The sequence below is a fragment of the Vulpes vulpes genome, chromosome 5 (assembly GCF_048418805.1).
Source record: "Vulpes vulpes isolate BD-2025 chromosome 5, VulVul3, whole genome shotgun sequence".
NCBI lineage: Eukaryota > Metazoa > Chordata > Mammalia > Carnivora > Canidae > Vulpes > Vulpes vulpes.
The window spans coordinates 70,367,643-70,490,222 of record NC_132784.1 but is presented as its reverse complement, the minus strand read 5'-3'; the positions used below and the strand labels follow the sequence as shown (position 1 = coordinate 70,490,222).

The following is a 122,580-nucleotide window of genomic DNA, read 5'->3' as shown; positions in this document are numbered from 1 at the left end:
GCCTAGTTATAGGCTGTGGCACAGGCCAAGTGACAGCTGGGGCCACCGCTCTAGAGTGAGGGGGGGTTGTCTTTAGGACAATTGCTGGGTGATGAGCAGGGGCCAGCCCCAGAGCAAAGGTGGGCTGGGGGCTGGGGAACACAGCAGCAGGTGCACGACCCTAAGATGAAACTGAACCCAGCGAGCCCCAGGTACAGAGAGAAGCCCATGTGGCTCGGGGAGGCAGGAAGCACACGTGAGGTGGGATCAGGTGGATGACAGGGCATTGTGCACACAGCCATGTGCTCCGGCCAGGTCCCGGGAGGGCAGAGCTGCCCTGGCTCTGATTCTCCGGGGGGGAGAAACCGTGTACCTCACGGAAGGATGGGATGTTGCATGTGTTGAACTCCATCTGTGGGACCCCAGCTCCCGGACGGGCCTTGTGGCCTGGGGTGGGGGTGGGGGCGCAGGGACACAGGCGGGCTATGGTGGTGACCTGGGTGTGGGCCGTTTGAGTTGTTCAAGTGAGGATGTGGGTTTGGGGTTCAGTATGGTGGAGCTGCACAGAGCTCGTCCAGGGGCTGCTGCGTCCTCTGTCCTGCACGGGGCTTGCCGGTCAGTGCAGCCTGGAGAGCCTCTGTTGGCACAGGAGGAGACCGGGAAGACCTGCTTTAGGCGGGATGGTGTGAGGGGTAACTTGGTGTCACCTCAGTCCGCATTATCCTATGTGTTTCCATGAAGGCATTTTTTGGAGAAGAGTCACATTTCCAATCAGAGACTTGGGAAACCAGATCACCCTCTGTCATGTGGGTGGGCCACACCCAATCAGTTGAAGGCCCTCAATGCACAGGCTAAGGCCCCCCCCCAGAAGGCCAGCATTCTGCCTATGGGTGGCCTTCCATCTGCAGCAGCAACATGGGGCTCTTCCCTGGTCTCCAGCCTGCAGGCCCCCATGACGGAGAGCCAGTTCCTTGAATGAAATCTGTGTGTGTGTCCACACTCTCTTGGTTTTGTCTCCTGGAGAACTGGGTTCAGGCAAGCCTTCTTGGGGAGGGTGCACCTGAGGTAGGTTGTGAGCCAGGCTGATGGTGGTAACCGGGCTGGGTGTGCAGGGAGGAGGCTCCCTCCCCCTGCAGGGGTGGAGGTGATGGGAGGTTTGGGCAGGCTCTGGGCAAGGGTCCGGTTAGAGCAGTGGGTGTTGGGGAAGGAGGGACCTGGGCAGCCTGCACTGTGACAGTGGCTGGGGGGCTCTCTGGGGGGAGGGGCGCTAGGAGACAGGCCTGGCCAGGCCCAAGGTCAGGGATCCTCTGTCAGACACTAGGAGGGTGGATGCAGAAGGTGAGGAAGAGGATGAGGGCGGCGTTGGTTGTTTCCTCATCAGCCTCTCCTGAAAATAAGGATGTCAGCTTGGCTGTGGCGTGAGTCACTGGAGAAACAGAGCTACCTGTTGGTGGCCTGTGGCTGCTGTAGCGAGTACCAATTGGGTGGCCGAGTGTACCCTTCCAGCTCTGGGGGCCAGCGGGAGTGTCGCAGGGCCGGTTCCTGCCTGAGGGTCCCCAGGAGGCACCCACAGTCCTCGGCTTGGCCTCTTCCTCCGCCCTCACAGCCTGCAGCCCAGCTTGCTCCTTCTGCCCTCACTCTCCTGCCCATCCCCCCACCCAGTAAGGAAGAGGCCCCCCCAGGTAACCCAGGATGCCCTTTTGCCCTGCGAGGTCCTGTCACCCCCTACGTTGTCACTTGTCAATATGGGGAACATCACGGCAAGAAGTCGCTCAATTTGGGGCCCATAGAGTGAATGCTGCTGGCGGGATGGACCTGCAGGTAGAGGTGTCCCTGAGGTCCTTGAACACAAGGGGCAAGGTCAGGGCAAGGCTGGGGAGGGATGGTCTTGGGAGTAGGCTGATGGGGGATGGGGGAGTGGGGGCAGAGGCACATGTATGAAAGCTAGGGCCAGGGATCCCTGGGTGGCGCAGCGGTTTAGCGCCTGCCTTTGGCCCAGGGCGCGATCCTGGAGACCCGGGATCGAATCCCTTGTCGGGCTCCCGGTGCATGGAGCCTGCTTCTCCCTCTGCCTGTGTCTCTGCCTCTCTCTCTCTCTCTCTCTCTCTCTCTCTCTCTGTGACTATCATAAATAAATAAATAAATTTAAAAAAAAAAAAAAAGAAAGAAAGCTAGGGCCAAGGACCAGGTAAGAGGAGGGGCAGAGGCCTGAACCCTGGAGCCCGGTGCCTCTGAGTGGCCATGTTGGAGCCCAGGGCAAGGGAAGCATGCCCTGAGGAAGGCTGAGCTGAGGGGCTAGAGATGGGACAGGTGGGATGGCTGGATATGGGGAGACGGAGCCGGGCTGTGAGAAGATGGGCCATGGGGGCTGAGTGGGGTGGGTGGAGCATGGGGCCAGGCTGGGTGGGTGGGATGAGGAAAGGATGGATGAGTGGGATGGAGCCATGGGGCCTGGGCTGGATGGGATATGGCCATGGGGGCCAGGTTAGGTGAGTGGGATAGGGTCATGGGTGCTAGGCTGGGTGAGATGGAGACATGGGTGCTGGGTGGGTGGGTGGGATGGGACCATGAGGCCTTGGAGGGATGGGATATGGCCATGGGGGCCAGGCTGGGTGAGATGGAGACATGAAGCCTGGGCAGGATGGGATGGAGCCTCGGGCCTGGGTTGCGTGGGTGGGATCGAGCCATGGGGCCTGGGCAGGATGAGTTGGGGCCGGGGTTCTGGGTTGTGTGGGATGAGCAGGCTGGTTGAGCTGGGATGGGCATGGTGGTTGGCCTGTCTGCCCCAAGTCTACTGGGCTGGGTTGGACGGGTTGCTTGTTTGTCGGTGGCAGCTTTGTGAGTGTCAGGAAGAGCTGGGCAATGCCTGTGGCTTCCCCTAAGTACTCTTGGCCTCTGAGTGTCCCACGGAACAAAGGTGTGACTTGTGTCTCGGCAGCTGGAGGCTGATGCTGTGGAGGGCAGGGCCCCAACATCCGCATCCAGCTCCACCCCAGATGTGACCAGTGACTATGTTCCAGGCAGCTGGCTGCAGCTCGCTTCTCTCTTGGGAAGAGGTCACTCTAGGCCAGCTGTTCTTGGGGGCCCTGGCTTTTCCCCTGGAAAGGGGGCCAGACCATCTTGCCTCAGTTCACCCAGAGATGTCCTTGCAGCAGAGCATTGGGCCAGGGGGTACCACAGGGGACAGCCTGGCAGTGGTGGGTGCGCAGGTGGGTGGGGGCCAGGTCCCAGCTTACCTCCACTGCTGGGAAAACCTGCTCTGCCTCGGCCTGCCCCGGAACAGACGTTATCAGCCCTGCAGCCGCCCTCCACCCTCTGCCCACGGCCAGAAGGGCCGCTGGGCTTGTTCCCAGGGCCGGGCCGGTGGCTGGCGGTCAATACCTGCCTGCTCTGGGGGATGCCAGCTTCTCTGCGGCGCCCAGCCCCTCCCAGGCAGCCAGACAAACGGGTCTGGGGTTGCAACGCCCCCTCTTTTTGGAGCAGTGACTCAGAGGGCAGGAAGAGTGGGCGGGGGCAGGTGGCCCCTGTGTCCTGTGAACAATGCCCTGATTCTTCCTCCGTAAACCCCCAGCCGGGGTGCTAGGGGCCACGTTCCGGCGCCACTGGCTCAGACAGTCCACGACAGTCCACGAACGAAGGGGCAGGGAGGATGGGCCTTGGCCTCCTGTCCATAACACGGGATCATGACAGACGTTCCCTGTAGGGATGGGGCACAGTGCCCGGTGCTCCAGGCACAGCCCACTCCCTCCGACTGAATGAGGACGGGGACCACCTCCTTCTGACCTCGCTCTGTATTTTCTAACCGATGAAGCTCCTCTTTCCAGCTCACCTCCTAACTCAGGCAAAGACCCCCGTGGAAGTATGCCCTGCCAGGAGCCACAGCTGCCCCTTGAGCACAGGGACAACCCTGGGCCAGTGGGACCCCCCAGGACCGACCCCAAGACAGGGAAGGACCTTGACGGCCCCCTGCACAGACCAGCCCACATGGTGCTCCCCGGAGCCACATGCTCTTGCACCCCTGCTCCCCGGCTGCGTGTCTGGCCACCGGCTGAAGGGAGGAGCCACGGAGCATGGGAGAAGTGTGGGGACCCTGCTTGAGGCCAGGGAGGTTGTGAAGGGCAGCCGAGGGTGGAAGGGGTTTGGCTGGTGAGTGGAGACCCCGCAGGAAGTGTACCTGCGTGGGGCCCCAGTGAGGGGGCAGGTGACTTCTGTGCAGCCCCTCCTGGCTTGGCATGGATGGTGGGGGGCTGCAGATTTGGAGGCAGGACAGGAAGGTCAAGGGGTATGGTGAAAAGCCTCAAGTGCTGAAGTAAGGGGCTGAGTCTGTTTATAGGTGACACCTGTGGGGGTGCTGACCCTCCCTTGGCCTCAGCCCGCCACTCACTGATCTGAGCCTCGAGGACAGTGTCCCTACCCAGAGCTCTCAAAGGAGGGCAGGGTGAGGCCCAGGCCCTGGGCAGAGGCCTCTGGGGGATCCCTGGGGAGCACCTGCTCCTTCTCCTCTGTGTAGGCTGGCTTGTGTGGGGGATCTCCCCTCAGGCGTGTCACAGTGTCTGCAGGGGGGCCCAGGGATGGAGCAGCCCCACCAGGGAGGTACCTGTGTGGAACCATGTGGGTGCTGGGGGTGTGTGATGAGGGGGCCTAACCCAAGCCCTGCCCTCCAGGAGTCAATGGCCTGGGGGTGTGGGGCCGTGGGCATGAGTGATGGAAGTACTGTCAGGAGGGGCAGCAGGTGTAGGAACCATCGAGGGAGGGGCACAGGGCTCTGGCCGGGGGCCTGTCACAGCTTAGGTGGGAGGTCAGGGTGATGGCCCAGGGAGAAAGTGAGCCTCCTGACCACTAGGGACAAGCGTCCAAGCCAAGAGACAGGACAGCAAGTGAGAAGGCCCCAAAGTGAGCAGAGGAGGTGGGGGTGGGCCAACAGGAAGGGGGCCGGAGGCCTCTGACCCTGAGTTGGAGGTGGGGTGGGGGCAATGGCTCGTCCCTGGAAGGACCAGCCTGCAGGGATGTAGTGGTGACACAGGGAGGAGGGTCCCCAGGGAGAGCCCAGCAAGGGAAGACAGAGTCAGAAGGAGACAGGTCACTGCGATGGCTGTGGGGTCCTGGGGTGCCTGGCATGGGGCAGCTGGAAAGGCCCCACTGGGCCCTGCTGACCTCGGAGCATGTGATGAGAGGCCTTCCCGTGGTCAGCAGGCTCAGCCAGCAACTTCCTTCCTTCCTTCCCGGGCGGGGCGGCGTCTGCTCTCTGGGGTGGGGGTGGGGGTGCAGTGGGGGAGCTCCACCTGCCCTGTCCGATGCTCCCCCCAGCCCTGGGCTCCACCTGCCCTGTCCGATGCTCACCCTGTAGCACCACATGGGGAGGCAGCCCCTCTCTGGGCCACGCCGGCCCCCTGCCCACCGGCCTGTGCCTTTCTGCTGCGCGGAGGTTCCTGAAAGCCCCTCCAAGTGACCACAGCCCATGGGCCTCGCTGCAGGCTCCCCCCCTCCCCGTGCAGACCACTGCTGCCTGTCCCCCACCTGCTGGGACCTCTGACCTCCCTCCTCCTCCCCACCCCCCTACACCATGGAAGGTCTCAGGACCTACCCAGTAGCCAGTGTGGTCCAGGCCCCATGGGGAACAGAGCAAGAGCACTGCTTTACCCTGTCCCTGACCCCCAGTCCACTTGCCCTGCTCTGTCCCTTCCTGACGCCCAGTCCCTCTGTCCTTGTGCTGGGATGAATAGTGAACCTCCCCCCAGCCCCAAGAGATACCCATGTCTGTAAGGGTCAATTTTATGTGTCAACTGGCCTGGGCCACGGGGACCCCAGATATTTGGTCAAACACGATTCTGGGTGTGTCTATGCAGGTGTTTCTGGATGAGATTTTGACAGGTGAATTGGTGGACAGAGTGATGCCCATGGTTTCCCACAGGGTGGGTGGGCCTGGCCTGTTCAGTTGAAGGTCCGAATAGAGCAAAAGACTGAGCCTCCCCTGGGGAAGAGGGAACTCCTTCCACCTTTGGACTAGAACTCGCTTGCCCACAGGAGCTCTTGGCATGCACCAGCCTCCGTAATCCTGGGACCCGATTCTTCATCAGATGGTAGGTAGACAGATGGACAGGCAGACAGCTGATAGGAGAACCCTGACTAGCATAACACCCTAATCCCCAGAACCGTGAGGACATGGCTCCATAGGACGGAAGGACTTAGCAGCTGTACTTGAGTGAGGGACCATGAGTCAGGGGATCATCCTGGGTGGTTTGGGGGGTCCCCTAACCACGATCAGAGGGTCCTGATGAGAGGGAGGCAGGAGGGCCAGAGAGAGGGAGGGTCGGAGAACAGTTGGCTGCTGCCCGTGTGGTTGGGGGACGGGCCACATGCCACCAGGGCAATGCCTCCAGAAGCTTCCCAAGGCCTGCCCCGGTCCTGCCCAGAGCCTCCAGGGGGGCTGCCCCAATTTTAGCCCAGTGACACCCACCTTGGACTCCCTGCTCTGACTGTGAGGTGGTGGCAGGCATTGTTTTGAGCCTGGACGCTGGCCATGGTCCTTGTGGAGGTGACCCACAGTCCCGACTGCCTGGTCCCCCCCCTCCCCGCTGTTTTCACAGTGAAAGTCTGCTTGTCCCCAGGCCGTCTGGGGAAGGGGGTCAGGCTCCTTGTCCCTCTCGCAGGCTGGTCCCCGACTTGCCGGGGAGACCACTTTGCACACATATTGAGTTCACCATAGCAGAGCACCGCTTCCGGCCCACCCTCCTCGGTGAGAGGCTCGCTTCACAGTGGGGAGACCGAGGCATGGCCACCATCTGATACCAGAATCAGGAGGGCTGCCTGGGGGCCTGGCTGCTGAGCCTGAGCCCCACGACCACTGAGGGGGCACACAGAGCGGTCTCCCCTCCAGGCAGTGCCCGTCGCAAGGTGTGGCTCCCCAGCCCCCAACACTCCTGGGGCCGGTGCTTCTGGTCTCACCATGGTCCCTGGTGCCCCTAGAAGCAGGACCCAGATCTATGTGGCTCCCCCCAGGGCCCCGCCCCCTGTGCACTTCACCCCTGCTGAGCCTGGCCACTGCCTCACCTGCAGCCTTTCCCCGAGGGGTGCCCACCGGGGGCCATCTCCTGTCCTGAGGTACTTCCCCCCTATGCAGAGAAGCCCCCCAGCCCCTGACATGGGGGGGCCAGCCCAGATCGACAACACATTTCCTTTGAACCACCCAACACCAGGCTTGTGGCACCTGCACCTCTTGCACCACTGCATTTGACGCCCCTTTGACCTGAATGTAATCCTCTTCTTTAAAGTCAGTCTAATCACTCATCAGGTTAGTTGACCCATAGCTGCGCCCAGGGACGCACCTCCAGGGCCAGGGTGGGTGGAGGTGAGCACCCTGAGGCCCCAGCTGGTCCCCAGTGAGCTGCACATCAACCCTCTCCCTCCAGCCCCCTCCCTCCCCCACTGTCTGGTGCTTCCTGGCTGGTGTGGGTGTCATCAGACAGCACTAGCCCATCTTCGCTGTCAGGCTTCTTGCACCCAGAATGACGACTGTGATATGTGTCCATATCCCTGACCTTATCACTGTCAGCTTACTATTGCCACCATGACACATGAGCTCACACTCAGGGCCTCAGAACAACATATTACTTCACAAGCCTGGGGGTCAGAAACCTGACTGGGTCTCACAGGGGCCAAAATCCGGGTGTTACTGGGCCCTGCTCCCCCAGGAGGCTCCAAAGACACACCGGCCCCTGGTCCCTTCTGGCCACTTGAGGCCCCACATTCCTTGGCACGTGGCCCACTTCCATCCTTGGAGCCAGCAACAGCGCCAGTGGTCCCGTGGCATCCCTCCCACCTAAGCACCCTGTGATTACGGCGCTCACCCAGATAATCCAGGGTAATCTCCCTGTTTCAGGGTCAGCTGCCCAGCGACCGTCATTCCATCTGCAACCTTGCTTCCCCTTTGCCGGGTAGGAGAAACTGGACGCAATTCCCGGGGTTCGGGCATGCATGTCTTTGGGGTGCTGATACTCCCACCACTATCGCTGGCACAGTACTTTTCACTGACGGGTAACATCCCAGAACACTCATGTACCATGACCTGCCACATGCCAGGCTTGGTGGAGGGTGCACGCTTTTGACTGTCCTGTCGGACATCGGGGACCCCTGGGTCGTGTGGGAGAGGTGGGGAATTTTTAAAGACATCCACTTGGTGTCTGCAAAGTGCTGGCCCTGCTCTGGACTCACACCGGGGTGTGTGGGGTACCCTGCTGCTCCACGCACCCCTACCCCAGCACCTGCAGGGGCCCTGGTTTCAAAGTCAGTGGCTCTAACAGGAGTTCCATGGCCTCTTGCTGTGGATTTCTTTTGCGTTTCCCAAATGATGTGTGAATTTCAGCATCTTTTCTGCTGCTCATTGGCCACTTACAAATCTGCTTTCAAAACAAAACAAAACAAAACAAAACAAAAAACCCCCAAAAAACAAAAAACAAAATGGGACTCGATCCCAGGAGCCTGGAGTCACATCCTGAGCTGAAGGCAGATACTCAACCGCCGAGCCACCCAAGCACCCCTAACACCTTCTGTTTAAAAAGTGATCCCTTCTCCAGGGGTTTGCTTTGGGAACTTGGAGGAACACCAGTCGACTCACGTGCGTCAGTCCAGTTCTGATGCTGCCCGAAACCCCACGCGCTGGCCTTTTACAAGGCTCCAAGTCAGGTCACTGAGTCCCCAGTGTCCTTCTTCAGAGTGATTTTAGCTACCTTACATCCTTGCGCTTTTATATAAAGTCTGGAATCAGCTTGTTACCTTCTATAAAACCCTCCAAATTCTGCTGGGGTTTTGATTCAGATTGTGTTAACTCTACCTCAGCTTGGGAGGAGCTGGCACCTCGGTCCCAGAGGCACCTTTCTGTCCCTGGACTCTGTTTGTGCCCATTTGGTAGGGCTTCTCCATTCTTATCGTCTTTTACGGTTTTCAGAGTACAAGTCCCGGACTTCTGTCAAACTTACCTACAAATGTTTTCTACTTCCTATTCTTTTGTAAAAGGCATCTGAGAACCTCGGTTTCAAAATGTTCATTTCTAGTATGAGAAATACGGCTGAGGTTTGTGTGCTGACCATCTAACCTACAACCCCACTGAACTCACCGGTGGGTTCCAGTGACTCACACATTTTGTAGAGTCTCTACACAGATGATCATGTGTTCCTCAGATAAGGAAGACACGATTTCTTTCTTCTCTGCCCCGGATGCCCTGTCTTCCTTTCCCTGGTTACACCAGGGAGCCTCGAGGACCCTGTGGGACGGCAGGGGTGAGAGCTGACACCCGCCCTGTCTCCTGGCTGCTGGAGAGAACGCTCTGTCCTGCCACACTCAGCACAGGGTCATCTGTTGGGTTTTTCATGCATGCTGTCATCAGGCTGTGGGACTTCCCCTTTTAGCCCCTGTCTTCTGGTAACCTGTATCAGGAATGGAGGGCAGGCTTTGCAAAATGCTTTTCCTGCACTTTTGAAGATGATCATATGCTTTTTCGTCTTTTAGTCTGTTTGTTAATATGATGAACTAAATTCCTTCATTTTCAAATGTTAAGACAGCCTGGCATAAGCCCCACTTGGTCACATAACCCGTTTTATGTATTTTGGGATTTGATTGCCTAAACATTTGTTAAGAATTTGTGCATTTGAGATCCCTGGGTGGCGCAGCGGTTTGGCGCCTGCCTTTGGCCCAGGGCGCGATCCTGGAGACCCGGGATCGAATCCCTTGTCGGGCTCGTGGTGCATGGAGCCTGCTTCTCCCTCTGCCTGTGTCTCTGCCTCTCTCTCCCTCTCTCTGTGTGACTATCATAAATAAATTGAAAAAGAAAAAAAAGAATTTGTGCATTTCAGGGACGCCTGGGTGGCTCAATGGTGGAGCGTCTGCCTTTGGCTCAAGTCATGATCCGGGGTCCTGGGATCAGTCTCACATCCGTTCCTGCGGAAAGCCTGCTTCTCCCTCTGCCTATGTCTCTGCCTCTCTCTGAGTGTCTTTCATGAATAAAGAAATTCTTAAAAAAAAAGAATTTGTGCATTTCCATTGGTGGCCTGTCGTTTCTTTTCTTATAATGTCCATCTGTGCCTGGTGATGGGATCAGAGCTTTCTTCTCTTCAAATTCCTGGAATAGTTTCTGTGGGATGCATGTTACTTTGTCTTAAATGTTCAGTAGAATCCTCCACGAAGATGTCTGCTGCTGGAACGTCCTTCGACACAAGGCTTTAAACTACAATTTCAATTTCTCAGGTCGGTTGGAGGTGAGCAGGCTTGTGCACCTGCTCGGGCCGACTGCGGGTCTGCTCATCTCTGCCGAGGGTGGAACGGCTGGAAGGCAGTCATCCTCCTCTCTCCTTACTCTGTGTTTTTTAGCTGCATCTGTGCTGCAGGCCAAGGTGTCTCTCCAGGTGCTGACGGTCTTGTCTGCTCCCACTGTTTTTGGATCAATCTGATGAGTTTGATTAAATTGTTTAATCTTCTAAAAAGAACAGCTTTGGCTTCACTGATTTTCTGTTTCCTGTTTCGTAGACTTCTGCTTTCACATTGGTTGCTTCCTTTCTTCATTTTTCTTTTTCTCTGATTTCTTCAAGGGGAGGCTGAGGTCACTGAGTTGGGGGAACTCTCGTCTTTTCTCATATGATTTAAGCCAAAACTAATGAATTTTTTGAAAATTAATTCATTTTTTAAAAATTCCAGTATAGTTAACATACTTATTAGTCTCAGGTGCACAATATAGTGAATTACCGATTCCATGCATCACTCCTCAGTGCTTGTCACTATGAGTGCATGCCTCATTCCAGTCCCCTGTTCCCCCGTCTCCCTATCCCCATCCCTCATTCCCTCCTCCATCCCCAACCTCTTCTGTTCCCTGTCCCTCATCCCCTCCCCTATCTCTTGCCTCTTTGCTCATTTGTTTTGTTTCTTAGATTCTACATACGAGTCAAATCATATGGTATTTCCCCTTTTCTGACTTATTCCACTCAGGACTATACCTTCTAGGTCCATCCATGTTAAAGCCAATGAATTTTTTTTTAAAGATTTTAGTTATTTATTCATGAGAGACACAGAGAAAGAGAGGAGGCAGAGACAGAGGCAGAAGGAGAAGCAGGCTCCTCACAGGGAGCCTGATGTGGGATTTGATCCCTAGACCCCCGGATCACGACCTAGACGCTCAACGCTGAGCCACCCAGGCATCCCAAAGCCAATGAACTTTTATGTTGTGTTTCCATTTTCAATACATTTGAAACACTTTCTAATTTTCCTTTTGAGTTCTCTGATGCATGTTACTTAATTTCTGTACTGCTTGCGTTTTCTGTTGCAACATGACCTATTACACATATGGTGGCTTCAAACCACACCCCTTATCTTCATCCAGTCCTGTGGCCTAGGATTGGGCAGGACACCCTTGAAATCAGGGTACTGGTGGCCTGTGCCCCCACCTGGAGCCAAGGGTCCTCTCCACTCATACCTGTCGCTGGCCAGACTCAGGCCCTTGACGTTGGAGAACTGAAGACTGTGCCTCCTGACTGGCCACAGGCTTGGCACTATTCTCAGCTCCCCACAGCCCCTCTCAGGTTCTTGCTCCTTTGCTCCATAATGACCAATCTCTTCTCTTTCGTGCTTCAGATCTCCTACTTGGAACTCTGATGAGGTGGGGCCCACCCTAATAATCTTATCTTAAAGTCAACTGAGTAGTAACCTTAATCACATATGCAAAAATCCCTTTGTCCATTTTTTTTAAAAAGATTTTATTTATTCATTAGAGACACACACACATATACAGAGAGAGAGGCAGAGACACAGGCAGAGGGAGAAGCAGGCTCCCTTTGGGGAGCCCAATGTGGGATGGAATCCAGGACCCCGGATCACGCCCTGAGCCAAAGGCAGATGCTCAACCGCTGAGCCACACAGGTGCCCCTCCCTTTGTCCATTTAACATAAAATTCATCACAGGAGTCACACTGGAGGACACAGGTCATGAGTTCATCTTAGAATTCCACCCCATCACACACAGATTTAGGGATTTTCCACATACTGTTCTCTTTGGCATTTAGAATTCAATTCTATTGTGGCCTCACTCTGTATGATTTGAATCCTTTTAAGTTTATTAAGAATAGTTTTATGACCCCAAATATGGTTTATCTTGGTAAATGTTTCATGTGTACTTGAAAAGAATGTGAGTTCTGCTGTTTTCAGGGTGGGATATTTTATAGATGTCAGTTATGTCGATTGGATTGGCATTGGTGATCACCTCTTCACTGCCTTCCTGACTTTCTGCTTACTTCCTCTGTCACACCTCCTCACATAGTTGTCGATTTGTCTATTTCTTCTTTTGGTGCCAATAGTTTTTTCTTTTATGTATTTTAAAGCACTGTTATTAGGAACATTAACATTTAGGAGTATTATATTCTCTTGATGAATAGACCCACTTGTCATTATGAAATAACCTTTTAATGCCTGGGAGTATGCTTTGCTCAAAATGTACTTTGAAGCTTTAAAAAATATTTTTAAAAGATTTTATTTATTTTTTTGAGAGAGAGAGAGAAAGAGAGAGAGCGAGCACAAGCAGTGGGAGGAGTAGGGAGAGAGAGAGAATCTCAGGCAGACTCTGCACTGAGTGTGGAGCCTGATGTGGTGCTTGATCTCATGACCCTGAGCTCATTATGGGAGCTAAAATCAAGAGTTGGACACTTAACTAACTGAACCACTGAGGTGCCCCTGCCTGAAGTTAATATAAACAGCTCTCTTTTCTTTTGATGAATATTAGCATGCTATATATATTCCTATCTATTTACTTTTAATCTATTTGTGTCTTCACATTTTAAGCAACTTTCTTAAATGTAGCATGCAGCTGAGTCTTGCTTTTATTTTTTAAATCCATTCTGACAACTTCTGCCTTTTTAATTGGGATTTTAGACCATTTATATTTAATGTAATCATTGATAAGGTTGAATTTAAATCCATCATCCTGCTATTGGCTTTCTCTTTATCCCATAGGTTTTTGTTCTTTTTTTTCCCTCTTCTTTTTCCAGTTGAGTATTTTAATGATTCCATTTTATTTCCTTTGTCAGCTTCTTAGCTGTAACTCTTTGTTTTGTTATTTTGCTGGTCAATTCAAGACTTACAATGTGTCTCTTTAACTTACTACTCTACACCTTCAAGCAATACTATGCTACTTCCTGCACAGTGTAGAAGCTTCACAGTAGCTACTTCTACTTGTCTGCCCTTCCTGGCCTCAGTGCTAGTGTTGTCATACATTTTACTTAGATTGCATTATAAACCTCACAACACATTGTTGCGATTTTTACTTTGAATAGCCAATTATCTTGTAAAGACATTTTTCAATAGAATAATTCTTTACTTCCATATATATAATTTCTGGTACTCTTCACTGCTTTGTGTAGGTTCAGGTTTCCATCAGGGGTCATTTTCCTTCTGCCCAAAGAACTTCTTTCAAGAATTTTCTTTTATGCACATCAGCTGGTTATTTGTCCTTTCAGTCCTTTTCTTTTTAAGATTTTATTTATTTATTCATAAGAGACACAGAGAGAGGCAGAGACACAAAAAGAGGGAGAGGCAGACTCCCTGCAGAGAGCCTGATACAGGATTTGATCCCAGGACCCCAGGATCACGCCTTGAGCCGAAGGCAGATGCTTAACCACTGAGCCACCCAGGACCCTCCCTTTCAGTTCTTCTATGTCTGAAAAAAAGTATCTTCTTTGTCTTCATTTTTGAAGGAATTCTTGTTGAAACTAGAAATTCAGATTTTCATTTTCTCCTTTAAGAGCTTTAAAGATGGCTGTACTACTATATTCTAAATTGCATTGTCTCTGATACTGCCTACTGTCATTCTTATTCTATTCCTTGATATGTAACATGTCATTTTTCTACAGATGTCTTTAAGATTTTCCTTTTGTTGGTTTTAAGCAATTTTAATTTATGTGCCTTGGTGTCATTTACCCATGTTTATTGTGCCTGGGTTCATTTAAATTTTTGAATCTGTGGATTTATTTAGAGAACTTCCAGTTAATATTTCTTCAAATATTTTTTTTGTTTCATGTCCTTTTGGGTTTCAGTTTTATGCAATATAACATGCAATTCATTATCCTGCTTAGAGTTGTCTCAAAGATCACTGATGCTCTACTCATTTTTTTAGTCCATTTTCTCTCTGAGTTTCATGGGGATAGTTCACTAATCCAACATTTTCTCATTTGCTCTCGTTTTTGTCTTTGACTGTACTTTGCCTTCCTCCACCTCCAAAGAGGGGTCTTCTTTTCTTAACTGTCCTATCTCTTTAATATGTTTATATGTTCCTTTACCTTCCCAAACATATAGGACATAATTACAATAAATGTTTTAATATTCCATGTACAAATTTCTTCACTTTGTCATTTGAATCTGTTTCTAGAGATTGATTTTTTTCCTGATATTTTCCTGCTTGTTTGCATTCTGGTAATTTTTGATTGGATGCCAGGTCTTGTGGGTTTTGTGTTGTTGGGTGCTACATATTTTTGTTCTCTTACAAACATTCCTGAGCTTTCTTCTAGGATGTGGTTGTATTTGGTCCTCTTGGGTCCTAATCAAAAGCCTTGTTGGACAGAACCAGAACAGCGTTAGTCTAGTGCTCATCCTGTCCTGCTGTTGAGGCAAAATCTTTCTAGGCACTCCACCCAGGTCCCTGTCAGCTCTGAGGTGTATCTGCTCTGGCTGGGGAGGGCACTGGCTATTCCTGGCACTGTGTGAGCTCTGACGATTGTACTTTCATCTTCTTTTGGATGGTCCTTTCCTCACTTTGGGTGGTTTTCCCAAGTACATGCCCCCATCATAGCTGAAAACTTGGTCTCTGGGTTTTCTCTCCCTCCTCCTGGTCTTTTCCATGTAAACTCTAGGGGTCTTGACCTCCCTTGACTCCTGCTGTCAGGCTCCACTCATACCACCGTCATGGTCTGAAAGTTCTCTCCAGGCAGGAGGCTGGTGCAACTCCTGTTCTCACATGCTACTTGCCTCACTCAAGAACCCCTGCCCTGCAATTGCCAGGCATCCCATACTTGAGAAACATCCCCCTCCCCCATATTTTAGGAGACTTTTGCTTCTTTGTTTCATGATGGAGGGTGAACCTGGTTCCTGCTGCTTTATCTCAGCCACTCTGTCTCTCTTCTCCTTTTTATTTCCTTAGGAGGTTTTGACATGTAGGCCACAACTATTTCTAGAGTGGTGAAGCCAATTTTTGCTTGGTTCTGTGTTGGGATCTAATTGAGATTTGTAGCAAAAGAGTACAGAGATGAATTTTTATGGACTAAATAGAAGGTAAATTGTGCCGGCAGATGATACTGTGTTTCTGATAAGCAGGAAGGGGAGGGGGCGTCCATGCATTCCCTTTGTGCTCAGAGGCGTTTTGACTTGCCAGTAGCCAGCCCTGATGCAAGTGTTGCCTTCCTGGGCCTCAAGTTCACCTCCTAATTCATCTTCTCAACATAGACCCAAGACAACTTTGAGCCTACTGGAAGATGAGTGTGTGCAGGGTCACATCTCTGCCTTTGAGCACTAGATCTGAATTAGTTTGAAATCTCTAGAACCAGAGCAGGACTTCAAGGGCTCCTGCTTTCAACCCAAGTGGCACTGTGACCTGGTCACAGGGACCTTCCTGTCTCTGGAATGTCATTCAATACAGAGACATGGCCTGCCGGGAGCTGGTGGTGGGAGTTTCTACCAGACCCTGCTTAGAGCTTTGGAGGGAAATAAGGCACAGCTGCTGATAACTGTTTCGATATATTTTGTGTGTTTTGAGTGATAACAGGTTTTGCTGATGGATGCTGAGTGGGGTATGAGGCAAGGAGCGGTTAAGGTGTATGACCTGGCAAGTCCCCCAAGGGAGCTGCGGACATCAGAGGAAGAAGGCTGGGGTGGGAGCACGTGGGGCTTGAGGGAGGGGCACCCACACCATGAAGCTGAGAGTTGGCTTCAGGAATTCAGGCAAGAGGTCTGGGATGAGGTCTGTGGATCCATGGAATTTAAGGCCACGGAATCACTGAGCTGCCTGCGGAGAGACAAGGTGGAGGGTGAGGTCATGAGGCATTTCATATTAGAGGAAGATGGAGTGTTGAAAGAAGTGGCAATGTGACCATTATTTCACAGCCAGGGGAGGAGTGTGTGCCTCACATCCACAAGCACAGATCCCAGATAGATGGATGGTTTAATAGTAGTGGAACTCTACAAGGAGCACAGCAGACAGTGGGTGGCAGTGTCGCTGAGTGGATGAGAAGTCTATGGAGGTGGAGGGTCCGGGTCCTGACTCTGGCTGGGCCAGGCATGACCTCTGTGAGCCTGTGAAAGTCAGGACTCGGTGCCTCCCATTCCTCATCTGCTCGATGGAATAATGGCAGAATTATCTCCCGGAATAAATGGTCTGGCCCAGATGAGTCACTAGATGTGAGTTAGCCATCATTGTCCTCATTATTATTTTTTATGTTTATCACTTTAGCATCTTAGAGTGGGGAAGGCTTTCTAAGGGTGACACTAAACCCAGAAGCCAAAACCCTGAAAGACTCATGAACTTGGCTCCCTACATTTTTTTTCTTTTATGTCTGATTAAGTTAAAGAATTGTTAAGTGTTTCAGTAGGTAAAACCCTAAATAGGCAAAGTCAAAAGGGCACTGACAAATCCAGAATGAGTTACGATCACAAAAGTTTTATTTCCCTAATGTATGAGGAGCTCCTATAAATAATTTTCTTAAAAAGATTCCAATGGAAACATTGATAACCAAGATAAGCATAAATTCAGAGGAAAGGAAATATAGTTGGCTGAAATGTATGAAGACAAAAAAAAAAATGTGGATGAGAACACAGAGATACCATCAATTTCTTATCAGATGAGAACAAAACAAAACAAAACAAAGCCTTTAACATACACACAGCTTTGTTCAACAAGAGAATGGGGTAAGAAGTCCAAGGTGCTTGGCTGGAGGGAATATAAATCAAAACAACCTCTGCGAAGAGGTTTTCTTGGTAACAGTCACCAGAAATCTATGGCAAATACTATATGACAAATATTAAAAATATCCCTTTCAAATCAACGATGTAACAAGAATGCCTACTGTCACCGTCTGTTCCTCAGCATTGGCAGAAAGCCTTGCCAGTCTACAGATGAACCAGATCAATAAGGAAGGGAGAAAAAGGATGAGGATGTGAAAGGATAGAAGAAAATTGTTAGCATTTTCAGAGGATATTACTACTGACACCCAGAGAATGTACAGGGGGGAAAAAACAAAATGAGAGAATTTAGCAAGGTTCCTAGATAAAAGACCAATATACAACAACCACAAAAATGAAATGCCTTTCTACCACCTAAGGGCATCTGAAAATACACTTAAAAATTACATACATCATTTACAATAGTAACAAAAAAGGTACCTAACGGGCATGTTTATGGCATTTGTGGAGATGATTATAAACAACGTGTCAGGAGATTGAAAGGAAATTAATTAGCAGAGGGACGGACCCTACATTCCCAATGATGAAGACTTCTCACTAGGAGGGGTTAACTGTCTGCAGACTCATCTGCAACCTGCCTAATTCTGCTCAATTTTAAGACAGTTTCCCACGAGACCAGACAAGCTGGTCCTAAAATGTGTATGAAAGAGCAGTGTTGTCAGGAATTACCTTGTATTTGTAACTGGAGAGAGAGAGAGAGAGAGAGAGAGAGAGAGGCACATAGAGACAGAGAGAACAGACCTTGCCCACCCCCCACCCCCCCATAGCAGGTGTTGCTCTGAACCAGTAGCTCCAGGAGCCAGGGCTCCTGGCAGAGGTGGATGCTGTGTGACAGCGTAGGGGTGTTGTACTTGTATTCAGGGCAGGTATCCCCATCTGCTGGTTTGCTTCGTGTTGTCTTTCTCCCAGGAATGGAAGCTCACTGCCGAAACCCGGTGCCTCTGACAGCTCAGCGAGCAGACTCCTACCCCCCAAAACGAGGCATCAGGCATCATCCTGAATCCCCTTTTTTGTTTTTTTTGTCTTTTTAAAAATTTTTATAAATTTATGTTTTATTGGTGTTCAATTTGCCAACATATAGAATAGCACCCAGTGCTCATCCGTCAAGTGCACCCCTCAGTGCCCGTCACTCATTCACCCCCACCCCCGCCCTCCTCCCCTTCCACTACCCCTAGTTCATTTCCCAGACTTAGGAGTCTTTATGTTCTGTCTCCCTTTCTGATATTTCCCACTCATTTCTTCTCCCTTCCCTTATATTCCCTTTCACTATTATTTATATTCCCCAAATGAATGAGAATATACACTGTTTGTCTTTCTCCGATTGACTTACTTCACTCAGCATAATACCCTCCAGTTCCATCCACGTCGAAGCAAATGGTGGGTATTTGTGATTTCTAATGGCTGAGTGATGTCCCATCGTATACATAGACCCCAGCTTCTTCATCCATTCATCTTTCGATGACACTGAGGCTCCTTCCACAGTTTGGCTATTGTGGACATTGCTGCTATAAACATTGGGGTGCAGGTGTCCCGACGTTTCACTGCATCTGTATCTTTGGGGTAAATCCCCAACAGTGCAATTGCTGGGTCGTAGGGCAGTTCTACTGTTAACCCTTTGAGGAACCTCCACACAGTTTTCCAGAGTGGCTGCACCAGTTCACATTCCCACCAACAGTGCAGGAGGGTTCCCCTTTCTCCGCATCCTCTCCAACATTTGTGGTTTCCTGTCTTGTTAATTTTCCCCATTCTCACTGGTGTGAGGTGGGATCTCATTGTGGTTTTGATTTGTATTTCCCTGATGACAAATGATGCGGAGCATTTCCTCATGTTCCTCATGTGCTTGTTGACCATGTCTATGTCTTCCCCTGTGAGATTTCTGTTCATGTCTTTTGCCCATTTCATGACTGGATTGTTTGTTTCTTTGCTGTTGAGTTTAATAACTTCTTTATAGATCTTGGAAACTAGCCCTTTATCTGATACGTCATTTGCAAATATTTTCTCCCATTCTGTAGGTTGTCTTTGAGTTTTGTTGACTGTATCCTTTGCTGTGCAAAAGCTTCTTATCTTGATGAAGTCCCAATAGTTCATTTTTGCTTTTGTTTCTCTTGCCTTCATGGATGAATCTTGCAAGAAGTTACTGTGGCCGAGTTCAAAAAGGGTGTTGCCTGTGTTCTCCTCTAGGATTTTGATGGAATCTTGTCTCACAATTAGATCTTTCATCCATTTTGAGTTTATCTTTGTGTATGGTGAAAGAGAGCGGTCTAGTTTCATTCTTCTGCATGTGGATGTCCAATTTTCCCAGCACCATTTATTGAATAGACTGTCTTTCTTCCAGTGGATAGTCTTTCCTCCTTTGTCGAATATTAGTTGACCATAAAGTTGAGGGTCCACTTCTGGATTCTCTATTCTGTTCCATTGATCTATGTGTCTGTTTTTGTGCCAGTACCACACTGTCTTGATGACCACAGCTTTGTAGTACAACCTGAAATCTGGCATTGTGATGCCCCCAGATATGGTTTTCTTTTTTAAAATTCCTCTGGCTATTCGGGGTCTTTTCTGATTCCACACAAATCTTAAAATAATTTGTTCCAACTCTCTGAAGAAAGTCCATGGTATTTTGATAGGGATTGCATTAAACATGTAAATTGCCCTGGGTAACATTGACACTGCTATTCAACATAGTACTAGAAGTTCTAGCCTCAGCAGACAACAAAAAGAAATAAAAGGCATTCAAATTGGCAAAGAAGAAGTCAAACTCTCCCTCTTCACCGATGACATGATACTCTACATAGAAAACCCAAAAGACTCCACCCCAAGATTGCTAGAACTCATACAGCAATTTGTCAGTGTGGCAGGATACAAAATCAATACCCAGAAGTCAGTGGCATTTCTATACACTAACAATGAGACTGAAGAAAGAGAAATTAAGGAGTCAATCCCATTTACAATTGCACCCAAAAGCATAAGATACCTAGGAATAAACCTAACCAAAGAGGTAAAGGATCTATACCCTAAAAACTACAGAACACTTCTGAAAGAAATTGAGGAAGACACAAAGAGATGGAAAAATATTCCATGCTCATGGACTGGAAGAATTAGTATTCTGAATCCCCTTTTGGACACGACCTTCCAGTACTGCTGTCTTTAACGTCATCATTCCCACACTCCTGGAATAAACCCACATTGGTTGGGGAGTTTGTTACACGTTTCTGGAACATGATTTGCTGACATTTCACTTAGGATTTTTGCATTTAAAATAAGATTGGCTTGTAGTTCTTCTTTCTTGACAGTTCTCAACTGGTTTTGGTATTGAAGTTACACTAGACTCATAAAAGGGATGGTAAAACCTACTCATTTTTATACCTTTTATACCAGAGGCCCTGTTGTGAGGTTGGGACCTCTGTTCTTTGATTTTCTTTCCTCTTTATGGGGTGTTCTACCTCTGATGTCACATCTTCCAAGCTGTAGGTACATTTGGGTCTTATTGTTTTTGAATCGGTTTAATGTTCTTTTTCTGGAAGGTTGTTCATCCCAAATGCAATTTCAAATTGGTGTGTATGCAGTTATTGATAGCATTCTTTTGTGATTTTGTAAAATTTTGGATCCACCTGTATTTGTCTCTGGGGGTGTTGTAGGTTTATCCTCTCTCCATCTCTCCCCCATCCCCCTCGGGTCTTGTGAGCACTTCTGATACATCTTTGTTTTCAATGTCATTGGTTCCTACTATGTTTTTAAAAATGTTTCCCTCAAATTCTGGGAGGGTGGTTATTTGCTGTCTTCTCCTTCATACGCACAGTGACCAGCCCAGTGATCTCAGTCCTTTCCAATGGAGAGTGCCCAGTTTTCTGAGCACAGCACAGCACCAGCCACATGACTGAGGCTCTTTCATAGCTTTTTCTGTTGTTATAATTGCTTTGTGCTGAGCTCTATCTAATTTCCATTATAAGTTATTCTTTGCTCTCCAGCTATTTTAGAATCTCTTTTTTTTTTTTTTTTTCCAGGCTCAAAAATGCCTTTTAGATGCTCTGGTTTTGTTTTTCTAACTGGCTTGTAATATGATCAGAGACTGGGGTCACTGTGATGCAGATTTAGTGAGATACATGAGACTGACTCAGTGGGCTCACCTGTCATCACTTGTCACAAATGTATGCCTGTGGAGCATGGTGATTCTCTAACCATCAGATACAGAGTACTACATGGGTGTGTGATCAGGCTTGTCAACTGTATCGTTAAGGCCTCCATGCAACCTGGCCCCAGAAATTGCAAGTAGCTTCAACCAGACTAGCTCTCCGTAGACAGACTGTGAATCTTCTGACTTCCTAAAGGAACTTGGGAGAGCCATAAGCAGGCAGAAGCCTGATGGGATTCAACAGAAGAGCAAGGGCTGGGGGCCTCTGGTCCTGAGGGTCTCTATCTTGGTGGACTCAAGGGTCCGAGGGCAGAGTTTGGGGTGAGAGAGGAAACACCAGGTAGGAGAGAGCCGCAGAGAGGGGAACAATCTGCATTTACTCACTCCAGATCCAGGGTCCCTGACGCCTAAACCACATGTGTGCAGGAGGAAATCCAGGAGCCTGGCTGGAAACGACAGCTGAAGCCATGAAAGTGCTCCGAGCTTTCAGAGGATGCTCACCCAAACAGCCCCAGAGCCTAGGCTGAAAGCAGCATTCGACATAATCGCGAAATGCTGTAAACAATCCCAATGAACTTCAACGTGGGAACGGATACACACCTGGAGATGTGCGCACACCGGCGGCAGCAGGGAGCAGGCCACCGACTCCGCAGCCCGTGGATGTGTCTCTGATGTGTCAGGATGTTCTGTAAGGGACCAGCGATGGGGATCAGGATTAGGTCAGGGCCGACAGGCATTAAGGATGGGAGGGTTGATCACCGTCAGGAGGCTGGTGACAGCATTGTTCTGTATCTTGATCTGGGTGGTGCATCTTCACATTTGTGGGTGATGCCCAGCTGTTTTTCAAACCACTGCACCAGTTCCCACTGTGGTGGCAGAGGGCAAGAGCTCTTGACCCTCTGTACCCCCCGTGGAGCTTGGTTCCACCGGGCATTTACGCCTTTACCTATCTGGAATGGAGTAATGGTAGATTGGCATGATTTTTTTCATGCAGCTTTACTGAGGTTTAATCCAGATGCCATACAATGCACAATTCAGGGAGTTTCATATATTCACAGACTTGTGCAACCATGAACATTTCGGCACCCCACAAGAGATCCCGTACCCCTTGGCTGCTACCCCCAACATCGCTGCAGCCCCCGGCAACCACTCACCTACTTTCGTGTCTACCTACTGGCTATTCTGGACTTTCTGTACAAGAGGGAGTGGAATCAAACAATGCCAGTCTTTGGTGACTGGCTTCATTCACTGAGAACAGGGTTTCAAGATTCACCTAAGCCGTAGTGTGTGTCAGGGCTTTATTTCCTTCAGTGGCCAAGTAATACACCATCACGCACATGCAAAACATTCTGTTTTCCTTTCATCAGTTGATGGACATTCGGGTGTTTGCACTCAGTGATTTCGGTGAGCAACACAGCTGTGAACATTCGTGTGCATGTCTTTGTGTGGAGGTGCACTTTCATTTGTCTTGGGTAGACCCCTAGGACGGAAACTTCTGAACCATACAGTAGCACCATGTTTAACCTTTGAAAGTCCATGAGACTGTTTCCCACGGCGGCTGCACTGCTTTGTGTCTCCAGCAGCCGTGTTCGAGGGCTCCCATTCCTCCCCACCCTCATCAGCACTTGTACTGTTTTCCTTCTTGATTATAACCATCCTGGCAGGTGCGATGTGTTCTTCATGGAGGCTCTGATTTGGCATTCCTGATGGCTGACCAGGCTGAGCATCTTTCCACGTGCTTGTTGGCCATGTGTGTGTCTTCTTTGGAGAGATGTCTACTGATGAGAGCAAGTTTAATCTGCATTCCCTGATTACACATGAGGGGAATATCTTTTTTAGGCATTTAACGGCCATTTGAATTTCCATGCTTGCAGAATGGCTGTTTAAATAGTTTGCCAATTCTCTATTGCGTTATTTCTTCTGTTTCCTTACCGATTTGCGAGAGTTGACCATTTATTCTGTGCACTACTTTTTTGCTTTTAAGTGTGTTCCAAACACATTGTCCAATTTGTGGCTTTTCCTTAAACTCCTTTTTGTGATGTCTTTTGATGAGTGGAACTTAGAGAGTTAACTAGATTTAAATGTAGTAAAATAAACCGATTATATTCTCCTTTCAAATTTAGTTTAAGTAAAGCTTTTCTTGCCTTAGGTTGTGAAAATATTCTCCTATAGTCTTTCTTAAATGTTGGGGACATTGACCTACATAAATGGTTTGCATATTTTTCATCCACATGCATACCTTCTTGTCCCAGCACCATGTTCTGGAGTGATTGTCCTGTAGCGCCAGCATCACCCTATGTCTACTGTTCAAACACGCATGGCCTGGCCTCTGGAGTTCCATTCTACCCCCTCTGATTGGTCTTCATTCAATGTGCATGCCAATACCATACTGTCTTAGTTATGCGCTCTGATGTCTGCTTGGGGACATTCTCCTGACTTTTCATTCTTCCAGAGTCTTGGTCCTCCTAGCCCTTTACATTTCTTCATAGATATTAGTTTATCAATTCCCACAAAACGTCAGTGAGAATTTTGATCCAAACTGCATTTAATCTCTAGGTCCTTTTGGGGATAACAGGCATCATTAGAATATTGAGGATGCAAACAATAGATGTACCTTCATCCCATCATGCATTCATCCATTCATATGGTGAAGTATGAAGAAGAATGCACAATCCACATGTATGCGTTCAACAAAGGGTTGTAGAGGAAACTGTCATGCAATCCTCACTCAGGTCAAGTCACGGGACATGGTTGGCACTCCAGAAATGTCTCAGAATCCCCGTGCAACCATAACCTCTTCTTGCTTACCTAGTAACTGCTAGCCATTGATACATATTATTCTTTTTTTTAAGATTTTATTTATTGATTCATGAGAGACACAAGGAGAGAGAGAGACAGAGACACAAGCAGAGAAAGAAACAGGCTCCATGCAGGGAGCCTGACACGGGACTCGATCCCCGGTCTCTAGGATCATGCCCTGGGACGAAAGCAGTGCTAAACCGCTGAGCTACCCAGGCTGTCCCGATGCATATTATTCTGATATCATCCCAGTACCATCTTTGCCAAAATCTTGGTAATTATCCAATATCCATCAATAGTAGAGTGGATAAATAAATGTGGATAGTTACACAAGGCAATGAAAGTGAGTGAGTTACAGAGGCATACATTATTAAGGATGCAAATGAGCCAGCATATATCTCTGATACGTGATGTGTGTATGCATGTGTGTGTGCATGTATATATGCATGCACGTGTGTACATGTATGTGTGTGCATAAGCATGTGCGTGCACATGTATATGGTTGCATATCCATTGTGTACATGTGTGCATATAGCATGTGTGCGCACACACAGAGGCATATATGTACATGTGTGTGGGAATGTGTGGGTATGGATGGCCATACACACATTTGCATACATATGTGCTAATGCATGTATACGTGTGCTGTACATGCAGAATATGTGTGCCTGCATGTATATGGATATGCATGTACATTTATACAGGCACGTGTATATATGAATCTGCATGCACATGCATATATGCATGCACATGTGCATATATGTACACGCAGTACATATGTATGCACTTGTATGCATGTGTTGTATATGTATGTGCATGCATTGCATCTATGCAATGCATTCATACATGTGTATATGTATGCATGCATATATAAGTGTATATATATACATATGCACATAGGCACATGTATATGAACTTATCAATATTTGATATGTTTTGATGTACTCAAGTGGCAGTTTCAACAATATCACCCTCTGTTTTTGCACAAATGGATATACTGCAGCAGCGTAGGAGGGCCTCTGAGGCCCCACATCCTTCCTAGCATGTGGCATTTTCAGTTTTATATTATCACCCACCTAGGGAGTGTCATATTATTATACTTGCAATTCACATTTCCCTGACTGTCAATAGCACATTTTTAATATAATTATGAAATTTGGAAATGTTATTTTGTGATGTGCTGGTTCAGGTCACTTGCTGAATTTTCAGTAGGATTACCTGCTCTTTCCTTACTGAGTTTCAGGAGCCATTTAGATCTGAATAACAGATGCTCTCCAGCTTCATACATAATGTTTTCACTGTTTGTGGGGATGCACTTCGCCAACTTTGTTGAGATATAGTTAAATACAATCGCATACACAGACTTTAAGTCTGTGGAGCATGATTTGGATTTAAAATAGTCACACTCACTGAACTCTGACTCTACTAGGATATGCAACATTTCCATTTCTCCAAGAAATCGGCTTATGTCCCTTTGCAGTTAATCCACATTGTACTGCCTACCCTCGAGTTCCCATGTGTCTGTTCCAGGCAACCACTGATCTGACTTCTGTCAACAATAAATGAGTTTTGTTTGCTCTAATTTCATAGGTATTAATTTTCATCTGGCTTCCTTCACTCAAAATAATGTCTGCAGGATTCACCCGTGTTGGTGTGTGTTTCAGTGGTAGATCTGTTGTCATTATTGGACTCGATTATGGCAGATTTATTTGTTCCGTCAACAGTTGATGGACATTTGAGTTGTTTCCAACTTGGGGCTACCATGACTAAGCTGCCCTGAATATCTGGTTGTACCTTGTAATTAATTATTTACTCACTGTTTTTCACCAGTCAAGTCCTGTACAACATTTTCAGAGTCAGAAAACACTTTTACAGATCTCCTGAGCTCACCACTATAAAACTTCCTGAGCTTTTAAAAGAGAGCTTTATTACTGTACATTACACTGTGAACATTTAAAGTGTACAATTTGCTAACTTTTGATATACATTAGCCCCTCAAATGTCTTCACATCCTTTTAGTGTCTGTTTCTCCCTCCCAATCCATCCCTAAGCAACAACTAGTCTTCATCAGGTGGATCGCTGAGATTCTCTCTGGTATCATTTTTCTTTATCCTTGAGGATCATCTAGTATTTCTCCTCATGCAGGTCTGCTGGCAATAAATCCTCTCACCTTTTATCTAAAAGCTCTTATTTCACTCCCATTTTTGAGGCTTCTTTCCCAAGATACAGAATTCTGATTGACAGGTGTGTTATATCAAAGCACTTCAAATATGTCATTCCAGGGGCACCTGGGTAGCTCAGTGGTTGAGTGTCTGCCTTCAGCTCAGATCATGACCTCGGGGTCCTGGGACTGAGTCCCACATCAGGCTCCTTGCAAGGAGCCTGCTCCTCTCTCTGTCTATGTCTCTGCCTCTGTGTGTCTCTCAAGAATAAATAAATAAAAATCTTTTTTTTTTTTAAGTATCGTCCCATTGTCTCCTGGCCTGCATTGTTCTAGGTGAGCAGTCAGACATAATCTGTACTGTTAGCCCTGGTAGGTAATGTATCATTAGATATGATTTTCTTTTTAAATATCCTGACTGATCTTCAACTTAAAAGTTAATGCTTTTTGTCAAATTGGTGAAATTTTCATCCAGTTTTCCTTAAATATTTCTTTCTGTGACTTTCTCACTCTATTTGCTCTTGGGGAGTCCAATTACACTTACACTAAACTATTTGATATGTTCTGATAGGTCACTGGATCTCTCTCTCTCTCTCTCTCTCTCTCTCTCTCGATGATTGTTGCTGGTCTGTCTTTGACTACACGGACACTGTCTTCTGTAGTCATACTGCCAGTAAGGCCATTCAGTAAATTTTTCATTTCTGCATTGTTCTTTGGAGTTCTAGAATTTCTGTTTGGTTCTACTCAATCTTAATTCCTCTTCAACATTTTCCTTTATGTTCCTGTATTAAGACTATACTTTAAATCTTGAACATATTTATAATAGCTGCTTAAAGAATGCTAAATCCAAACTTGGAGTCATTTGGGAATCTATTTCAATTAACTGTTATTTTTATTGACCAGGAGTCATATTTTTAAAGTTTCTTACATATCATCATTTTGATTGTATATTTGCCTACTGTAGTCGACACTGTAGGATTCCACTCTGTTTCTATAACACTGTCTTTGTTAGATACCACATCTCAGTGGGATTAGATAGTATTTGTTGTTCTGGGTCTGACTCATTTCACTGAGCATAACATCCTCCAGGTTCATCCATCTTGTCACAAATAGAAGGACTGCCTTCTTTTTTTAAAACCCAAATAATATTCCACTGTATGCATGTGCCACATGTTCTTTATGCATTTATCTGCCATTGGAGAGTTAGGTTGTTTCCATCTCTTGGCTGTTGTGAATAATGCTGCAATGAACACGGGTGTTGATCTCCCTGAAATCCTGTTTTTATTTCCCTTGGGTAAATTCTCAGAAGTAAAATTGGGGATCACATGGTATTGCTATTTTTACATTTTTTGAGGACCCTCCATACTATTTTCCATAGTGGTTGCACCAGTTTGCATTCCCACCAACAGTGCGTGAAGGTTCCTTTCCTCCACATCCTTTCTGATGAATACCTGTTGTTTCTTGTCTTTTATATTCTTAGTCATTCTGACAGGAGCAATGTGATAGCTCAATGTGGCTTTGATGTGCATTTCCCTGGTGATGAGTGATGCCCAGGAGCTTTTCATTATCTGTTGGCCATCTGTATGTTTCCTTTTGAGAAATGTTTATTCAGGTCTCTTGCTCATTTTTAAATCAGGTTATGTGTTTTCTTGTCATTGAGTTTTTTGCTTTATTTTTAAAGGATATTTTATATTTTCAATGAGTATAGAATTCTAGGTCCGTAGATTTTGTTTCCAGTCTTCGATGGAATCACTCCATCTTTTGTGGGTTTTGTTAGTTTTTCTGCTGAGAAGGTGGCTGACAGTTTACTTGTTGCTTCCATTCAGGTAATTTATCTTTCTTACTTGGCCCTCTTTAAGATTTTCTCTGTCATTAGTACCTGTAATATGTCTAGCTGTGGGGTTTTTGTTTTTGTTTCGGAGCTTATAGGGCTTCTTTAATCTGTGACTTGGTGCTTGGGTCCATTTTGCAAAGTCTCAGCCATGATGTCTTTGACATAGTGTTTGGATTCTAGTCACTCTTTCCTTCCAAAGTCCAATTACATGTGAGATATTTCCATTATGTCCTGTATAGATCTTCTGTTCCTTTCTGTGTTTTTTAAAAGTCATTTTGTCTTTCTTCCAGTTTAAGAATTCTCATTTGAGCTGCATCTAATTTGCTGTTAGATCCATCAAAACACCACTGAGGGGTTTGTGCTTTTTAATTCTAGAAATTCCATTAGATTCTTTTTCATAATTTCTAGTTTTCTGCCAAATTTCTCCACCTGGTTCCTTAAGTTCTTGCACATCACAATCTGAGGATTATTAATAGTGATGTTAGAGACACTTCCAGCTCCAAATCTTTCCTGGGTCTTTTCCTATTGTTTATTTTACTTCTGTTCACAGTCATTCCATGTTTTGCCATGTGTGCTTACTTCTGATAGAGCACCAGGCCTGCTGCTTAAAAAATCCAAGTGATAATTAGAAGCTCTGCGGATATTATCACCTCCAGAGAGGGTTTTCTTGGGTGACCATACAAAGGAGAATCATTTAAGTTCAGGCAAGCATTGAGTTGATTCCAAGTGGGATTTCAGTTCTTGAAAGGGTGAATCCACTTCAGCTCATCCTTCCTCCTTGAGGGTGGCACAGGGTCCTGTCAGTGTCTCTAAGATGCACTGTCCTTTTCGCTGTGGAAGACAACTCGTAGCTCTCCTCAACTCCTCAAAATTTCAGTGACAGAAATTGCTGCAGGAAAGTGTTATCTCCCAAAGAGAAAAAGTGATCCCAGAGGCTGACCTTACCCCCCTCTCCTTCCCTCTTTTGTTATGGCTTGGACAGATAATAACCATGATAAGCTCTCTAATGTCTTGAAAAGGTCTTTGAGGGCATTCCCCACCCCCCACCCCCAGCTTTTCTAGTTGTTCTCAGCAGCAGAGTTGGGCAAAACAATGTTCTTGGCCATTCAGACACTGAGTTCCTCCCTACCCTCTGGGGATTGCCTTTGTTCTCTGGAAAGCCTAGCTGTAGTGTTTAAAAGGATCAGTTTCCCATGTGGCTATTTTGTGTGTTGAGATATTTAAGCCCTGTATTCTCCATTTTGCTATAAATTACAAGTCCCTGCTCATTTCCTTAATTGCCTCCCAGCAGAATGTAGAAACTTCTTCATGTGCAATCACAGAGAAGGGTGGTCTTGGGGTGTTTGGGTCCATCTTGGTGATGGGTCAGCACTCAGACCAGGTGACTCTAGAGCTATTAAAAGTAAAATTCTCTATTTTCATTTTGATCTGAGTGAATGTGAAGAGTGCCCTATCCTTTCTGTTGGGCTCTGGAGGAAACATATTCCACACTTGGGAATTCTGCTCTGGCCCATAACCTGGGATGTACAGAAGGCTGCCAGCCTAGACAGGCCCTGGGGAAGGCCCAGGCTACAGAGCGAGAAGCCTCACCTGTTGAAGCTTACAGTCCCACAAATCCTATGGTATTTTAAAAAATACTTTATTTACTTCTTCACAAGAGACACACACAGAGAGGCAGATACATAGGCAGAGGGAGAAACAGCCTTCTCGCAAGGAGCCCGATGCAGAACTCGATCTCAGGATTCTGGGATCACGCCCTGAGCCAAAGGCAGACACTCAACCGCTGAGCCACCCAGGAATCCCAGATCCTATGGTATCGAAGTGTCAACCAAGGAATCAGATGCAATGGGGATACAGCCCAGAATCATGTATGTTTTGAGAAGCAGCTTCTGCATGCTGTGGCTGCTGCCAGAGACAGAACTGCCCATGTGAGCTGGATGGACAGGTTCTGCTGTCTGTGCACATCAGTCATAGGACCACCAGCAATCCATGGTGGAAATGGTATTCCAAGATCCACCCCAAGCAGAACCAGAGTGCACATGTAAGCTACATGACCAACTAGTCTAGACCACCATGTCGCCCACCATAGTGCCTCCCAACCCAGCTCATGCCTGTGGCCACAGGGCAGTCCCCTATGACCAAGAAAAAGAGAAGGAGGAAGCCTGAGCATGCCTTCTGGAAGGGTTGGCTCAGGTGCAGGTGCAAGGCGAAACACATGGCAGCTGCCTGATGTCCAGTCACAGGTGGCCTTGAAAGATATTGGAGGACGAAAGTCTCTCCAATGGGTGGAGCCGACAGCAATGCATCTGAATGCCCACATTGTGTGGAAGGAGAAGTGGGACAGGCTGCGGATATGGACAGATTCCTGGGCAGGAGCCGTGGAGGGAGGGAGGGACTGGCAGGTCAGAAACAAGGAGGTCAGGTAGAGGCACACGGATGGACACAGAGAAGATGCAAAGTGGAAGATCTATGTGTCACATATAATGCTCACTGGAAAGCACGTACCCATTGGTGTTGGGCCCAAGGATGTGGAGTAAGTGCTGTGCTCTGGGTAAATGCATGAGAAGACAATGATTGAGAGCCACAGGGCACTCCTGGGACAAGACAACATCCAGACTGTGGCCCAAGGACACAGGTGTTATCTGGGACCAGGTCCACTCTGAACGAGGACAATCCCAACAGCTTCAAAATGTGCATGAAGCACTTATGTCAGCCCAGGCATGGCCACACGGGGTAAAAGCATAAAATTGGAAGTGCCCCACATGCCCCACATGAATAAGCCACAGGTCCCACACTCACTGAGTCCTGTGTGGTAGATGAAGGAGGGAGAGGTCCACATGGTGTGGCCAGCTGACCTTCAGGACTGCGGTGGAAAGTATAGCGGGCACCAGCAGTTGTCGCGTTACCAAAGGTCTGGGGTGTTAATACACAACATTTTAAACAGGAGGCAGCTAGGAGTTCCTACAGGCAAGAGAGGAAACAGCCCAAAGGAGCCAGGGAGTGGGGGTGGCCTTGCCCTGTGTCCACTGTGATCTCAAATCACAGAAATGTGTGAGGTAGTATAAGCCACAAGAAAAAAAAAAACCACAAGAAAGCCCAAGTGGCAAAAGCAAGTCCCCAAGTGAGAGACAGTGAGAAAAAGTGAATTGGGCTGTCCATCCAGTTGGTGATTTAACCATCCAGAAAGTTTATTTCAAGACACTTTAAAACACAGTCATTTGAGGACATCTGTCACAGTGGGTTGTATGTGTGTAATCGTTTTAAGTGCCATTAGGAAACAAGATTTCCAACATAAGACAGACTGAAATATACAGTTTAAGGAGTCAAGAAAAATCTTGAAATCCCACACTTGAATTAGAAATACAGTGTGATTCCAGAATGTATTTTATTTTTAAAAATACATTTTTCCTAAGCCAGTCACAAAAACATTGCAAGATTCCACCCTCATTAGGTCCCTGGAGTTCCTAGATTCACAGAGATAGAGAGTGGACAGTGGTCACAGGGGCCCGGGGAGGAATGGGGGTCATTATCTCCTGGGGACAGAGGGTGGACAGTGGTCACAGTGGGGGAGGGACAGGGTTAGTGTCTCCTGGGGGCAAAGAGTGGACAGTGGTCACATGTCTGGGGGAGAGATGGGGGCAGTGTCTCCTGGGGACAGAGTCTCCATTTGGGATGATGGACAGTCCTGGAGATGGACAGCAGGGATTGCCGCACAACAGTGTGAATGTGCATAGAGCCACTGAGCTGTGGCTTAGATGAAGACAGTACATTTTATGCTATGTGTTATTTTACCACCACCACAACAAAAAAAAGTTGGAAAAAAACATGAATTTCCCAATTCTATTCCCCAAAAGACCTAGAAACAGTGGCCAAATCAGCAGCCTTGAGGACTCTGCTGTCCAAAGTGGGGCCTCTGAGCACGCACAAGAGTCCCTGTGGAGAGCACTCAGGATCCTTGGAGAAATGGCTGGTTCCAGGACCAGACAACACTTGCACAAGATGCACGGTAATTGTCCAGTCCACTGTGTCACTTCAGGACGACTCACTGGTCAATGGGGAGGGGTTCCCTTTGGCCAAAGACAGGCAGTTTGGGCACCAGTGAAGAGAACGGGGACAGCAAACTGGGACACACCTCGTGGTGACCCCGTGAGTCATGAAGGCATGCACCACGCCCTCCCCTGGATGCACGCCGGGCCGGTGACTCGCTGCCCACCAGGACTAGGGCAAAGGCAAAGAGATTCTTCAGAGTTAGCCAAGGCCCTTAAGCAGTTGCTTTTGGGTTAATCAGGGAGGTCTTCCTGCTGGACTTGAGCCAGTCAGGAGAGCTTTTCGAGAAGGCTCTAGGCCTTCTCTGCGGTCAGAGCCCAGAAGCCTCTCTGTGGGAGATCCTCTCTGTGCCACGGGCTCACTGGGAGGACACGGGTCTGCCTCGCATTCTGCCTCGTGGCCATGAGCTCAGCCAACAACTGCAGTGGGTCTTTGTCCAGTGGGGCCTTCAGATGAGAACACAGCCCCAGCCAGCTGCCTGCCTGCAGAGAGCCCAGCGAGGCATGCTGGGCCTGCCAACCCATGAAGGCTATGGGAGGACAGCATCAGGGTGCTGTCTCAGTGGAGCCACTACGTCTGTGGTAATTCCTTACACCACATAGGAAATGCCAGGAAAGCCAAGGTCGAGAAGCTGCCATCTGGGACATGTTCACTCTATAATGAGCTGGAGAGTCAATGTCTTGGGCTCTGCAGGCCCTGGCTGCTCAGAGCCAGCTCTGCATTCACTCCCCATGCCCGCAAAGCAAGTGGCCCTCGGCCCTACAGCTGACACGGCCTCATCCTGAAGGACACATGTCCAGGAAAGTTCTGACGGACTTTCTGTTTTAGGGCCTCATAGGTGGGAAGAAAGGTCAGAACCTGTTCTGAGGGATCCCTGGGTGGCGCAGCGGTTTAGCACCTGCCTTTGGCCCAGGGCATGATCCTGGAAACCCGGGATCGAATCCCACGTCGGGCTCCCGGTGCATGGACCCTGCTTTTCCCTCTGCCTGTGTCTCTGCCTCTCTCTCTCTCTCTCTGTGTGACTATCATAAATTAAAAAAAAAAAAAAAAAAAAAAAAAAAAGAACCTGTTCTGAGCCCAGTCGGGCTGTCGGCAGCATTTGGCCCTTTGTAGGTGCAGGACGCAGGGTGCCGAGTGCCGTGTGCCAGCTGGTTGTGAGCAGGGGCATCACTCAGTCTCGAGGAAGCCTCCCACCCCACGTCAAGTCTCCCCGAGAACCACTCTGATGTCCTTTTCTGACACCAGCTAAGGAACAACTCTGCTTTTAAAGGCCTTGTGTGATTAGATTGAGCCCACCTGAAGAATCTCTATTTTTAAGTCACACTGATCAGCCTAATTATAGTTGCAAAACCCTTTTTGCCAAATAACAGAAGCACAGAGTGATTTTTTTATTTTTATTTTTTTGTATTCACACTTCTGGGAATTAGGGCCAGAAATCTGGACAGTGGAGCTGTGGGGTGAGGGGGGATCTTAGGACCCAACCCACTGCTGCCATTGTGCCACGAGGGAAGCCATAGATGGTATGTGAACAGATTGTGAGGCCATGTTCCAATAAAACTTTATTTACAAAAACAGTGGTGAGCAGGATTTGGTCTATGGCTGCTATGGCTTGCTGGCCAAGTGTCAGCAAGTGTCCCAAAGTTTCACTAGAAGCTGCTAAAACCTTGAGCACTGTAGATGGGGAACCTGATGGCAGGTGGCTCCAGCTGGCCACACCCCGCCCACTGACAGTGGAGGGGACACACCAGCCCTCATGTGCCTTCCACCTCTGAGGCAGTCTTGCTGAAAAACTTGACCTCAAATCAATCAGGTCTAATGAGAAATGCAGAGTGTGGAAACACATCCATAATATCTGGGATGTTGGAAACCCCGTAAGACACGTAAACTTCTTCCTTCAAAAACTCAATGATGATAACTGTACGGGGGACTTACTAATAACAGGGGGCCCCAGAGACATGGTAGGACATGAGTTCTGTGGGATCCAGATTTGAAGAAGTCACCCCAAACCCATTTGTGAGGCACACGGGAAAATGTGAGGACCTACAAGGATGACCAGAGTACCTTCCAGACGTGATGGTGGGAGGGGAGGCACTGCCATGGAGAGCGGAGGGCCTGTGGCCGAATGATGTGTGTCTGGGTCTTGCTTGAAATTCATCTGGACAGTGAATCGAGGGGCACAGCTGGGACCAGACTGGCTGCTGGTTGACAGTGACCGAATCTGGGTCGGGATCCTAATGTTGTTGGCACTCTGGTCTGTGTGCGAGATTCTCCAGCTGCAATGCACTGTATGAACGGGCAGGCCGAGGGGAAGGGGGCCTGGCAGTTTTGGGGGAGTTGGGCCCATCCCATTAGAAGGATTCAAGGGGAGCAAAGATCTGCGTGGGGGCCGGGCCCAGGCGGGGTGGCCGGGAGCTCTCCTGGACCACTAAGTGTTTGTGAGGGGGGCCAGCATGTGTCTCAGGGACCCCTTTTCCCCATGTGGCCCCAAGGGACACTGTTCCCATTCCCAGGGATGCCCACGGGGTCCTGAAGCCCACCACAGACACCCTGGGACCCAGGAGCCCCAGAGAGGGGGTGAGAGTGGGCCCCACAACTCCAGCAGCAGACCCTGCAGATGAGAACGAGTCAGTGACCATCACAGAGGCCTGTGCAGTTCGCCTCTATCTCCCTCACTGGCCCACAGGCCCCTGCGGTGGGTGCTGCTCTGCCGGGTACTGGGGTCAGAGGCAGGCTCAGGCACGGGGTCCTGGCTTCTGGCATCCTCTGCTATTCCAGAGCCTGGCCTGGACACTGTGGGACCCTGTCATGTCCCACCTGGGTCCCCTTAGGTACAGGGCCCTGGCCCTGCTCAGGTTAGAGCCTGAGCAGTGGGTGGAGCTGCTGTGGCCCATGGGCCCCCATCCCGTGGCCACCCCTGCCTTCTCTCTCGCTGAGCAGGCCAGGGCCTCGGGCTGGTCAGTGGAGCTCCCACATCCCCTGGTTGGCCCTCAGGCCTGACCCCACTCACCAGGGTGGAGACACGTCCAGGGGCCTCGGAGCTCTGCAGCATCTTGATGAGTCCTGCCACTGGGGTGGCCTGTGTGTGCCCCCAGTGTCTGGTCCCTCCAGCACATGAGGCCCCTTGCATCTTCCCCCAGTAAGGTCTTGGGGAATGGCTTCAGGGGCCCCCAATCTACATGGCCCAAAGCTCCTGGGAGAACTGCATGTCCCTTTCTTGGGGACCCAGCAGAGTCCTTGGGCACCAGCACCCATGCTTCACTCCTGAGCTGGCCTCAGGCATGTCCACCCTGGCTCATCCTCTGGGCTTTGTGTTTCCAGAACTTCTTTGGCTTCAGGAGCTGGGTTCTCGTGAACGTGGGTCAAGGCTGCAGGGAGTAGGATGTGGGGGGAAGGGCAAGAGGGGATGGATGGGTGAAGGGAGGATAGGGTGGCATGGTCGTTGTGGTCTGAGGACATCCCTTCCAGGGCAGGCCCCAGCCCTCCAGGGTCCCTGTCCTGGGACACACAGTGTCCCCAACCTGCAGCCACAGCAGGAACTAGCCCTTTGCTCACTTGGGTGGAGCCAATCCTGTGCCATCTTGGTGCAAAGCCATCTCAGGGCTGAGCAGAGGGGTAAACGGGGAGGGCAGCTGGGCACCTGTCAAGGGCTCCTGGTGCAGAAGGGGCCATGCTGCTGGATCCCTGGGGCTCCCACGGCCAGAGGCAGGTCTATGGGCCTGTGCTGCTGCCTCTGTGCTGAACACCTGCTACTCCTTCAGCCTGCAGCCCCCACCTTTCCCACCCCTGTCTCCTTCCCCCCCAGTCCTTTAGGTCTCAGAGTATCCCAGAGCAGGGACCCCTGCCCAGGAGCTGTCTGCACCCCTGATCTGCCGCAGTGTGGGCCTGGGCCCCGTGCCCCAACTCCCAGTTGCAGAAGTCTAGGGGCTGCTCTGTGGGGTGGGCCTGCTTGGACCCTGGGAGCTCCTTTTTCCAAGGTCAGGGTCAGTGGAGAGGTCTCTTGCCCCTGGCCAGGTCCAGTGCCGAGGAGGGCCACAAGGAGGGGGAGGCCCAGGGGGTTGCTGGAGGTTGGAGGTTGGACTGGGAGGCTGGCAAAAGAGCTAGAAGCACAGACTGGGGCCAGGGTGGGCTCTCCACCTGTAGATGTAGCTCAGACACATGGTGCTCGTGGGTCAGAGAGAAGAAGGCAGGGCTGGGGACTGGCTGGGCAGCAGAGGCCTCTCCCCCATCCCACTGGACAAGGCTGGTTCTGGGCCAGGTGCCTCCCCCTTGAGACCCTGTGTGCCTCCTTGGGGGCCAGGCCTGTGGTCCAGCGGTTAGCAGCAGGGGTAGAGGCAGCCAGAGAACACGGGGCCACCAAGCCAGTGGCCAATCATGCCCTCGCTGGAGGGCCATCTGCCCAAGGGCCAGGGCAGTGCCTGCAGGAGTCTGTGTGTGACCATCTGGCTAGGCAGTGGGGTGGGCATGAGCCTGGGGTCTTTGTGGGACCAGGACTCCTGCCCCCAGAGCAGGCTCATGTGTCTGAGTCCATGTGAGAGCAGGACGAGTTGTCTATGGGGTGGCCTGGGGGGCACTCGGCGTGGCCTTCTGAGCATCAGCTCTCCTGGTGCAGAGGCCAGGGGAGTCATCTGTGCTTCCTGAGAGCAGCCTGCAGGTTCTGAGGCCCCGGCTGGGTGCAGGGTGGCACCTCACAACCAAGGGAGGGGAGGCCCCTCTGTACCATCCGGTGGGCCAGTGGGCCGGGGACTGGAGCTCCTTCCCCTCTTCCCTGCTGCTCCTCTGCCACAGGCCACTCCCCATTTCATGACCTCACCTGCCCCCGAGGAGCCACTCCTCCACCCCATCGTCTCAGCTGGTCCCAGGGTCTGGGTGCTGGGTAGTGACACTGTGCCCTTCTGGTTCCTCTCTCCTTCCCTCCCAGCCACATGGTGCCTCCATCCCTTGCCTTTGATGCCTCCACATCTCAGACATCAGGTGGCCCTCTGGCTGGGGGGCTGGAAGGGAGGCCTGAGATCTGGAAGTCAAACCTCTTTTGGCGATGACCCGACTCTCCAGGGTCCCAGCCAGCCGGGGCCTGAGCTGGTTTGGGGGCAAGGGGGGTCCCAGGGTGGAGGGCTGCTTGGGCAGACCTCTGGTCAGAGGCTTCTGCTTAGACCAGGCCCCCCAGGAGGGCTGATATCCAGGAAGACGGTCCCCAAATGGGAACTCTGTGGGGAGGGGGCCCAGGATGAGACTTCTGGCTGCTCAGGTCGGGGCGGCCTCTGGGAGGAGGGTCTGGCCGCTGCCGGGCTGAAGGGGCCCGCAGAGGCCTGTGTACGGAAGGGGGCGCCCACACGCCTGCCAGGGCGGCCGCGGGGCTGGGCAGCGGGCGGAGCCAGGCTGGGCGGCAGGGAGGGAGCACGGGGTCGGGCGGGAGCGGGAGGTCAGGCCTCCAGGAGCGGCCTGCGGACAGCAGGGGGAGCTTGGAACCTTACTGATCCGGCCCGGCCTGGCCACCCCAACACCCTGCCACCCGGGGAAGGGGCTCCGGGGGCCTGCGCGCTCCAGGGGCCTCAGGCCACCGGCGGTGGCAGCCCTGGGGACCTATGGGGAGGGTCCTGGGCCAACCAGGCCTCCTTACAATCACCCGTGGAGCACCAGCTGTGTGCTGGGAGGGAGGCTGGGGAGCACCCAACACACATTGCGGACACCCCGAAGGCCCTGCAGGCCCAGAACATGGCTGTGTAGGGACCACTGGCTCCCGTGTCTCTGTTATGAGGCATCACTGCCTTGTCCATGGTCTGTGCGTGGACAGTGGGGTTTCTGTGAGTGGTGAGGTATGTAGCCACTGCAGGCTCTGTGTGCCCCACTCACTGTCCCACCTGCAGCTCAGGAACCTGAGAGGTGAACAGGAAGGGGGTACACCTGCTGCAGACCTGTCCATAAGCCCTCCCAGGGCCCCATCAGCCTCAGCCCATGGCCCGCACTGCCCCCTGGGCTTGGGTCCCCACATCCTGGGGTCCCCCTGCCACCTCCCCACATCTGCTTGGGGTCCTGTGCATCTGCCAGAAAGCCAGGTGGGCCTGCCACATCTCCGGGAAAGGCTGGAGGGTGGCAGTGGTGGTGGGGACAGGGCCAGCAGCCATACCTGAGCTGGGCAGGAGTGGGTAGGGGCAGGACCAGGGCCCACAGGGAGTGAGGGATGGAGGGGAGGACAGTGTGGAAGAGCCAGGACACTCCAACCCAGTGCTAAGTGCTAAGAGGGGCATCCCCAGGATGAGCACACCCAGAGATGCCCAGAGGATACAAACCAGTCCTACCCCGACCCAGGGAACCCGAATCAGAAAGCCTGGGCCGACTCCTCTCACACCCAGAAAACATAGATCTATGCTCCCCTCGCAGACCCAACCAGGGGGCGTCTCTGGGTCCTGGCTCGCACGGGGACCCCTGGGAAGCTGGGACAACTGTCTGACACCCAGGAACCCCCTCGGCAAGAAGAGATCACGGGCACACTCCTTTCCTACTCCTGACACAAGCAGGGAGACAACGGAGATAGTGCTAGGTCAGCTGCAGGGAGCCCGACGGTGGGGGGGGGCACCGGAGAAAGGGGTCCGTCTCCCCATGGGCCCCACAGCTCCCAAATAGGGAGGCAGCTGACCGGGGTCGGGGTCTGCTGCCTCCAGAGATGGCAACCCCTGCAAGCAGCCTCAGCCCCCACCCGTGGCCCGGGACCCCCAACCCTGCCCCGAGCTGAGGTGGACATGTCTTGTAGCCAGGTCGCCCCCACCCTTCCCGGCAGGAAACGGCGGGCTCAGCAGAGGGGTCTGGAACGTGCGCACGGCCACTCCTGCTGGCAGCCTGTCCAGGACATGCACCATGTACGGAAGGCTTTGATCGAGGGCTCCCAAACCGAGGGTCCCCGCTCTCCCCTCCCTACGGTCATTCCTCGCCCCTGCCCCCGCTTGCTGCCGGTGCCAGCATTACCAGGGTTTGCATTGGCCCTAGGCCAAACCCCGGAATGTGCCTGCTGGCTGCGCGGCAGCTGTTCCTGGAACTGGGGCGACAAAGCACAGACTGTCTTTGAGACGTGGGCGGACGGGGTGCAGCCTGCCCAGAGCCACGCATGAATAGGGCACAGAGGCGCTGGGACAAGATGAATGGGCTCACACAGGCCGGACACCCATGAATGGGCCCCGGGCGTCCAAAGACGCAGTAGAACTTGGAACTGGCTGGTGGGGCCCAGGACCCGGGAACACGGGCCTACGTGAGGTATGGGGTGTAGGCCACGGAGGGTACATGCGGCTGAAAGCCTTGGTGAGAGGGGAACAGGGCACCCCAAAATCCAGAGTCATGAGTGTGACTCAGGAGGGGGTGCAAGCTGCAGTGCTCACACACCACAGTCAAAGGGCAAGTCTCCAGTTCTCACATACACAGGGCGCTGAGCATCCACTGTGCATGATCGGGGGTGCCAGGACCCAGACCCTTCCATGGGGTGGGAGGTCGTGTCCCTCAGATGTCCCAGGATGTGTGAAGGCTTTGGACAGAGCCTCCCAAATGTTCAGACAGCAAAGAGTCGCCTGCCTAGAACTGCACAGGAGCTCGGCACCAAGATGCCAGCACGAGCCTGAATGGGCTCCCACGTGCCAGACACCCATGCATGGGTAACAGGTGTCCACACACAGGGCCTGGGACCCTGAGAGTGGGCCTATGTGAGAGGCAGGTGGGTGGGTGGGTGCTAGGCAGCCTGGGACTCTGGTGACTTTGGGGTTCAGGCAGCTAGAGAAGAGAGCTTAGGAGCTGGCACCCTGGGAATGCTCAGAGACTGGGGGAGGCCAGCCCGGAGGCCCTGGAAATGGGGGTCAGAGCTCTGTCTGGGTGACAGTTGAAGTCCTGTCACTGAGGAGCTGGTAGGAGCAGGGTAGGGCTTCCCGGACACTCAGAGCCTCAGAGCAATGGGTCCCGGGGCCTGAGCCTTCAGGCGAGCGATGCAGCCAGATTGGTAGGACCTGAGAACGGAGGCCCAGACCCCTATTCAGAGGCAGGTAGTGGAATCTCAAAATTTAGGGCAGTAGGTACCCAGTTCCTGTCCATTCGGGAGAGCAGGCTGCTGAGATGTGTGGTTACCCAGAGCCACACGGAGCTCAGGTGGTGGGATGCCAGCCTACCCAGCTGCCAAGGTGACCCAGCCTGGGGAGCCAGGCCCTCAGACAGGAGAGCAGGAGACCACCACCTCCCAGAACCCCATGCTTGCAAGCCGGGTGTTATGTGGCTGGGGTCCAGAGGCACCCAGATGCAGGACTAGTGGGGTTCCCGGCCCATATTTTCCCAGACTGATGGGGTACACCATCCAGCTCAGACAGGCTGAGAGGGCTGGATGGCACAGAAGTCACCCCAATGTCCAGGGAACAGGGTACAGGCCCCAGAGCCTCAAAACAGAGTCCACAAGATGACAGGCAACCAGGCCATGGACACTAAAGCTTGGGGTGTGGGCAGCTCAGCTCCTCAGCCTGTGGAAGGCCGGGGGGAGGACATGGGAACCCAGAGGCTCCAACTGAAGGGCTTCAGGACCCACTCAGGCTAATGGGGTACAGGACCCCTATACTGCAGCTAATGGGGTATGGGACCCAGGCTTTCAGACTGGTGGGCTTCAGAACCCATACACACTGTGCAACGGAGTAGGGGACTCCATAGGTAGGCTAAGGGGGTTCAGGACCCCAGGCGTGTTGTGTGGAGGTGCAGCTCCTGGGAGGCCTAGGAGGGGGCATCCCAGACACTCGGGCAGCAGGGCAGGCAGACGGCCCAGCACACGGATGAATAGCGCACATAGCCAGAGACAAGGGTGACATGCAGAGGCAGGGGTGGAAGGAGCAGAAGGCGTCCAAACCACAGCAACGAGGCCACCAGGCTTGCCCGGCACTCGGGCCCAGGTACCCAAGGGGCCCACGGGTGGGTACGGGTGACCGCAGAACGGAGAGTCCCCGTGCCCAGACCTTGGGTAGGAGGGGAGGAGGCAGCCAGAAGCCAAGGTGGTCGGTTGTGTCCCCAGGGATTTGCTCTCATGAAGGGTGCCCCCCAATGAGCCGGTGAAGGGGGCCTAGCTGAAGCCGTGGGGGAGCCAGCCCTGGCCACCACAGTCCTGGAACCCATGGGAGAGGCAGTCCGTGGGGAGGGGTGCCAGTGGTCCCCAGAGGGCACTGATGCCTGGGTCGCAGAGGATCCCAGCGTTCGACACGGGGCTTTGGTAGATGGATTCCATGCTCTGCCCATGCGGTCGGACGACGAGGTACGCGTCCCGTCAATTTCCCGGTGAGCAGGGAGTCAACTCCCAGATACTCTGCAGAGTGGGGTTCGTGTCCCCCAGGAACCCAGGCTTACAGAAGGCACAGGGACCCCCAGAGGGAGTGAGGAAGCTCCAGGAACTCGCACCTCAGAGCGGGTGTTCAGGGACGTGGGGCCGAGTGGGGCGCAGGCTCCCAGAGACTCAGATGATGGGGTCCAGGCTCCGGACCGGAGAAAGTGGGCATGGAGAGCCTGACCCAGAGCACCAGGGCACACGCAGGCTGAGAGCCACGGGGGACCCCACGCCACACAGGGCCGTGGCAAGTGGAGCACCCCAGGGCTGGGCAGAGTGGGGGTGCAGCCGCTGGGGTCAGCGCGGGCAGGGTGCACACGTGCTGTCCTGGCACGTCTCACGGTTCTGTGCCAGCAGCTCCCGGCTACCCCGAGCCAGCGTTTGCCATGAGTTCCAACCTCAAACATTCCCCAGGCAACCTCAAAGGAAGCACCCCCGTCCAGGAACCCCGCCAGGGCCTCCGTGTGGCTGCTGGCTGCCAAGCCGCCGTCTCGGGGGCCGCGGGGCTGGCCGGGGGCTGCCAGTTCTGTTTGGTTTTCCCCTTCCTGCCCTGGAACCTCAGACGCCCGTCTCGCCATGGAGGCGCCCGTATCCTGGGAAAGGCACAAAGACGGTACAGTGGGGCTGGGGAGAGCCGCGCAGGGCACATGGGCTCAGTGCACACCACGGCCCCACAGCACGTGCGGCCCGCGCTGCCTCTGCCCCCCAAAGCACGGGCACCCACCTGCCCCCCAACGCCCGGCTCCTGGTCCCCAAGATGTTGGCCGCTTCTCCCAAATCCTTGTCCCTGGGTAGGACTCGGAGAAAGAGCCGAGCCCCATACAAGGGGACGTGTCCCCAGAGCCACATGGGGCCAGGCACGCCTGCTTCCCACCTGCTATGTCCCCTCCCGGAAGTCCTGCTCGACCAGCCCGGCTGGCGGCCCCAGTGTCACCCGCTCTCCTGTTAAGCATTAACCAGCTCCATGTCTGGCCGCAGCAGGAATGGGTTCAGAGAGACACCCTGGCCAGGGAGGGCCACCCTGGGCTGGGCCCAGGGAGGGAGCTGAGCTGGAGTGACCAGACCCGACGAACCGGCCAGAGTCGAGCAGAGGCTGAGATCACAGGCCCGGCTGGGTCCTCCAAAGCAAGAGGCGCTGGGGGAGGTGGGCAAGGTCTCCAGGCCTGCTGGCCCAACAGGAACCGAGACCTCTGGGGATGGGGCCAGCCGGCCAGAGGCAGAGGCAGGGATGGAGTGACCTCCAGAAGGTTCTCTGGGTTCCAGAAGCCTGGGCACTGGCAGAGCCAGGCAGGCTCAGATAGTCGCCTGGTGACGCACCACCCGGCCGGCCCTGCCCAGCACACACAGCCCACGTCCTGTCCGGCCACGTCCCGTCTGTGTGCTTGGTTCCAGCAGCACTGGAAAGCTATGCTCCTCCAAACCCAGTCCTGGTGACTCAGTACACGCCCCTTGGGGTGTAGAACCTTTTCAACCCAAGTCCAGCCTGAACTTCCACCCGCCACCCCTCCCAGTGTCCAGCCCAAATAGGCCATAACTCCCTCTCGTGAGGCCTCTGGGATGACCGAAGGGACCCCAGGGTCCCTGGAGGTGGCCCTGGAGTTCCCGGAGCCTGGACGCCTGTGTCCGGGTCTCAGAAGGGACCCTCCTCCCACGGGACTTCCCTGGTTCCTGAAGGCCAGCAGCTCTGGCGCTGAGGTGGGATTCCCCAAAGCCCTGCCTCTCACCCCCGCCCCCCATTCAAGACTCTCTCATTCACTGGAGGCCTGGCCGTCACTTCGAGTGCAGCCCTCCCGTGCCCGGGGTAGACAGAAAGGCCTGGAGGCCCGGCTGGCTGCAGGAAGTGCAGGTGGCAGGTGAGAGTGTGCTACACCTGGGGGGCTCTCACCCCAACCCCTGGGGGAGCTCTGCTCTTCTCCGGGAGAAGGACCCACAGAAACTCACTCCCATAGTACAATCGAGTCTAGTTAGACAGAAGGCGAAAGGGAGCGGTTGGCTTGGCTTTCAAGGGTGCCAGGCCCCTGGCTGACTTGGAGCCCCTCTGCCTGGGAGAACCGGGGTTCCTGAGTGGGAGAGGCCGGGGTGGGGGGAGTCTAGCACAAACCACCAAGTAGGTTGGGTTGGAGGGCAAGGAGTGACCTGGAGGGCTTCCTAGAGGAGGTGGGCTCACGGAGGCCTTGAAGGGTGAGTAGGATGGGGATGGGAGGGGGGGACCCTTACAGCGAGACCAGTGGCGTCGGTGCAGGGAGGTGGCTGGGAGGCCGCGCTGCCCCGCAGGAGCCACATGGCTGCATCTACACAGTGGCAGGAAGGAGCGCCCTGTGGCAAGTGTCTGGGGCAGGGAGTCCCCTGATGAGGGACGCCGGCTCCCTTTCCTGGGACAAAGATCCTTGGTGCTAGAGGGATGTCCCCACGGGGCCACAGAAATTGGAGCTGAGGTGGCCCCGGAAAGCTGTAGGCAGGATGGTTCCTGCCCCCCCCCTCCCCCGCTGCCCCAGGCAGCCGAAGACCAGGAGAGCCGCTCAGCCACTGCTGCAGGAGATGGCAGTGAGCACAGGGCCCCGAGAGCCGCCCCGGGGCTATCTGCCTGCTGGTTCCCCATTCCTGGAGCGATCGGGGAGCCACCTGCGGCCTGGGCCCAGCGGAGCCATGGGCGCCACCTGGTGGCAGCGTGTCTGCCTGAACCTTCACCACCATGGGGACCTGGCGGTCCTGAGGGACCCTGTGCCTCGTCCCCAGGCTTTGGGTTCCCGCGGAGCTTGTGGGCAGCACTCTCAGCAACCTGGGGCCCTCGGGGCCTGCTCTCAGGCATGTCCTGGGGTCCCCCTTCACTGGGATGGCCCAGGAATCCCGGCAGGCCTGCAGCACCAAATCTCCGTGAGTCAGTGCCTGCCCAGGCTGCCACCCAGGCGCAGGGGAGAGGCACACACAGGCACAGGCACCCTCGCCTATGCACATACGCGTGCCCATCCACAGTATGGACAGGTATGCACACGCATGCACGCACACACACAGATTCTGTGCTGACGTCGTACCTGGAATTCTCAACTGTAAAAGTCTCCAGTGAAGCTATTTTAATTCCAGAACACACACGGGCTCTGATGTTTCAGAAAGTCAAGGTTGCTTGTAACTTCCACGTGGGAGCTGGGGGCTCTGAATCTGGCCTCCAGCGTCCTGCTGCAGGGACCTGCAGGACTTCCACGAGCCTCCACCCCCACCCCCGCCCCCCGGCCACCAGCTGCCCCCCGGGGCCCTCCACCTGCCGCCACAGGATGCTGAGCAGACCTGAGTGTCCTTCTGAGGACGGGGGGATAGAGGTGGCAGCCTGTGGGCATCCCTGAACACCTGCACCGGGCAGGGGCTCACCCAAAGGAAACCCAAGCGGCATGGGCTCCATCGTTTGCAGAGCCCGTGCAGAAAACGTGCAGTCTTTTGTTTAAAATGGTTCGAATTTCAAGACAGCGACGGTGGACATTACACCAGGCCTGGGCCTTGTCTCTGAGGGTGCTTTCCTCCTGCATGCGGGGCCTTGACATCTCTTCCTGGGGCTGTGGCTCCCTGGCCCCCTGCTCCTCTCCTGGCTGTCACCTTCGGGCCAAAGACCCCACAGGGAGGATGTGCACACAGCCCTCCGAGGGGTGATAGAACCCGGCCTGGGAGCAGGACTCCTGGGCATTCTCTGAGCTAAAGCTCCTCCAACGAACTGCTGTTGGCCCAGCCTTTCTCTCCCCATGTGGGGTGCAGACCCAATACCCCGTTATTCCTGGAGGGAGTGGCCTGCCCCAGGCCCCTGGGTCGAGGGGTAGCAGGCTCTTGTGGATGAAGAGGAGGAGCCCCCAGTAGGAGGAACTGTGACCTTGGCTCTCCGTGCTCCCCAGAGGAGGGGAGGCCAGGAGGAGCTGAGCCTTGGGGGGTGGGGGGGTCCTGTTCCCGTGGGTCTGGGGTCCCAGCACACCCCCACTGTGGCATCCGGCCCCCTGCTCAGAATCCCAAGTCCCTGCTGTGGGTGGGAGCAGCCAGCCTGGCCAGGTGTGCTCCCGCCCCGGGCCCCAGGCAGGTAGGCTGCACCAGGCCCGCCCTCCTTCCCACCAGCAAGAAGGGTGGCAGGTCGGCAGGTGGGCAGGTCTGGGCAGCCGGCTGCTGAGTCAGTTTGCAAGGAATGTTCTGGCCTCTCCCAGCTTCACCCTGTCCCCACCTGCCCCCACCTCACCCTGCTCCCCAGGCGCTGCTGGCGCGGCGCCCGTGCCGGGGAAGCATCTTCAGCCCAAGCTTGCTTGGACAAGCTTTCCCCAGCAGCCCACCCGTACTCCTCCCCCTGCATGCCCCTATGACCCCAGCAGAGCCCCTGGCCCCTCAGAACCCCCATCTCCACGCTCCCCTGTCATTCCCGGGCCAGGGGCTGCCATGTGTGAACAGGCTCCACCTGTGTGACTCCACCTGTGTGACCGACAAACCATGGCGGGCCTGAGGTCAGGGCCCGGGACGAGTCAGGACCCTGGTGACAGCCCCCAGGCAGGGCCCAGAGCCTGGGGGAGAGAGGCCCGGAAGGAGGGGGCTTCCTGGAGGAGGAGGCTCCCTAATGAGAAGGCCCGGCCTGCTTGGCTGGGGCTGGGGGCCGGGGGCTGGGGAGGTGGCCAGGAGGCTGGGCCTGTGGCAGCCAAGCCGGGACTTTGGCCAGAGCCCAGCGCCTCCCTCCCCTTGGCTCTGCTCAGAGCCCTTGCCCCTGGCCACCACGCACTGCCTCCCTGCCCGGGCAGACCCCGGGCCCGCTGTCGCTGGGCAGATGAGGCAGTGGGCCGGGGACCGAGGGGCCATCCCCAGAGGTGAGCTGGCCACCTTGGCTGTCTGTTCCCAGCCAGCAGGGAGGGGAGATGGGGCGCCCCCCAGGTCCCCACAGCACCCCGGCCCCGGAGGGCACCTTGGCTGTACCTGGGCTCATTCCGGACCTCATCTTTGGGCTCCCCTGTGAGTTGTGGGACCCCCCTGGGAGGGGTGTGGGGACGGCGGGCCCAGTGGGGGCAGCTGCTGCCCACAGGGGCATCTCGGCTCCATCTCTACGCCCACCCCCAGGGCCCCGCTGGGCGCTCATTGCTCTTGCTGTGGCTGCTGGTGTCCTCACGGTTTCCTGCCTCCTTTGTGTCATTTGTTGCTGCTGCTGCCGCCGGCGTCACCATGGTCACAGGAAGAAGCCCAGGGACAGAGAGGCCGTGGGCCTGAGCAGTCCCCAAGGCACCACCACCAGCGCCCACCTGGTGAGGAGTTGGGCACCGGCGCTCCCCACTGCCGAGCTCCAGGCTCGGCAGTCCCAGAGGGCAGCTCAGGAACCAGCCTCGGGGGCTCAGGTTGGCCCAGGACGGTCGGGGGGGGGGGGGGGGGGTGAGCTGAGCTCAGCCCCCAGCCATGGTCTGGTCTGCCCAGGAGCAGAGGCAGGGAGGGACCTCCTGGCCGGGAAGTGGTGGGCAAAGGTAAGAGAGAGGCAGGTGGGACCAAGGCTTGGAGGCCCTGAATGCCAGCCTCAGGGGTCAGTCCACAGGCCATGGGAAGCTGCTGGAGGCTCTTGAGAAAGGCAGTGGTGCAAGAGATGGATCTGGGGAGATCCTGGAGGCCCTGAGCTGGGAATGTGAGCCTCTGTGTGGCCCAGCGGGGGACGTGGCACTGCTGCCCGGGCCTCCCATCAGCATGGGGCATGTTTCCCTACCGACACTCCAGGTGCAGCCGGATGTGGACAGTTTGGAGGGGGGCCCCCAGCACTGGGGGCGCCTGCAGCTCTCCCTGGAGTATGACTTCGGAAGCCAGGAGGTGTGGGGCCCCCTTGACTGGCCCAGAGGGTCTGCTGGTGTCCGGAGGGGTGTTGGGTGCCGGGCAGACACTGGATGCGGGGCTGACCGGGGAGGGCCCCGGGCTGAGCCACTTCTGGCTCCCAGGTCAGAGTGGGCCTCAAGCAGGCCACAGACCTGAGGGCCTGGGGCCCTGGCAGCACGGCGGATCTGTACGCTCGCGTCAGCCTCTCCACCCAGGCAGGACACAGGCACGAGACGAAGGTGCACCGTGGCACGCTCTGCCCCATGTTCCAGGAGACCTGCTGCTTCCACGTACGTCTGGGCTGGGAGGGCCGGCGGGGAAGCCTGGGCCAGGGTCCGTGGAGGGGACAGGGTGTCCAGCTCACAGCCTGCCCGCAGGTGCCACAGGAAGAGCTGTCCCAGACCACCCTACAGGTGCAGGTGCTGAGCTTTAAGCGGTTTTCTTCCCACGAGTCGCTGGGCGAGCTCGGCCTGCCACTGGGCACCGTGGACCTGCACCACGTTCTGGAGCACTGGTACCAGCTGGGCCCACCGGGCACTGTGGAGGTGAGGCCACTGACTGCCCAGCTCTGGCCTGGCCCTGGCCTGTGTGTCTCAGGGGAGACTGAGCCCCCCCTCACCTCCTGCACCCAGAGCCCCCCACTACTGTCTGTACCCCAAGTCCCCTCCCCTCCTGTACCCTGAGCCCCCCTCACCTCCCGCAGCCTGAGCCCCTCCTCATCACCTGCACCCTGAGCATCCCTATCACTGCCTGCACCCTTTTCACCACCTGCACTCTGAGCACTGTCCCCCTCGCCCTGAGAACCCCCTACTGCCTGCAGCCTGAGGCGTGGGGGGAGCTGTGCTTCTCGCTCCAGTACATGCCCAGCTCAGGCCGGCTGACCGTGGTCGTGCTGGAGGCCCGAGGCCTGAGCCCAGGCCTGGCAGTTGAGAGCCATACCTGCCCCCACACCCGCATGAAGAGGGGGCCCTGAGCTCGGCCCTCACACCGGGGACACCTCTGATCCCTTTCACCTGCCCAGACCCCTACGTGAAGGTCCAGCTCATGCTGAGCCAGAGAAAGTGGAAGAAGAGAAGGACATCGGCTAGGAAGGGCACAGCCTCCCCTTACTTCAACGAGGCTTTCTCCTTCCTGGTGCCCTTTAGCCAGATCCAGGTGGGCTGCCTGGAGGAAGGGGTGGGCGGGACACCCCCCTCCCTTGGGGCCAAACTGACAGCTGTCTCTCTCTTCCTGCATGCCCCCTGTCTTGCCCCCACCTAGAGCGTGGATCTGGTGCTGGCTGTCTGGGCCCGGGGCCCACAGTTTTGGGCTGAGTGTGTGGGCAAGGTCCTGCTCGGCGCCCGGACCTCTGGGCAGCCCCTGCAGCACTGGGCAGACATGCTGGCCCATGCCCGGCGGCCTGTTGCCCAGTGGCACCACCTGCAGCTCGCCGGGGAGGTGGACCGAGCCCTGGCCCTGATACCCCGCCTACGCCTGCCCCTGCCCGGCTCCTGAAGGCACCCCTGGGCTGAAGTGTGGGTACTGTCCAGGCTGCCCCGGGGGACCACTCCGCTGTAATAAATGCCTGCTCTTGCTGTGGCTGCCTGTGTTTCCGGAGCCCTTAGGGACACGCAGGAGGGTCATCATTGCTGCGGGGGGAGGACTCTCTCCAGCCTCAGCCACAGATCCTCTGACCCCTTGGTGGAGTGAAGGAGTCCCCTCAAGCCCCTCCAACCGGAGGGCGAGGGCATGAAGAGGTGGTGAGCCCTCTTTGTCTGTGGGGCTGCAGGGTCAGGGACGGCGTGCTGGGTGGCAGGCTGCAGCCGGCCCCGCGGGGACCCAGGGGGTAATCAGGAGGTATCCTGGGGGTGGTGACAGTACAGGGAAAGGACCCCAACCCAAGGGGCCGCTGCAGCCCCCACAGGGCCCCAAACCTTCCAGCGGCTGTGGGCTGCTGTGAGGCCTCCTCTTGCGGACGGCAGGGGGCAGTAGATGTCTTCAGAAGTCACCTCGGGCCTTGGGGGCTCAGCCCTGGCCAGGAATGCAGCTCTAATCCCCACACATCTGGACGGCTTTAGCTCCCCCTGACCCTCCCCACGGCCCGTGAGGCCGGCAGGGCGGGGGCCACGCACCCCCAGCTCAGAGGATGCCAAGTCATGGTTGTCCGGATGTCTCTGCTGGGTGGGGGCCCCGGGCGGGGGGCGCAGGCCCGGGCCAGGGTGAGAAGGGCAGCAGCGCCGGGCCTGCCCGGGCAGCCAGGCAGGCCCCAGGCCCCTCGGGTCAGGGAGAGGTTCCCAGGCGGGTGGTGCCGCCATCCCCGGGTTGAAGGACGGGTTCCGAGTGAGCCAGGAACCACCCCAGGGCAGGGTGTTCCGGCCGGTTGCACGTCCAGGCACCCTCCCTCCTGCTCCCAGGAGGACCGGATCTCAGCCGGGGGAGGGCAGCCTCCACTCGGAGGCCCTGGCCACCGCCACGGGCCACGTTTGGGTGTTCAGGCCTTGCCCCGGAGCTGGGGCCGGCTTGGAGAAAGGACAGGACGTGGCAGGCTCATGCCTGGGGCACCTGGCCCAGCTAAGAGGCAGCAGTGAGCTGCAGGGGCTGCTCCCAGCACACCCCCCACCCCCGCCCCCTGGAAGCAGAGGGAAAACTGAGGAGTGGCCCCGGGCTCAGGACCTGAGTGACCTCTCAGCCGACCTCGAGCTTTTGCCCTGCAGTGGCCCAGCAAGGCCATGTACAGCTGACCCTGGGCTCCTTGCAAGAACAAGGGAGGCTTCTCGAACATGTCACTGAGCTCTAAATAGAGCAGCCCAGCCTCGGCACCCCCCCCCCCCCCCACCAAGACTTCTTGGACAGGACGACAGCACGCGGCTGGGCCGGGCCGGGCGGCCTGGGCAGGTGGGGAGGCCCCTGTGCCCCCATTGGTCTGAGGAGGGCTCCATGCCCTTTCTGAGCAGGGGCCCAGCCTGGGGAGGCCATTTATACCCCTCCCCCTGGGCCCACCAGCCCAACTTGCTGCTGCCGGCCTGACCTCGCTCCCGGCCCTGCTGCCCAGACACTAGGTGAGGCCAGCCCGGCCAGCCCAGGCCGAGGACAGGCACTCCTTGAGCTAGCTCCCAGGACGACCCAGGGTGGGGTCCTGGGGGTTGGGGGTCGCCTCTAGCAGCCCTCTCCAGCGGGGGGGGCGGTGGCTTCCATGGAGCCTGGAGCCAGATGGCGATGCAATGGGAGGTGGCTGGGGTGGGGGGTGGCCAGGGGTTGTGGACAGCCTCCAGATCACCAGGCCTCCCTTCTGGGTGGGACACAGGGAGGAGATCTGATGGGTTGAGGGACCCCAGGCCAAAGCGGGGAGCACTTTCTTGCATGCACTTGGGCCCAAAGCCGAAGGAGCAGAGCTAAAAATAGTGGGAAGGCTCTCGTGGCCACCTGTGCTGGCCTGTCCCGCCCCCCCGGGACAGCTGCAACAACCCGGGCCCCGCCTGGGACATTTTAGGAACACTTTCTCCTCTTCTTACCCTGGGAATCCCAAGACGGTGCCTCCAAGGAGGTCAGAGCTGGGGGCAGGCAGAGGGCTGGGGCCAGGGTGGCCCCCACCTGGATAACGAGCGTCCAGGGCAGGATGGGCCGTGGCCCTCACACCCATGCCTTTTCTCTCCCACAGGCTCTAAGCCCAGGACTTCAGGATGGGGGAGTAAGTGCAGCCCAAACCTGGGGGGCCCCTGCTGTCCCCACCCTCCCCACCAGGCGGGGGTCTCTACAGTTCCCCGGTTGGCTCTGACCACGCCCCACTCCCCCATCATACTGTCCCATCTATGTCCCTAACCTGTCTCTTTTCTCCCCTTACCCCCCCTGCCTCCCCGGGACAGTGAGGAGGTGAGTACCTACTGGGGGGGGCATGAAACACAGAGGGGATGGGACCCCCCTGACTTGGGATAGGTCAGAGGTTAGAGCACAGGGGCAGCTGCCCAGCCCTCCCCCGTGAGAGTGCCCCACCCAGCCACCCAGACTCAATGAAACAGGAAGTGGCTACCCACGTCTCACAGGGCAGGGGATGTGGGGCTGGGGCCAAGTCACCAGAATCGCTTCTTCTTTCTGAGGCTGCCCCCCACCTCCTGCGCCCTGCAGGGATCCCCTGCCCCTCCCCCTGCACCTGAGGTACCGCCCCTTTTCCACCCCCCCTGAGCCTTTGAGCCTCACCTGCCACCTGGTCACAGGTGTCCTGGGCCCGGTCCCCCAGCAGGGCCTTGGGACCCCCCCCCGGTTCAGTTGTCTCCAGGCAGGGTCCACAGGCCTGGTGGAGCAAGCGTGGAGGGATGTGGGGGTGCCAGGGACCCCAGCTAGCCCTGACTCTGCTTCCTGCCCTCTCCCCTGCAGAAACGCAACAGGGCCATCACGGCCCGGAGACAGCACCTGAAGGTAGGTGCTCCCTGGAGAGGGCCATCCCAGGGTGCCAGTGGGACTGGGCCACCACAGTCCCTCACTGCCTGCCCCCCCTCCACTCCCTACCCCTCTAGAGTGTCATGCTCCAGATTGCCGCCCAGGAGTTGGAAAAAGAAGAGAGTCGCCGTGAGTCTGAGAAGCAGAACTACCTGTCTGAGCACTGCCCGCCTCTGCACCTGCCCGGCTCCATGTCCGAAGTGCAGGTACCCTCCCCGAGCGGTGCTCTGGCCTGCTGCCTCAGTTTCCCCTTTGGTCAAGAGGGCCGGTAGGGTAGGTGGAGGTCAGGGGACAGCTGCCCCCATCCCACCTGCTGCCCCCACCCCCAGGAGCTCTGCAAACAGCTGCACGCCAAGATCGACGCAGCCGAGGAGGAGAAGTATGACATGGAAGTGAGGGTTCAGAAGAGCACCAAGGAGGTAAGCAGGCATGGGGTGGGCGTGGACAGGTGAGGGGCTCTCTGGACCAGCAGGGGGCCCTGCTGCCACTGCCACCCACCCAGCCCTAACCTCTGCTCCGCAGCTGGAGGACATGAACCAGAAGCTGTTCGACCTGAGAGGCAAGTTCAAGAGGCCCCCGTTGAGGAGGGTGCGCATGTCTGCCGACGCGATGCTCAAGGCACTGCTGGGCTCCAAGCACAAGGTGTGCATGGACCTGAGGGCCAACCTGAAGCAGGTCAAGAAGGAGGACACCGAGAAGGTACGTGGCGCCTCCCCAGCCCACTGGGCAGACCCCCACCACGGCTGGGCTCTGGGCCCCGGGAGGGGGAAACTGAGGCCAAGGGCGGCCTGCAGTGCCTTCCTAAGCCCCATCGCACCTGTCCCCAGGAGCGGGACCTGCGTGATGTGGGTGACTGGCGGAAGAACATCGAGGAGAAGTCTGGCATGGAGGGCAGGAAGAAGATGTTCGAGACTGAGTCCTAGGCCACTTGCCGCCCTCTTGCCCGGTGCGGCACTCCCCCCGCAGAGGGAGGGAGGGCAGGGCTCGTCTCAGTGGTTAATAAAGGATTCCAATCCCCGTGACTGGTCTGGTCTGGTCCTGCCCAGCCTCACGGCCCACAGATGGCCTCCAGGCACCCAGCAAACAGCAGCGTGCTGGGGACAGCCCGGGGTAAGGGCAGTGGGGAGGCCGCCGGGCCTGCAGGCCATGCTGGGGGCGGGGCACTCGCAGGACTGGAATCCACCAGCCTGCACCTGGGGCCATGCAGTATGGTCTGAGCTGAGTGGTCAGCTGCCCTGGTGTCCCCCAATGCTTGCCCTGACCACACCCAACCTGGTGGGCCTGGACGCAGATGGCCTGCGTCCCATCGAAGTGAGAGTTCTGGAGAGGAGATCATCTGTACATTGCATGGTCATCCTAAGGGGGTCTGCCAGGCCCAGAGACCCTGTCCATCCAACGTGATTCCAGGCCAGGGGCCAGGGCAGGCATGACCCCGCCATGCACTGTGAGCAGCTCCCATTCCTCCCACAGGGGGTGCAGTGCAAGGTCAGGCAGCTCTCCCAGGGTGGCTTGTGACCATGGAGCAATGACACGCTCTGAGCTGGGGTCCACGCTCCCTCCTGGCAATAGGTGACAGGCCAACATGACCCCCCAGCAGGCCCATGGGTGGGGGGCTTGCATTGGCCTCCACTCTTCCCCAAGGCCTTGGTCCGCCTCACACGTCAAGGGACGATGTCCCTGACAGGCCCTGATGAGGATTGCTGCAGCAAGGCCACGGGAATGACACAGTGACCTGCCAGGGTTCCTCCACTCCCATCTTTGGAGGGGTGCTCGGGGAGGCCAGGCTGCCTGCCCTACCCTCGCCCAGGGACATGCCAGTGGCCGGACATGGGAAGGGTAGTTGTTCTGGGCCGTCAGTCGCCTCGAGGACCACATCAGCCTGCCCTGCGACCTTGCCCCTCTGCTCCCAGGCCCCCTGCAGCTCAGGGACCTAGGTCCATCCTTTCAGGAGGAGGAAGGGTCTCCTCGGAGACCCTGAAGCTTGGGGTCCAGCCTAGTCCATCCCTGGGCCCCTGCTCCCAGAGGCAGGGTGGAGAGAACCCAAGGATGTTCCGGGCTGGGGTGCATCTGGTGCGGGGCCAACGGTGGGAATTTAAGGAACAGGTTTTTGTGGCTGGATAGAGTGATAGAGGCGGTGCCCCATCACGGACCTGACAAAGTGACCCGGGAAGCCGTCCAGGGGCCGCGCTCACTGGGAGAGGGAGGCAGGGACCCTGGGGCCCTGGATCCCACAAGACTCAGCTCACTGTGTTTGGGAAGACTCATCGCATGGAGAAATGATTTTTTTTTTTAAAGTCAAGTCATAAAATTCCAGGTAGAGACCCTCCAGGGTGGGTGTCTGAGCAGGGCCATGTGGTCCATGTGGGTTTGGGTGGGAAGGGGATCTGTGGGTGTCTGTTACTCTCTAATGAAGACGGGATTGAGCTAGTGAGGTGGGGGACCAGACCACCGAGCATCAGCACAGCCGCCCTGGTGCCCCAGGCAGAGGGCCTGCAGATGCACAGCCTCGGGCAACGGGGCTTCCTGCTGCCATGAGTGGTGGGGATTTCTGCCGAGCGAGCACATGGCCCAGCACCTGGCCCTCAGTGAGGGCTCTGCATTCTAGAAAGATCCCTGTGGGGTGGGGAACAGGCAGTGCGAAGTGAGGCTGGAGGTGGGAGGGGGCGTAGGAAGCAGGGCCACCTCCTGGGAGGGAGGGAGGGTAGTGGTGGATGGGGAGACATCTAATAGGCCGAGTTCCCTCACTTGGTGGATGGATGGGGCAGATGGGACGTCCAGGCCCAGGCCCAGGCTGTTCTCCAGGGAGGGGGGCTCAGAGCCGGGGCCTGGTAGCAGGGGCTGGCTCTAGGCTGTGGGTTTGTGGGGTGCCAGGGTCTGGGTTGCAGATGGGGTTCTGGGTACAGGTACTGATGCCCTGATGATGAGGACCAGGACGATGGGCAGGTGGGTGGGAGAATCACGCTGTTGCTGGAGGTGGGCTGTCCAGGAAGGACCCCCCAAAGGGAGGAGGAGGGCGGCAAAGGTCAGGAGATCTGGCTCGCCCTGTGGGTGATGCAGGGTAGAGATGCAGCCCCAGGAAACCCTGGGGGGACCTTGGCCGGACTGTGACCAGTGAGGTGGGGCGGGGGGGGGGGGGGCGGGGAGAACCACGACAGGTGGCCCTGGAATCATAGTGCTGAAGGGCATGGGTGGGCCAGGTGGGTGTGTGCACACCTGTGTGGGGTGGTTCGGGCCCACAGCCCCTTCTGCGTCTGCTGGCCCTGAGGAGCACCCAGGCCTTGGTCTCTGACACCGTCCCACACAGAGGGCTTTGTGGGGGAGGGCCTGAGCTCAGCAATGATATTTGAGGGAGCAGGTAAGAAAGATGCAGAGCAGAAGGTGCGACAGAAGCGGAGTTTTGTGCCAAACAGATTGCGCCGCCGGTGGGCAGGACACCCCCGCACCGCCTCCAGGAAGCTGGCCAGGCACGCGGTCCTCGGGCGCCCAGGAGCCAGGCGGGTGAGTCGGTAGGAGAGGGTGTGAGTCTCCTTTGTACTGTTCTTATTCTCAAAACTTTTCTGTAAGTTTGAAACACTTTCTACAATGTGAAACTTCTCTTTGACCTTCCACACAATGAAATTCTTGAGCAACCATGAGAATAGATGACATGGGATGTGGAGACGTGGGTGTGGCCCACGCGCGGAGGCAGGGACCACAGGGCCGGCCCGCGGGGACAGGGGTATGGCAGCGGGGGTGAGGGGGCTGCCCTGGGACACGGGGATGGACAGCGGCGGTGCCCCCGTGGAGCTGGAAGGACTGGGACTGGCCCGGCTCAGGGGCTTCCCAGGAGGGGACACGACTCAGTGGGGCTTCCCGGCCCCCTTCATCTCCAGCCCCGCAGGCCAAGGGGAAGCCCGAGTGGGGCCCTGGGGCCAGAGTTCCTCTGTGAGTGAGCGAACGTCCGCCTCGCCTCCGCAGCCCAACCCTCTCCCCAGCCCGCCGCGCCCCTGCGACCTCCTCTCTGTGGTCCCTGAGCCCACGCTCTGTCTGGGCCCAGATCTGCCTTTGCCCCCAGTGGGAACTCCCTGCCCCCCGCCCCGACTCCTCCTGACAGGCTGCTGGGCTCAGTTTCCCCCACTATACAACTGGAGAAGGGAGCATCCACCCCACAGGAGCCAGGTGGGGAGGGACCCATGGCTCGTCTCCAGGCTCACAGACACCAGCTGCCTCAGCACCTGGCCTGGAAGCATCCCTGGGCTGTCCCTCGGCTGCCCCCACCCCACCCTCAGGTCTCCTTGATGTCACCTCCTCCAAGAAGGCTTCTGTGAGCCCTTGGCCCCCAGGGCCTGGCACGTCTGGGCCTGGGCATCCATTACCAGAGGGGAGGGGACAGGAGTCTGGGTGTCCACTGCCCAAGCCATGTACCTCTGCTCCCCTGGCTTCCTGCTGCCATGAGTGGTGGGGTCCCCCTCAGCCACACTGGCCGCCAGTGTCTCCCCATCTCCTCGCCAACGTCCTTCCTGGATGCAGAGCCTTTGTCCTGAGAAGGGGCCTCGCTCACAGGAAGACCCTCCAGACAGCTTTGCCTACCATGCCCACCTGCGGTCACCTGGGACCCTCCACCTCTGAATCACTCAAGGCCAGCCTTGGTGAGGGGCCCCCGGCCCTGCACCTGCCCCTGCACCCGCCCCTCACTTGGGAGGGGATTTCAGGCAACTGCAGGTGCAGACACATGCCAGCCCACCCGCCCTGCTGACCCCTAACCCCACCCGCCAGGTCCCTCCAGGATCCTCTCACCCAGTGACCTGGGCCTGCCTTTGCCAAGTCAGAACCCAGTGCCTGTCACCCCTTCCCACAGTGGCCACAGCCCAGGGGCACGTATGCTGAGTGGTGACGCTCCCGCCCTCACCTGGCCCCAGGGGCCCCAGCTCTGGGATCTCACCTTCCCTGACCTGGTCCCCAGCTGTCAGATGGGAGAAAGAGACACCTGCCTCACCGAGGCTGGTGAGGAGGGACATGGCTTGGCATCCCCAATCCCCAACCTGTCTGCCTCCAGCTCCCTTTCAGACTCCCCGTCTCCATCCATCCCCAGGCTGCACCTGTAGCCTCTTCCTTGTGCTCCTCACACCAGGACTCCAGAACCCAGCTCGCTGTGATGGAGGGAAGGGGACAGAGCCACCCCAGGCAGCCCCACAACAAACCTGCCTCATGTCTGTGGAAGCCCCCGCTGATTCGTCTGCCGGATGCTGCAGTGGGGGAAAGATATCCCGTCCCCCCACGACCCCTGCCTGTGCGAGCCCAGCGCATTCACACCACTGGCCCTGGACACCTTCGCTTGGCCTTCCTGCAGCGCCTCCAGCCCGGGACATCCATATCCCGAATCGTGTCCCACCCAGACTTTTCCTGCTTCATGCCCGAGCTGGTTGACCAACCACCCGGACCCCCAGGGTATCCTGGGTGCCCTGACTTCTCGCTGCCTTGCCCCGTATCCTGGAGATGGCAGGCAGGAGCTGGCTGGCTGCCTACAACATGCTGCCCTTTCCCTCCTGGACACAAGTCTCGGGGACCAGTGAGGCTCTGATCCTGAGCTCCTGTTGGCGTGTGTGCCCAGCCTGGCCCCTGGACCTCCCACGCTCTCTCCCAGTCTCCCCAGCCCTCCCCGCCCCTCCCCTGCCAGCAGGGACTGTGGGGTCCTGGAACAGCTGCAGAGCCTCCTCCCCACCCACAATGGCCCCAGGGTTGGACTAAAGTCAAGGTGGAGCCCCTGAGGTCCCCCTTCCCCAAGTAACAGATCCCTGTGGCCACAGATGCTCACTGTCCCTGCCTGGAGGCCAAGGCCCGAGGTCCAGGTGCAGGCAGATGGGGTCCTCCTGGGGCCTCTCTGCGTGTGTATGGACTGTTGTGCTCTCCTTGGGTCCTCACAGGGTCGGCTCTATGCGTGTCTGTATCCTGATCACTCTTCTGTAGGGATCCCGGGCACCCTGGATCAGGGCCACCCTGGTGAGCCCGTGTGACCTGGATCACCTGCGAAGCCCTCAGCTCCTGTGCGGCTGGCCGTGCCCCCAGGCCTGAACATGTAGAGGAGCCCACGACACTCTCCTCTCCACATGGTCATATTTATTTACCCGCTCAGTGTTCTTTCCTGAACCCTCAAAGCACCTTTCCCACTGCCCCGCGTGCCCACCTGCAGTGCCAGTTGCCCCGATCATTCCCAATCCCGCTGCCCAGCCTTTCCAAAGGCCCATGGTTTGACCTCTGCCACTTGCCACCTGGCCCTGGACACTGGCACATGGTGACACTCCTTCACCCACAGTGGCTTGAGCTCAGGCCTCAAGGGCCTTGTCTCACCCCTGTGCTCTGCTGGGATGCTGATTCCGACCGATCAGTTGTCGATTTCTGGCCTGACCTGTTCTGCGTGTTGACCCCTTCCCCATTCTTGACCTCTCCTTGCTCCTCTGTCCACCCTCCTATGCCCTCCCTCGTGTCTTGTCACCCAGTGTCACTGGAGCGTGTGGTCCTGACCCTCCTTCCCTCAGGGACCCATTGTCCCTGGGCCTTCCAGGCCACCTTGCCCATGGACCCAGCTGCCCCTAGACAGTGGCCTTGGCGTCTCACCAACAGCATGGAGTCGCTGAAGCCCCCAGGTCCTTCTGTGCTGCCCGCCCTGCACAGACCCTCCTCCTGGCCTGGCTTTCAGGGCCCCGTGCTCCTTGGCTCAGCACCTGTGGTGCGAGACGCCTGCCTGGCACCCACCCTGCCGCCCACAGAGCTTGCTCCAGCCTTGGATCGGCTTGTGGCTTCACTTGATCATGTCCTGGGTCACTTGTGTCACTGGACACTGCACCAGATTGGGAGGCATGAGGACGGTTGGGACAAGATCTCTATCCTCTCTACACCACCCTCTTATGGTTCTGAACGATGCCAAGGGGACAAACGATGGAGCATCTGTGTCTTGGGCAGACCATCTCCTCGGAGGGCCCGGGCAGTCCAGCCAGTCTGGATGGACACTGGGTCCCCGGGATGCCCTGGCCCATGTTCGTGCCCACTGGTCCGGGCCAAGTGGAGATGAGGGCCAGGTGAGGTGCTGCCTGTGAAGGGAGGCATGGGAGGCCCAGTGGGTGCTACCAGGAAGAGGGCCAAGGGCAGCAGGGTGACCCAGGATTTTGGGGGAGCTGCAGAGCAGGTCTCAGGGCCAGAGCTGGAGCTCAGACTGTGGGCCAGATGACTGTCCACCTGTGCAGACTTCTATGCCCTCTGCCATTTGTGGGGTTCAGGGGGAAGGCCTGGGTGACCCTGGGGAGGAAGCAGCAGTGTCTGAGCCCCTGCGGCACCCTGTGCACCCCCAGGCCCCACCTGGCGCTCCTGGAGAAGGGAGCTGCCTCCTGCCCTTTGCCCCCAGCAGGTGGTGGGGAGGCAGGGGCTGGGTGGCTGTCTGGAGTCCCAAGGCCAGAGCAGAAATGGATTGTCCCCCACCCCAGTCCCCGAGGATGGAAGCCCCAGCTCCAGGTGCAGGCAGGTGGGTCCCTTCTGAAGCACTGAGGTAGAGTCTGTTCCGGTCCATCCCCCGCTGCTGGTGACTTCCTGGTTTCTTGGAGGGGCTCCCTGGCTTGTAGCTGCACCCCTGCCTCCACCTCCGTGCTCACCTGCTCACCTTGCCTCTCCCTGTGAGGGAGTCTGACTCAAATCTCCATAAGGACACTGCCACATCGGGTGAGGCCCCCCTCATGACTTCACCAGCAAGGACCTCCTTCCCAAGTCAGGGCCTATTCTGAGGTCCCGGGGGCCAGGGGGACCCCTAGGAGTTTGGCCCCAGCAGGGGGGATCGGGCTTCCCTGGGTCTGTGGGGTGGGGGTAGGCAGGGGGGAGAGCGGCACGCTCCCAGGGCTGGGGGGGGGGGGGTGTCACACGTGCCAAGTGTCTGAGAGGAGATTAAACAGGCGGGTGGGCAGGTGAGGCCAGGCATCAGAGGCCAATCAAGGCAGAGCCGGACTCGTGGACCTGGAAGAGCCTGCACCTGCTTTCAAGCACCTGTTTCCCTTGTGAGATTCTTAATAAGTTTTGGCCCAGAGGCCCCACATCTTCCTTTTATCCCAGGCTCCATGAGTCTAGGCGCTGGTCCAGCTTTCAGGCAGCAAATGGCAGGGTCGGGAAGCCACATGTTGGGGTGGCCGCCTCCACCTGCCCTCACCCACCTGGCAAGGCCCCTACATTCCCAGCTGGGGTGTGGGGCCAACCTCACTGCAGGCCACAGGAAGGGACCTCGACAGTGGGGGACTCCTGGCACAGCCTGTGTCCCTGGGAATGCTGGCCAGGATGTTGAGGCCCAGCCCCCATGCAGATGGACATCCAGCTACCACATCTTCATCCAGGTTGGAAAGCGAGTGACCCCTGGAAACACCAGAGGGGACAGGAGAGGCCTCAGGCTGAGAGGTCCCTGGGGGCCCTGTGGGTTTACCTGTGCGGCCCTGGGCCTGGCCTGGGTCTCAAGCCCTGCCCTGTAGTCCCTGGGGTGAGTAGGAAGGCCTCCTGGAGCGGGGTGTGAGGGGGCTCGCAGCCTCCCCATCAGCTTGCCCCCCAGGCGGGCCCCACCTGATGGATGCACCCTCTGGGGCCCTATCGCTGGTTCCGCCTCCCTTTGCCCACAGTACTCTGCAAGTCCCTTCCAGCTGAATTTTTCAGGCCTTTGGCTGACCAGGGTGTGGCTGGATGGCCCGGTGCTCCCCCCTTCCTTTCTGGGGGCCCCAGGTCAACTCGGCTTGCCAGAGAAGTGTGCAATGCCTCCACGGCTGGTTCTGGGTTCTGGCCCTCACCACCACCCACCACCCCTCACTGACTTCTGAGCCCCTGGTCTGGGACCCCCAACAGCCGAGGACAGTAGCAGGTGGAAACGGCCTCCCTGGGGAGCTCCTGATTCCCCTGCCTCCAGTGCCTGGTGACACTGCCCAGTGTGGTGGGCCACAAGCTCCCCGAATCTGGGGGTGAAGGGGTCAGGGGAAGGGCAGCAGAGTGCAAGGAGCCCAGCAGCTCAGGAAAGTAAAGGAAATGCAAAGAGAAGGTGAGGGGTGTGCAGCGTGGCGGGGGGCAGGTCCATTTCCCGCAGGTCCCCAGCTGTCCGTCCCTGAAGATCTCAGACCAGCCAGGGGGGCCTGCGGTTGGTGCATCTACACTCTGCTCTGCAAGCACCCAGGACAGTCCATACAAGGAGGCCAAGATGCTTCAGGCAGAGACTTGGGACCAGAACTGGCCAGTGCTCATGGGGAGCCAGCCTTGCACAAAGAGGCTACCAGGCCAGGACTATGGGGGGATCCATGAAGGCCTGGGCGCTCCCTGACAGACATCGGTCCCAGCCCCTGCACCCACCGCTGCCTTCTCAGGGCCCCTCTCTGTCACCCCTGCCCCTGCAACTTGCTTAACACTTCCTGATGGTTGGTTTTTTTCTCTGCTCTTGCATCAACAAATTAAAAAACAACACCCCAACCTCAGCCCCAGTGTGCTTCAAACCTCAACCTGCAGCCGGAAGGGGGAAGTGAAACCCGGCTGGGGGTGGGGGCTCTGGGGCCAGCCGCTTGAGGAAGCACCCAGAGCCACAGGGCGCACGCACGGTGCGAATCGGCCCGACGCCAGCCCAATGGCCCAGGCTCCGAGCCACCCCAGCTCCGAGGAGCAGGAAAAGCTGTTGGCGGAGAACGATGCCGGGTAAGGGTCTGTTCGGGGTGCACAGAAGTTGCTGCATTTACATGGGGGCCGGGGGGCAGGGGTCAGGACCGCTTAACCTGGCGGTGGATGGAGCCATGGGGGGCTCCGGGTGGCACAGGGGCCTCAGGGGCCTTCCTGGGCCCCCATCTCACCGTGCGGGGAGTGGACGCCTCTGCAGCTGCGCTTGGGTGGGAGAGGCCAGCTTCGCCCACCAGTCCCTGGGACGCCTGGACACCTGATGCAGGGACTTGGATGGGGCCTTGGACAAGCAGGCCAGAGCTTTGAGGGCAGGAGGTGGGGGGGCGGGGAGGGGCCCGGGGCCAGGAGGACTGCCCAATGGGGGATGCTTCTCCCCAAGACCTTCAAAGTTTGTGCTTGAGGCCAGGCGGGCTCCCTCCCCCAAGCTGCCTCCTCCCCACCCCTACCTCGGTGATGGAGGATGCTGAGGATGCTGGCCGGTGCCTGTTCAGAGGTTGGAGATGGGATGCGAGGGGGCCATGGGCTGAGGCTGTGCCCTGGCAGGAAGGCCTACCTGTGCCGCCACAGCCAGAGCCGGGCAGAGGGCCCACGGAGCCGCCGCTGGGTGCCAGCCTATGCAGGCACCGAGGAGGGCTGCTGGCGGGCTGGCGGGCTGGTGGGCGCCGCTGGGTACCAGCCTATGCAGGCACCGAGGAGGGCTGCTGGCGGGCTGGCGGGCTGGTGGGCGCCGCTGGGTGCCAGCCTATGCAGGCACCGAGGAGGGCTGCTGGCTGAGTCAGGTGTGGGGGTCTGACGGCTCCAGGGCGCAGATGCCAGCAGAGATGAGAGGCAGCGTCTTGGGGACAGGTGGGGCTCCGATGGGGCAGAGCCATTTTCAGATGGGGGGGCAAGTGGGGGTGGAGGCCCCCAGGCCTGGAGGACTATTGTTGGGGCTGCTGCCCAGGCAAGCGGAAGGGAAGGAGTAGGCGCCCCGGGCCAGAGCCACAAGCATGGAGATGAGGGCCCTGCGGGGACCGGACCGCTGTCACCTGCCCCAGAGCAGCTGCTGGGCAGGCCTGGGGGGGCCACCAGGACCAGGCCTCTGCAGCCTGGTGCGGTGGGGGGCTCCCCACAGCCTCAGGGCTGACTTGCTAAGTGGATTCTAACCCTGGCTTCTCTGTTGGAGGCTGGTGGCCAGGTACTTGATCCTGTGACAATGTCTTTATTCATAATGAGGGAAAAGATGCAAATGTCTGCCGTGTGTGTGTGTGTGTGTGTGTGTGTGTGTGTGTGTGTGTGTGTGTGTGTGGGCAGATGGTCACCTTCTCCTTGCGCTGACCCCCACGGCGCCCTGGCTCGGGGGCTTCGGGGACCAAGCGCTAGGGGGAGGCGGGAGGCCGAGCAGCTTCTGGAAAGAGCAGCAGGGGTCAGGGTGCAAGTGCCAGGCTGGGGCTGTGGGGGCCCCTCGCGGGGGACCCATCGTTGGGGTGGGTGGGGCCGTGGAGCTCACTGTGTCCTGCCCAGGGGCGACCGACAAACAGCTGTGCCCCACTCAGAAATGGCTCCTCACGTCAGCACCATCCCTGTGCTCTTCCAGCCACCGCATGCCCATAGAAGGGCACGGCTTGGGCAGTCTGGCTCCGGCACCCCGCCTCCCTCCTTGGCCCCATCCTTGGCCCTCCTGCTCCCAGCTGTCCTGCAGGCAGAGGAGAAGCAGGACAGCGTGGACCTGGCCGAGGCCTGGGCAGGCGGGAGGCGGGGCTGCACCTGTGCTGGCTCCGTCAGGAGCCCCGCTGGACAAGGGCCGGCTGCCCCCAGGCCCTAGAACCTGGGACCCCGCAAACGTCATCCCCGCAGTGTGGTGTCAGAATGAAACCGAGACCCAGGGTGAGGCAGGTTCTCATTGCACAAGGTGACTAAGGAACCGGGGATTTTCCTGTCCATGGTGGTGAGAAGTCCCAGTGCCCGGGGTGGGGACTCGTGGCCTGGAAAGCCCCCACCCAGCAGCCCCTGGGAAGGCCAAGGCTGGGCAGGGTCTATGGAGCTGGAGCACTCAGACAAGATCTGCCCCCAGAGCACCCCACACTGCCTGCACCAGGACATCGCCCCTCCCACCTGGCCAGGTCAGGCCACATCCCTACAACTGGGCAGCAAGCTGCCCCCTCAGATGACCCAGTGGGGGGCCACCCCCCTCAGACTCTCCCAGGATGGGGCCACTTCCCTCAGACTGTCCCAGGATGGGGCCACTGCCTTCAGATGATCCAAGAGGGGGCCACTTCCCTCAGACTGTCCCAGAATGGGGCCACTTGCTTCAGGCTGTCCCAGGACAGGGCCACTGCCTTCAGATGATCCAAGAGGGGTCACCTCCTTCAGGCTGTCACAGGATGGGGCCACCTCCCTCAAATGACCCAGGATGGAATCTCCCTCTAGGACTGTCCCAGGATGGGGCACCCTCCAAAACCAGTCCTGGGTGGGGTGTGGGCCCCTACTCCATCCACCTGTGGTCCGGGTCCCAGTGCTCTCTCCTCACTCTGGCTGCCGGGCCGTGGGGTACCCCAGAGCAGAGCAGGGCCACTGGGCTTCAGGGTGGTTCTGTGTGGCCTCCCAGGTGGAGCTGAGAAGGGCCCTGACCCCACACCGTGCACAGAGGCCAAAGTCCACATGGTGCCAGAGCGGGGGGTTCCTGTTCCTAGGGATCCTGGCTTTGACGTGTCCAAATCCTGGAACCCCAACCCCCTTGAGGCCCCGTGTGCACCCCAACCCCCCCAGGGCCAGACCATGCTGTGCTGGGTCCTCCCTGCCCTGCACCCACAGACAGGCCTCACCCTGGCCACAGCCCAGCCCACTCCCCAGCTTGGCAAGATGCCCTCTCCTGGGGGTCTCCAGGCCATGGCCCCACCGTGCTCTTTCTCCATGAAGCCATCAGACCCCCCCGTGGAACCACTTACCACGGGGCAGCAAAATCCATGCCTCCTGGGGGCCACTGGAGGCCTGCTCCGGTCATGCTGGCCTCACTCCCCTCCAAGGTCGGCACTCCCAGCAACTCCCAGTCCCACCAGGTGTCAGACCGACCTTCTCAGCACTACCTGGCTGTCCTGTCCCTTCCCCAGGTTTCCAAAGCCTCCTCCAGGTCAACTTAGGTGACCATACCCTAGGTTCCCTGAGCATCTGTCACTTCCCATGGTCCACGCTGCCCTGTGAGACCTGCCTCTGTCATGGGTCCTGGGTCCTGTCCTGGGAACCCTGGTCCTGTCCTGCGAACCTGGTCCTGTCCTGGGAACCTGGTCCTGTCTTGGGAGCCCTGGTCCTGTCCTGGGAACCTGGTCCTGTCCTGGGTGCCCTGATCCTGTCCTGGGAACCCTGTTCCTGTCTTAGGAGCCCTGATTCTGTCCTGGGAACCTGGTCCTGTCCTGGGAACATGGTCCTGTCCTGGGTGCCCTGATCCTGTCCTGGGTGCCCTGGTTCTGTCTTGGGAGCCCTGGTTCTGTCCTGGGAACCCTGTCCTGTCCTGGAAACGCTGGTTCAGTCCTGAGAACCCTAGTTCTGTCCTGGGAGCCCTGGGCCTGTCCTGGGTGCCCTGATCCTGTCCTGGGAACCCTGTCCTGTCCTGGAAATGCTGGTTCAGTCCTGAGAACCCTAGTTCTGTCCTGGGAGCCCTGGGCCTGACCTGGGTGCCCTGGTCCTGTCCTGGGTGCCCTGGTTCTGTCTTGGGAGCCCTGTCCTGTCCTGGAAACGCTGGTTCAGTCCTGATAACTCTAGTTCTGTCCTGGGAGCCCTGGTTCTGTCCTGGGTGCCCTGATCCTGTCCAGGGTGCCCTGGTCCTGTCCTGGGAACCCGGTCCTGTCCTGGGAGTCCTGGTTCTGTCCTGGAAACTCTGGTTCAGTCCTGAGAACCCTAGTTCTGTCCTGGGTGCCCTGGTCCTGTCCTGGGAATCCCGGTCCTATCCTGGGAATCCCGGTCCTGTCCTGGGAGCCCTGGTCCTATCCTGGGAGTCCTGGTCCTGTCCTTGGTGCCTTGGTCCTGTCCTTGGTGCCCTGGTCCTGTCCTTGGTGCCCTGGTCCTGTCCTGGGAGCCCTGGTCCTGTCCTGGGAGCCCTGGTCCTGTCCTGGGAACCCGGTCCTGTCCTGGGAGTCCTGGTTCTGTCCTGGGAGCCCTGGTCCTGTCCTGGATGCCCTGGTCCCGTCCTGGGAGCCCTGGTCCTGTCCTGGATGCCCTGGTCCTGTCCTGGGTGCCCTGGTCCTGTCCTGGGAGTCCTGGTCCTGTCCTGGGTGCCCTGGTTCTGTCATGGGAATCCTGGTCTTGTCCTGAGAACCATCATGGTTCTGTCCTGGGAGCCCTGATCCTGTCCTGGAAAACCTGGTTCTGTCCTGGGAAGCCTGGTCCTGTCCTGGGAGGCCTGGGCCTGTCCTGGGAGGCCTGGGCCTGTCCTAGGAGCCCTGGTCCTGTCCTGAGAACCATGGTTCTGTCCTGAGAACCATGGTTCTGTCATGGGAGCCCTGGTGCTGTCCTGGGAATCCTGTTCCTGTCCTGGGAGCCCTGGTGCTGTCCTGAGAATCCTGGTCCTGTCCTGAGAACCATGGTTCTGTCCTGGGAGCCCTGGTCCTGTCCTGGGTACTCTGGTCCTGTCCTGGTGCCCTGGTCCTGTCCTGGGAGGCCTGGGCCTGTCCTGGGAACTCTGGTTCAGTCCTGAGAACCCTAGTTCTGTCCTGGGAGCCCTGTCCTGCCCTCTCCCACCTAGGCTCACTGGGCTGCTCCAGCTCTGGATGACCCTGACAGGGGCAGCAATTGGGTGAACAGTTGTCTCTCTACCACCTAAGCTCCTAACCCCCACTGCCTTTTGGGTAGGACATGGCTCCTGGTCCCACGTGACTCAGGGATGCCACCTTCATCAACTCTCCATGTGCAAAGCTACGTGGCAGGAGAGGGCAGGAACCACCTTCGGGGCCACTCTAGTCAGAGTCCCTTGCTGGGCTGCCTGCCCCTGCAGACTCTCTGGGCTTGCCCTCTGGGCTCCAGGGTTTTTAGGAGAGAGGAGGACACAGGTCCCCTCAGGGTTATAGGTGGTGGCAGGGCTGGAAGGGAGAGGCTGAGTTGGCCAAGAGGCTAGGAATGCCCTGGATTTCATATTCCTGCACCACAGAGGGAGGCAGAGGCGGAGGGCCTGTGGCATTGGAGTGGCAAGACCCCATGGCTCAGAAACCCCCAAGCAGCCAGACGTCCTGGTGGCCCGTCCACCCACTGGCCCTCCCAGGGAGGCTGGATGATACTTGGTAGAGCCAGGATGCAGGGCTCTGGAGCACCCCCTGAGGAGGACCAGGACTGGGCCCTGGTGGCAGGCTGGAAGGCGGTGCGTTAGGGGTGGCACCCTGGGGCTCCTTCCCCCCACCCTGCCCAGGGGCCAGACCTGACAGCAGCAGTCAGAGCAGGCTCAGGCCTAGGGACGCCCAGATGGGCCTCCTCTCCTCCTTCCTCCAGGTCAGGGGGCTCAGGCGCCCGGAAGTTTCTCAGAGAGGGGGAGGCTGAGCTCAACCCAGATGATGGATGCCTCCTCCTGGGCAGGGGCTCACGAGGTCACTGGCTTCCTCCTGCTTTCCATCTGGGTCCTGTCACATTCCTTCCCTAGGTGGGGGACAGGGAGAGGACACCACACCACACTCGGGGACATTGCAGCCCCCAGCCCTGCTGATTCAGGAAGCCGGAAATCCTCCCCTGCATCCTGGCCCCTCCCTCCCTGGTCCCCATCTGCCTTCTCATAAAAAGAAAACATAGGAGCCACACGGGGGCAGTGCCAGGAGTGTCTCAGGGACCAGGAGGGGGCAGGCACCAGGCGGAGTGGCAATGTGGACCAATGCACGACCCCACTAGCCTGCCCCTGGCTCAGTTTCCCTCAGAGGGTGCCAGAGTTATGGAGAGCCCTGGGTCAGGAAGATGAGGGTTCCAGCAGCTTGGCTGAGAACTTGGGCTGTGATCTCCTGGGGTCTGAGTTCCCAGGGCCTGGGGGAGAGGCACGGGGTCCTAGGACCACGTTCAGCACCTCTTTCTGGGACAAGTGAGCCTCAGTTTCCCCGTGTGCCAGACTTCATCAGCTCTTTTCATAGCCAGTGAGGCACTTCATAGGGAAAAACCAAGGCTTAGAAGGGCTGAGTGTGCTGTTGAGAGGCACTGTCCCCAGCCTGGAGGGATGCTGGCTGGCCCTAGTTTGGTGTGTCTCCTAACAATGCTGGCCTGTAGGGACCCTCTCTGGGGGACCTGTGTCCCCTGCAGGCTCACAATCAGGGTTCTGAGGACCTGACAAGGCCTCAGGGGACCCAGGGTGTCTGGGTTGCCCCTTGGAGTCGCTCAGTAACACCACATAGCCCTGTGGATGGCTCTGCACCTGCAGGTTCCCACCAGGGCGAGGGAGGTGCCTCCTGGAAACTATCCAGAATAGGGCATAGCTAAGAAGACAGCTCCAGGGACCTCCCCAAAGGCAGGAATGGGACATGGCAATGTCAGAATAACCTGATTCATTCTAGAGGCTTCTCTCCCAAGAAATCCTCTTTCTAGGGGCTTCTAACACCTTCTTGGAGGTTGGGGACCGAGGGCAACCAGCAAAGGGAGTTCTCAAACCTTTGGTAGGTGGGAGTACACAGCCACTGGCCCTCAGCCCCTGCCCCACCCTCACTCCCATGAAGCTGGAGAGAGGGGCTGAGGGCCTATGTGGGGTATAGGGTGGCCAGGAGATTAGGAAATTGAGGAAATCAGGCCTCCTAAGCCTGCTGGCCAGTATAGCTGTGTGGTGCCAGACACAGGCAGATAAGAGGTAGAGGTGGGAGTTGGGGAGGAAAGCCCCTCATCCCTTCCTGAGGCCAGGCCAACTGTCTCCAAACTCCATCTGCTAACTGCCTCCAAGCTGGGAAACTGGGGGTGGGTGGGGTGGGGTAGGGACCACTGTCTCATCCTACTGGCTGGGAAGGAGGGGCTATCTGGGAACTCAGAGCCTGCCTACGGTGCCCTCCGAGGCACCCACATCCCCTGGCAGGAGTGGGAGAGACTTGGGCCTTGGAGCCTGCAGTAGAGGCAGCTGTGTGGACACACAAAAGACAGCAGGAGTACGGGGTATGACAAGAGTGGGGGGAAGTAGCAGGTTCTCCGCCCACCTCAAGCCTCAGCTTCCTCAGCTGTGTACAAGCTGTGTGGGAGGAAGAGGGGAGGGTCACTGCCCTGCTCTGTGCCTGTCAGGCGGGATCCCAGAGGCTGCTCCTTCCTACTTCTCACAGATGTCTATGCCTCTTCCTGGATGTAACTGGCTATTTTTGTGGCGTTGCTTCTGAGGTAACCAAAGGGTGTCTTCTCTTCCTCCCCCAGCTACCTGCCCTCAAAAGAGAAATGGGACAGATGAATCTAGCCAGTTGATTTTGGAGGAACCTAGAAAGAAACTTTAGTCTTTCAGTCTCATCCCCAACCCAATCTCACCTTCCTCACAACACCCACCACCCCACTACCCTGGCCCCTCTCCCTTTGCTGGGCTGAGATCCACATAAGACAGATAAGGACTCAGGGCATTTGGAGGCTGCCTTCTCTGTAAGTCAGGGACATTTCTCTATCCAGGGTCACCTCAGGAGCCATGAAGGCCACCTCCTTACCCTCTCTCCCCACCCACACCTGGGCTCCACTGCCTGTTGCATGTTTCATTGGGATACTGCTTTGTGAGAGTGTGTGTGTTGAGAATGTTTGAGCAAGAGGAAAGATTCCTACTTCTTCAGCCTCTATTTAGGTTCTGCTGTAATGCTCAGCCTACTGGGACATGAAGATCTTGTCTTCTCTTTTATCTTCTTGAGCTACAAGGTTATATCACACATGAAGAAAGAAAAAGCTAAAAGACTTAATGATGGAGAAAAGTATGAATGAAAGAAAAGTGCATAAAGGAAGGAAGAGCTGGCTAGCTGGATGATTGATGGACAGATGGATGGATGAATGGATAGACGGGTGGATGAGTAGATGGGATGAATGGGTGGATGGATGTGTAGATGGATAGATGAGTGAATGGATGGGAGGATGGATGGGTAAATGGATGTGTGGTTGGATGATGGATAGATGGATGGATGGATGAATAGGTGGGTGATGGAGAGATGGATGGGTGGGTAGAAGGATGATGGGTGGTGGGTGAGTAGATGGGTGAATGAATGAATAGATGGATGATGGATAGATATGTGGATGGATGGTTGGATAATTGGTTGAGTAGATGGGTAGGTGGGTGGACAGAGAGATGGATGGATGGATGGATGGATGGATAGATGGGTGGGTGGGTGGATGGATTAACTGGTGAATGGACATATGGAATGGAAGTATGGGTAGGCTGATGGGTAAATTGATGGAATGCTGACAAATAAATAATTGGATAGACTAATAGAAGTTTATCAAGACATGTGGATGGATATGGTTAATGGGTTGATTTTTAGATGGACAGACTGAGAAATACAGGAAGTGATAGATAAATAGAAAGATGATAGTAAACAGACATACGATTGGTGCTGGATTAAACTATTGAAGAGGCAGATTGATGAACAGAGAAGCACTTAAGCCAGGAATTTTACACTCACTCTTCTCTCTTTCTAGAACACTTCCTCCTACCAGTGTATATAGCTATCTTAAATATTTCTCAAGTTTCTTTTCAAATAAGGAAAACATTATTCCTTTCTATGAGGCTTTCTTTGACTATCATATGTAAAATATCAGTCTCTGCCAAGACTCCATATCCTCCCACCCTGAATTATATTCTCTATAGTTTTATCACCATTTGATATATTACAGTATGTACTTATTTGTTTATTTTTGTTGTTGCTCCAGCTAAAGTGTCAGCCTTGTAAGAGCATGGTTTTGTTAATGCTAAATCTGCAGTACCTAAAAAGTGGGTACAGTAAGTGTTCAATAAGTTTGTTGAAAAATATATGGATAGATGAATAAATATATGAATATAAATGGAGTTATAATAAATTGTTATTTATGATGTTGTTATAAATTGTTATAAATGGAGTTATAATAAGGTAAATATAATAAATTGGTAGTTGGATGAGATACGGATGAGTGAATGTATAGATAAAAATAATAGTAATCTTTATGGAAAGCTTACTAGGTTGCAGCAACTATTTTAAGTTTTAACTCATTTGAATGGCTTAATGGGCAAAGTAATGGGCAAATATATATATGGAAAGATAAACATGTATGAATTTATGCACATATACATGGCTTGCTAAATGGGAAGATGGATGGACATATGGATGGATGGAGAGATATATGAATGTGTGTGTGAATGCGATTGATCAGTAGTAAAATATTTGGAGAGATGAATGAAAGTAAGGACAAAAAAATATTTTGAGAGATAGAAGGATGTTTTAAAGAATAAACAGCTCACTGGTTGGATAGCTAGGCAAATAGATATACAAATTGGTGGTTGAATATATACATAAGAGTAATTATTATATATTTAGTGATAATTATGTTTCCAGTGGGTGGAATGGCTAGCTGAGTGGTTCTTCTAAGTGTTTTATATGTATTATGACATTTAGATAAACAGATGGATGAGTGGGTGTCGGAAGTGAATGGATGCATGGAGGGATGGATGAGTATGTGGATGAATAGATAGGTGGATACTTGCTCAATGAAGAAATGTAAAGAGAGATGAATAGACATGGGTATATATGTATTGATAAATGCTTGAATGGATTGATGGAAGGATATATTGTGTTTATATGGATAATTGAATGGATACATATCCTGAGAAGTTGATGGATTGATAATGATGCATGGAAAGACAGATAACTATATAGAGAGGATGGATGAATGAGTGGACAAATGGAGGATGGATAGATGGATGATGGATGGGTGGGTGAATGAATGGATGGATGGATGATGGATATGTGAATGGATGAATGGATGGATGGACGAGTGATATATGGGTAGATGGATGGATGGATAGATGATGAATGGGTGAATGAATGGATGGGGTGGACAGATGGTTGGATGGATGGATGGATGAATAGATAGATGATAGATGAATGATGGATGGATGGGTTGGTGGATAGATGATGAATGGGTGAATGGATGGAGTGAGGGTGGACAGATGGATGGATAGATGATAGATGGATGGATGGGTGAGTAGATGGATGGATGAATGGATGGATGGATGATGACTGAATGGTTGGTTAATGGGTAGATGGATGGATGGATAGATGATAAATGAGTGAATGGATGGATGGGGGTGGACAGATGACTGGATCAATAGCCAGATGGATGGAAGAATGGGTAGATGGATGGATGATTGGATGAATGAGTGGAGGGATGGAGAGATGGATGATGGATGAATGGGTGGGTGGGTGGATGGATGGATGGATGGATGGGAGGATAATGGATGGAAAATGGATGGATGAATGGATAGATGATAAATGATGAATGGAGGGATGGGTGAATGGGTGATGGATGGATGGATGGATGATAAATGGATGATGGATGGATATGTGAATTGGTGAATGGATGAATGGATGGACGGATGGATGGATGATAGATGGTTGATGGATAAATGGGTGGTTAATGAATAGATAGATGGATAAATGCATGGATAGATAGATGGGTGGATAGATGATGAGTGGATGGATGGAGGGTGGACAAATGGATGGATGGGTGGGTGGATGGGTGGATAGATGGATAGATGGATGGGATGATGAATGGAAAATGGATGGATGGATGGATGGATAGGTAGATGATAGTTGGAGGATGGATGGATGGGTGGGTAGGTGGGTGGATGGATGGATAGATGATGAATGGGTGAATGGATGGATGAGTGGGTAAATTAATAGATGGTGGATGATGGATGGGTGGGTGGTTAATGAGTGGATGGATGGATGGATAGATGGATGGATGGGTGAATGAATAGATGGAAAGTGAATAGACGGATGGGTGGGTGGATAAAGGGTTGACAGATGGATGATGGATGGGTGGGTGAATGAATGGATGGGATGGACGGTTGGTTAATGGGTAGATGGGTGGATGGGTAGATGATGAATGGGAGAATGGATGGATGGGGATTGGACAGATAGGTGGATGGATGGGTGGATAATAAATGGATGATGGGTGGATGGGTAATGAGTTGATGGATGGATGATAGATGGGTGATGGGTGAAATTTTTCCTTCTTTTGAACAAAAATATGCTTTGGCACAATTTCCTTCTGGCTCTCTCTGACTGGGATTCCAGATCCAAGAGCAAGAGGCAAGGGGGAGATGCACAGGTTGAGATGGAAATGAGGCACAGGCTCACCTCCTCTGGGCGATCTGGCTCAACCTGAGGGCCAACCTGATGCTCCTGCTCCCCTTTCCCTCCTCCGTGTTCCACTAGAATCTTGAGGCATCTGCAGCTCTGGATGGATGCTGGGGATGGTTGGTGGGCACCTTTGCTTCTGTGGCACACCCCCACATTCTCTGGCTGCCCCCAGGGTTGTGGGAGGGGATAGCTGTGAGCTCCCCTCCAGGACTGGTCACAGGACCCCACCTGGTATGTGGAGGGTGAGGGAGGAATCAGAGCCAGACTTCGTGACCCCCACAAAGCTGTGCCAGCCAGCCACCACCTGAGTCACTGCGGATCTGAGCTATGGGCCCATGTGGCTGCCACTGCGCCAAGCACGGCCTGCACAGTGACTATGGGTGCAATGCTTGCCTACCTGATCTTAGCCTTCCCTGGTTCAGCCTCGCATCCTCCAGGTGCTCTCGGCCCTGGTCCCCTGGCCTAGCCTGAGGCCATGCTAGCTGGGGAAGTGAGAGGGGCCGTTCCTCTGTGCTATGGGGGATGGAGGGCGGTCTGGGCAGGCAGTCAGAACACGGGCTCGTGGTTCCGGCTCCATCAGCCCCAGCTCTGCAAACTTGGATACCTGTCTGAGCCTCGGTTTCCCCACACAGGACCTAGGTGCGGTGGCTGTGAGGGTTGGCGAGCCGGGCAAGCTGCTGGACATAACTGCTGGGCACTGAGCTGGGCTCGGAGACGCCCTGCAGACACGAGTCCAGTACCCGCCTTGTCCGGTCACTCGCCCGCGAGCCTTCTCCAGTGAGTCATGGCGACTAAGCCCAACCGGAGGAACAGTGGGCTGGGCTGCACCTCCCAGGCCTTGGCCAGAGCACAGGGGGCAGGGGGCCCGCCGGCCAGGGCACCACACTGACCTTGTGCCCACCAGTCACCCTGGGAGTGTGCTCTCTGCTACCCAACAGGGCAGGCCGTGTTAGTCTGTGCCTCGGGGGTCTCTGCTCTGACCTCCCAGTGTGGCCAGGCATGTGCTAGGGGGGCAGCAGCCTCCCCACTGGGGGAGCAGAGAGGATTCCCCCTCGAGGTGATAAGTGGAGCAGAGAGCTGGGCATAAACAGGGGAAAACTGGAGAACCAGGAGGGAGGGGAGGGAAGGAGGGGGAGGGAGGGAGGGGAGAGAGGGAGAAGAGGAAGGGAGGGGAGAGGAAAGGAGGGGGAGGGCGGGAGGGGGAGGGAGGGGCACAGAGATAGGGGCAGAGAGAGACAGAGGGAGAGGAGAGGAGACAGGGTCTGAGTGTGGGAGCAGGGAGGGTCTGGGGGCCTGCTGGGAGGGAGCAGAGGGCTAGGCTGGGGGGTGCAGGGCAGGGCAGGGGCGGCTTGACCCAAGAGATCCAGAAAGGCGAGGACAAGAGGAGGGCCAGAGGGCTGGCCAGGGCAGGCCCAGGGTGAGGGGAGAGGCACAAAGGGATGGAGAGGCAGATGGGGGGGGCTGGATGCCCCGCAAGTGGTGGGGATGAGCTACAGGGGGAGAGTGGAGTGAGGCCGGGGCGCCCGCCACCGAGGGGAGACTGTGCCAGTCCCAGGCCGATGAGGTCCTGCTAAGCCCCAGGGCTGCGGGGCTGGAGGGTTTTCTCTCTGACATTTTTACTAGTCTCGGAAGGAGGGGGAGGGGGAGGGGGAGGAGGCCGAGGGGGGAGAGGGGGGCTGGGGGGAACAAAAGGGAAGCAGCTGCTAAACGTCCTGAAGGAGAGACCCACAGAGTCCGTGAGGCCGTCCAGACGGGACAGACGGGCACCCAGACGCCCGGGGGGCAACTAGCAGGGAGCCGGCCCAGGAGGCCCCCCCCCGCCCCTGCCGGGGCCAGAGGGCCCAGGGTGGACAGAGCAGGCCACAGACAGGGAGACGGGGCGAGCCAACGGGGAGGGGGCGTCAGCCAGAGAGCCCAGACGGCCAGACAGACGACAGACAGGGAGACAGCGCAGATCCAGGGACACAGACAAGGGCGCGAAGGCGGGGGCCGGGAGAGAAAGGAGAGAGGAGGGGGAGAGGGGTCCTGGTGGCAGGAGGAGGAGCAGGGGGAGGCCAGCAGACAGAGGCCGGCGGCCTTTGAAGAAGGAGCAGCAGCGTCCCCAGGGCTGGGGTCAGGCCAGGTCGCCGGCCAGCGGGGCCGCCAGCAGCATGAGCGGCTCGGCCCTCCTGAGGAGGAGTTCCAGCCAACGGGGCCTGGAGAAGCTGGTGAGGTAGGTGCCCTGGCCCAGGCGGGGGCAGGGTGGGCAGGGCCGGGCACCCCGGGCAGGGGGGTGGGCTGTGGCACAGGTGCGTGGGTGTGCAGGAGGCCGCGTCGTCCTCCCGCCCGGCGGCCCTGTGCGCTCCGCTTCCCTCCTGCGCACCCTCCCGCCGGCCTGGGCAGGGCTGCTCTCCCCGGGCACCTTCCCCTGGTCCGGGGGCCTCTGCCCAGGCCCGCTGCGGGAAGTGGGTCCTCAGCCCTGCTCCCTGGGCCTCGCCTGAGCTCCCGCTGGCCCCTGGCGACCACCCTGTCACCCCTTGCTTTACAGATGATGACGTTGGACTTTGCGGCCACATTCACCACCCCCTTAGCGCACCAGCCCTGCATGGGAGGTGCCGTGGGGCTGTGGTGAGTGCTTGGGCCTCAGAGTCAGGTCGTCCCCGGGCTGGACCCCTGGCTCCAGCATCTCAGGCTTTTGGGCCAGGACCCTAGCATCTCTGGGCCTCAGTTTCCTCCTTTGTAAAGCAGTGGCATGGTGGTACCTATACCTGGAAGAGGAGGAGAGAGAGAGCAGAAGCAAAAGGCCAGAGGCGGGCTCAGAGCCATGCCACAGGCTGCTCATCACATCACTCTGAGCCGCCTGCAATGCTCTTCCTCCTCCTCTACCCTTCCAGGCATCGAAGGCCCAGCTGAAATACTGCCTCCTCCATGCAGCCTGCTTTGGCTTCTCCTTCAATGGCCCGGAGCATGCTGCAGACTGCATGCTCCTGGAGGGAGGGACAAGCATGTCAGCATCCCCAGCTGTACCCACGTCCTGATTCTGGGAGGGAGGAGAGACAAGGTGTTCAGGTGGGCTGAGAGCAGCCCCGGGCCCCTCAGCTCTGGCTGGTTGGGGCCCTCAGACCCTGAGTGACGGCTCGCCCCTGGCCCCACCCAGGCACGGCCCATGGGCCACCCCTCGGGGTTGGGACCAGTAGCTGGGTGTGGGACCCCCGCGGGCCATGCTCCCTTGCAGCCCCACCCTGCCCATTCATGAGGTGAGCCTGCGAGTCAGTTCCTGAGCTTCACACCTGTTGAGTCCCGGCGCTGCTAACCAGGGGATCCTCGGGCAGGGCTCCTCCTCCTGCCCAGTTGGGATGTGTCCTCCCAGCAGTCACTGCTGTGGTCCCCCTCCAGAAAGGACTCAGTGGTGCCCGGGTCAATCCCAGAGGCTCATCAGTGCTGCTTAACAAATGGGGAAACTGAGGCCCAGGAGGACAGTCATAGAGTCCACGGGGGGAGCGAGTGCTGGGCACCCAGAGGCCCTGCAGAGGCCAGTGGGCCAGAGAGAGAAGGAAGCATCCCTTTGAGCTCCCCACGAAGTCCTGCAGGTGGGGGGCAAGGGAGAGAGAGTCTCCCAGAGAATAACACCAGGGGGTCCGGTCCAGCTGTGGTGAACGAACCACACAGCTCACATGGTGATGCTCACAGGTGTGAGCCACCCACAGGTGGCCAGGTGGCCACTGGCATCCCTGCCACCCTCCCTGACATCAGCACCTGTCCTGCATTTCACAGGCCGCACTTCCTGAAGCCCGGGCAAACGGCCCTGTGTGCCTATTTGACGGACAGAAAGCCAGGCTCAGTGAGGCTGGTGACTTGCCCTGGGGCACCCGCGCCCACCGTCCCCCCACTTTGCTGGGGGGCCGCCTGGGTGTGGGGTGGGAAGGGGGACGCCAGGGGCAGGGTGTGGCACCTCTTAGTGACAAGCTCATGTGGAAGCCAGCAGGGCCGGGTGTAAATTGAATCCAGTTTAAGTCCATTAAAAACGGGTCCAGGAGGGGGGACTTGTCCCCGTGCCCACCCGTAGCACCCCCTAACCTTGGCACCATCACTGTGGCTGCCCATGTGGGTCCTCACCAGCTGTCAGAGCCTAGGAAGATGCTTCAGGTGGCAGGAATGGCCAGGGACCCCCTCTGCAGTGCCCCCAGGCCGGCTCCGTCCCTCCCCACGCGGTTCCCTCCTATGCCCCTGGGTGATCGACAGCTTGGGCCAGGCTGATGTTAGGAATGAGCTGGGGGCAGCAAGGGGACCCTGAGCCCCTCACCTCCCGGATTCTGGGCCGCCCACCTGGTTGAATGGTCTTTGGGGGCCTGGCTTTGTGGAGTGGGGGCTTGGCTGGCACAGACCGAAAGGGCTGCAGGGGTCACTCTGCAGTGTCTCTTGATATTCGGGACCCCAGTCCCCCTGGAGAGGCTCGGTGGGCCGGGGGAGCCCTGGTGAAGCCCCTCTGCCCGCTGCTCTGGGCACACATCCACCGCAGGCATGACGGCAGTCTCCGTGCCTGGCCTCCCACCCTGGGCAGCCAGGTCTGGGAGGCCTCTGGGGACCCTGGTGTGGCCAGCAGGGCAAAGGATGGGCCAGCCCAACGAGGCGGTGGCGGCAGAGCGGGTGGCGGCGAAGGGGGGGAGCCAGGCCTCCAAACCAGTGTCCAAAGGGGCGTGGCTGCCTCGGGCCCACCCAGGGCCCCAGATGGGAGGGGGGGCTGGCCCTCGCCCTGGCAGAGCCTGGGTGTCTGGTGGGTGGTGCTGCCCTGGGACCAGGCAGTCTGTCGGCCAGAGCTGCGCCAGGAACCCTGGCGAGCTGGCATCGCGGGGGTGCGGGGACTGAGTGGCCCAGCCCCCTGGGCAGGGCGTCAGGGCCGGAGCCCAGAGCACTGAGGTTCAGGCTGCAGTCCCATCCTGCGAACCGGAGCAGGACAGGGCGGTGAGTGAGCAGCAGCCTGGGTGCACCAGGCACCTGAGGACTTGCCTCCGCCAAGCCCCTGCTGGAGCTTCGAGAGGGCACCCTGTGGCTCCTGGGCCCTGAAGGGTGGCCGGAGAGGGCATGGCTCCCAGGAGCACCTCGTCTATCTCAGAGTGGCTCAGCACAGGTTGGTGGCTGGGGTCCAACCTACACAGGTGTCCTGAGGCAAGTGTGAGCTGGGGCTGGGGGAAGCCCTGGGCAGCCCCCGGGGACAGGGAGAGCGTGGGATCGGTTTGCGGGCCCTGGAAGGTGAGAACGCGGTGGGGAGGGTGCTGCCCACCTAGGAAGGGAGAGGTCCTGAGGTGGGCTTGAGGTAAGGCTGGGGGCCAGGGGGCCATGTGCCCAGCAGGCTGTGAGACGCTCCCAAAATACCTCCTAGCAGGTGTGGGGGGAGGAAGAGATAAAGAGAGAGAAAAAAAAGTGAGAGAGAGTGAAGCAGGACAAAGAAGAGGGGGTGAGGGACGAGGGGTCCCCATGAGGGCAGAAAGAGGGTGTGCAGGGACAGGGAAGGGACAGGGAAGAGATGGGAACAGGGATAGGATGGGCACAGGGCAGGATGGGATGGGAATAGGATGGGGACAGAGACGGGATGGGGATCAGATAGAGCAGGATGGGGACAAGATGGGGACAGGGATGGGGAGAGGGACAGGACGGGAATAGGGAAAGGACAGAAACAGGTCAGGGACAGGGCAGGATGGGATGGGCATAGGATGGGGACAGGAAGAGGGACAGGATGAGGACAGGGACAGATGGGATGGGGACAGGGCAGGATGAATTGGGGATTAGATAGGGCAGGATGGGGACAGGGTGGGGACAGGACAGGATGGGATGGAGACCAGATAGGGCAGGATGGGGACATGATAGGATGGGATGCGAATAGGATGCAGACAGGGACAGGGAGAGGTAGGTACGAGGACAGGGACAAGATGGAATGGGAACAGGACAGGATGAGATGGGGATCAGATAGGGACAGGACGGGGTTAGGATGGGGACAGGATGGAATGCGGACAGGACAGGGACAGTGATGGGAATAGAATGACAGGACAAGATAGGAGGGAGACAGGGACAAGAGTAGGATGGGGATGGGGTGGTAAACAATGGGACAGACAGGGATAGGAAGGGGACAGAAGGGACAGGACTCGATGGGACAAGGGAATGGGATGATGGCCAATAGGAAGGAGAAGTGGAGGGAAAACAACAAAGAGAAGGGATGGACAGGGCAGACATGGGGTGCTCCAGGGGCGTGGGTGCTGTGGAGGCTCGGCAGCCCCTCCCACATGTCCACTCCCACACTGTCCGTCCTATACTGTCCATCCCACACTGTCTGTTCCACACTGTCCCCTCCCACAGTGTCCCCTCCCATGGTGTCTATCCCATGTGTCTCCTCCCATGTGTCTCCTCCCATGTGTCCCCTCCCACAGTGTCCCCTCCCATGCTGTCTATCCCATGTATCTCCTCCCATGTGTCCCCTCCCACAGTGTCCATCCCATGTGTCTCCTCCCACATGTCCCCTCCCACCCTGTCCTTCCCGGGCTGTTCACTCTGCACCGTCTGTCCCACTGTCCCCAGCAGCAGAGGGGAGGAGGCCCCGACAGCCAGGTGGTGTGGGTGCTGAGTGTGGGAGGTGGGGCGGCCGCATCTACTGCCCGCTCCTGGCCCATCGCGGAGATGGGAGGAGGCACCAGCCAGAAAGGAGGGAGGGAAGGCCAAGAGGCCAAGCGAGGGCCGAGAGAGAACCCTCACGGGGAGGAAGGACAGAGAGGGGCAGAGGGGGATTCCTGCACCAGGGTTGGGGCCGCATGGCGGGGTGCACGCTCTCCCCACCCGACCCTCCTGCCACCCTGCGCCAGCCTTTGGGATCCATGGAGCTAAAACCCCAATGTGCCTTCCCTGGCGGCTGGGGGAGCCCCAGGTCGGATGCCACCCCACTCCATTCTGCATCCTCTCCTGTAATGGGGCAACCGCAGGAGCCACAGGCCAGCCGTGAGGGGTCACATAGCCCCCAGCTCTGGGCAGGGTCCTCAGGGACAGTGACCTGGGCAAGTCCTACCTGACCTCGGCCAGTACACCATCCCAAGGCCAGCCCGTGTACCCGTTATTGTGCCTAGGGAGCTGAGGCTCAGGGAGGTTTGAGGCCTGGGGGGCAGGTGGGAGAGGGTTCTGGGGAATCACAGGACACAAGGCAGGGGGGGGGCATGAGGACACTGATCAAGGCTAGTCCTGTGGCACCGCCCCGGCTCCTCAGGCCCACCCCCAGCACCCCCCAGATGCTCCATGGGGGCGGGCGGCAGTGAGGAGCCCCTCAGAGGAGGGGCCGGGGTGGGGGGCAGGCAGGGCACCCAGGGCTCCAGCAGCATCAGGCGGAGGGTTGGGCTGCTCCGCACACTCGGGGCCTGGGGGTGCAGAGCCAGGGGGGCAGAGTCGGGGGACAGAGTCGGGGGACAGAGCCGAGGGGTGCAGAGCCAGGGGCTGCAGAGCTGGGGAAGGCAGAGCCAGGTGGAGCAGAGCTGGTGGGTGCAGAGCCAGGGGTGCAGAGCCGGGGGCAGAGCTGGGGGGATATGAGAGCTGGGGGGCAGAGCTGGGGGAGAGTTGGGGGGCAGAGCCAGGGGGGGCAGAGCCAGGGGTGCAGAGCCGGGGTGCAGAGCTGGGGGGATGTGCAGAGCCGGAGGGCAGAGCTGGGGGTGCATAGCCGGGGTGGGGGGGGAGAGTTGGAGGGGCAGAGCTGGGTGGGGGATGTGCAGAGCCCGGGGTGGGGGCGGCAGAGCTGGGGATGCAGAGCCGGGCGGGGAGAGCTGGGGGACAGGCTGTGGGGGAGAGCCGGGGGGCAAAGCTGGGGGGTGTGCAGAGCTGGGAGCCCGCAGCCGGCTGTTGGAGGCCAGGCTGTGACTCCCGCCGTGGGGGCATCCAGGTTCTGAGACCCCGGGGTGGGGCTGAGGAGGAGCGCCGTGTGCGGGACCCCGGGGCTGAGGAAGAACCACCCGGGTAGGAGCGGGCAGGACGAGGGGGAGGGCGGCAGAGGCTCTAGCTGGTGCCAGCCACCGGTCGCGTGTCCCGGAACGTGCCAAAGCCTGGCCCATGAGCAGTGCTAGAGCCGTGCCAGGCCGCCCAGCCTGGCTCGGGAGTGACGGGCTCCCCCGGAGGGCCGGCCAGCGCCGAGAGGAGCCTGGGTCGGACCCAGAGGTGAGGTGGGGGACACCCCGCGGTCAGTCTGCCGTGTGGCCCAGAGGTGGGCCTGAGCATCGCACAGGCGGGGCAGGGGGCAGGGGCGAGTCGCCGCCGTGAAGGATGCGGCTTGGGGAGGGGCCGGGGCCGGGCAGCCTCCTGGGCAGCCGCGACACTTGGCCCAGACCCCTGCGGCGCTGTGGTCAGGGACTCGCAGGAGGACTGCGTGGCGAGCGCAGTGCGTAGGGCAGAGGGAAGAGGGGCACAGGGCTGGTGCCACTCACAGCCACGCCGGAGTCCCACAAGCAGCCTCACCTGGAGAGAGCGGGGCCTGGACCTCTGACCCCAGGCCCACAGGGTCCAGGGCAAGAGGCTGAGCACAGAGCACATCATAGGAGGTAGGACGCCCAGCAACAGGGAGGTAATGGACCAGCCAGCAGGACCTCAAGTTTGGTTCTAGATCCCCTACTGTGGGGCGGAAGTGGACAGTCCCCGACCAGCCTCTGTGCACCAAGGGGAAGCCTGGGAGAGAGCGGTCTGGGGTCCAGAGGTCCTCGGGGCTCCCAGGTCGGTGCTCAGTGGAGCCAGGCTGTAGAGGGGACTCCTGAGCGGGCAAAGCCCCCCTGGGAAGGCTTTGGGGGCATAGACTCCATCTCCCCCAGGTTGGAGCCGTCTGCCAGAGTGTGGGGACACCGAGCAGCAGTGAGTCCCCACTTCCCGTTGGGCCACTGGAGCGGACGATGAGGGTCCGCCCTCCCAGCCTGGATGCCTTGGGGGCCGGCGGTGTGATGGGTGGGCCTGGGCCGCGGCTGCCCTGACTGGCCTTGGGAGGTTGGCCCCCCAGAGCCTTCAAGGGTCCCGGCAGTTGCACATGGCTTGTCTGGGGTGATGGTTTTGGCTGGAGGCTGGGGTCCGGGCTTTGCCCAGGGCACTCACGGGAGGGACCGGTCTGGCCAGGACCCTATAGCAGGGGCAGCTCACACACGTGAGGACGGCGGGGGGGGGGGGGGGGGCGCCAGTGACCAGGCAGCAGTCAGGGGCCCAGGGCAGGGCTGGGGCCCGGCGGGACTGGAGCAGGACGTGGCCACAGGGACAGATGACTCCCAAGGGGCACCCACGTGGGGTGGGCTGGGACCACGCTGCCCTGGGAGGGGTGTGGGCTTTACATCTGGACCTAGGGGGTGGTGGGGGGCGATAGAGCAGAAGGGAGGGGTAGGGACGCCCGCGTGCCAATTTGCTTCGCCACCCTCTCTGATGGGCGTCTGTCTGCCCACCGTGTCCCCCGTCCTGCCAGGCCGGGCACAGGCATGGGCGCCCCTGCCCTGGGGGCACTTCCTGAGGGCTACTCCCCCTGGTTCAGAATGGGGCCCTCCTCTGTGGTCCCTGAGCCTTGCTTGGGGTCGGCCCCTAGGGTCCCGGAGGGCAGGGACCTGGCTGTGTGTGTGGGCCCTCAGCACCTGGCAGGACAGAGGGCTGGCTCAGGGAGGGAGGGGAGGAGCCAGAGGCTGAGGGGAGGGACGCATGGGGGGACAGGCCAGCCCAGGCCTATGCGCAGAGGGCTGGACTGCAGACCTGAGCCTCTGTAGACATCAGGGTGTCATCAAGGGGGACCAGGAGCCCAGTTCAGGGAGGGAGGCTGGAGATGGTGGCTGTGGTGGCTGTGGGTGCTGCCTCCCCTTCCTGGGAGGAGACCTTCCAGCCCCACTCTTTGGCCATCCGCAGGGGTGATGGTGCCCCCCCCCCCCAGTGGGGTGAGAGCCAGGTGGCATTCTGAGGCCAGGGATGGGGATCTCAGGTGGAGCAGGGCATGGCACCAGTGCTCCTGAGGGGTCCCTGGTGACCGCAGAGCACTACCCTCCATAGTCTGCCCCTGTGGTCGGCCAGGAAAGACGGGCAGAAGGGGGATTCCTTGGCTTTGGGGGCTACGTGGGGCAGCTCGGGGTTCCCCCAAATAAGAGGCCCCCAAGTGCTGCCCTACTGGGAGAAGAGGAGGGGCTGCTGGGCAAAGAGGCTCGGCCAGGGCCCTATGGAGAGGACACTAATGAAGGAGGGGCCAGCCTCATGGTGGGAAGGGGACACCCCTTCTGCCTGGGGGCTCAAGGCTCATGTGGATGGAAAGATGCCAGCAGAAAGGCTGCTTAGACCTTTGCCCCCTCTCCCCTGAGGCAGGGTTCGGAGAGCCCAGAATCCCCCCAGGGGCTGGGAAGGAGCTAGAGCCCTGCTCTCGGGGCTGCTGTATGATGCCGTGGGCTGGCACATGTGGAATGTGGATGTCATCGCAGGGCTGGCCTCTGTCTGGCCAGCTGTGGGCTCCCAGAGGCTGCCACTGAGCCCCATGTCTCCTGGATCAGCCTGTGCCCCTGGCCTGTGCCTTTTGGGGTACCAACCCCCTGGGATGGTGGGGAAGCCAGCTTTGCAGGCAGATGTCCCCTCCTCTGGGAAGGCTTCGCAGCTGCGACCTGCCAGCAGGGCCAGGAGGGATATGGGGTGGGGTGTGGGCCAGCTTCCCTTTTGGGGGGCCCAGGTCTGCCAACAGCACCCCCAAGAGGAAGCAGGAGCTAGGGTGGCCCAGAGAGGGGTCTCAGTCCACACCTGGCTGGGCAATGTCAGCACCCCTTATTATAGCTGGGGAGCTGAGGCCGGACCTGGAGTATCACCCTGGGAAGGATGTCAGAAAGACCAAAGCCACAGCCGTGCCCTGGCCCCGCCCCTCCTCCTGAGGTGACCTCCTCAGGAGGTCTCCCAGAGACCTAATCCGCCCCCACCCTGCCCCGCCTCTCCTGGGAGGGACCATAAAGGGGAGAGTCAGGAAGGGCTGTATTCCTGCGCAGCAGGGTGGAATGGGGCACTCAGCAGGGACACCAAGCTCCCCCCATGCCCCAGGGTGGGGTGAAGGCCCAGGCTATACCCATCCCTGCAGCTCTAACCCCTAGGAGCACCCAGCATGGGGGAGGAGGGAGGGAGACACGAAGGGGGCCCTCCAGGCCTTTCTCTGTGCCCCAGGCCTGCTCCCTGGTGGTGCCTCCCCAGCTCCCTTAGGGGTTTCTGATCCCCCGGGCTCTCCCCAGTTTGGCCTGGGTCCCTGCTCAATGGCAGGCCCTCCTGACCGTGTCCCTGAGAGTCCCCATGCACCCCACGCTCTGCTTGCCCAAGCCCTCACTGGGGTGCCGGGCAGACGGAGACACGTGGCAGCTCTATAGGCTGCTGTCTGCCCACGCCACCTCCCCAGGATGCCTGCGTCCCCACTCCTGCCCCCCTATGCTAATCAGAAGGTCTGATCAGGACCTCTCAGGGCTGTCCCCTGGGGACTCAGAGACCCTCCTGTCCAGCTGCCCACAGCTGCCCCTCCCTGGCTGTGGCCACACTGGGCTCTTGGGCCACTGGCCTTCTTGGCTCTCCTCTGCAGACCCTCTCCCTGGCTCATCTTTCAGACCTCAGTTCGAGGTGGCCTCCTGGGCTCCCTCTGGGCAGGGTCTGGGCTTGCGGGGGGAGGGGGGGTCTACCTCCCCCCCCCCCCCAGGCTGTGCCTTCGAGGAAAGAGGTTGTCTCTCCCCATGCCCAGCGGGGCAGAGACACACCCAGAAAGGTGCTGCTGGAGGGGGATGGCTGGGAGGGTGGGCTGGGCCCGAGCCAGGGGCGGCGGGTGGGGTGTGGAGAAGCCAGGTTCCCGGCAGCTGCAGCACCCATACCCACACCCCTGGCCCGGGGCAGCAGTGTGCCCTTCCCGCTGCCCCACCCACTCCAGGCTCTCCCCCCTACAGGTGCACCCTCTGCCTCTCTGTGAGGATGAGTGACAGCCAGCACCCTGGCAGTGCCACAAGATCCCAGATCCTCCCTGCACTGCAGGGAGGACCCTGCCTTGCCTGACCAGCAAGGGGCACCCTCCAAGTGGCCCAGCCACAGCTGCCCTCCCCCAAGCTCCCTGACAGGGCTCCCGACCTCTGCCCTTGGGGGCCTGCTCTCTGGTTGTTGGGGACCCCTGGAAGCCAACACTAAGAAGGCCTTTCCGTGAGCTCATTCCCCTCACTCTGTCCCTTGCTCATGGGCTCTCTGGCCACTCAAGGGACCAGTCGCACTGCAAGTGTCCACCCCGGTGGAAGTGTAGGAGACCCTGGGGAGGCGGGCCACCAGAGACCTGTGCTCCCTGCTCCCCGTGGGGTGCCGGTCCCACTTCCTAGCTTCTACCCGCTGTGGTGGAGGACACCTGCGGCCAGGAGGGTCCCCTGTAGGCCTAAAGGAAGAACTCCTCTGGTGGGGAGCCCCCCCACCCACTGCCAAGCTCTCCCCATGACTCTGGGCTGACTTTTAGGCACCAGGAGAGGTGGGGTGACCCACAAGCCGCCTGCAGGGGGCAGAGTCAAGCTGGGACCAACCCTAGGCGCAGGGCTAAGGGGGGGGGACAGGGGGGCAGGAAGGAGGAGGAAGGAGGTGAGACCGCAGGGAGGGCCAGGCAGGCTCAGGACCATCTCATCCTTGGACCCTGGTAGAGAGACTGGAGGGGCTGCAGCGGGAGGAGAGAGGGGGTTGGTGCCTCGAGCGGGGGGCCAGCAGGGGCAGCCCCTGAACTTGGGGACCCCCACCCAGAATGGGGAAGCCGGGGTCTGCGCACACTGGTGAGTGGGGCGAGGCCCCGTGGCAGAGCCTGCTGCTGGGGGTGCGGAGCCCCACTCGCAGCCCCTGGGGCTGGACCCTTGGCTGCTCGGAGCCAGAACAGACACAGGAAACAGCCTAATTGCATTTGCTAAGGAACAGCAAATCCCTTACAGCTGCATTCGGGCTGAGCCAGGGGCCATGGGGCGGGGGTGGAGGGGGGGCATCGCCGGTGTCCTGACAGCTCCGCTCAGCCTGCCAAGGGGTCTGGGCTGCTGGCCGGGGAAGGGGGGTGCCTTTCCCAGGCCAGAGGCCCCCACCCCACCCCAGGAGAGCCGCCCCCTCTCAGTTCCCAGAACAGAGCCCAGCTGTGGAACAGTGAGGGTGAGGTCACAGGAGGGGCCAGGAGGGGCTGCATTACTCACATCCTGGGGCTGGCGGGAGGGAGCAGGCGAGGGGGAGGGCTCCTTGTCCTCAGGCTGCTGGGTCTCCCCGAGTGGGGCTGGGGGAGACACCCAGAGACCCCTACCCTGCACCCCTACCCTGCCCTGGGGAGGTTCAGGAAAGCACAGGCAGACGGCAGGTGGCAAAGGGTGGCCCTCGGAGGGCCGGCTCCTTAGGGATGCTGCTCTCAGAAAACATGCCTCAATCTCCCTCCCGGGCCACTGTTGGGGCTATGGCAGGAGCACCAGGAACCAGGATGCCGCCATTCCGCCATTCCGCCCCGCGCCTTGTTTTCTGAGTCTGCGTGTGCAGGTGGACATCTGAGGGTGTGCAAGCATGTACGTGTTGTGGGGCATTTGGGAGCATGGACACGTGAGGCTGTGTGCGTCTGTGTGTGTGAGGGAGGCCCGGCGATGCGGTGCGTGTCCGTGGGGGAGTCTCTGCAGAGAGCCAGCCTGCATGGGGCTTCTGTGGCCTGGACACATTGCCATACGGTGGCCCCCAGAGGTGCTGTGCATATCTGCGTCAGGGGTGACGGGACGCAGTGTGGTGCCTGTGCTCGGATTTTGGTGGAAGGGTCTGGGGAGCAGGAAAAACCGCCCATGGGAGTTCCTGAGAGTGGACATGGGGCGGGCCTGAGGCCGTGGACATAAGTACATGGATGGGGCCACCCACGCCACGCCTGGTCGTGCACAAGCACCCACGCACCGCCCACTGGCCGACACAGACATGCCCATAGGCACCAGCAGCCGAGACATGGGAGCAAGGAGAGCAAGATGGCCAATCTTGTCAGGAAGGACCAGGAATCCTTCCCAGGGTGCCCCCAGGGCTGCCCCCCAAGAAGGCCACTGGGCTCACTCTCTCCATCCTGCAGCCAGAGACCTAGCACGAGCTCCCCCTGTACCCACATGCTCCCACCCTCCATTCAGAGGGCCTGCCAGTGTGAATGGTGGACAAGGCCCTAGACCCCAGGTCCCCAACAGTCAAGAGCACCCTGGGTGCTACCTCTCCAGAAAACATGGCCCCATGGCTTTGAGCCAAGGCCCTGGAGCAGGATGGGAGCCAGATGTGGGGCAGGAAAGGTTCCCCGGGGCCCCAGGGTTGGGAGCCAGAGGCAGTGCTGAGGAGTGAGGGTGGGCAGACTCAGGGTGCTGAGGTCTGAGCATGGCTGGGATCCCCGGGGAGCCGTGGTGGGGAGAGTGGGCCCAAAGCGGGGGCCGTGAAGAGGCCTGGCTTTTGTCTGGGAGGACTGAGGAGAGATTAGATCATGGCTGGCAGGGCTGCTGAGACCATGGAGCCGGCCATCCTGGCCAAGGCAGGAGGAGCAGGCTGCAGGGTCAGGCAGCGGACACCGGCAGGAGGGGACTGAGACCCCTGCAGAAGCAGAGACCAGGACTCCCCTCTTGGGGTCCAGGGAGACTGGGGGGACAGGGCCATGTCGGTGAGCTCCCTCCCCAGACACCAAGGGTATGAGAGCTGTGGGCCAGGGCCAGGGTCCCAGGCCCACCTCGTGCAGTCCTGAGTGAGGGACCCTGAGAATCCATGAGGTCAGCAGACACTGGGAGAGGAAGCTCTCTCATGTAGGCCTCAGTTTCCTCATCTGTGAAACAGCCCAGAGAGAGGTCAGGCTCAGGTTGGAGGCAGCCTTTTCTGTGGGTTTTGGGCCCTTTTGGGGGGCCACCTTCTTCCAACAGGCCAGGCCCTTGGGGAGCAGGAGGGAGCATCCCAGCTGGGGTGGATGGGTGACGAGGTGGCTGCCTAGCCGGGTCTGCCCCTGGCCAGACCCCAGCCCGGCCTGGCACCACCTGACTGGCTGAGGCCACAGTCCCTTGATTCAGGTAGGACATGGGGCACCAGCCTTCAGGCCTCTCCAACAGCCCTGTCCCATGCCCTCTGCAGCCCTAGGACTGTGCCTGCCTGGGTCCTGGCTCTGATGAGGCTGAAGGAACCTGGCTGGTGGAGGAGACACAGGGGTCTCATTCAGCACTGGGGTGGCTCTGGGCTTGCCTGAACACAGGAGCCCCTCCGTCCTCAGGCCTCCAGAGCCCTGGGAGCTGCCCCCTGGGCCTGAGGGCACATTCATGACATAACATCTGCCTTAAGGACACGACCCGGACAGGAGAGTCTTGCTTGGACCAGACTGGCAGGGTGCGGGCAGTGGTGTGACTGTGTCTTGCTACTCCCCAGGCTCACCACTCAGTGGAGCGTGGAAGATGAGGAGGAGGCCGCCCGGGAGCGGCGCCGCCGGGAGAGGGACCGGCAGCTTCGGGCCCAGGACGAGGACAGAGGCGGCCAGTCCCCTGAGCTGCCCGAGCAGGAGACCCTGTAAGCTGTCCCTCCCGCCCCCACCCAACCAGCTCGCCTGGCCCTGCACCCGTGGGCAGAGCAGTGTGCTGGTGGTTGGGCCCCGGGCAGGTGAGCCCGTGGAGGGGCTCAGCCCAGGAGCAGGAGTGGGGAGAGTTCTCAGGGTGAGGGTCCCCAAAACGCCCGGCACCAGCGAGCCTGCTGGCCGGCCGGCCGGATGGACTCACGTGCGGCCACCCCTCCCAGCCCGCCTCCCAGAGCGCTGACTCAGGCTCTGGCCGCCCCGCGTGGCCCCGGCCCCTGCTTGGACCGACACTGACCCCAGCTGCGTGGCCCTGGCCCCGGAGCCCCCCGCCCAAGCTCCCTGCTGCCGGTGACTCATGGAGGCTGCGTCCAAGTTGGCGGGGCCGCAGGCCGGCTCGTTTCCTCCCTGGGCCCAGGAGGCCCCCGCGGCCGGGCTGGGCTGTTTTTACAATAATGCCCCCCTTCCTCCCACCGCTGTTTTGTTCCATTTTCTCCGAGTCAGCAGCTCCGGGCGGGGTGGGGTGCTGCAGCGGTCATGGCCCCTCAGGCCGGGTCCTCCATCTAGATGGCAGGGACTGGGGGCAGAGGGGGGCCCACCAGCACCAGATCTCAGGCCTGCCATGAGGGGACTGGGTGCAGGGGCTTCCTGGGGAAGGAGAATGTCACCACAGCCCTGGGGGCTCAGCTAAGGCGGTAGAGCAAGACCGGGGACCCCAGGGGGATAGAGGAGGCACAGCCCAGCAGGCAGGGGACCCTAGACTGAGGGGGGGAAGCACAGCCCAGCTCTTGGGGAGCCTTAGACTGATGAGGAAGGCAGAGCTCAGCTCTCAAGAACCCTAGACTAAGCGAGGGAGGCATAACTCAGCTCTCAAGAGACCCTAGACTGATGGGAGAGGCATGGCCTAATTCTCAGGGACCCTAGACTGATGGGGAGGCATGGCCCAGTTCTCAGAAGGCCCTAGAGTAATGGAGGCAGCATAGCCCAGCTCTCAGGGGACCCTAGACTGATGGAGTAGGTATAACCCAGCTCTTGAGGGACCCTAGACTGATGGGGAAGGCATATCCCAGCTCTCAGGGGACCCTAGATTGATGGGGGAGGCATGGCCCAGCTCTCAGAAGGCCCTAGACTGATGAGGGAGGTATAACCCAGCTGTTGAGAGGCCCTAGACTGATGGGGGAGACACAACCTGACTCACAAGAGACCCTAGGCTGATGGGGGAGGCATGGCCCAGCTCTCAGGGGACCCTAGGTTGATGGAGGAAGCATGGCCCAGTTCTCAGGGGACCCTAGACTGACAGAGATATACTGCCAATAACCCAGCTATTGAGAGGCCCTAGACTGATGGGGGAGACAAAGCCTGACTCGCAAGAGACCCTAGACTGATGAAAGAGATATAATCCAGCTCTTAAGAGGCCCTAGACTGATGGGGGAGGCATGTAATAGCTCTCAGGGGACCCTAGACTGATGGGGGAGGTATGGCCCAATTCTCAGAAGGCCCTAGACTAATGGGGGAGGCATAGTCCATCCCTTAGAAGGCCCTAGACTGATCAGGGAGGCATGACCCAGTTCTCAGAAGGTCCTAGACTGATGAGGGAAGTATAACCCAGTTATTGAGAGTCCCCCAGATTGATGAGAGACATAGCCTGACTCACAAGAGACCCTAGACTGATGGAGGAGGGATGGAATAGCTCTCAGGGGACCCTAGGCTAATGCAGGAGGCATAGCCCATCCCTTAGGGGGCCCTAGACTGATGGGGGAGGCATGGCCAGCTGTCAGAAGGCCCTAGACTGATGGAGGAGGCATAGCCTAGTTCTCAGAAGGCCCTAGACTACTGGGGAAGGCATAGCTCATCCCTCAGGGGGCCCTAGACTGATGGGAGAGGCATGGAATAGCTTTCAGCGGACCCTAGACTGATGGGGGAGGCATGGCCTTGTTCTCAGAAGGCCCTAGACTGATGGGAGAGGCATGGCTCAGCTCTTAAGGGGACCCAGACTGATGGGAGAGACACAGCTCAACTCTCAAGAACTCTAGACTGATGGAGAAGGCATGGCCCAGCTCTCAGAAGACCCTAGACTGATGGAAGAGGCATAGCTCAGCTCCTGGGGAGCCCTGAGGTGATGGAGGAAGCATAGCCCAGGTCTCAAGAGACCCTAAACTGATGGGGGAGGCATGGAATAGTTCTCAGGGGACTCTAGACTGATGGGGGAGGCATGGCCCAGTCCTCAGAGGCCCTAGACTGATGGAAGAGACAGCCCAGCTCTGGGGGGGGGGCCCTCAACTGATGGAGGAAACTTAGCCCAGCTCTTGAGAGGCCCTAGACTGGTGTGGGAGGCATATTCCAGCTTTCAGGGGACCCTAGACTGATGGGAGAGGCATAGCCCAGGTCCTAACAGGCCCTAGACTGGTGGGAGAGGCAGCGCCTAGCTCTTTGGGAACTTTGACTCATGAGGGAGATAGAGCCCTGTTTTGGGGGGGTCCTGGGTAAGAGGGTAAGACACAACCTTGGCCTCAGACAGCTCCAGACTGTGGGGGAGACACAGCCCTGCCCTCAGGGACTCTCTGACAATGGGGAGGCTCAGCCCAGCCATGGGGTGCTGCCTCCAGCAGATAGAGTCCCCCAGCCCTGGAGCCCAGGGTCCAAGGAAGGGAGCAGGTGTGGGTGATGGGAATAGCACTACCCCTCGGGGCCTGGCCCAGCTCTGAGCACCCTGTGCTACTCTTTCAGCCTCAGCCTGAAGCCTTCAGAGGCACCTGAACCAGATGAGGACGAGGGTTTCAGCGACTGGTCCCAGAAGCCAGAGCAGCGGCCACAGGACTGGGGGGCCGGGGAGACTTCCAACTGTGGGGAGCCCCCTTGGGGCGAAAGTCCGGAGGGGCAGCAGGAGGAGGACAGGCAAGTGGGGGCCAAAGTCTGGAGACAGGGCTGCCAGGCAGGGGCTTCCCCCAAGCCCCCAACCTGTGCCTGAGAAAGCCACCAGCCCCGCAAAATGCCCTGGAGCTGGGAGCAGGGGGAAGGGAGGAAGAGAGCTAGACGGCGGGGCGGCGGGCCGAGGGGCTGCGGGGAGGGCTGGGGAGGAAATCTCATTCCTGGGCTCCCCAGGGCCCCTGGGCCCCGTCCAGACCAGCTGCGGCCCGGGCCGGGTGTTGCCACATCAGCACACATCTGCAGCCCACTTACGTAATGGAGGCTCTGCGCCCCTGCCGCCCGCCCGCCCCTTCCTCCCTCGGGGCTGGCTGATCTCCATTCCCACGGAGGGGAGCAGGTATTTCCAGATGTGCGGGCCTGTGAGCCGGCCTGGAGGGACAAGCTTTCCAGATGTGCAGACGTGTTTGCTGGTCTGAACGGGGCAGGCGGAGGTGGGGGCCAAAGCGCCCCTGGGGCCCAGGGATGGGGGGCTGCTCCCCGAGCCTCACCCCCACCCCAATTCAGGGGTCGAGTGCTCCCCACACCCTGCAGGCGTGCTTAGGGCCCCTGACTATGAGCAGGGTCCAAGCTCTGCTCAGGAGCTTCAAGCTTGAGGGGCAGGGTCCCCATTGCCTTGAGTGTCACCAGACCCATGTCTCTCCCATCTCTGGGCCACCTCCCACCTCTCAAGGCCCCTCAGAAGCCTCGAGCTCTAGCTCAGACCCCTCCAATCATCCCGCCACCCTTCCTCCACCCTACAAGCAAGCTCCCACACCCCAGGAATCAGCTACCTCGCTGGGGCCCTGGTCCTGGCCGACCCCCTGCCCACCGGTCCCCATCTATGCCTCAGTTTCGCCCATCTGCCTTTGGGAATCAGTGCACACTCTGCATTTCTAAGATGGGTCTGGGGTCAGCAAGGACGGGCTGTACACTGGTGTCCCTGGCTATAGGCTGGCTCCCTCCTCTCCTGCCACAGGCCACAGCCGTTCCCAACAGCAGGGGGCACTTTGGCTCTTCTGTCAAACCCTTGGGTTCTCAAGCAGGCCTCCTCCCCGCCCCACACCTGCCCAGTCCTGGTGCCCGCCGCAGCTGAATGGGCCCTCTGTGTGCCTGCTGCTGGCTCGGACTGACCCACCTTGGGCGGTGGGTCTGGGTCTTGGCTGGCACCAACCCCAAGGGGCGTGAAATCATGGAAAATGCGAGAATTTCCCCTCTTACCCAGGTTCAGTTCTGCGCAAAGGCAGAGCCATGCTGGCCGCCGGCAGGCATGGCCAGTGCAGGCAGCCCCTCTATTCAGGGGTGTGATTCTAACTGTGACCTCTGCCCTTGCCTTGCCATCCAGCTGACCAGCCCCCAAACCTCCCACAGACCCTGCCCCACTCCTGTGTAAAACCCATCCTCCTCAAGCTACTTGCCTTCTTCACGGAGCAGGGCAGGGGCCGAGGCCAAGTGGGGGCCGAGGCCAGCAGGGTGGACATGGACAAGCACGGCGGGGCGCTGGGGCCTGTCCAGAGATCCTGCACATCGGATGGCCCACAGTCGACAGAAAGTCTTGCGCGGCTGAGCTGGGGCCGTGGGCACTGTTCACCAAAGGGCCCCAGGGATGGAGGGCTGCCTCTGAATATCCTTGGACCCATTTCCCCAGTGAGGCTGGGGTCTCAGGATTCCTTGGCATTCAGCTGGTCTGACCAGCCTCCTCTTTCAGATGGAGAAACTGAGGTTTAGAAACAGGAAGGGACTTGAGGCAAGCAACTGAATGAGTTTCTATGGGATTGCCTCCTTCTTCCTCCCCAGGCCCCACCAGCACGCCTGCGGGAACCAGGATGGTGACGAGCAGAGCCCAGCCAGAGTGCCCCTGGAGGAGTTGCACTTGAGCCCTAGCTCGGAGCTCCAGGAGGGGCTGGGAGCAGGGGAGACAGAGCCCAAGAACCCAGAGGGGACCATCCAGGGCAGCCTGGGGCCAGCAGAAGCTGAGGTGGCAGATGAGCAGGTGGTGGGGCCTCCCCTTGGGGTGGGCTGGGTCTGTGTCTCCTGACTATGTGTTCTGTGGGCTTTGTAGGGCTGGCCTAGAAAGGGGGCCCACCCCCAGCCCCAGACTCTGTAGCACCCCCATTCTCAGAGGGTAGAGGGGCTTGCTGGCCCTGGGATCAAGTGACTCTCCTCCAGACTCACCAGTCCCTACTGCAGATAACTCGAGAGCCAGAGCATGTCAGGGCTGGAAAGGGCCTGGCGGCCCAGGGAGGGAAAATGTTTGCTCCAACAGGTCCTGGGGTGGGGGGGCAGGAGGGGTGCAAAGGGGGTGTTCATCATATAACCTCAGATATTCTGTTCCTAGCACCAGAAATGCCAGCAGCCCAGGACACCCAGCCCCCTGGTCTTGGAGGGCACTACTGAACAGGGCTCGCCTCCCCTGAGCCCCAACACCAAAGTACGTCAAACCCCAGAGCCTGCTGCCTTTTCCTCTTTCCCAGAATCACAACCAAATGACAGCCCCAGAGAGGCAGCCACACATCACCTCCAAGAATAGGCTCATCTTGCTCTTTCTCTGCTATCCCCTCAAGCCAGGCACTCAGCACAACCCTGAGAAATGAATCAGTGGAGGGCTGGATTGGTAGATGGGAGCCACTGGGGCAATGGGAGGGAGGTGGTGGGCTCTGGCTGAAGGCTCACATCTCTGCTTGCCCTCTGCAGCTCGTCGACAGAACCGAGTCCCTGAACCGCTCCATCAGGAAGAGGTGTGCCTGCTGCTTTCCAGACTAGGACTTGGGGTTCCCCAAGAGAGGGTTGAAGAGAGAGGTCCAGGGGCCAGAGATCCAGGGGCCTGAGGGAGCTCTGGTAGGCGCTTGGGGTGGGGTGTACAAGCCAAGTGAGGGAGCATGGGTGTAAGTAACCCTTCTCCTACCCTCCAGTAACAATGTGAAGAAGTCCCAGCCAGCCCTGCCCATCTCCAAGATTGATGAGCGGCTGGAGCAATACACCCAGGCCATCGAGGTATGTTTAGGCCTCTCTTCTTCTGCTGGGTCCCTCCTCCATTCATGCACCCATGTCCCATCTAACCTACACCCTCCATCCAACCAATATCCCGGCCCCATCCAACCAAGACCCCTCTATCCAACCAATATCCCACCATCCAACCAACAGCCCTCCATCCAACCTACACCTTCCATCTAATCAAGACCCCTCCATCCAATCAATACTTCTTCATTCATTTAGGCAAGACCCCTCCATCTAACCAAGACCTTTCCATCCAACCAAGACCACTTCCTCCAATGAATACCCCTCCACCCAACCAAGACCTTTTCTAACCAACCAGTATCCTTCATCCAGGCAAGACCCTTTCATCCAAACAAGACCCCTCCATTCAATCAAGACCCCTCCATCCAACCAACACCTTTCCATCCAACCACCACTCATTCAAACTTACACCCCTCCATTCAACCAACACCTGTCCATCCCACCGATATCCCTCTCTCCAACCAACACCTCTCCTTTTAATCCATGCTCCTCCAGCCCTTTGCCATGAGCAGCATGACAGTGCCATATCTGTCTCCTAAACCACCATATTACCTGTGCTTTTCAGATCAAGAGGGTGTTTCATGAGTACACCAAATGGAGGAATATGCTTTTTTTTTTTCCAGCATGCCCTGCTCTAGCCCTTCACTGGGAAAGCACTTCTATGGAAATACAAAGATATAGAGGAAGTTGTCTGTGTGTTGGAGGGTCTCACACTGGCCTCTCTGACATGTCGCATGTGGCTATTCACTAAAGTGGTCCTGGGCTCTTTCTCTTCTGCAGACTGCTGGCCGGACCCCCAAGCTAGTCCGCCAGCCCTCCATTGAGCTGCCCAGCATGGCTGTGGCAAGCACCAAGAGCCGATGGGAGACAGGAGAGGTGCAGGCTCAGTCCACTGCCAAGGCTTCCTCCTGCAAGGTAGGAACCATCCCAGGGCCAGGCAGGGTCTCCTTGGTAAGGCAAGTTTGAGACTGTCTAGGCTGACATGTGGGTAGACAGAGCACTAGGACTTTTGGGGGGTGGGTTCACCAGGCTGCCCCCAGTGGCCCCCAGAGTGGAAGGTCATGTGGGGAAACTGGTTGGCCCAGGGCAAGTAGATGGTGCCACCTTTCCTTTCCTACCTCCTCCCCTGGGCTCTCCCATAAGGAGGCAGGTGGGCAGGCCCAGGCCCCAGTCGGACAAGGCTAGGCAGGAAAGAGGATCAGGGCTTCGAGTGCCCCACAGTCAAAGGGCTGCATCTGTGACATGTCCTTCCTCTGCCCCCAGGATATTGTAGCTGGAGACATGAGCAAGAAAAGCCTCTGGGAGCAGAAAGGAGGCTCCAAGACATCATCGACAATTAAGGTAGGGTCTAAATGTGGTTGATGTAGGGAGGGCAGGCCCAAAAGCTGAGAGTAAAGAGGGTCTCTGCTCAGTGCATTTGGGAGGGCTTCCCAGAGGCAGCAGCATGTCCCTTCTGTTCTCACCTTTGTTCTCCTTCCCCAGCAGAGCACCCCATCTGGAAAGAGATACAAGTTCGTGGCCACTGGACATGGGAAGTATGAGAAGGTGCTTGTGGATGAGGGCTCAGTGCCCTAGGCAGTCCTTCCTGGTGAGTCCAGGGCAGTGGCCCAAGCATGAGGCATTGTTTGTGTGACATGTGCCCTTCTGGGACCGTGGCAGTATGGACAGGGCCTGCTTGTTACAGGCTGCCAGGGTGGCCTGTGGGGGCCGAATGCCTGGTCTCGAAGCTGGCAGGAACCCCAGCCTGGCTTGGTCTCCCTGCCCAATAGACTTCCCTGCCCAAGCCCGGTCTTACACCGAACTGAATACTTTTCTTGGGTGGCTGGCTTCGGCCATACACAGCTCTACTGTGTAGGGACACTCCAACCTCCTCCTGGGAGGCAGATGCGCTCATCCTGGCCACTTTAGGACTAGTGTCAGAGGAGGTGGGTGGAAAGGGGTCCTGGGAGCTTTGGTCTGAGTCTTCGAGGAGCCAGAACCTTAGTCTCACTCTCCCAGTGGGAGTCTACTCCAGTTTCCACTGCCCTGCCCATCACCTGGTGAAAAAACATGGTCAGCTGCTGTGGTTAGACACACTTTATTAGTGGCCTGGGTCCCAGGATCCATTATAGCACCCATTACGCCCTGGGTGACACAGCTGGCTGCCTACTGGCTGCTTCTTCCTTCCTGCGTCCCGCTCCCAGGCACCTCCATGTCCCTCTTCCATTGCTCCTGACCCATCAGAGCCCCTGGCCCTTGCCCTGAGGCAGACCCCAGCTGACAGTAGACAGGGAGCTCCAAAGCTGCATGAAGCCTGGGGTCCCTTTCACTGCTTCACCCGCTCTGCTGGGCTCTCCTGCCCTGAGACTGAGGACACCCTCCCCATCTGGCCATCGGAGCTGGGCCCCAACACACAGCGAGACATCCTCGCTTCGGCCCCACTGTGAGCCCCCTCTCACACCTTGCCCCCTTGTTGGCAAGAGTCTGGGTCTGGCTCCCTAAAACATCAGTCAAGCCACTGATGTAGCTGCAGCTCTGACCCTGACTGGTCCCAGAACTCTGCACAGTGAACATAAATCCCTCCCCAGTCCTTCATGGTGGGTGGGGGCACCGCAGAGCTGAGCCCCAGAATGCTCCTCGCCCTATCAGGCCTCAGAGTCCATGTCATGCTTAGAGGCCCTCCCCACCTGCCTGCAGCCCTCAGGAGTCCTGGGCACCCACCCTGTACCTCTTTGCCCAAGTCCTAGGCTGAGGGCCACCCATGTGAGTCAAATTATCCTCACCCCTCCTCACCATGGCACGTGCTTTCCCTCTCATGTGAGCCTGTACCCCATCAGCCCACTCCCGGTTCCACCCCAGGGCAGACCCTGCCTCTGGAAATGGGCCTCAACCCTCACCCCACCTGTCCCAGCCCCAGCACCCCTGCACTGCGGTCCTTCCTCCTGCCACCCCTTCACCTGCCCCCCTGGCTACCCAGCATCTGTGGGGCCCTGGTGCCCTCTTTGGTGGCCATGGCTTCCCAGCTGGACCCCCTCTCTCTTCCGTCCACACCATGGTCCTGGGCCCTGGTGCTGCCCGGGTTGCTCATTGGAGCCTCCAGCCAGCCGCTGTCCGGTTGAAGTTCTTGGGCCTGGAGGTCAGATCTGGGATGGAGTGGACCATAGGGGAGGGCCGACTGGCCTCTTGCAGCTTCCGGGCGTTGAATCGTGGTCTGCACAGGAAGGGCAGGCGGCCCAGGCGAGTCAGGGTTCCAACCCCGTCCCCAGGCCCAGCCGGGCTGCTCTGGGACTTGGCCACCGACATGCGATACAGCACCGCGTCCCACATCCTGGAAGCCCTGGAGGCTGGGGGCCGGGACACCGGGCCCGTGGGGGCCGTCACCTCTTGCTCCCCATGCTCTGGGCTCTGCTCCGGGCCTGGAAACGAGGACGCCTCTGCCTCCTCCATCAGCTGCTTCTTGAGGCGTGTCCAGCCACTGAGCCGGGGCTTGGGTGCAACTTTCGGGACAGGGCACGGGTGCGGGCCTGACAGTGGGGCAGGGGATGAGGCCCCATGGGGTCTGGAGACTAGCTCAGCCTCTGTGGCAGGGCCAGCCATGGGGGGCTCCTCCCAGTGCTCAGCTTTGGGAGCCTCAGAGGCTGGCCTGTGAGGTGAGGGTTCCGGGGAGCGGTAGGCAGGGGCTACAGGCACCACAGGCTGGGTGCCGGCCTCTCTGGACACGGAGACCTCAGAGCCTGGGGGTGCCTCAGGCTGGCGACAGGCAGCCTGGGCCTCAGGAGGCAGTGAGTGGGTGTGGGCCATGGGGCCCGGGGGCTGGGCTCCAGGAGGGCACAGGGTCATGCCTGGGTCCTGCCCACCGGGTCCCCGGTCTGGGGCTGTCTGGCAGGGCTCAGGGGTCCCGGTCTGTGGAGATGGCACTAGCCGGATGTGCACGTGGCTGACGTGGGTGACACCTGCTGCAGGGGCTGAGACCTGTGTGAAGCCACTGGGGGCCTGGGTGGGATCTAGGGTCGGGGTCACCAGCTGGGGCCCCGTGGCCTTGAAGTGAGCAGCCAGGCTCCTGCACTGGGTGAAACTAAAGGGGAATACGGACTTCTGCAGAGGTGATGCCACGTGGTGGATGATGGAGCTGCGTGGGGAGCGGGGCAGGGTGGCCACAGGCCGTGGGGCCTCTGCAGGGCGTGGGGCCGTGGGCTCTTGGTCGTGGTTGGCCTCACTCACAGGGGACAGGGAAGTGCGGAAAGCCCCCAGCGGTGTGGGGGGCCCGCCCCCAGTCATCTTCTTCCGGGCGGCTTTCCTCAGAAGTTTCTGCAGACGCAGGTTGTCCTTCCCTGGCTTGGGCAGCAGGGGTGGTGGGGGTCCAGAGGGCCCCTGGGGACACATGCCAGCCACGATGAGCATTGTCACTCCCTGGAGAGGAGAGGGACAGCCATCAGGCTAGTCCCCCTCACTGCCCGCACCCCTCCCGTGAGGGACATGTGGTTCCCCCATTATATGGGAGGACCTGAGGCCACAGGGTCACCACCTGACCACCAGAAGCTCTGCTTCCTGAGCCCTTGGCACCTGCCAGGTGTGTCCCTAGCAAGTCTGTCTGTGTCAGCAAGTCTGTGGGATGGCTCCACCTCTGGCTTGCTTAGAAAGGAGGTCACAGAGGCCCAAGTCACTCAGTGGGTGATGGACGAGGGTGCCACCTGGGTGCACAGCCTAGGCCGTGAGACCCACGGGCAAGCTGCAAGGGGGAGGCACGTGCTGGGCCAGCGGCCCACCAGGGCAGGAAGAGCGCCTGCCCGCAGACGCGTGAGGGGCGCCGCGCCGTCGCCAGTCTGACCACAGGCTCGTCCACTGTGAGCCAGCGGTGAGGGTGGCGGCCAGAGGCTCAGGAAAGCTGAGGCTGCATCATCAGAGGTAGATTGGCCGGGAGGTGGGAGCAATTTTCGCTGAGCTACGCTAAATGGGATATTCCCGCAGACATCCTGGCTGGGGTGGTCCTGGCCAAGCCGCCCGCCCTGGTTTCTGGGCGCCACGTGCTTGCAAGGACGTTGACAAATGGCGTCTGGGCCAAGCCAGAGGCCAGCCGGTTTGTGGGAGGAAGGAGGCCCGGAGCTGCCGCCCTGTGGGGGCTGGCTCTGTCAGGCAGGAGCAGATCTGCCTGGGGAGGGGCCTGAGGGGTCTGCCTGGGGCTCCCTCTTGGCTGTGCCTGCTTCTGGGGGCCCAGGACCCCAGGAACCGGGGGCACACCAGTCTAGCTCTGGGGCTGCCAGGCTAGCAGGCGAGCAGGCGATGGGCAGAACTCCCTCCACGTTGAGTCCTGCAAAGGCCCAGGGCCCCAGGGCCCAGCATCAGGAAACAAGCTTCCACGGTGGAAGCAGACACAGGGCTTCCATGTCTGGAGCAGGGAGGCTGCCCATGGGGGTGGCCGGGGGGAGCGTAGGCAAGGTGGCCTACAGAAATGGGCTGGGGGCACGGAGGGCACGACTGGTATCCCCTCCCCAGACCGCAGCCTCACGCTCCCACCCACACCTGTGTTTCAGCTCTCCTGAGACTACAGGTGCCTCTGGCAGCAGCGTCGACGTCTGCAGGGGAGAGTCCACCAGATGCCCACCCCGGCCCTGCCATGAGAGCCGCCGTCATGGCCCGCTTGGCCTGCCCGTGCCCCTCCATCACCCACCACAATCATCGCCCCTCTGCTCCTCAACCACCTGACTTCTCTCCCCTCCCACTCTCTAGCCGCCCTGCCTCCCACTCTGCCTGGCATGGCAGGAGCAGGAAAGGGACTATCACTGGTGATTGACCCAAGGAGCCATCCCGCAGAGGCCAAGGGTTCCCAAGGAAGGCCCAGGCTGAGCAGAGAGAGAACACCTGCTGGGGGACCTCCAGGTCAAGAGACAGAGACACCCGTACCACATTCTCAGGCCCTGCACCCCCCGCCCCCTGCTTGCAGCCTCCTCCTTCTAGTGCAATAAAGTTTGTGTGTTCCAAATGGTGGTTCTGTGTTCACTAACTGAGGACTGACAAGGGAGAAGGGCCAGCCCGGTTGGAAAGCCCTCCTTACCCACCCTGGACAATGCTACCACCCAGACCTCTGGCCTCCAGATTCAGACACTCTGTCCCATCCCATGACCCTCTGCAATGTTAGATTCTGAGATCTGAGGTGTGTGGTGGCTTATGTTGGGGCCCACGTGATGGTTGGGGTCCAGTCCTCCTCTTCCAGAATACCTGTGATGCTTTCCCCTTGACTGCCCTGATTAAACTTTACTACACCAGTGAGCATTTCTGGTCTTTGACCCTAGCTTGTGCTCCTTCCAAAAAAAAAAAAAAAAAAAAAACCCACCCCCTTTGGGGTTATCCCCCATCCTAGGACCCAGGAGATGCTCCATGAAGATTTGGTGGATGGACAGATGTAGATGGTGGATGATGAGTGGGTGGAGAGATAGATGGGTGGAGGGATGGATGGGTGGGTGGATGGATGGATGGGTGGATGGATGGATGGATGGATGGTTGGATGGATGGATAATAGATGAAAGTGTAGGTAGACGGATGGATTGATGGATGGGTGAAGGGGTGGAGGGATGGATGAGTAGATGGACTGATGTATAAATAGAAAGCCTGGTGGAGGGCAGCCAGGGTGGCTCAGCGGTTTAGCACCTGCCTTCGGCCCAGGGCCTGATCCTGGAGACCTGGGATCGAGTCCCACATTGGGCTCCCTGCATAGAGCTTGCTTCTCCCTCTGCCTGTGTCTGTGCCTCTCTCTCTCTCTCTCTCTCTCTCTCTCTGTGTGTGTCTCTCATGAATAAATAAATAAAATCTTTAAAAAAGAAAAAAAGAAAGGCGAGTGGATGAATCTTGGGCAAGGAATGGTTAGGTAGATAAAGACTAGATGGATGGGCAGATGTGTGGATATACAGAAGGTGAATGGACAAAGAATCATTGTGAGGACAGCAGATGGGAGAAGAGGCGGAGAAGCAGTTGGATCAGTGCTCGCCGCATGGACAGTGGGTGGGCAATTGGCTAGGTGGGTGTGCTGAGGGATAGCTGGACACTGGTTGGATGGACAGTGGAAGGGAGGAAGGAAGCTAGTGAATGTGAGAATGGATATATGGGAACAAGTGGGGGGGGGAGTGGGTCAGAAGTGAAGGAGGATACAGGTTGGGGGCCATGCTCATGAGTCCTGGGCCCCGCTGCCCTCATCATCTGGGGACCTCCTTTGAAGAGCAGATGTTCTAGGACTGGCTCTGTTCATATGTCTTTTGTTTTTGAAGTCTTTGGGATCACAATTTGCCTGTCTCCCTGAGGATGCTGTAAATATGGACAAGTCAGGAGTGTTAAAACTCCACGAAGCCACCACAACCATCTCTTCTCACCCACGGCCCCCTTTAGAGACTGTATCCCAGGCCACGCTCTGCCACTGGAGAGCATCTCCCAGTCGACATGCCTCTCTCCCTTCCCACTCTGCTGGATGGGACATCCACCAAGGGCAGCAGCAGAGGTGGCCATGCAAGGTCCACTGCTGGGCACTGAGACAGGACCAGAATGGATGGCACCACGGGATGAAAGGCAGGTAAGGTGGATGGTGCCAGGCAGCCAGCCAGCCAGTACCCTGGTCCAGCCTCGGGGAGGAGCACCCACAGTTTGTCTCCTCTGAGTACCGCTGACATTACTGCTGCCACGATGTCAGGCCCCCATCTCTCAGAGCCTTCGAGTCAGGGTCCGCCCACCCAAAGGGTCCAGAGGATCAAAAGGGCCACTGCCCGAAGGGTACCTGGCTTGGAATGCTCAGGGACTGCCCCTGTGCCATCGGTCCTGCCCGCCAGAGAACCCCACACAATCGCCCCAGCCTCCTTGTGTCAGGCACCGAGTGCCAGCCACCGAGTGCCAGCCCCATGCACGGAAGGCAGAGCAAACCAGTGGTTACAGATGGTGCAGAAGCACCGAGGCGTGTGGGGTGGCAGAGGCACAGGGCTGTGGGAGGATCGTCCCCCAAGGGCTGCGTCAGCAGCTTCTATCTGGGTCCTGGGATAGCGCAAGCCCGTGGGGCTGGCACCAGCATGGGTGCCCAGGACCGGTTCGGTTCATGAGCCCTTGGGACCCACCAGTCCATCCACACAAACGGGCCAGGACCCTGACCGAGGGTTCCTGCTCTCCCACTCTGGGGTCACCCCCAAAGACAGCTGGAGCCGGGCGGTCAGGGAGGCACCTCGCTCTCTCCTGGCTTCCTCCCTGCTCTGCAGCCTCACTCAGTTTTGCCGGCTCCAGAAGCCCACCCCCACTGTCCCCGGGCTGCGCTGTCCCTGAGGTCCGCCTAGACAACCCCCTTCTGGGGTTGAGCTCGGTCATCTGCCCCAACCAGAGCTGGGCCACCCCCATCCCCTGCCCCCAGCCCAGGTACCCAGGCCCCCTCCAGCCCCCTGGGCAGGCCCCTGCCCCCTGCCTCTCTCCCCTCGCCCCAGCCTGGCCGGGCCAGGTGGACCGGGGTGTGGATTACCTGTCGAAAGCTCTCGGAGGCCTGCGGCCTGTCCAGCAGTGCCTGCTCGATACTGTCCCGTGGCACCACGGGCCTGGTGCCCCGAGGAGGAGGTCACGGATACCAAAATAAAACCTGTGCTATTCCTCTGACCTCAGCGCCCGCTCTCTGGCTTGGCCTGATCACGGAAGAGCACCTGCCAGAGGCTGAGGCCACTGAATGGGCAGCCACCCTCCTCTGCTGGCCGAGCAGGGCCACTGCAGGGCCTGTGGCATGCCCAGCCGAGCCTGCATGAGGGGGAGCCGGCAGCCCCCGGGAGCAGGGCACCGGCAGTGTGAGTGGGGCTGGCTGTGCCCGGGGCTTCCCAGGCCAAGCCCCAGCACAGCCTGCAGATGGGGCCCAAGGCCCCCAAACACACTGTCCCCACCTGTGTGTGCCCACATCTGTGTGTGTGTGTGTGTGTGTGTGTGTGCCGGGGTGTCCTCAGCTCTCAGCTAGCAGAGTGAGAGAAGCTAGCAAAGCTGGTAAACCTGAGAAGGGAAGCCCCCACCACGCGGAGGAGGTGGTCACAGCGGTCCCCCGGGAGCCACTTGGGGAGCCCTCCCCAGAAGTGACCCTTGAGAGGTCCCACTGGGTGGAATTGGCCCAGAAGCCCTCCAAGCCCTTGTCCATCTGAGCACCTGGGCAGGGAGAGAGAACAGAGGGAAGAGTATCAGATGTGAGGAACACGTTCAGACGAGGAGGGCAGGGGTGTCCCCAGCAGCCCAGACCTCGGGGAGGTGGGCAGGAGAGGGTCTCTGCCCCCCCTCACTGTGTGACTCTGGGCATGCCTCTCCTGTTTTGGGTCCCTGGGGCCTTATCTCCAATTTGTAGGGATTGAATGACATGCCACACAAATCTTCCAGAAGCCTCTGGGAACCCAGAGGGGGCACAGAGCCAGGTGGGACCAGGGCTGGTGAGTCTCCTGCCGGTCACACTGACGTCTCTGACTCCAAGCCTCCAGAGGGCAGAGGCCTCACCTGCACCTGCTCACCCCAGGCCCGGGCTGGCCCATCAGCTATTGCCCTGGGTCAAGCCATCCCACAGACCCCACTGTCCATGCTTGGCAGCCCCTCGCCCAGAGCCCTTAGGTCTGGATTGAGGTGCCCAATGGCTCTGGCCCATCTCCGTGTCTCAGTTTCCCCAATCCAAGAGGCAGAGCCACTGAAGCTGGTGGCCTTGCCAGCAAGCGAGGGACCATCCGAGGCCCGGGCACCATGTCTGCCGGGTGGATGGTGCCACCTGGAGTCCCAAGGACAGAACGGCCAGGCTCCACGGGGACATGGTGGAGCGCCTGTGAGTGGCACACTGAACCTGGCCTTGGGGAGAGAGGCCCAGGGTCTGGACCCTGACAGGAGGAGCTGCCAGACTGATGGCGGAAGTGCAGCTCTGGCCTTGGGTTAGGGCTCGGGAGGACCCTCAGTGCTGGAGATCCTACTTGGGCTGTTACCATCTCGCCCATTTGTCCTGCATGTCCCAGGTCTGGTCACTAAGCAAGGCACAGCTGGAGGCCTGGCTGGGGGCTCACAGGGCCCTCTACTCCACGGGGGTCCCTGAGACCTCAGGCCATGTGCTCTGATGGAGGAGGCAGGTGGGCATGTAGGGACATCTCCGGGGGAGGGTGGCTGGGCTGGGGAGTAAGATCCCCAGTCTGGGGACCCAGAAGAGCCTTGGGCTGTGTCCCTGGGGCCACCTAGTCCCTCCTGCCACCCCTCCTCAGCCCATCAGGAATGTGTCCTCTGTCGGGGTGGGGGTGGGGGGGTAAAAATAGAAGCTGACACTTCCCGGGGGAGGAGGGTGGACCTTATCTCCTTCTCCAGACACGTCCCCCCCCCACCCTCGCCTCCTCAGGCCTCCTCCTCTGCTGTTCCTATACTTGGTAAGGGGCCTACATGGGCACAGCCCCTTCCCGCCTGCCCCACGAGCCCGGCCACCCAGCCCCTGGCCAATGGGCTGCTGGGCAAGATCAAATGTCACTATAACATGAGGGCGTGAGCCGAGCAAGCAGTGCCTGAGCCGGTCCTGTCCACAGGGAGCTCTTCTCTCCAGACTCAGCCACAGGTTGGTATGGCCCAGGGCTGGGCAGGGCTGGCCCAACACTAGACACGCATCTGAGGTCCCGGGGTGCTGAGGGTTCAGGGTGCCATATCTGCATGTGTCTTAGCTCTGAGCGTGACAGTTTAGAGAACCCACAAAGCCACCCCAGGGTCCCAAGGGTGCTGGCATGGAGGGTAACATTCTCTGAACATGGGGGACGCAGCTCCGAATCCAGCCCAGCAGTGAGGGAGGCCCGAGGAGGCAGGTGGGGGCTCCCTGGAGGGAGCAGGGGCAGCAGGCTGGAGGGAGATGAGGAGCCCGGGATGGGCACTGCCCACAGCTCTGAGGGCCACCTACTGCTATGCCCTGGCTTGCCCCCGGGGCCACCTGGGCCTTCCATCGGGGCTCAGCAAGCTGGGGGCCGAGGCCAGCTCCTCGCAGAAGCCGGGAGCTCTGGGCCTTATGTGGTCGTTGCCTCCAACCCCACCATGTGTGGAGACAAACACGAGGGGTCTTGTGTCATTCGCCCCAGAAGCGGTTCCATGAGGAGAGGGTGAGGGGGACCTGGGGGACGGCTCCCACAGGTCAAGGACAGGAGTGAATGGGGCCGGGGGGGGGCACGCAATGGGCACCTGGGATCCGTCCAGCTGCCCAAGGAGGGGGAGCACGTGCGCCCAGAGGCCCCGCCCCTACTCCTTGGACCTCCCGCCCTCCCTGCGCCCTTGGCCATCGTGGGGGGCATCAGGGCAAGGAGCCAGCTCAGGGTAGGACGAGGGCCGATGCGACACAGCCTGGGGCCCACAGCCAGTGAGGGCAAGGTTCCCCCCTGTCCCCCCCACCGTTGTGTCACCTGGGAAAGAGGGGAGGACGGCAGGAGAGTGTGTGTCTCCGAGGAGCTCTGACCTCAGGGGCTATTTTCACACCCCACCCCTCACCGAAGGCAGAGCTCAAAAATGACAACTGACTTCCTTCCCAGCTGTTGAAATGCTGTCCCCTGCCCTCCAGCAAGCACACCCCACCCTGACCCCTCCCCGACAGACAGCGAGCTGAGGTGACAGAGCTGCTCCGTGGTGTGGCCTTCAGGGCTCCCTCCGGCTGTGGGGGCAGGACCTTGGACAAGCCTCAGCTTCCCTGTGCGAGTGAGGCTTTGCTGCCCACGCTGTGGGGCTTCCAGGCACCCTGCCTGGGGTTACGGGGTCCTCTGGGTGGCCCCTTGGCCTGCACCCCAGAAGGCAGGAGGGTGAGATGCGGGAGCTTAGGCGGGCCTGGGACACCTGCGGGGGCGCGGGGGGAGTTGGCCCTGCGGAGCCCTGAGTGCCGGCCACCCGCACAGCCCCCCTCCCTGCGTCTTGGGTTTCTGGACAGAGGTGTCTTGGCTAATTTGGGTGCCTATTTCTGGACATCTCAGCTGCCACTGGCTCCTTAAAAATAACCGGCCCCTGGGCTCGGGCCACCACCGCCCCCACTTGAGGCTGCCGACAGGTGTAGGGCCCTGCCAGGGCTGAGGGGGGCCAGCAGGGTGAGGCCCCGGGCTGGGTCAGGGACAAGGTGGGGGATGAGGGGCTGTGGCAGGGCCCCCCAGGAGGCTGAGACCCCCAGCGGCACACAAGGCAGGAGGCTGGAACTGGAGGGGGCAGCAGAGTCCTGTTTCGGGACGGAGCCCAGCCGTTTCTGGGCTGGGACTCGGGGAGCAGAGATCCGGGGGTTAATTTTGCCTAGAGCTTAAACTGCACTGGGAAAATTAACATTCTTGACAGAGGCTTCGGAAAACTGTTCCCACCTTAGCGATGGATGTGATGTAAATGCATCTTTAGATGATGAGCTTGTGTTTTTCTTATACGAAGCTCCCTGGGGGGGGCACAGCTATTGTCTTCAACTGAGCTGCAATATGTTGTCATGAACTTTGTGTTTTCAGCCCCGGGCCAACATTCTGATGCAGCTGCTCAGAGCGTTCCCAGGCCCCGGACCGCCTCAGGCGTGCGCGGTGGCCAGTTCACGGAACCAGGGTCCCCGAGCGCACGGGCCTGGCGCCGGCTGCACCTGCACACGTGCGCAGGGCCCGGGCACAGAGCTTCCCTGCAGACATTGACAAATTCAAGAGCATCCACGGGGCCTGGGAACGCAGGCTGAGGAGGGCCGGCCAGAGGGGGCTGTCCACTCCGCTCCTGCTCAGAGCCCTGGGCTGGGGGACACGTGGAGAAACAGCTCAGACCCCGGCCCCGTGAGCTCAGGGTCCAGTCTGCTATGTGGCAGGGTGGTGCACTCTGGAGAGTTGGGGAGAGGGCATGGCCCAGGGCTGTGGACCCCAGGGAACCCACGTAAGAGGACGTGGGGTCCCCGTAGGAGACCCTCAGGTGGGGAAGGGAGCTGCGGGCTCACAGCAGGAAGGGCTGTCACAGGGATGGCAGGGTGTGAAGACTCAGCAAGGCCCGGCACACTGTGATCTAGGGGCCGCCAGGGACCCCACCCCCACCCCGGACACCTCAGCCCAAAGGCAGAGACCATCGAGAAGCAGGTTTTGAGCCACATCAGCAGGACTCTTCTTCAGTCCAAAACAGGCTGGACAAGCACCGTGCATTCTGGATGACCCTCCTCGGGGAATGCTATAGAGAGGATGTCGGCCCTGGGTGGGGGTGGACACCACGACCTTCCAATATCCCGTCCAGCCCCAGGATTCCAAACTCCAGGCTGGAGCCAGGGCAGGAAGGGGGGGGGGGTGGGATCTGAGTGCGGCGAGGAGGCCTGGGGGTGCCTGAGGAGGAGGCCCGCCCAAGGCCGGAGAGCTGGCCTCCACCCTGTCCTTGGATATCCTCACACCCCCAGCCCTCGGCGCCCAGGGCTCACCCCTTCCAACACTTGCAGACCAAGGCCATTCTGACTCTGGTCCCGTTCCTTCCCCCCCAGAAACAGTCCCGCCACCATGTCTGACGAAGAAGTGTGAGTACCCGTCCGAGGAACCACCCACCCTGCGTGCCCTGCACACCCTGCGTGCGCCCCTGGACCTGGGCTGTGTGCAGAGGCCACTGAGTGAAAGCTGCACTCACCCATTCTCTCTCTCTCTCTCTCCCCCCACCCCTGACCCCCACAACAGTGAACAGGTCGAGGGTAAGTGTCAAATAATATTCCCTCTGCGTCCGCCCCAACCCCCAAGGAAAAGTCACACTCGAGACAGGCCCACCTGACGGTGGACAGCACGGTCCTCCCTGGGAACCCTGGAAGGAAGTCTGAGCTTTGCTGTGCTAGACCAACTTCCTCTGAGCAAGAGGACCCCCCTTCCTCTAAGGACACATCCCCAGATGTGGTCATGTCTAAACCCCACCCCATACACCCCACCTGCCCTCCACAGTTGTCTGGGGGCAGTGTCTGGGCCCCACGACCAGGGGCCAGGGGTCTCTGGCCCCACGACCTTTCCCTGGGGACCTGGCCATCCAGGCACTGGGCCCGGCACCCCATCTTCACCTCACCGGGCCGCTGGCCTCGCCGGAGGCTTTACCTCCTCCAGAGCCCGAGGCCCCCCAGGCTCCATCCTCAGCGGCCTGGGGGCGGGGCAGCGGGATCCCGGGGGGGGGGCCCCCCCTGACACAGCTCCTGTGTTCTATCCCCTTGCAGAGCAATACGAGGAAGAAGGTAATCCTGGCAGTTCTGCATGTCCCCCACCCTGACCCCGGCTGCCCCACTCTGCTCGGGTCACGGCCTCACCGCCATGGGGCTTCTCGGAGCCCTTACTTTGGTTACCTGCCTGTCCTCCCCATCATTAATGCCACTTGCTAATCTCCCATCTCCTCATCCACTACTAGACAAACTCATTAATTAATTGTTCACTAATCCCCATCCTGGTAGTGCTGTGTGGACAGAGCCGACACGTGGTTTCCAACTCACCCTCGTTAATACCAAGGGCCGGATTGTGCAGACCCTGTGTGTCTCTCCTTCCCTGTGTCCCACTGTCTCTGTGTCCCCCTGTCTCTCAGCATCCCTGCCTTGGGGCCCTAACCTCCGGGCTCATCTGGAGACCCCTCCCTCGTGTGGCCCGGCATCTGTGGGAGCCTCCTGGTCGTGCCCGGGCAGGTGTGGGGTGCAGGAGAGCCGCTGCACCTGGGAACCACGCAGAGAGGTGGTTCTCAAGACGGGTGGGAGCTCCCCCCGAATCCCTGGCACCCGCTCAACCCTGGGGAGGCTTTCACGCAACTTCATCAGGCAGGGCTCGGCTGTGAGGCGTTCTGGGTGCTATGTTTTGAAAATATTTTGAAAACACTTGGCTACCCTAACAACGTGAGCAAAACATTTCTTTTTGTGCTGAAAAGGTGGAAAGACTCATTTCTGAGCAGGATATGTGGTCCTGGGGGGCTGCCCCTTCCCTGGGGAGGTCCATGTGATGGGCAGGAAGGGCCCCCTGCCCCCGTTTCCTCCAAGTCCCTCAGTGTCCACATCACCCCGGGCTCGCTCAGAAGCTGTGTGGCTCGCCCAGACGTCCCCGGGCTTTCCCTACGACAGTGGATTTTGTCCCGCCCATCCTCACATCCATCACCTGCAGAGCAGGACTTGGCTAGGTCCTCCCAAGAAGGCACCCCCCGCTGGGGTGGGCAGGCAGGGTCCTGAGGCCCAAGGAGGGAGCGAGGGGTGGGAATCCTGGGGTCCAGGAGTAGTCACGGGACCGAAGTGGGGGCCAGGCCCAGGTCTCCTGGGCTCACCACCTTTGGCCCCCCACACCAGCTGTCCCCTCTCCCTCTGGGCTGGCCTCCTTCCCTGCCACCATGGGTGCACCACTAAGGACTGTCTTTGTTTCTTCTCCCTCTCCCATGCCCACTGCCCCCATCCCAGAGGAGGCCCAGGAGGAAGGTAAGTGGGTCCAGGACCCCAGCCCCTACCCCCGCACCCTTGGCCCTTGTGCCCCTACCCTCTAAGGACATGCAGTGTGCCCTTGGCCTAACCTCTCCTCTCTCCTCCTGCTGCCTGTACACCCGGCGCCCCTCTAGCTACAGAAGTCCACAAAGAAGGTATGAGGACACAGGACTTCTGGTCCCCATGTGGGGCTCAGGGTCTGGCTGGAACCCACGCAGGGTGGGGGAGAGGGCAGGGAGGAGCGGGGTGCCAGCCAGCAGAGGACTCCCACATGTGGCCCTAACAGCACCCACTAACCGTGGCCAATGCTTGATCAGAGCAGGGGTAGGGTAGAGGGTCCCCGAGGGCCATGCATGGCCCGGACTCAGGCTGGGCTGCAGACGGAGCTCATGCCCCAGCACAGGGACCCTGGTTGGTGGTGGGCGGGCCTGGCCTCACTGTCCCTGAACCTCTGCCTCCAGCCCAGGGTGGGTAACTGAGAGCCCACAGCCAAATCTGACCCCTTAACTGGGTCAGGGCCCCAGGCCAGATGGTGTGTGAACACAGGCTGATGGAGGGACCAGCCCATCGGCCCCCAACAGGGACCATGTCATTCCCTGGCCATCTTCCTTGACCCGCTCTGTGAGCCCCTCCTGGGATCCAGGTGGACAACCAGAGGGGTCACCAGCAGAGCAGCTGAGGGGGGCACCCACGTCTGTGTGCCCTGGGAGGCGGACAGGAAGGGCAGGTGGGCCCTGCTCTCGGGGTGACAGGAAGCGAGGAACCCTCTGGGTCTGCTTCCCTGGGTTGTAGGTCCTGCCCTCCACCTGACCAGGCCCCAGCCAGAGGCTGTCAGGCCCTGCTAGGCCCTCCTGGGGGTTGAGGAGAGACAGGGACCCTGACAACCCCCAGATCTACCCCTGAGCCCTGGTTCCCCATCAGGTCAGCGAGGCAGGGATGGGATTGGGGGGGTTGCCTGCCAACACTGACCATGTCTCGCTGGCTTCCCGCACACTCCCTGCCCCTTGTCCTCGGCCACTGACCCTCCTGAATGGTGACTGGTGTTTCCATTAACCTCGGATCCTTCCTCCTTTGACCTCTGACCCACGCGTGGTATTGCCTCTTGTTCCGTGCCCTCCTTTCCCCATGAAGTTCATGAACCAGGTATGTGCCATGACTTCAGTCCCGTGTGGGCGCCTGTGCACACGTGTGACCACGTGTGGGTGTGAGCGGGCACTCGGGCCACGCAGGAGCAAGAGGGGCGGTGTAACCTACTCACAGTGTGGCTGCACTCAGACGCCCGCATCTGCCCCTCCCACGGCCCCTGCCGAGGCTCACAGGTGATTCTCTCTCTCTCTCTCCTCCCGCCATCCCTTGGTGCTGTTCCTGCAGAAGAGGTCCAGGAAGGTACGCCCCCTGCCGCCCCCCTCCTGCTCCCTACCGGACCCCCCACCTTCCCATGGGCTGAGAGCACAGTGAGAGAGGTTAGGCCCCCCGCTACATGCACCATGCAGGGGTTGTGGGGGTGAGGCCCCTCCTGGGCCACCAGCAGGAAGGCGGGGGCGGCTAGTCCCGAGATGGAGCACAGAGCCCAGGGCCAGAAACGGTGCTGAGGTCCACCAGGACCCTCGGGACCAACAGGGTTGGGTGGAGAAGAGCAGAGGAGGAGAGACAGAGCGGGCGCCTCTGCCCTGCCCCATACAGCACCTCAGAGAAGAGGGGTCAGGAGGGGTAAGGCTGAGGGGAGCATGAGGGCCAAGCGGGGTGAAGCAGAGAGTCAGCAGAGGCCTCGGGCAGGACAGCAGTGACGTGAAACAGCCAGGGGCCTTGAGTGCAGAGGAGGCATTCTCCCTACCACCTAGGCCAGGGCCAGACACACCCGGGTGTGAGGAGGCCCCTGGGTGGGCCGAGCCTCAGTGGAGTGGGGGAGACACAGGTTCCAGTCAGGGCCCCTCCGCTCAGTGGGGCCATGGGGGCCTCTGGGCTGGGCCCGACCCCTGCACGCCACCCTGACAGTTTCCCTCTCCTGGCCCCAGAGAGGCCACCTGGAAGATGCAGGGGGTGCTGGCCCAGTGCTGCGGGGTGGATGCCCAGCCGTGCAGGCAGAGGTGTCCAGGGATCTGGCCGGGTAGGGGCTACAATGTCACCGGGCACCCGGGACCCACCCTGAGGCCTGCAGGAGGCGGGGATGCCAGGCTGCCCCCCGCTGGCCACCGCTCTGCAGCGTGGCACTGCCCCCCTTGCCCCCTGCCCCTGGGGCCCACTCCAGCTAGGCCCCCAGAGAGGGCAAACACACCTCAGCCCCTTCCTTCTGCCCCTCTGCTCTGGGGTTCCTGCTCCCACCACACCCCTTCTCTTCCTCAGTTTCCCCAGGTCACAGCCCCCTCCCCCCAAGGTGCAGGGAGAGGGTAACATCAAGCCCACTTACAAAATGGCCAAGGCACCGTCTGTGGGCCTGCGGTGGGCCGCTGTGCATCCAGGGGAAGCCCGGCCGAGGGGGATACACCAAGTGCATATGCAGCCAGACCCCGGCCCCATGCCTGGGCTGCCGAGGGCAGAGGAGGCCATGCAGGAAGTCGAAGCCATGTTCTCAGATGGGCAGAGGGCCTTGCAGAGAGCAGAGACTGAGGGCGAGGGCAAGATCCTGCTCAGCTGTGCAGAGCCCAGGCCGAGAGCTGGCCAGCGTGGCCTCCCCAGGCCTGGGCATGGGGGTGCTCAGAGGCAGCCAGGCCCATGCAGGCAGGTGGGGGGCCGGTCCTCGGTCTGGATGCCCTGTGGCCCCCCAGGAGCCTCAGGAGGAAAAGCCTCTTAAGGCTCCCTAGGGAGGTCAGGAGCCCCTTCAGTCGCGGCCCTGTGGGCCACCGTGGGGGGCTCCACCTGAGGGCTCACCCCAGGCCCTCTGCCTAGGGCTGCCATGAGCAAGGCCTCAATGGCCCCGGGCACGCTGGTTGTTCCAGATCCACTGGGTCACCCAATAAGCCCAGGAATCAGGCCCAGGGACCACACACACCCAGCCCCAAGGCTCCAGTGTTAAGGAGGGTCTCGGCTTCCCAGGATGGGCTCCACCAACCCTCCATGGAGACTCAAAGAAGCCAGCGGCCAGCTCCTCCACCCAGTCCCCAGACAGGCAAGACCCTGATGGGGTCCCGGCCAGGGCACCAAGGGAAGAAGGGTGCTACCCCAGCTGATGTTGGCCCCCATGGCCCCACCCCTGCAGCCCCCACTGCCTGGCCCCCAAGGGCTCTGTGCCTCTGGCTTCCAGCCCCTCCTTCCTCCCATATCCCCCCTCCTGGGCCACATCCTAGTCTGTGCACCCTGAGCTCCCCTGGGACCCCACAGGGACCTTCTCTTGTTGCTGGCAGGACAGAAGCATGGGTGGTAGGTTCAGCTGGAGAGGGGGAAGCAGGCAGGACTCCAGGCAGGAGCCCCTAGCCCCCAGCCCCCAGCCCCCAGCCAGAGGTCCCCAGGAGCAGAAGCAGTCCCCCCGGCTCACCCGATTTCTCTCCCCTCTCCCCACGCCGGTGCTGTGGTGACCAGAGGAGAAGCCAAGACCCAGGTGAGTGCAGGGCCCCAGCAGGTCCAGACACCAGGGAGTACAGGGGGAGACTGGAGGAGATCACCTGGGAAACTGGGTCCCACAGAAGATGACACATTTGGGTTCTGTGGGGAGGACACCCCAAACCCCTGAGAGAGAGCAGCCTCATCTCTGCTCCTTGATTTGATGTTTAAAGCTCTAGAGGTCCAACAAAGGCGCGTGGTGATAATGGGATCATTGGGGGCAGCTTATGCCTTCTCCCACAGGTGGGGAGCAGAGTTCATCGGGGTGCCGCATCCCCAGTGAGGAGTAGAAATGAATTCTGGGGGCCCAGTGAGGTGTGGCTGTGGGCTGGTCGTCCAGGGTAGGCAAGGAGGACTTCCTGCAGGAGGAGGCCAAGGAGGGATGGGGAACAGGGGGTTGAGGGAGACAGGCCAGAGAGAGGGGGTGCTGCAAAGCTCCCTCCTGGGCTCCTGGACCCTCACCGCTGCCTGCCTGCTGTAGGGTCCCCCCCAGGTCCTAGCTGAGAGGCAGCTGTGAGAGGTAGGTGGAGGGAGGGTCCCAGTGGCCCCTTCAGAACAAAACCACTGGTGGATCTGCCATTTTTCACTGCCCTGGGGCTCTGGGTAGCCGTCTCCTTGTCTGGAGGGTCTTTCCCTTGCTTTACCCACTTGTGAGCATTTCAGAGATTTTTTTTTTTAACCTCACGATTCTGAATCTAATGTGTTGGATGAGCACTTGTAAGTGCACAGGGCGTGATTCATCCCCCTTGTCCCTCCGAGCATCCCGCCTGCGCCCTGTGCTGCCCACCAGGACGCCCGGGGTCTGCTCCCACATGGGGTACCCTCGGGGGTCCGCGGACACGGCGGCGAGTCGAGGGCACAGCCGGCACATTTCCATCCATTGCACTTTATTTTTCAGCAATTTTAAATAAAGCTGCTGGGTCCCAGATATTTTCTAGTTTTAAAAAAATGTTTGTGTTTTCATTATGAAAATAAAACACCTCATTAAAGAAAATTTGGAAAATACGTAAAAGTCCAATGAAGAAAAAAAAGTCGTCTATAACTCTCCCGGCCCGCCAGCCAGACTGCGGGAAGGAGCAGGGAGGAATAAAAGCCTTATTTCTTCCTACTCTTTCCGTGCGTCGGGCTCGGAAAAAAAGATTTAAACTCTGAGCTGTTTTTCAAACATCGTACTGTCTATACAACCTTCAATTCTGCTTTTTTAAAATTTAGCACTATTCATAAGTATTTTTCCGTGTTTTTACATAGTCTTCTTAAATATTTTGAATGGCCACATAATATTCCATCAATTGGACAAACCATAATTTTTCTAACCGTTCCTCTTCTGCAGGACATTAAGGCTTTCCCCAATATTTTACTATCATAAATAATGCTGGATGGAAAGCATTTTCCGTCTTTCGGGTTATTTCCCTAGGCCACATTCCCAGAACTGGAATTACTGGGTCAAAGAGTATGAACGTTCTTCAGGCTTTTGACGATCGCTGCCAAATTGCTTTCCACGGGGGCCGTGCCAGCGCGGGCTCCGCCGTGGACGTGAGCGGGTCTGTGCCCCGCGCTGCCGCGCCCGGGGACACTGATGGATGAGGGGGGCCTCTCAGGGCCGCTTGTGTTCGCACGCCTCCGATGGCCAGGAGCCCTTCCCGCGCGCTTGCTAACTGGCCGCCTTTCTTCCCAAGACTTGGCAGCGCGCGCCTCCTGCCCATTTATCTAACGGCAGAGACGTCTCCACGTGTTCTCAGCCATCGGTTTGCACAAGGATATAAGTCTTCTCTGTGCTTGCTGAAAATATTTTTCTAGTCTGGGTTGGGGTTTTTTTTTCCCCTTTCAATTTTTGCTTTTTTTTTTTTTTTTTCACATACATAAGTTTTTCATTTGCGTGGAGTCGTCTGGCCATCTTTCCCCTAGCGGGACCTTCTGATGCTTCTGAGCTTAGGAAAGCCTCTCCCGTTCCAGCATTTGGGTCCATATTCAGTTCCACTTTCTTCTGTGGCTTGTTTTGAAAAACCATGTTGTTGTTTTAACTCTTTGCTCCATCTGGAATGTACGGGGGCAGGGCCCGGGGCTGACGGCGGTTACAGCCAGCCCGATCTGGGGGGCTCATTTCTTCCCCAGACTGCTTTTGACCCAGCCCCTTTCCTTTGGGTCCCCAGAAAGAAAGATTCAGGATGGGTCGGAGACATGCAAAGCGTCCAGATAGCTGTTCCTGACTGCAGAGGCCAACAGCCCTTGGGGGCCTGCAGTGACCAGCCTGCCTCTGGTCTGGCCTAGCTGCATTTCTTTATCTGTGTGAGAGAGAAAGTGAGAGTGCCCTTCCTAGACAGATGTGGGAGAAACGGCCCTTTCCATGTCCAGATGTTATCAAAAACAGAGGGACGTGAAAAGAGACTGGAATGTTCTCAAAGAGGTCGGCCCATTTTGGGGACAGTGGGGTGTACACCTGACCAGAACAAAGGTCAGGCAGTGTGTCCTCAGCTGGGTGCCCGGGCAAGAGGGCAGGAGGGCCAACCCCCTGGTAGGGTCTCCACCTGCCCCTGCTCACAAGCCTCTCTCTCTTCTTCAGACTCACTGCTCCTAAGATCCCAGAAGGGGAGAAAGTGGACTTCGATGTAAGTTTGTGGGACCCAGATCAACACAGCCTCCAACCCCGACCTCCCAGACTACAGGCTCCACACTAGGAGCCTGTGAAGGTCATCTGCTCTCAAGCAGCCAGAGCTAGCACTTCCTGCTTGCCGGCAATTCTGCCTTAATTTATTTCTGGACCAGAGAAAACCTCTGCAGTGTCAGACATCTGTCTTCCCATCCATCATCCATCCACCTATCCTTCATCCATCCACCCATCCATCCATCCACCCATCCATCCATCCACCTACCCATCCATCCACTTATCCATCTACCCATCCATCATCCATCCATCCATCAATCCATCTACCCATCCATTGTCCATATACCTGTCTTTCATCATCCATCCATCCATCCATCCACCTATCCTTCATCCATCCATCCACCTATCATCATCCCTCCATCCATCTATCCATCATCCACCAACCCATCCATCCATCATCTAGTTATCATCCACCCACTCACCCACCCATCATCCATCCACCCATCCTTTTCTTCATCCATCATCCATCCATCCATCCATCCATCCATCCGTCTACTTAATAAAATACCTCACTCACCAGTTTCCTCTCTGTCTGGCTCATGCAGAACTTCTCTGAGGATGACAACAGAGCCAAGTCAGAACCAGTCCATCCCAGGGGTGCTGATGACCTCAGGGCTGCGCAGGGCCTGGACTCACCTACAGGGAGGGCACCATTCCTACCCTGGAGCTAAGGGGTCAAGCAGCCTCCTGCCCCCAGGAGGGCAGCAGCCATGCGGACAGGGAGAGGACAAAGGGTCCCTTGCTGCCCTCAGCTTTCATGTTGGCCAGAGGAGGCAGGGTGTCTCTGCTGGAACAAAGGGAAGATGAGCCCGGCAGGATGAGATTTGAGAGAAGGGTTCTGTCCCACCCACAGGACATCCAGAAGAAGCGCCAGAACAAGGATCTCATGGAGCTGCAGGCTCTCATTGACAGCCACTTCGAAGCACGCAAGAAAGAGGAAGAGGAGCTGATTGCTCTTAAGGAGAGGATTGTGAGTGCGGCGGGCAGTTCCAGGCAGAGGTGGGGGTGCTGGGCACTCTGAGGAGGGGTGATGCGGTTGGCAAGGTTGGGTTCACCAACCTGTTCCTCTGGCCACAGGAGAAGCGCCGCGCAGAGAGAGCTGAGCAGCAGAGAATCCGCGCCGAGAAGGAGAGAGAGCGCCAGAACAGACTGGCGGTGAGCTCCCACTCCCCCCACTCCCACCCCAGACCCCAGAACAATGACCCAAGAAAGGTTCCTTGTCCTCCTTTGTCCTCCTCCTAAGCATCCCGACACCAGCCAATGAGCGGAAACACAGTGGGCTAAGTTCCCCATGTCCTAAACAGCTTCCAGAAAGTGCTAAGCCCAGAGTGGGTCCTTAAGCTTGCTGGGGTGGGGTGACATTCCAGCCAAGCACTGAGGGCCTGAGGACCGGGGTCTCCACAGGAAGAAAAAGCCCGGAGGGAGGAGGAGGATGCCAAGAGGAGAGCCGAGGATGACCTGAAGAAGAAGAAAGCTCTGTCCTCCATGGGCGCCAACTATAGCAGCTACCTGGCCAAGGTGAGCATGGGCCCTGGAGCCCCGGCCTCTATCCGTGCCCCCAGCCACCGCCACTGAGCAGTGCAATGCTCCCCACCTGAGCCCAGGCCCCTCTGCCTTGTCCCCTCAGGCTGACCAGAAGAGAGGCAAGAAGCAGACTGCCCGGGAGATGAAGAAGAAGGTTCTGGCAGAGAGACGCAAGCCACTCAACATTGACCACCTCAGTGAGGACAAGCTGAGGTAGGGCGGGTGTCAGCCTGTGGGCAGTGGGGGGTGGCCCCAGAGCATGGCCAGAGTGTCATCCAAGCCTGCCAGCCTCCCTGTGGTGGCTGGAGGAGGACAGCGGCTGGCCTGGGTCCTGCCTTCCAGGGCTTCCCCGAGGCTCACCCCTGCCATCCCTACAGGGACAAGGCCAAGGAGCTCTGGGACACCCTCTACCAACTGGAAACAGACAAGTTTGAGTTTGGGGAGAAGCTGAAGCGCCAGAAATACGATGTGAGTGTAGACACCTTGAACCTCAGGCCCCATGGGCTCAGCCACCCACAGGGGACCTTGGCCCGAGAGACGCCCACGCTGGCCATCCCCATGGAGCCTGGCTAAGGCCACTCTCCTGCCGGGGACCGGGGCTGGGGGCTCCCTCTGAGGGCAATCAGCCCTATTTGGAGGGCAGCAGGAGGCTGCAGAGGGCTGAGTGGCCTCGGGGTCCAGGTTCTGAATCACCTGGGGCTTGTGGAGAGTCCACCCCAGGATTGCACCAGGTTTCTCCGGCACCAGGGTGGTGTCCCTCACAGCCTTCTCTGCAAAGCCAAGTCCCAGCCATGCTGGCCAGAGACCTCGGCCCCCTCAGAGCTCCTGGTGGTGGTGGGTGCCCAGGCTCGGGTCTCTGTGCTGTCACCTCCTTGGTCAGTGTGAGCTGAAGGGTGGCATGCACCCCCACACAACAGCAGGGAAAGAGGTCTGGGACCGAGTCATCAGGGGGATGGTTGTATAGAGTTGCCTGGGAGGGGCTCAGAGCTCAGAACAGCAGTCCCAGGCAGACACAGTCCCCTCGGAGGCCCTCCAGTAACTGACTTGCTCCGTGCAAACACAGATACCACCAGCTTCGCCATCAGAGGCATGGTCCCCCCGACTCCTCAATGTCCTCCAGGGTCCCTGGTGGAAGACAGTTCACACGCAAGGGTCATCTCTCATGGCTGATCTTACAGGCCACCAAGACAGAGGGCGTCCAGGGACTAGTGAATCCTGGCTTATGCATCCCCGTGGCCCAGCAGTGTTCAGGCTCAGGGGCAGCATAGCCCTTTCTCAAGGGTCCCCTGGGAGGGCTGACTTGCAGAAGTGGGCATCACCTGTGCACCACCCCAGTCTGGGTTCTGGGGTCAGGTCAGGGACCCACTGCCTCCTGACATACCTGTGCATGACCTACAGTGGGTCCTCGGGGGGCTGGAAGAGCCATGAGGGCCCCAGCCTAACCTGGCCCAGCACACAGCAAGGCCCCCAAGCCTCAGCCACCCGCCCAGCCTGTTAACCATCTTGGTCTTTCTAGATCATGAACATGCGGGCCAGAGTGGAGATGCTGGCCAAGTTGTAAGTAGCCAGAGTCCACCCTGGACCAGGCTCGTGGTGTGCAATGCACGGTGAGCCTCTCGCATGGCAAACCTGGTTCGTTGAGGATGGCGGTGGCGGTGGGCGTGGAGATGATGGAGGTCAGCCTCCTGCCCCCACCTCCTCCCCACCCCCTGCAGCCTGTGGCTTCTGAGGCTGACCTGCCATCTTTGCAGGCAGGTGGGGAAGCACCCTGCCTTCCCCTGAGCCTCTCCTCTGGGCTGTCAGGAGGAGGGAGCAGTTGGGCAAAGGAGCAAGTGGGCCACCGGACTGGTTGCTCAGCAGCCACTGGAATCAGGGGCTCTGTGAGCCTGGCCTCCCTCCCCACGCCCCTGCCCCACATCCTGCCGCAGGCTGCAGGTAAGTGGCCAGCTCCACGGCTGCTGTGTGTCTCAGCCCCGGGGTCTCCAGTGCGGGCCACCAAAAGTAAGTCAGAGGCAAGAGTCCCAAGGGCCAAGAGCTGGTGTCTTCCAAGCAGAGGAGCCAGGACACAGTAAGGGAGCAAGTGGCCCTGGTGTGGCAGCAAGGCTCCGATGAAGAAGGCCGTGCTGGCCACAACCGGCCTGGCCCTACTAGGACCTGTCAGGTAAGTCACTTGTGTTGTTTACAGATCACCAATCTCAGAAGCCGCATCGATCAGGCCCAGAAGCAGTAAGTAGCCTTCCTACCTGTTGCTCTGTGCCGGGCACATGGCGCCACGGGGCTGGTGATTTCAGCCCGTCCGGATGGCAGCCGACCCTCGCAGGGCAGTAACAAAACTAACCAGCCGGCCACCGGAGCCTGCGTGTCTGGGCCGTGCACCCTGGGACCCGCAGTCTCCTCTTGTTCTGTCCTCACCCCAGAGCCCAGGAGGAGGCAGACCGTGGGGAGGGCCGGCCATAGGCCTCAGGGATATGGGTGGTTCTGGGCTCCCTCCAGAAGGGTCTCCTGGACACCCCCATGCTGTGCTGCCGCAGAGGTGAGCAGCACAGGCCGTCAGGAGCCTGGGCTTTGTCACCAGTCTCCCTGCAATCCTGGTGGAGCCACTGGTTCCTCACGATAGTGAATGCTCTGTCTGCGAGGTCACCCCGGGGTCTGGGGGACCTATGAACACAGCATCTGGGAAAGACTTCAAGAAGCCTGCACCGTGCTCACCCGCAAGGGCCTGTGCTTCCCAGCCACCTGCTCTGGGATTTTGCCTCCCAGCCTGGTCGCTCAGCCAGTCCACACTCACACAGTGCAGTATTCCCAGGACTGCATGGACCTGGAGATCTCTCCCTCCTTCACTGGTCCCTGCCCCCTCGCTGCTCCCAGGGCTAGGCTCCCCAACCCAGGGGGAGAGGCGAAGGTGACCCCCATTCCATCCCGGGCTCTGTTGTGTGTGACTGATGCAGGCCTCATGAGAGCCCTTCTGCAGGTGTGCATGTGCATGTGTGTTTGTGTAAAGGTTCTCAGCTGACCCCTGCAGGACACAGGTCGTGGGCATGGTCACCGGTACCAGGGCTTCTCCTGAAGCCATCCTCAGGAATTGGGTGGCCTTCTCCAGACTGCCAGAAGTTGCCCCAAATGTTGAGCTTCTGCAGCCACACACCCTGTCCCCCTACCCATGGCTCCCTGACCCAGCACCCAGCTCTCTCCTGGCTCCCTGGTGTACAAAGGGCCTCAGACAGACATGGCAGGCTGCTAAGGAGGCCACCTTGCAGGGTGCTGACCTCCTGATCTCTAATCCAGCTCTAACTGGTGACTAAGGAACTGGGACAGAGGCCTCCCAGGCCCTGAGTCGACCAGGCCCGGCCCACTGGCCTAGAGTCAGGGACCAAGGTAGATGACTGTAGCCTCTCCTTCCCCTGTGGCTGTGACCTGGGAGGTTCTTTCCAGGCATAAGTAACTGGGACAATGAGAGCCATCTGCAAGGAAGGCCTCCCTGGCAGGTTCAGGGTCTACCCGAGGTGTGGCCCCTGGAGCCCGAGCTCCTGGCAGGGGTTGGGGATATCCTGGGCTCACTGGTCTCTCCCCTAACCGCACTAACAATCCTGGAACGATGTGCCCAGGCCCAGCCGGTCCAGGTACAGGTGAGTCGCTGCTGCTTGGAATGTGTGCCCGTGGCTTTGAGGCCAGACAGGGCGCTTCACCCTGATAGCAGCCTGGGTGGGCAGAGCTGTTAGGGCTGGGGTCTGCCGCGGGCCAGGGAGGGGCTGGGCTGGGGTCCCAAATACCCAGTCACTGAAGGTCAACTCGCTTCCATTTGCAGTAGCAAGAAGGCCGGGGCCCCGGCCAAGGGCAAAGTTGGTGGGCGTTGGAAGTGAAGCAGCCGCAGAAGCTCCCAGAGGCAGAGACCCTCAGCCTGAGCAGCCCCCATGGCAGTGTCTGGCCCCCCGGCCTGAGGGCGGAGAGCCTGCCCCCAGGCACCCCACATGTCTCTGTCCTGGCTGCCCCCATCTCTGGGGGTCTGTGAATAAAGCTGGCAGATTCCCCTCCACTGAGCGTGTGCTGGCTCTTCGACTGGGGCCCAGGGTGGGGGGCTGAGTGCCCGGCGAGGGGGAACAGAACTGTGAGGGTGGCCACCCTGTGGGTGGGGGTGCCAAGAGACACTGGGTGCTCCCTTTAGGGGTCAGCAGGGGAGATAACCCAGCCCTGGGCCCCGGCTCTGCCAGCCGCTTCCACATCGGTCCCCCACCCCTGCAAGCTCATATGACCCAGATCTCCACCTCAGCGCCCCCCCACCCGTGAGCGCTCCCCCACTGCCCAACTCTGCTTCGAAGCCAGTTTGGGGTAGAAGAGCTCTGTCTTTGGAGGGGTTGGGGGAAGGGGAGCGGGAACACACTGAGAGACCTTACAGGCGTCCCCCGGAAATGTGGGGGCAAGAGCAGGTTCAGAACAAGGGGGTGCACACAGCCTGAGGGCCTCTCGCCCCCAGAGGAAAGGAGCAGGAAAGCACATTTCAGTGAGAGCAGACTCAGCAAACACAGACTGTTCTTTCTATATTATAAGAGAACACAGTGCACAACTGTGTAATAAATTTGAAAATCCTGACCAAACAGAATTATGGAAAATATAAATCACAAAAATTGGATGAAGACGTAGAGCCTTGCACAGCGAAGTATTCATGGAGGAAGCTTTCGGAGGCCGGACCCACCCCCTCCGAGAAGCCTCTGCAGGGTGGAGGGAGAGAGGGAGGACGCCCTTGCAGTCTGCCATGGGGTGGCAGGACCCCGAAAGCAAAGTCGAACCCCCAGAATGCATGTGCATGTGCTTGCACCCCAACACACCTCTCCATGCCCCATGTGACTCCCCCAGAATGCACGTGCATATGCCTGCCCACCCCAGCACACCTATCCACGCCCCATGTGATTCTCCAGAGTGCATGTGCACTCGCCTGCCCATCCCAACATTCATGTGAATGCACATCCCATGTGGGGGCACACCCCCCACATACACTCACAAATTCACAAGCACACACCTCCCACACACATGTTCACCCCCCTGCCCCACACAGTGCACCTATACAGAAATGCACTAATGGCCAATGAGCTTTATTGCAATAACTCAAGGACGAACACCTTAACATAACAGCAGATGTGGGATCCACAGACCCCGTCACCACCCCCATACCCCCACACACAGCGCCTTGTTCTGAGAGGCAACAGCTGCCCCCGGGGCGCCCAGCAGTGCAGGGGCAGGAGGACCAGCTCCCAGGAGTCATGCAGAGGCAGAGCCTGTGAACTAACTAGTAACCCACAACCACAGGCAACATGAAGAGGTCTGGGATCTGAGTGGGAGCTTTTGAAGCACATCTCAGCTGCTTACAGGTCAGGAGGATCAGAATGATTGGGAGCAGATTTGAACCAGTCAGGCGGGAGAGACAGGAGTTGGTGATAGGCCGTTCCTGCAAACAGGAGCACGTGTGAAGCTTTAGAGGCGTTGCTTCCACCAGCACTTAGCACGGGGATCCAGCGACCAGGCCCTGCAGCCCAGTGGACCTAACTGTGGGCAGGTGACTTATTAGCATATATTTAGAAATGTGAGCACACCTGAGGCCAGCCTGGAGGCAGAAACCTGGGAGTCCAGGCTCCGCTGAATGGCCACCAGTAGGCAGCCTGTGCCTGAACTGGTCCCTGGAGAAAGC

The 122,580-nt window shown here is 58.2% G+C and overlaps 5 protein-coding genes across 21 annotated transcripts; 4 read left to right on the top strand and 1 right to left on the bottom strand.

Moving 5' to 3' along the window:
* The first annotated feature begins 46,020 nt into the window (after positions 1–46,020).
* On the top strand, positions 46,021–48,685 carry SYT8 (synaptotagmin 8). Of its 2 annotated transcripts, XM_072758748.1 has the most exons (8): positions 46,077–46,218; positions 46,324–46,505; positions 46,963–47,052; positions 47,178–47,345; positions 47,433–47,600; positions 47,876–47,987; positions 48,077–48,210; positions 48,316–48,685. In XM_072758748.1, exons 1-8 carry the CDS (start codon positions 46,125–46,127, stop codon positions 48,547–48,549), a joined length of 1,182 nt encoding a protein of 393 aa, XP_072614849.1. In that variant the 5' UTR covers positions 46,077–46,124; the 3' UTR covers positions 48,550–48,685. The 2 variants fall into 2 exon arrangements, with proteins under 2 accessions (XP_072614848.1, XP_072614849.1); XM_072758747.1 differs by lacking the exons at positions 47,876–47,987; positions 48,077–48,210; positions 48,316–48,685 and having other exon boundaries at positions 46,021–46,218; positions 46,324–46,595; positions 47,178–47,830.
* Positions 48,686–50,692: 2,007 nt separating this feature from the next.
* TNNI2 (troponin I2, fast skeletal type) lies at positions 50,693–52,490 on the top strand. Its single transcript, XM_072758749.1, has 5 exons — positions 50,693–51,447; positions 51,546–51,674; positions 51,798–51,887; positions 51,991–52,167; positions 52,296–52,490. The coding sequence occupies exons 2-5, from the start codon at positions 51,552–51,554 to the stop codon at positions 52,389–52,391; spliced, it is 486 nt and encodes a 161-aa protein (XP_072614850.1). The 5' UTR covers positions 50,693–51,447; positions 51,546–51,551; the 3' UTR covers positions 52,392–52,490.
* Positions 52,491–59,664: 7,174 nt separating this feature from the next.
* LSP1 (lymphocyte specific protein 1) lies at positions 59,665–99,781 on the top strand. Of its 14 annotated transcripts, none has more exons than XM_072758739.1 (12): positions 61,018–61,143; positions 73,031–73,175; positions 87,762–87,899; positions 90,628–90,795; positions 92,602–92,797; positions 93,143–93,235; positions 93,499–93,542; positions 93,717–93,798; positions 94,603–94,737; positions 95,086–95,163; positions 95,305–95,410; positions 99,333–99,781. In XM_072758739.1, exons 1-11 carry the CDS (start codon positions 61,137–61,139, stop codon positions 95,395–95,397), a joined length of 1,179 nt encoding a protein of 392 aa, XP_072614840.1. In that variant the 5' UTR covers positions 61,018–61,136; the 3' UTR covers positions 95,398–95,410; positions 99,333–99,781. The 14 variants fall into 14 exon arrangements, with proteins under 14 accessions (XP_072614843.1, XP_072614842.1, XP_072614844.1 ...); XM_072758740.1 differs by having other exon boundaries at positions 61,122–61,143; positions 95,308–95,410; XM_072758745.1 differs by lacking the exons at positions 61,018–61,143; positions 73,031–73,175 and adding exons at positions 78,932–78,977; positions 85,814–85,912 and having other exon boundaries at positions 95,308–95,410.
* PRR33 (proline rich 33) lies at positions 95,884–102,456 on the bottom strand. Its single transcript, XM_072758746.1, has 2 exons — positions 102,284–102,456; positions 95,884–98,211 (listed from the first exon to the last, which is right to left on the bottom strand). The coding sequence occupies exon 2, from the start codon at positions 98,200–98,202 to the stop codon at positions 96,886–96,888; it is 1,317 nt and encodes a 438-aa protein (XP_072614847.1). The 5' UTR covers positions 98,203–98,211; positions 102,284–102,456; the 3' UTR covers positions 95,884–96,885.
* Positions 102,457–104,312: 1,856 nt separating this feature from the next.
* TNNT3 (troponin T3, fast skeletal type) lies at positions 104,313–120,933 on the top strand. 3 transcript variants are annotated; one of them, XM_072758734.1, is made up of 16 exons: positions 104,313–104,362; positions 107,243–107,275; positions 107,430–107,443; positions 107,948–107,965; positions 109,157–109,174; positions 109,312–109,332; positions 110,549–110,563; positions 112,694–112,712; positions 115,275–115,320; positions 116,230–116,346; positions 116,454–116,531; positions 116,781–116,894; positions 117,004–117,113; positions 117,278–117,368; positions 119,086–119,126; positions 120,706–120,933. In XM_072758734.1, the coding sequence occupies exons 2-16, from the start codon at positions 107,259–107,261 to the stop codon at positions 120,758–120,760; spliced, it is 774 nt and encodes a 257-aa protein (XP_072614835.1). In that variant the 5' UTR covers positions 104,313–104,362; positions 107,243–107,258; the 3' UTR covers positions 120,761–120,933. The 3 variants fall into 3 exon arrangements, with proteins under 3 accessions (XP_072614835.1, XP_025859675.1, XP_025859676.1); XM_026003890.2 differs by lacking the exon at positions 109,312–109,332; XM_026003891.2 differs by lacking the exons at positions 109,312–109,332; positions 119,086–119,126 and adding an exon at positions 118,417–118,457.
* The last annotated feature ends 1,647 nt before the right edge of the window (positions 120,934–122,580 follow it).

What these genes read in the sequence shown, in the direction of transcription:
- TNNT3 (XM_072758734.1), top strand. An exon ending in CTCAGTGAGGACAAGCTGAG is followed by an intron (nt 117,114 to 117,277) that starts GTAGGGCGGGTG and finishes CCATCCCTACAG; the next exon opens with GGACAAGGCCAAGGAGCTCT. An exon ending in TGAAGCGCCAGAAATACGAT is followed by an intron (nt 117,369 to 119,085) that starts GTGAGTGTAGAC and finishes TGTTGTTTACAG; the next exon opens with ATCACCAATCTCAGAAGCCG.
- SYT8 (XM_072758748.1), top strand. Translation starts at nt 46,125, where the DNA reads ATGGGGCGCCCCCCAGGTCCCCACAGCACCCCGGCCCCGGAGGGCACC. An exon ending in ATGACTTCGGAAGCCAGGAG is followed by an intron (nt 47,053 to 47,177) that starts GTGTGGGGCCCC and finishes TCTGGCTCCCAG; the next exon opens with GTCAGAGTGGGCCTCAAGCA. An exon ending in AGGAGACCTGCTGCTTCCAC is followed by an intron (nt 47,346 to 47,432) that starts GTACGTCTGGGC and finishes GCCTGCCCGCAG; the next exon opens with GTGCCACAGGAAGAGCTGTC.
- TNNI2 (XM_072758749.1), top strand. Translation starts at nt 51,552, where the DNA reads ATGCTCCAGATTGCCGCCCAGGAGTTGGAAAAAGAAGAGAGTCGCCGT. An exon ending in TTCAGAAGAGCACCAAGGAG is followed by an intron (nt 51,888 to 51,990) that starts GTAAGCAGGCAT and finishes TCTGCTCCGCAG; the next exon opens with CTGGAGGACATGAACCAGAA. An exon ending in AGAAGGAGGACACCGAGAAG is followed by an intron (nt 52,168 to 52,295) that starts GTACGTGGCGCC and finishes ACCTGTCCCCAG; the next exon opens with GAGCGGGACCTGCGTGATGT.
- LSP1 (XM_072758739.1), top strand. An exon ending in CTGCCCGAGCAGGAGACCCT is followed by an intron (nt 87,900 to 90,627) that starts GTAAGCTGTCCC and finishes CTACTCTTTCAG; the next exon opens with CCTCAGCCTGAAGCCTTCAG. An exon ending in GGGCAGCAGGAGGAGGACAG is followed by an intron (nt 90,796 to 92,601) that starts GCAAGTGGGGGC and finishes CTTCCTCCCCAG; the next exon opens with GCCCCACCAGCACGCCTGCG.
- PRR33 (XM_072758746.1), bottom strand. Translation starts at nt 98,202, where the DNA reads ATGCTCATCGTGGCTGGCATGTGTCCCCAGGGGCCCTCTGGACCCCCA.